General features: G+C 45.7%; 1 protein-coding gene across 3 annotated transcripts; it reads right to left on the reverse strand.

Annotated features, from left to right (window-relative positions):
• Nucleotides 1-62010: 62010 nt before the first annotated feature.
• On the reverse strand, nt 62011-120066 carry tfap2c (transcription factor AP-2 gamma (activating enhancer binding protein 2 gamma)). Of its 3 annotated transcripts, none has more exons than XM_052031359.1 (7): nt 113449-113650; nt 110719-111162; nt 109580-109631; nt 80039-80264; nt 70901-71019; nt 69953-70094; nt 62011-65164 (listed from the first exon to the last, which is right to left on the reverse strand). In XM_052031359.1, exons 1-7 carry the CDS (start codon nt 113494-113496, stop codon nt 64873-64875), a joined length of 1323 nt encoding a protein of 440 aa, XP_051887319.1. In that variant the 5' UTR covers nt 113497-113650; the 3' UTR covers nt 62011-64872. The 3 variants fall into 3 exon arrangements, with proteins under 3 accessions (XP_051887319.1, XP_051887320.1, XP_051887321.1); XM_052031360.1 differs by lacking the exon at nt 113449-113650 and adding an exon at nt 119960-120066 and having other exon boundaries at nt 62048-65164; XM_052031361.1 differs by lacking the exon at nt 113449-113650 and adding an exon at nt 111887-112906 and having other exon boundaries at nt 62048-65164.
• Between the last annotated feature and the right edge of the window lie 18659 nt (nt 120067-138725).

Raw genomic sequence — 138725 nt, forward strand, 5'->3', positions numbered from 1 at the left:
AGAAGCTGTCCTTAAGTCTGGTGGTACATGCCCTCAGGCTCCTGTATCTTCTGCCTGATGGGAGAGGAGAGAAGAGAGAATGACCCGGGTGGGTGGGGTCTTTGATTATGTTGGCTGCTTCACCAAGGCAGTGAGAGGTATAGACAGAGTCCATGGAGGGGAGGCTGGTTTCTGTGACGCACTGGGCTGTGTCCACAACTCTCTGAAGTTTCTTGTGGTTACGGGCAGAGCAGTTGCCGTACCAAGCTGTGATGCATCCAGATAGGATGCTTTCTATGGTGCATCAATAAAGGTTGGTGAGTGTCAAAGGGGACATGCCAAATTTCTTTAGCTTCCTGAGGAAGTAGAGGCACTGGTGAGTTTTCTTGGTTGTGGCATCTACGTGGTTGGACCAAGACAGGCTATTGGTGATGTTCGCTCCTAGGAACTTGAAGCTCTCAACTCTCTTGACCTCAGCACTGTTGATGTAGACGGGTGCATGTACACCACCACCCCCCTTCCTGAAGTCAATGACCGGTGCTGGAAATCTAAAATAAGACAAAGTGTCTTGGAGATGGAGGGGTGATCTGCAGCGAGGGAAACAGTTAGCGTTTCAGGTCGATGGTCTCTCAGCCAACAAGTTTAAAGATGCAGAGGCATGTGGGCCACTCCCCCTCCCACTCCAGTGGCCCACTTGCCTCTGCATCTTTAAACTTGTTGGCTGAGGAGAGAAAAGGGAAGGCTTGTGGGAGGGTGGAGGGTGGAGGGCAGAAGCAGCTGAAAACAAAAGGGGACAGGGTGAAGGAGGGTGGTAAAGGGATGAGGGGAGGAGATCTGGGAGAGATGTGGACGGAAGAAGCTGAGGAATTCTCTGGGATTACCAGAGTGCTGGTAGAAACGCCAGATCTTGGCTTTGTCCCAATCGATGTGGCTGCACCAAGTTCGACCACGTCGTTCACCACTTGCAGCACACAAAAAGCTGGAGGAACTCGGTGGGTCAGGCAGCATCTACGGAGGGAAATGGACGGTCAACGTTTCGGCCCGAGACCCTTCCATCAGCAGTCCAGATAGCCAGCGTAAAGCGGAGAGGGGGAGCGGTGAGGCAGGGGCAAGAGGCGATTGGTGGACTGAGGAGGGGTGGAGGATGATGGACAGATGGAGCCGGGGAGGCGGGGTGGAAGGGAGGGGCAGAGTTGGGAGACTGAGGCAGGTGGATGATAGACACCTCCCACACAGCACTGGGTTGGCTGGTGGCTACCTGACCCACTGATGCGTGTGACTCATGTATTGAGAGCTTAAAGGAAGCTTTACATACTTAAAACTTACTGTGAGATGTACACTGAGATCACAATGAAATACCTGATCTAAACTGAGAGCAGTGTGCACCCATGTGTATTAGCCACAGAGCAAAGGATTTGCGTTTCTGTTTCAGAGCAATCTAACTTCTTGCCATCGAGGAGAAGACAACCGACAGTGTTGGGTGGGGTGCAGACTCGTGTGCTGAACATGAATGAGCTGTGTTTGTGTGAATCCGTGAGGGCTACCGCAAATATTCCTGAAGCTCGCTTCAAGAACGCAGAACACTACAGCACAGGAACAGGCCCTTCGGCCCACAATGTTGTGCCGAACTAATTAAATTAGTCATCAAACCCCCAACTAAACTAATCCCTTCTGCCTACACAACGTCCCTATCCCTCCATTTCCTGCACATCCATGTGCCTCGAGCGCCTCTATCGTATCTGCCTCCACCCCCACCCCTGGCAGCATAATCCAGGCACCCACTGCTCTCTGTGTAAAACACTTGCCCCACACATCTCCTTTGAACTACCCCCTCTGGTATTAGACATTTCAACCCCGGGAAAGAAGATACCGGCTGTCTGCTCTATCTCTGCCTCTCATAATCTGATAAACTTCTATCAGGTCTCCCCTCAGCCTCTGCCGCTCCAGAGAAAACAACTCAAGTTTGTCCAACCTCTCCTTGCCCTCTAAATCCAGGCAGCATCCTGGTGAACCTCTTCTGCACCCTCTCCAAAGCCTCCACATCCTTCCTAGAATGGGGTGACCAGAACTGAATGCAATGCTTCAGATGCGGCCTAACGAGAGTTTTATAAAGCTGCAACATGACTTCCCAACTCTTAAACTCAATGCCTTGACTAATAAAGGCAAGCATGCCGTACGCCTCCTTTACCACCCTATCAACCTGTGCAGCCACTTTCAGGGAGCTATGGACTTGAACCCCAAGATCCCCCTGTACATCATCACTGTTAAGGATCTTGCCATTGACAGTGTACTGTCCCTTTACATTTGATCTCCCAAAGTGCAACACCTCACACTTGGCCGGGTTAAACTCCATCTGCCATTTCTCTACCCATATCTGCAACTGATCTATATCCTGCTGCATCCTTAGGCAATCTTCTACGCTATCCACAACACTGCCAATCTTCATATCGTCTGCAAACCTACTAACCCACCCATGTACATTTTCATCCAAGTCGTTTATATATATCACAAACAGCAGAGATCCCAGTTCTGATCCCTGTGGAACGCCACTAGTCACAGAGCTCTAGCCAGAATAAGTCCCCTGGACCACTACTCTCTGTCTTCTATGGGCAAGCCAATTCTGAATCCAAACAGCCAAGTCACTGTGGATCCCATGCTGTAGGGTCCCAACTGTCCCTGTGTTCATCAGCCAGAGCCGTTCTGCACAGTGTGGATAGTTGAGGAAGGCTGAAGCCCTGCCGGACACACCACCACCCGTAACCACTAGCAGTCAGTCCATGGCTTTGGGAACTTCTGAGAGAGAGCAAGCCTGCCTGTCCGGTGCGGCTCTGGTGGATGAGGTGCAGGGCAGGGGTCCGTCACTGAAGCCCCCTCGCAAACATCAAATCCACGCAGGAGCAAAGGCTGAGTTCACCTGGGGCAATGATGCAAAGCTGCAAAAGGTTTAGTGGTCTCTAAAGTGCAATCAGTGTCGGCAAACCCAGCACCAAACTCCATTTCACAACGGCATCACCTTCCTCACAGACTGCTCCCTGCAGTAGATCTGGCTCTTGACCTCACAATGCACCTCGTCATGGCCTTGCGCCTTATTGTCTGCCTGCACTGCACTTTCTCTATAACTGAGACACTTTATTCTGCATTCTGTTATTGTTTTCCTTTGTACTACCTCAATGCACTGGTGTGATGAAATGATCTGTATGGATGGCATGCAAAACAAAGTTTTTCACTGTACCTCAGTACGTGTGGCAATAATAAACCAAGTTACCAGTTTACCAATCATTGTCAGTCCATCGACCTCACTGAATACTCACACCCCTCCCTCTCTCACACACACCTCCCTCCGTACACTCACACCCCTCCCTCCGTACACTCACACCCCTCCCTCACACACACCTCCCTCCGTGCACTCACACCCCTCCCTCACACACACCTCCCTCCGTACACTCAGACCCCTCCCTCCCTCACACACACACCTCCCTCCATACACTCACACCCCCCTCCGTGCACTCACACCCCTCCCTCACACACATCTCCCTCCATGCACTCACACCCCTCCCTCACACACATCTCCCTCCGTGCACTCACACCCCTCCCTCACACACATCTCCCTCCGTGCACTCACACCCCTCCCTCCCTCACACACACCTCCCTCCGTACACTCACACCCCTCCCTCACACACACCTCCCTCCATACACTCACACCCCCCTCCATGCACTCACACTCCTCCCTCCCTCACACACACCTCCCTCCGTACACTCACACCCCTCCCTCACACACATCTCCCTCCGTGCACTCACACCCCTCCCTCACACACATCTCCCTCCGTGCACTCACACCCCTCCCTCACACACACCTCCCTCCGTGCACTCACACCCCTCCCTCACACACACCTCCCTCCGTACACTCACACCCCTCCCTCACACACATCTCCCTCCGTACACTCACACCCCTCCCTCACACACATCTCCCTCCGTGCACTCACACCCCTCCCTCCCTCACACACGTCTCCGGCTGAGAATTCACAGGCCCAGCACACCCTCAGGAGAACATCAGAAGCAGGAAGAGGAACAGGCCAAATGGCCTCTCGAGCTATTTTACAGTCTTGACCTCAGCACCACCCTCCTTCTCTCTCCCTGTCGCCCTTTACTCCCGTCTAGTTTTCGTATCTGTCAATCACCTCCTTCAATACACTCAATGACTCCGCCCCCAGCACTCCCTGGGAGAGAAAATCCCAGAGAATCAAAACCTTGCGAGAGAAGAAATCCTCCTCATCTCTCTCTTCAATAGGCGACCTCCCGCTCTGAAAATATGCCCTCTGGTTCTAGATACCCCTGCTTTGGGAAAACATCCTCTCAGCATCCACCCCGTCAATCCCCCTCGGAATGTTTCAATGGGATCATTCCTCATTCTTTAAACTTCAGTGAAGTTAGTCCTAACTAACTCAACCTCTCGTTGTGTGTCATCCCCTTCATTCCAGGAACCAACCTGGTGAACCTTCTTTGCATGTATATCCTTCCTGAGATATGGAGACCAAAACTGTACCTGGTATTCCAGGCACGGTCTCACCAGCACCCTGTAAAGTTGCATCAGAACTTCCCTGCTTCTAATCTCCATGTGCTTTGCAATAAAGACTAATATTCCATTCTCCTGCCTCTCTACTTGCTGAACCTGCATTTGGAGTTGAATATACCAATTCCCCCAGATCCCTTTGGACTGCAACATTTTGTGGTCTCACTCACTCAGGCCCTTCGGCCCACCAATTCCGTGCTGACCATCGAGAAACCCATTTACACTAATCAGACACGGATCCCATTTTACTCTCCTGAGTCCTCTGCAGATTCCACACACAAGGGACAATTTGCAGTGGGCAATCGACCGAGCGACCTGCATATCCTGGGACAGGGGAAGAACTGGAAAGGCACGCAGAGTCACAGGGGGAATGTGCAAACTCCATATCGACAGCACCACAGGTAAGGATTGAAGCCGGGTCGCTGGGGCTGTGAGGAGGCAGTTCTACCAGACACACCACCATATGCTCCTCACAACTTGCTAACCCAGCTCTCTTTGTATCATCAGCAAATCTGCCCACAGTACTCTCAATCCATTAATATAGCTTGTGAATAGCTGAGGTCCCAGCACTGACCCCTGAGGCACCCCTCTACTTACTAACCAGAAAGTACCAACACTTACCAACCCAAAAATATCACCATTTAAGATAAGATATCTTTATTAGTCACATGTATATCGAAACACACAGTGAAATGCATCTTTTGCGTAGAGTGTTTCTGGGGGCAGCCCGCAAGTGTCGCCACGCTTCCTGCACCAACATAGCATGCCCACAACTTCCTAACCCGTACGTCTTTGGAATGTGGGAGGAAACCAGAGCACCCGGAGGAAACCCATGCAGACACGGGGAGAACGTACAAACTCCTTACAGACAGCGGCCAGAATTGAACCCGGATCACTGAAGCTGTAATAGTGTTACGCTAACCACCACACTCCCTGTGTTCCGTTAGATAGCCGCTCCCCTACCGGTGTCAATATATTACCATCCCCGCCAAACCACTGCTTTGGTATCCTTTAATGTGACACCTGATTGAATATACTTCTTCCAGTTCCCCTTTATTCACCACATTTGTGGCATCCTCAAACATGATTTTCCTTTCATAAAGCCACATTGACTCTTTCATTGCCTTACTATTTTCTAAATGTCCTGCTGTTACCTCCATAACAATGGATTCCAGCACTTTCCCAAGGTCAGACGTTCGAACCGACTGGCCCAAAGCTTCCTGCTTTCTGTCCCCCTCTCCTTTCTTGAATTGTGGCATCACATCCATGTTTTCCCGGTGCGCCGGGACCTGTCCAGAATCCAAGGAATTTTGGTACATGATAACCAACCATCTCTGCACCCAACTTTGTTAAGGCCCAAGGATTCAGGCCTTCTGGTCCTGGGGAGGGATTCGTCAGCCTGTAGCTGCATTAGATTGCCTAATACTTTTCTCCTACTGACAAAGATAGTTTCTGGTTCCTTCCACCACATAACCATTTGATTGGGATTTTTTTTTAAATGTCTTCTACCATAAAGACCAATCCAAAATTAGGTTACAAGATACTAAGGTAAAGGAGGAAGTTTATAGAAACAAGTCCAATGAGGATGGCAAGAAGGACAGGCAGGTGAGAAGTCAGGATAATTTGCTGAATAATAGAAGTACAACAAATCAGGATGTTAGGATACAGACTGTTAGGATGGGGGATGAGGTATATAGGAATATGTCTAAGATAGTATGTAGTGAAGATGGTAAGAAGGATAGACAGGTGAAAAGTCAGGATAATTTGCTGAACAATAGAAGTACAACAAAATCAATAGCAGATACCGGACTAAATGTACTATATTTAAATGCACATAGCATTAGGAATAAAGTAGATGACCTAGTGGCACAACTACAGGTTAATAAATACGACATTGTGGCAATCACCGAGTCATGGCTTTATGACGGATGTGATTGGGAACTGAATGTCCAGGGGTACACAGTGTATAGGAAGGATAGGCAGGTAGGCAGAGGGGTTGGTGTGGCCATGATGGTTAGTAGTGATATAAAATCAATAGAAAGGAAGGACATTGGGTCAGAGGAGGTGGAATCCTTATGGGTGGAGCTAAGAAATAGCAAGGGTAAAAGGACAGTAGTAGCAGTTATATATAGGCCCCCTAATAGCAGTCAGCAAGTGGACGATAAGTTGCAGTTTGAGATAGAAAAAGCATGCCAGAGTGACAATGTGAAGATAATTATGGGGGATTTTAACATGAAGGTGGACTGGGAAATCCAGCAAGGCAGTAGAACTCAGGAGAGTGAGTTTGTGGAATGTCTAAGGGATGTTTTTCTGGAGCAACTTATTGAAGAGCCCACCAGGGGATCAGCTGTTTTGGATTGGGTGCTGTGTAATAAACCGGAGGTGATTAGGGAACTAAAGGTAAAGGAACCACTGGGAACCAGTGATCACAATATGATTGAGTTCAGTTTCAAGTTTGAGAAGGAGAAGCTGATAACTGGTGTATCGATATTTCAGTGGAACAAAGGAAATTACAATGGTATGAGAGAAGAGTTGGCCCAAATTGATTGGAAGAGTAAGCTAGCTGGAGGGATGGCGGAGGAGAAATGGAAGGAATTTCTACAGGAAATAAGGAAAATGCAGGATAGATATATTCCAAGAAAAAAGAAGGTTTTGAATGGAAAAAAGGCACAAATGTGGATAATGAGAGAGGTGAAGGCTAAAATAAAAGCAAAAGGGGTGGCGTACAAAGAAGCAAAAATTAGTGGGAAAACAGAAGACTGGGAAGCTTTTAAAAACCTGCAGAGAGAAACCAAGAAGGTCATTAGGAAAGAAAAGATGAATTATGAAAGGAAGTTGGAGGATAACATTCGAAAGGATACTAAGAGTTTTTTTAAATACATAAGGAGTAAAAGAGAGACACGGGTTGATATAGGACCAATTGATAACGGGGCAGGAGATATTATAATGGACGATAGAGAGATGGCAGAGGAATTGAATGAATATTTTGCATCGGTCTTCACCATGGAGGACATCAGCAATGTGCCGCTTAGTCAGGAGTCTCACGAAATGGAACTGAGTTCAGTTAAGATTACTAGGGAGAAGGTGCTTGAAAAACTAAATGGGCTAAAGACTGATAAGTCTCCCGGACCGGATGAGGTGCATCCCCGGGTTCTGAAGGAGGTGGCTTTAGAGATAGCGGAGGCATTGGTGATAATTTTCCAGGAATCGATAGATTCCGGCATGGTTCCGGAGGACTGGAGGGTCGCAAATGTAGTTCCGTTGTATAAGAAAGGTGGGAGGCAGCATAAAGGAAATTACAGACCTATTAGTCTGATGTCAGTGGTGGGAAAATTATTGGAATCTATCCTCAAGGATGGGGTTACGGAATAGCTAGAGGCGCAAGGCAAGATAGGTCCTAGCCAACATGGTTTTGTGAAGGGAAGATCCTGCCTGACCAACCTATTGGAGTTTTTTGAAGAAATCACAGGTAGGGTGGATAAGGGAGAGGCGGTAGACGTTGTGTATTTAGACTTTCAAAAGGCCTTCGATAAGGTGCCTCACAAGAGACTGATTAATAAGATGAGAGGTCATGGAATTACAGGTAGGATAACAGAATGGGTGGAGCATTGGCTGGTTGGCAGAAAGCAAAGGGTGGGAATAAAAGGATCCAGTTCTGGTTGGTTACCGGTTACTAGTGGTGTGCCGCAGGGGTCGGTGTTGGGACCGCTCCTTTTTACCTTGTACATTAACGATTTGGATGATGGAATAAATGGTTTCGTGGCCAAGTTTGTGGATGACACCAAGATAGGGGGAGGAGTAGGTAGTATTGAGGAGATAGGAAGGTTGCAGAGACCTAGACAGTTTAGGAGAATGGGCAAGGAAATGGCAGATGAGATTTAATGTTGAGAAATGTGCAGTTGTACACTTTGGAAGCAGAAATAAGCGGGCAGATTATTATCTAGAAGGAGAGAAAATTCAAAGTACGGAAGTACAAAGGAACTTGGGGGTACTCGTGCAGGATACCTTAAAGGTTAACCACCAGGTCGGATCGGTGGTAAAGAAAGCGAATGCTATGTTGGCATTCATTTCGAGAGATATAGTGTATAAAAGTAAGGAAGTGTTGATGAGGCTCTACGGGGCACTAGTGAGGCCTCATTTGGAATATTGTGTGCAGTCTTGGGCCCCACATCTTAGGAAGGATGTGCTGACGTTGGAGAGGGTTCAGAGGAGATTTACGAGGATGATTCCAGGAATGAAAGGGCTTACATATGAGGAGCGTTTGTCGGCTCTTGGACTGTACTCACTGGAGTACAGAAGAATGAGAGGGGACCTCATAGGGACATTTAAAATGTTGATAGGAAAGGACAGAGTAGATGTGGCCAAGCTGTTTCCCTTGGTGGGTGAGTCCAGGACCAGAGGGCACAATCTTAGAATTAGAGGGTACAGTTTCAAAACAGAGATGAGGAGAAGTTTCTTTAGCCAGAGGGGGGTGAATTTGTGGAACTCCTTGCCACGTACAGCAGTGGAGGCCAGATCAGTGGGGGCGTTCAAGGAGGAGATAGATAGATATCTAAATAGTCAGGGTATCAAGGGATATGGGGATAAGGCCGGAAATTGGGATTAGAATAGGATTTTTTTATTGGTTTTTGATCCCCCCCCCCATTCCCCATTTCGCATTTCTTTTTTCCCTTTTCCTTGGAGCAGACTCGATGGGCCGAATGGCCTGCTTCTGCTCCCTTGCCTTGTCTTGTGAAAATCATTTTTGGAACATCTGCTATTTCCGTCTTCCCCATGATTAATTCCACAGTCTCATCCTCACTGGGAGCAACCTTTACTTTAATCACTCACCTCTGCAGCAGCTAGAATTGTTTCTCTATTATGTGCTGGTTCACTCTCATTCGCAATCTTCACCCACTCAAGAATTGCTTTTGTTATCATCGATTCGTAGAGTCATGCAGCATGGAAACAGGCCTTTCGGCCCAACTTGTCCATGCCGACCAAGATGCCCCATCCAGGCCAGTCCCATTTGCCAGCACTTGGCCCATAACCTTCTAAACCTTTCCTATCCACGTACCTGTCCAACGGTCTTGTTATTGTACCGGCCTTAACCACTTCCTCTGGCTGCTCGTTCCACAAAGAAATCACCCTTTGTGTAAAAAAGTTACCCCTCAAGTTCCTGTTAAATCTTTCCCCTCTCATCCTAAACCTATGCCCTCTAGCTCTTGATTCCCCAACCCTGGGGAAAAAAACTGAATGCATTCACCCTAGATAAGATCTCTTTATTAGTCACATGTACATCGAAACACACAGTGAAATGTATCTTTTGTGTAGAGTGTTCTGGCCCCTCATGATTTTATACACCTTTATAAGATTTATACACATCTATAAAATCTATGTGATTTTATCACCCCTCAGTTTCCTACACTCCAAGGAATAAAATCCTAGCCTGTTCAACCTGTCTCTATAACTCAAGTCCTGGCAACATTCTTTATTGGATTCTAAAAATTCTCCACCCTCTGCCCTAGCACTAATCTTCACAGCACTGTATGCCTTTTCATTCAATTTGATACCATCCTTAGCTTCATTAGTTGGCTGCAGATAGTGTCTTGTTCTCATGGATTCTTCCTTCCCCAACAGGATGCACCTTTGCTGAGATTTATGAAATACCTCTTTAACTATCTGCTCCATCTGATTTCCTGTCTGACTCATTAATTTATTCTCCCATACAAAAACAGAAAGTACTGGAAAAACCCAGGCAGTATCTGTGCAAACAGAAACATTTCTGATGAAGGGTTGCAGACACAAAACATTGATGGCTTCTCTGTCTACAGGCGCTGCCTGACGTGCTGAGTTTCTCTTGCACTTTCTGTTTTTATTTCAGATTTCCAGCACCTGCAGTTTTAGTTTTGATTTTCAGTTGATTTTCCCAGTCCACTTTGACCAACCCTGTTGTCACACCATTGCAATTGCCTTTATTTAAGTTTTAGCAGTAGTTTTCTCACCCTCAGACTGAATTTAAAATTCTGCCATTTTTTTCCCTACAGAATACTTTACTAGGAGATCATTCATTAACCTTGCACACCCTTACACACATCTCTCAGCTAATGCTGCACTGCACAATTTGAGCATGCAAATTGAAATTCTAAAATACTGCAGATGCCAGAAGTCTGAAATAAAAACAGAAAATGCTGGAAACGCTCAGCAGGTCAGGCAGCATCTGTGGAGAGAGGAACAGAGTTGATGTTTCAGGTCAAAGACACTTGGTTCTAATTTGTGCACGTAATCCGCTTCTTGGCTGCAGAGCTTGGAACAGCCCCTTTGGCCAGTGGAGGCACCTCCGTGCAGGCTGCTGCTCAGCAGTGGCGTGAGATGTCCTACCTTGTCTTCCTCCTCCAGATGCTGACTGACCCACTGTGCAGTTCAACAGGCTCTGGGTCGGAGCTGTTCTCTTTTCAATGGCAGATTAACCCAAGGCCCCGTCACCCTATCCCTCGGCACTGGGTGTCTCCGCTGCCTGATCCAGCTGTAAACGACACCAGCAAAGGCAAATTAACTGCTGGAATCTTGCTGTGTGAAACATGGTTGTACTTACCTTTGACAACGGCACTGGAACTAAGGGAGAAGTGCTTGAGTGGGGAAAGTTCCTTCTCTCTCAATCCCAGCACGAAATCTTTCTCCAAACTTCACTTGGTGTCTCGCTGTTAAAACAGAAGTCTTTTCTTTCCTCCTTGTGAATAGTAGAATTAATCTCTTTGGGGCTTTCTAATTGCAAGGCAGTTTAAATGATCTCACAGATGTGGCTTGCAGAAGACTGAATTTCATTAGTGACTCTCTTTGATCAGTAAATGATGGGATTGGCCCTCATCCTCTAACGACGAACAATTCCAAACACCTGTTGGTGAATAATGAAATAATCATCATTAATGCAGCCTCTTTGTCTCGTTGTCTCCTCAAGCTCAGACTTGTGACAAATGTTTCTTAAAGGCAGGAGCCGATGCGCCTGTTTGACGTTACCGAGTGCTACGCTTCACTCAGTCCTGATCTGCCAGAGTTTGGGACACATGTTGGCTTCCGCCTCCCAGTAGGAGCTGATCCAACTCCTGGCTGCTGCTGGGACCTGATGTCCCTTGATGCGCGCGGTCATTCTCGCTGCTCAGCCAGCACCAGCAGGCCACCGGCGGCTCAGCCTCTTTGGGAGTCCCCCGGAGTCCATGATGACTTGTTCCACAGAGCACAAGTTGTCTAACGTGGGGTGGCTGCTGCACACCGGCTGCCCCGCAGACTTGGCCGAGACAGGGCTTGGTCCAGTGGTGAGGGACCAAGACAAGGGGAGAGCAGGGTCTGCTGCACAGACTTGGCACACAGGCACTCTCTCTCTCATTCACACACACACACACAGACACACAGACACACAGACATACACACACACACACACACACACACACACACACGTACACTCTTGTTCTCTCACACACATACATCCTTGGTCCTCTCCCACACACACACACACACACACACGCACACACACACACACACGCACACACACACATGCGCACACACACACACACACACACAAGCACACACACACACATGCACAGACTCTTTCCCTCTCACACACTTTATTTCTGTCTTTAACACCTACTGCCTCTCTCACATGCAAGTACACACATGCTCTCTCGCACACATCCATTCTCAGTTACGTGCACACTCCCTCTCACACACACACAGTCCCCGACACACATGCACACTTTCTCACACATACTCTCTCTCACTCTCACACGTATACACACACTAAACCTTAATGTGATTATTGACAGGGGCTTTGTGAAAGGTGGTTTGGTGGAAAGGGGAAGGGATTGAGAAGGAGAGAGACTAAAGGAAGAGATTAGGGAAGGGCGGTGATGGAGGGAGAATTAGGGGAAGAGGAACCAGGAGGAGGGAGGGGACTAGTGTGGGGAATGGTGGGTTGAAGAGGGTGTGTGTGTGTGTCTGTGTGTGTGTGCATGTGCGCGTGTGTGTGTCTGTGTGTGTGCATGCGTGTCTGTCTCTGTGCATGTCTGTACATGTGTGTGTGTGTGTGGTCTGTGCATGTGTGGTCTGTGTGTTTGCATGTGTGTTTGCGTATGTGTGTGTGTGTTTGTGTGTGGGTGTGTGCGTGTGTGTTTGAGTGTTTGTGTGCTTGTGTGTGTTCACGTGTGTGTGTGTTTGTGTGCGTGTCTGTGTGTATGTGTGTGCGTGTGTGCCTCTGTGAATGTGTCTATGTCTGTCTGTCTGTGTGTCTTTGTGTGTGTTTGCGTGTGTGTGTGTGTGTGTGTGTGTGTGTGTGCCTGTGTGAGTTTGTGTGTATGTTTGTGTCTATGTATGTGTCTGTGTGCAGGTGGGTGTGTGTGCTTGTCTGTGTGTGTGCACGTGTGTGCAGGTATGTACATTTGTGTGCATATGTGTGTGTGAATCTGTGTGTGTGTCTGTGTACATATGGCTGTGTGTGTATGAGAGAGTGTATGTAACCCAGTGTAGATCAGTGGTGGGACACCAACCTGAACTGACCAAAGCCATTCGACAAGAGCAGGAGGGGAACGGTAATGAGCCACAAATCCTAATGAGTAGTACCTTGCTTTTTAAGTAAATAATTAGATTAAAGTCTTCAGCAGATGGATGTGGTTAAGCATGGAGCTGAATGAAACGTTCTGTGCAACCAATGGGTGACATCAGCCCTTATTTTGAGACTCGTACTGTAACGATGCATCCTGGGCCATCCACAGCCACAGGGGGAATTAACGGTGTCAACTTGCACAGTGCCTGGCCGTTCTCAGGGTGAGCCCAGGGCAGGTCAGGTGCTGCTACCCAAGAGATGAGGGGTTACCGAGCAACTCCCTCCTTCATTGCTGGTGCCCCTGGTCAATGGGACTGTCAGGGGAGAGGGCAGGGAGTCTGAAGGCAGCATATTTGCCAGGACACCCTGCAGAGGGAGCCACCTGCCCCCCCCCCCCCCACCCCGGTCCCTGCGCAGCCACGTACCTCGGGGGAGAAAGGTCTCAGAGATCTATTACCTCCTGCAGACAGAGCTCCAGCCACAGGTCAGCCCACACCATCACGCTGAGCCTCCTGGCCTCACATCAGCGGCTGATGTCAGTGGCTTTTCCAAGGTCACGGCAGCACCAGCGAAGTCACTGACACTCTTTGCCAGGGGGCAAGGCCGTCAGCTCTTCCTCTTCGAGTGGTGACTGATAGGATAACCCTGAGAGCCGGCAGGGACTCGATGGGCTGAACGGCCTCTTTCTACGTTGCTATGAAAGATGAAGAAAAAAAGGAGAAAATGGAAAATAAAGAGAGAAGGGGAAACAGAGGAGGAAAAGGAAGTGGAGGTATGGAGAGGAAGGGGGAGGTTGAGGAGGTCAGTGCCCATGAAAAACACGACGATGCTGGAGGAACTCAGCAGGCCAGGCAGCATCCGTGGAGAACAGCAGACGGTCAACATTTTGGGTCAGGATCTTCTTCAGGACTGAAGATAGGAAAAGGGGAAGCCCGATATATAGGAGGGAAAAAGCAGAGCAGTGAGAGGTGGACAGAAGAGGGGAGGCGGGGTGGGCACAGGGTGGTGGTAGGTAGATGCAGGTAAGAGATAGCGATAGGTGAGGGAGGAGGGGAGAGCAGATCCACCGGGGGATGGGTCAAAGGTACGGAGAGAGGGGAGAAAGAGAGATAGGCTAGGAAAGGGAAGAAGAGAAGCACGGTGGGGCGTGTAGGGAAGTGGGGTGGGGATCATCTAAAGTGGGAGAATTCAGTGTTCGTGGCGTTAGGCTGCAAGGTTCCAAGACGGAAAATAGGGTGCTGTTCCTCCAGTTTGACTGCGTGACTGCGTGGGTTTCCTCCGGGTGCTCCCGGTTTCCTCCCACATTCCAAAGACGTACGGGTTGGGAAGTTGCGGGCGTGCTGTGTTGGCGGCGGAAGCGTGGCGACACTTGCGGGCTGCCCCCCAGAGCACTCGACGCAAAAGATGCATTTCACTGTGTGTTTCAATGTACATGTGACTAATAAAGAAATCTTATCTTACTTTGCGTTTGGAATTCTCCTGGCAGTGGAGGAGGCCGAGGACTGACATATCAGTGATAGTGTGGGAGGGGGAGTTGAAGTGACTGGCAACGGGGAGATGCAGATCACCACAGTGATGCTGGAGGAACTCAGCGGGCCAGGCAGCATCCGTGGAGAACACTGTAATGCCGGATGATCTGCAGTCCATTGTTTCTCTGGTATTAATACTCATTGCCATGTCCGATAGCCAGTCTTCATTGCATAGGTGTTTATAAAGTCAGATCCTACCTCCAGGAATCAAGCATAAAAGCTTACAAAAAAAAATTGTTTTGAACTAATATTCAGACCAAAGTGGTGACAGAAACAGAACAAAAGAAAATGTTTTCCTTTTGATGATTAACTTTTGACAAGTGATTGTAATCAAGCCAGAAACTGTTGGCAAGTATGCATCTCACCTGAAGCAGAACACGGTGATTCCTGCCCGTACCTTCTCTGAATTCTCCCCAGTGTTTACCTGCCTTGTAGGTCAAACCACGATAAAACTTCACAAAGCCTTCTCACCAAGAGTGAAGGGGCTTCTCTCTTTCCTCCTCACTTCTCCACAAAGTGACAATTTACACATAAATCAACATTTCTTTTGATGAATTGCCAAATAGCTCCCATTTTACACTGTTATGCTCACTTGCTGACACTGAAAGGTGAGGAATGTGTTCAGAACCCAACTAGTTATCCAGGGGCTTGTGCACATAATCTAGGATCGCATGCCCAGTGAGCATGTATTGTTGGAGATGCACCTTTTCAGAAAAGATACTCACTGAGATACAAGAAACTCTGCAGATGCTGGAATCTGGAGCAATACACGAAAAGTGCTGGAGGAACTCAGCAGGTCAGGCAGCATCCGTGGAGGGGAATGAACAGTCGACGTTTCGGGCCGAGACCCTTCATCAGGACTGGAAAGGAAGAGGGCAGAAGCTAGAATGAGAAGGTGCGGGGAGGCGGAGCAGCACACGCAGGCAGGGGAGAGGGGAGTTCAGGTGAGAGGGGAAGGTAGGTGGGTGGGGGGGGGGAAGGTGTAAGAAGTTGAGGGGTGATAGGTAGAAGAGGCAAAGGGCTGAAGGAGAAGGAATCCGGTAGGAGAGGGCAGTGGACCATGGAATAAAGGATGGGGGAGGGGAGGAGAGATGGGCAGGTCATCAAGGTGGGAGAAGGAAGCCACAGGAATAAGGGAAGACAAAGGAGTCGGGGGGGGGGGGGGGAGAAAAAGAAGGGGTGGGGTTACCGGAAGTTAGAGAGATCGATGTTGAGGCCATCGGGTTGGAGGCTCTCAAGACGGAATATGAGGTGTTGTTCCTCCAAGCTGCGTTACTAACTGACTTACTGATACCTCAGCTAGACATTTAGATCCATAGAGTATTCAACAGAGTTCTTGGCCAACCTGAAACAAGTAAACTGGTCATTTACCTCAGCGTTGTAGGTGGGACTTGCAGACCCATTACAGCAATGACTGCTGTTCAATACATAATTCAATGGCCATAGTGTGCTTTGGCCTCACCTGACAATAATGAAAGCTGAAGTATTACAGTATGGTCTTCATTTATTTCTCTTTAAAAATTCATTTCAAACTCTAAGCTAAACTATGTTGAAGAAAGTGAAGAAGTGTGTGAAGATTTTTAAATCTCTCACTTTTAGATCACTTCGGTGCTAGAGTAGCCCAGGTACACTACTCTGTGTGTGTGTGTGTGTGTGTGTGTGTGTGTGTGTGTGTGTGTGTGTGTGTGTGTGTGTGTGTGTGTATGGTGTGTGTATATAGTGTGCGTGTGAGTGTGTCCGTTGTGCATGTGTGTGTGTGAGTGTGTATAAATGACGTGTGTGTATTGTGTGTGTATATGGTATGTTACAGACTCAGTGAAAGTCCCTTTAAGATAGAGAGTGTGTGTGTATGTGTGTGTGGGGCGTGCTTACGTCAATAGAAGAAAAGGACGTAATGACATTGTTGAAGAAGGCAGAAGAAGAAGGAGAGAGAGAGAGAAGGGAGAGAGACACCAGCCTGCTTGTTTTCTCTATCGATGGATGAGAAACAATAACTGTGTTTGCCACTGAAATCCATGTATGGAAGTTGGAAGTAATCCGGTGGAGTTCACTTTGTTGCTGACCTGTAGAAGGAAACAGGTATTTGTATGTGGACGACCACGGTTCGGATGCTTTTCGGGGTGAGGAAGTCACTACCGAGTAAACACTGAAGTGTCGTTTGGGTTCCATCGTGGAACATTTGGATTTCGTATGTACTCTCTCTATGTTTTTCTACATCTACATCTTATCTTCAGACAACGGTGGTTGTTGAAGAAGCCCTTGCTCATGTTTCACCTTATGGCTTGCGGAACTGAACTTTAAGAACCATTCAGGAACTGGGAGTTTTGGACTTTGTCACACACACACACACGACGAGTTTAGTTTTGGGGTTAACGTTCGAGGTTTAACATTTTTGAATTCTAACATACTAACATTTTTACTTTTATTTTACGTATTATCATAAGTAGTGATTAATAAAATAGTTTTTAACACTGAATCATGCTCAGTGTGTTTCTTTTGTTGCTGGTTTGTGACAAAATTGGGGGCTCGTCCGGGATCGTTCCCAAGGTTAACGAGTGTCGTCTGGGATTGTTCCCCAGATTGACAAGATTTGTTCGGGATTCAATCCAAAGATTTTTGAGGGAGGTCTGATAAATTCTTTTTAATTGGCTTGTGTGTGTGGAAACCAGCAGCAATGGATATTAAGGCATTTTTGGAGTCACCAACCCGAAAGGGATTGGAGGTGGCGAAAAAGGATGATCTGATAAAGATTGCTACAAGGCTAAGCCTTACAGAAGTAAAGCAGTCTATGAGAAAGGCAGATATTCAGAGACTGATAGCTGGCCATTATGTGGAAAAGAAGGTGTTTGAGAAGGAAGTGTTAAAACAGTTTCCTGGCAGTGAAATAGCAATTTCTGAGGCACAGGTGCAGCTGGCAAAGATAGAGGCTGAACGAGAGCAAACCCAGTTGAAGATAGAGGCCGAACGAGAACAAACCCAGTTAAAGATAGAGGCCGAACGAGAGCAAACCCAGTTAAAGATAGAGGCCGAACGAGAGAAATTAGAGGCTGAACAAAAGCTAACTCAGATGAAGATAGAGGCTGATCTAGCAATGAAGCAGATGGAATTGAAGAGGATGGAGCTGGATAGTGAGGAGAAGGAGAAACAGAGGCAGCATGAGTTACAAATGAAGCGTAGGAGTTCGGAATCTGATTCTGATGATGGTTTTTCAGCCAGTAGGGAGGTTCGATTAGTCCCTCCGTTTGAAGAAGATCAGGTTGATCAGTATTTCCAACATTTTGAAAAGGTTGCTGTGAGTTCAAACTGGCCAAGGAAAGGATGGGCTCTTATGGTACAGAGTGTGATTAAAGGTAAAGCTCAAAAAGCTTATTCTGCTTTGTCTGCTGAGGATGCAGCTGATTATACCAAGGTAAAACAAGCTATTTTGAAGGCCTATGAATTGGTCCCTGAGGCTTATAGACAAAAATTCAGAGACTTGAGGAAATCTGCAGATCAGACTTATATGGAATTTGCCAATGGAAAGAGAATATGTTTTGAACGATGGTGCCTGGCTAAAAATGTAGATGGGGATTATGATAAATTTACAGAATTGATACTAGTGGAAGACTTTAAAAGATGTGTTCCAGCTGAATTAACAACATATTTAAATGAAAAGGCAGTGGAAACTTTACAAGAAACTGCTAGGTTGGCAGATGATTATGCTTTAACCCATAAATCCAAATGGGGACAACCTAAAACCTTTCAAAGGAGTTACAAAGACAATCCAGGTAAACCGGAGATTAAATTGGGAGGTAATCAAAAAGGAAAAGATGAAAAGAAGCCAGGGCTGGAGAAACCTGTTGAGCGTACTTGTTATTACTGTAGGAAACCTGGCCACGTGATATCTAATTGTGCCCTTTTGAAGAAAAAGAAAGAAGCTGGGCCCAATGCTTGCTTTCAGGCAATTAAAAATCAAAAAGGTTTAGGAGATGCTGTTAAAGATCAGTCCTTGCAAGAGGGAAAAGCGGAAAAGTTGGAGGAGGTGAGAAAAGAATTCCGTTCGTATGTATCAGAGGGTTTTGTTTCACTGAATGATGAGTCACCCCAGGTGCCAGTGAAAATTCTTAGAGATACTGGGGCTAGCCAATCTCTCTTGCTGGACAGTGTTTTAAATTTTGGTGAAGAAACTGACACTGGTGAGGTAAATCTAGTGCGAGGCGTTACAGATGACACCATGTCTGTCCCTTTTCACAGGGTGATTTTAAAGTCAAAGTTCGTAGAAGGACCAGTCGAGATAGGGATAAGACCTAGTTTGCCAGTGGAAGGAGTTTCTTTGTTATTGGGAAATGACCTTGCAGATGGAGAAATTGTTCCTGTGGTACGGTTAACGACCAAACCAAGGATTGATGAGTCTGAGGATGATTCAGATGTTTACCCATCATGTGCGGTGACTCGAGCTAGAGCTAGAGAATTAGCCAAGACAGACAGTCCGGTGCAGTCTGATGTGGTTCCTTGTGACAGTCCTAAACAGGAAGAAAATTATGATGCCTTATCTGAGACTTTTCTGTCTTCACTGGAGGATCAACATCCTTATAGTGAGCCTGAATTTAAAGATTTGTCTTTGTCGAGGAAGGATTTTATGGTGGAACAGACAAAGGACCCTGAGTTGACAGAATTGAAAGAAAAAGCACTCTCATGTGAGGAGATTGAAAAAGTGCCAACTGGATACTATGTCAAAAATGGAGTGTTAATGAGGAAATGGAGACCTCCTCATGTTCCTGTTACTGAGGAATGGGAAGTTATTCATCAGGTTGTTGTTCCAAAAGTTTATAGGGATGAGATTTTAAACCTGGCCCATAGTATGCCTTTGGGTGGTCATTTTGGTGTGAATAAAACTGTAGGGAAGATCTTGAAACAATTCTATTGGCCTGGTTTGAGAAAAGATGTGGTGATGTTTTGTCAAACCTGCCACACATGTCAGATGGTAGGTAAACCAAATCAAAAACCCCCTGTGGCTCCATTGAAACCAATTCCTGCTTTTGGTGAACCCTTTTCGAAGGTGATTGTGGACTGTGTTGGCCCCTTACCAAAGTCTAAGACTGGAAATCAGTATTTGTTAACCATCATGTGTGCCACTTCTAGATTTCCAGAGGCAATACCCCTTAGAAATATTAAGGCAAAGACGGTGTCAAAGGCTCTTGTAAAATTTTTTACCTTGTTTGGTTTGCCAAAAGAAATCCAATCTGATCAAGGTAGTAATTTTATGTCAAAAATTTTTCAACAAATAGTCTATGAGCTGGGAGCAAAGCAGATTGTATCATCTGCATATCACCCAGAATCTCAAGGAGCTCTGGAGAGATTTCATTCTACTCTCAAAAATATGCTGAAGACTTATTGCTTTGAAAACACCAAAGATTGGGACGAAGGTATCCATTTACTTTTGTTTGCCGTTAGAGAATCGATCCAGGAGTCAATAGGATTTAGTCCGTTTGAGCTTGTATTTGGACATAGGGTGAGAGGACCTTTGGAGTTGTTGAGAGAGCAATGGGTTAATGAGGAAGTGCACTTGAGTCTGTTGGACTATGTCTAAAAATTTAAAACTCGGTTGGAGAGAGTCTGCCAGCTAGCGAGAGAGAATCTGAAAACAAGCCAGATAAGAATGAAGACATATTTTGATAGACGTGCTCGGCCTAGGACATTCGCAGTGGGGCAAAAGGTGTTGGTATTTTTCCCTAGCCAAAATAATCCCTTGCAATCTCGTTTTTCTGGACCCTATGTTATTGAATCTCGAGTGACTGATCTAACATATATAATCAAAACACCAGATAGACGCAAGAAAACACAACTCTGTCATGTAAACATGCTAAAACCTTATTATGAGAGGGATTCAGTTGTGGCCTTGGTGGATGGTGTAAAGGTTGTTTCTAGAATGCCTGATGTTGATGTTGAGGAAGGCCAATTTAGACCAAATATTGTTCCATCGAAACTAAAAAACCAAAATATCATGGAGAACCTTGAAACGAAGTTGGACCATTTACAAGTTTCACAAAAACAACAGATGAGAGAATTAATTTTAAAATTTAAAAAATCTGTTCCCAGATGTTCCAAACAGAACATCGATAATTACCCATGATGTTGATGTTGGGGATGCAAAACCAATCAAACAACACCCATATCGAATGAATGTGGAAAAAAGTAAACTTGTTGATCAGGAAATAAAATACATGTTGGAAAATGATATTATTAGACATTCTACTTCAAATTGGAGTTCGCCCTGTGTTATTGTACCTAAACCTGATGGAACTGTTAGATTTTGCACAGATTACAGGAAAGTGAATGCTGTAACAAAGTCAGATGCTTACCCTATTCCTAGGGTGGATGATTGCATAGACAGAGTGGGAAAGGCAAAATTTCTTACAAAGATTGACCTATTAAAAGGGTACTGGTGTGTTCCATTAACAGATAGAGGAAGGGAGATTTCAGCCTTTGTAACCCCTTCTGGATTGTATGAATACAATGTTTTGCCATTTGGAATGAAAAATGCTCCGGCAACATTTCAAAGAATGATTAATTCAGTGATTCATGGGTTAAAACATACAGATGCCTACATTGACGACTTAGTGACTGGGAATGATACATGGGAGGATCACATCTCTGCATTAGAAAGGTTGTTTGAAAGACTTTCCAAGGCTAACCTTACAGTTAACTTGGCTAAAAGTGAATTTGGCCATGCCACTGTGACGTATCTTGGTTATGTTGTAGGTCAAGGCAAGCAAGCTCCTGTTCAGGCAAAAGTTCAAGCGATATCTGAGTTCCCTATTCCCACAGGTACGAGGACTGTTAGAAGATTTTTGGGAATGGTTGGATATTACCGAAAATTTTGTAAAAATTTTGCTGATATTGCTCTTCCCCTAACTAATCTTCTGAAGAAGGGAGTAAAGTTTGTTTGGACAGATTCTTGTCAAGAAGCATTTGAGAAACTGAAAGCCATTTTATGCTACCATCCTGTGCTCAAAACACCTGACTTTGAAAAGCCATTTTCATTAGCAGTAGATGCCAGTGATGAAGCTGCAGGAGCTGTGTTGTTGCAGAAGGGTGACCTTGATGATATTGACCATCCTGTAGCTTACTTTTCAAAGAAATTTAATGAGCATCAAAAGAATTATTCCACCATAGAGAAAGAATTACTGTCGCTTGTTTTAGCCTTGCAACATTTCAGTGTATATGTTTGCACCGCTCAGAAACCATTGACTGTGTATACAGATCATAACCCATTGGTGTTTCTGAGCCGAGTCAAAAACAAGAACAGAAGGCTGTTAAACTGGAGTTTAATTTTGCAAGAGTTTGATCTCATGATAACTCACATTAAAGGCAAAGATAATGTGATTGCTGATTGTCTTTCTCGATGTTAAATGGGAAACATGTATCTGTACTAATCTGATAGTCTGTAGTTGTGTAGCATGATAATTATTAACATTACTAACTGTATGCGCGGTTGAATTTTTCTTGGGAAAAATTTTTTTTAGGTGGGAGGTGTTACGGACTCAGTGAAAGTCCCTTTAAGATAGAGAGTGTGTGTGTATGTGTGTGTGGGGCGTGCTTACGTCAATAGAAGAAAAGGACGTAATGACATTGTTGAAGAAGGCAGAAGAAGAAGAAGAGAGAGAGAGAGAAGGGAGAGAGACACCAGCCTGCTTGTTTTCTCTATCGATGGATGAGAAACAATAACTGTGTTTGCCACTGAAATCCATGTATGGAAGTTGGAAGTAATCCGGTGGAGTTCACTTTGTTGCTGACCTGTAGAAGGAAACAGGTATTTGTGTGTGGACGACCACGGTTCGGATGCTTTTCGGGGTGAGGAAGTCACTACCGAGTAAACACTGAAGTGTCGTTTGGGTTCCATCGTGGAACATTTGGATTTCGTATGTACTCTCTCTATGTTTTTCTACATCTACATCTTATCTTCAGACAACGGTGGTTGTTGAAGAAGCCCTTGCTCATGTTTCACCTTATGGCTTGCGGAACTGAACTTTAAGAACCATTCAGGAACTGGGAGTTTTGGACTTTGTCACACACACACACGAAGAGTTTAGTTTTGGGGTTAACGTTCGAGGTTTAACATTTTTGAATTCTAACATACTAACATTTTTACTTTTATTTTACGTATTATCATAAGTAGTGATTAATAAAATAGTTTTTAACACTGAATCATGCTCAGTGTGTTTCTTTTGTTGCTGGTTTGTGACAGGTATAAAGGCGTGCGGTGCGCACAAGCGTGTGTGTATGTGTGTGTGTGTTTGTATGTGTGTGTATATGGTGTGTGTGTATATATGGTGTGTGTGTGTGCGTGTGTGTATAAATGGTGTGTGTCAGTGTGTATATAGTGTAAATGTGAGTGTGTGTGTGAGTGTGTGTGTGTAGGTGTGGGTGTGTGTGTGTGTGGGTGTGTGCGTGTGTGTGTGGGTGTGTGTGAGTGTGTGTGTGGGTGTGTGCGTGTGTGTGTGGGTGTGTGCATGTGTGTGTGTGTGGGTGTGTGTGTGTGGGTGTGTGGGTGTGGGTGTGTGTGTGCGTGTGTGTATAAATGGTGTGTGTCAGTGTGTATATAGTGTAAATGTGAGTGTGTGTATAGTGTAAATGTGAGTGTGTGTGTGAGTGTGTGTGTGTAGGTGTGGGTGTGTGTGTGTGGGTGTGTGCGTGTGTGTGTGGGTGTGTGTGGGTGTGTGTGTGTGCATGTGTGAGTGTGTGTGTGGGTGTGTGTGAGTGTGTGTGTGGGTGTGTGGGTGTGTGTGTGGGTGTGTGTGTGTGTGGGTGTGTGGGTGTGTGGGTGTGTGTGTGGGTGTGTGTGTGTGTGCGTGTGTGAGTGTGTGTGTGGGTGTGTGTGAGTGTGTGTGTGGGTGTGTGCGTGTGTGTGTGGGTATGTGTGTGGGTGTGTGTGTGTGTGTGTGCGTGTGTGAGTGTGTGTGTGTGTCCTTACGTTGCTCCATCAATATTGACTGAAACAGAAATTGGCTTTAATATGTTGATGTGCCAATTTTGACTCAGTGATGTCACTGTCATGTCTGAGCTGAAAATGAGGGTCCGAGCACCAGTCTCTAAATTTCAGAGCATTATCTAGGCTGACACATCAGTGGTGTTGTGCCCGTGTGCTGCACTGTTGGGTGTACTACCTTTTGAATGAACCATTAAAAGTTGGAGAGATGTGAAAGGACAGTTCTTCCATCAGACTCTTAATCAACATTGCTAATTATCTAGTCATTGATCTCACTTTGCAGGATCAAAATTGACTCCTGATTTCTCCCCCAATAACAGAAGTCATCACATTACAAAAGGTACTGAATTGGTCACAAAGTGTTTTGATTGAACACCAAATTGTCACCCGATGAGCCGAAGATGGAGGGGTCACTGCAAACAGCTGACTGCACTGCAAATAAAATCGGATACTAATTGTAAAACTGGAAAGTAGTCTTTTACTGAGTGTGGGAAACAACACTAGTTCTTCCCAGTAAAAGCAAAGTCATTTCTGAAGAGGAATGTAGTCAGTGGAGGATAGCTGCACATGGATTATCTGCAAAAAATCAATCCCACTCACCTACAGTAATCAATCAGCTTTACTATTAGGGTACTTACCTAATCACCAGTGTGCAGTTTGCTTGTCATTATATGCAGCCAAGACAGAAAATATTATTCTGTTACTCACCAGACGCTAGGTGGTTAACCTGGAAATCATTCCTTCTGGGATAGCTTCATACAAAAGAGCACACTCGTTGTTCCAGTGCATCTCTCTGTGCTGTAGACGTGGTCTCGTGGAGCACGGTGGGCTATCACGAAATGACTGTATCACTCCTTTTAACATGTCTTTGCTGGTACGTGAATGGTTAGAAGACACTATCCATAGTTGCGAAGGCCCCCCACAGCTTTGAAAGTCTATGTATTGGAATTGGTATTGGTATTGGTTTATTATTGTCACTTGTACCGAGGTACAGTGAAAAACTTGTCTTGCATACCGTTCGTACGGGTCAATTCATTACACAGTGCAGATACATTGAGTTAGTACACAGTGCATTGAGTAGTACGGGGTAAAAACAATATCAGAATACAGAGTAAAGTGTCACAGCTACAGGTAGACAATAAGGTGCAAGGTCAAACAAGGTAGATTGTGAGGTCAAGAGTCCATCTCATCGTATAAGGGAGCTGTTCAATAGTCTTATCACAGTGGGGTAGAAGCTGTCCTTCAGCCTGGTGGTACGTGCCCTCAGGCTCCTGTATCTTCTACCTGATGGAAGAGGAGAGAAGAGAGAATGACCCGGGTGGGTGGGGTCTTTGATTATGCTGGCTGCTTCACCAAGGCAGTGAGAGGCATAGACAGAGGGGAGGTTGGTTTCCGTGACACGCTGGGCTGTGTCCACAACTCTCTGCAGTTTCTTGCGGTCCTGGGCAGAGCAGTTGCCATACCAAGCCATGATGCATCCAGATAGGATGCTTTCTGTGGTGCTTTGATAAAAATTGGTGTCAAAGGGGACATGTCAAATTTCTTTAGCCTCCTGAGGAAGTAGAAGCGCTGGTGAGCTTTCTTGGCCGTGGCGTCTATGTGATTTGACCAGGACAGGCTGTTGGTGATGTTCAATCCTAGGAACTTGAAGCTCTCAACACTCTCGACCTCAGCACCGTTGATGTAGACAGATGCATGTACACCGCCCCCCTTTCCTGAAGTCAATGATCAGTTCTTTTGAGAATTGAGGGAAAGGTTGTTGTCATGACACCATGTCACTAAGCTTCTACCTCTTTCCTGTACTCCAACTCATCGTTATTTAGGATATGGCCTACTACGATGGCATCATCTGTAAACTTGTAGATGGAGTTAGAGCAGAATCTGGCCACACAGTCGTGAGTGTATAGGGAGTAGAGTAGCGGGCTGAGGACGCAGCCTTGTGAGGCACAAACTCTTATGTAACAAACTCGTTATTGATTCACTTCCTTATTCTTGGATTGCATCAAGGCACGGATGGGGTTGATATATCAGTGAGTTGCCAGAGCAAGGAAACGAGGTGTGGGGAAACAAACCAGGTCAGGAGGATTGCAAAGACTCCTGTACGTATCTTGCTGACATTCATTGCACACTCTTTCTTTTGTGAACATGCTACATACGTGCTTCATGCTGGGATTTTGTATACTACTATAAGCCCACTTTATCCTGCAGTGTGCTTGAGTATTGCAAACCCAAAGGCAGCCCTCACACACCCTAGCAGACCACATTGGCAGCCAATGGTCTCCAAGGGTTGGAACTTACTCTGTGATCGTGTGTTGCTGATGGAATGTCTAGCTCACAAGCTTGTCGCTGTGGATGGTGTCAGTCTAAATTCTCAACACCTCCTCCTCCTCAGGTTTGACCCCTAGTCAACAAGCTGACCCCCTCTTCACTGATCACCCCATTGCCCATGACAGTAAGATAAGATATCTCTATTGGTCACATGTACATCGAAACACACAGTGAAATGCATCTTTTGCGTAGAGTGTTCTGGGGGGCAGCCCGCAAGTGTCGCTACGCTTCTGGCACCAACATAGCATGCCCACAACTTCCTAACCCGTACGTCTTTGGAATGCAGGAGGAAACCAGAGCACCCGGAGGAAACCCACACAGACACGGGAAGAACGTACAAACTCCTTACAGACAGCGGCCGGGATTGAACCCGGGTCGCTGGCGCTCTGATAGCGTGATGCTAACCGCTACACTACCATGCCTGCCCTACCAAGTAGAGACTAAATGTTCCTGGAAGCCTTAGTTTAAAAGTTTGTGAGTTCTATATCTACAAAGTTTCCACATCACAAAGTGTTTCACAGATCATTAAGGATGCATTCCAAGCACAGATCATATCCTATAAAGGCATTTTGAGAACTTGATGCATAAATGAAAAGAGGCCTGATGTAAAAGTGAACAAGTAAGTGGTAGATGCAGCTGAAGGGATAATTTCCTTTAAGGAAGGGGACCTTCTATTCTCACCCAAACTAAATCCCGTCCATGGCTGACTCTTCACAGTCCTCTGAAATGGCTCAGAAAGTCATCCCACTTTATTAAACCTGCCGCAACGAGTGAGGTGAATCATTGGCGGGAGCAAATCAAGAACGCAGAAGCTGGAAAATCCAAAGCCGAAACAGAAAATGGTGGAAGTGTTCAGCAGATCAGCAGCCAAGGGGAGATCGTCAAAGTTGGTTTTCTGGTCTACGCCCCTCCTTCAACGTGTTTTAAGTTGCAAAGAGAGGAAAATGGAGGGAACAGAGGGATTGTCTGTGATAGGGTGCAAACCAAAGTTGTCAGAGTAACACTTAACTCTTGCTGTGGCTTTGGAGAAATTGTACACATTGGTTGCTGGGTTTCTTATATTAAACCTGCCCGGTACATCAGTAAGTCCAGGGAGCTTTGACCTTCCAGAATGTCATGGAAAGGTCTTTACATAGAACATAGAACGCTACAGCCAGTACAAGCCCTTCGGCCCACAATGTTGTGCTGACATTTTATCCTACTCTAAGATCTATCTAACCCTTCCTTCCCATGTAGCCCTCTGTTTCTCTATCATTCATGTGGCTATCTAAGAGTCTCTTAAATGTATCTGCTCCCACAACCTCTGCTGGCAGTGCGTTCCATGCACCCACCACTCTCTGTGGAAAAAACTTACCCCTGATTTCCCCCTTATATCTTCCTCCAATCACCTTAAGATTATGCCCCCTCATGTTGAAAGAAAAGTTGGAAAAGTTTTCTTCAGTTGGAAGAAAATTGATTAATTGATTCATAAGGTTATAGAGCATGAAAACAGGCCTGATATGAATAAATAACACCTTTATAGTGAAGTCCTTCAACATGTCCACTCAAGAAAGCCCATCAGCCAAGCAGTCAACCAAATTTAGTCAGTAAGTGTCAGACTTGCTACAGCTGTCTATAACCAGAGACAGCAGCTTCATTACAATGCACTTCAGTTATGGATATTGAGGTTATTTTCTGGAACCCTTCATTCAATGATCTGTAGCCACAACACAACACCAGAAATAAATCTGGCAATGCAGTTGTGCAAAGTAGCTCACAGCTTTTATGCAATTCATATCATTTGTTCTTTATTCAGGGTGGAGCTTATAATTGAGGAAAAAAGATGTTCCCATTATGAAGTGTGGGAGGCATGGCATTAGACTTAATGATTCAGCAAAAGCTTTGCAATTAAAGCATTGCCAAAGCCCTGGAGGTAGAAAGGTGGTTAAAACAGCGAAGCTCCTCAGAAGAACATGAGGTTAAAAGCAACAGCTGCTGAAGGAAATAAACAGGCGATTTTGTAAAGGCCTTTCCGTGACATTCTGTAAGGCCAAAGCTCCCTGGAGCCACTGATTTACTTCCGCGTTTAACCTAAAATATTCAGCAACCAATGTGTAAAGCCATTGCAACTTTCTTTGCAATTTCTGAATTATTCTTTCTGGAAGCTTCTCTTTGAATCTATCACATGGGTGCTCCAGCATTTCAGGTTGACGTTGTCTGTCATTTATAACGTTTCTTGAGGGACAATTTTGTTGCAGGTCTTGTTATTAAGCTTTCCAAAAATACCTTAAAAATGTAGGAACGTGTGTGAAGATGTTGCTCTCGATGTCTTGGATGGACTTCTAGCTGTGTGGTGTCCACCAATGGCGGTATGGAACTGTGCTCCATCTCCGGGGACATCCGAGCATGAATGTAACCCCACTACAGGTCGAGCAGTCAGGACGGACCTATCCCTAGACAGCTCATTGCCTGAGCCTGTGATTGGCCACCTCAGCCGGCTCCAATATGGAGGCTCTTTCAGTGGCCCACAACCTCCATTATCTGCGTCGGGAGTCCAAAGATTAGGAGCTTGAGGCTAAAGTGTATCTAAAATCTGAGGAGCAATTCTTCAATGTACTCCATGAGAGGCTCCAACCTCTCACAAGCTGCGCGAATGTGTCACAAACCCCTCCAGGCTGCAGAAACTGCAGGTAGCTTTGGGGTCTTTGAATCTGGTTAACAATCCATTACAGGGCACAGGGCTCATTATTTCAGGTTCCCGATATAAAGAAGGTCGAGCCTAGTGCGAAGTGCCAGTCTCTTGAGACCCTACCAGCCACCGGGTGTTAAAATGGATTGCCCTGGGGTGCCCAAAGAGCAGATGAGCTTGAGGAAATGGAGAACACACAAGAGGGGAAACCCTCCGCACGACATGGAATGCCGTGGGATTTTTGAGAGATGGCTTGTTGGGGGGGGCAGTTTCCATGAATGGTTGGAGGGCTTGGAACCAATTCCATCCAAGCAGGGATCAACCCAATTGGGATCACCCTATTCCCATTGCTCTGCTCTGTGGCAAGCTTGAAGATGTTCCTGCACATCGTAGCAGGCCACAAACAGCACGGGAAGACCAGATCATTTGTTTGGGGTAAAGATATGAGGTTCGTATGACCTTGCACCTCATTGTCTACCTGCACTGCACTTTCTCTGTAGCTGTGACACTTTATTCTGCATTCTGTTATTGTTTTACCTTGTACTACCTCAATGCACTGTTGTAATGAATTGATCTGTACGATCGGTATGCAAGACAAGTTTTTCACTGTACCTCGGTACAAGTGACAACAATAAACCAATTCCGAATTCTCCCTGTATCCTGGGAAATGTTTGGCCCTCAACCAAATACAAACGCATGTAAACAGATCATTGTCCTGAAGAAGGGTCCTGACCCGAAACGTTGACCGCCTGCTTTTCTCCACGGATGCTGCCCAGCCTGCTGAGTTCCTCCAGTGTCATCGTGTTTTTCATCTAGATTCCAGCAGTCCTTTGTTACTCTAAACAGATCATAGTGTGGGAGCATGTTGAGCACAAATTGGTTAACATATTTCTTACATCACAACAGCTCAAAAATACCTCATGAGCTCAGTAACCCTTTGCAAGGTCCTGGGGTTAAATCAGATCCTCTTGTATCTGATTTTACCACCTCCTTCCTTCAGTCTGAAGAGTAGAAAAGGTATTGAGACTGCTGGAGCAGATCTGAGGGAGGAAAACCTCTGACCCCCTCAGATATCTGGAGGCTAAAGTTGCTGTGGGATTGTCTACTGAGAGCCAAAGCCACCATCACATTGAGACTGAGGGCTCAGCCCTTTTGTAACTGAGTCGCTCCCTGGAGCTGGGGTGAGGCAGGGCTGGGCCACACCTTCTCTCTCAAAGATGGCAACGGGAACAGTTCACCTTGGTGTTGAGAAGAAGCAATCAATCAAAAAAGTTCTTCCAAAATTCAGCTGTGTTTGAGGCACTAATTACAGATAATACCAGGTTGCCACAGTGGAAGGTAATTATAGTTTAAGGTGGACTCACTGAATAGGATTTTAAACTTGCACCAACTGGCTGGGTTCAGCGACTACACGATTAAAATCTTCTTGCTGTAATAAAGAAGAGATAGAGGGGCCCTGAAGAGGGAAGAAGAATATTTACGAGAATGGTATGGGAAAATGAGAAGGCCAAGGGGGCAGCCATACAGAGGGGCTTAAGAGAATGAACCACCATACACTGTGTGTCTCCGCTGTGGGGAAGAGCAAATCAGGAGCCCATCAATATATTGAATAGAGAATTCCAAATTGCGCAGCACAGAGTCAGCCCAGCACATCCATACTGACCTTTATGTCCATCTATACTAATCCCATTTGCCCACATTAAGACCACATCTTTCCACACTTTACCTATTTAACAGTCTGTCTAAATGACCCTTTAATTCTGCCACCATGTCGGCTTCCACCACCTCTGGCAGCATGTTTCAAGTATCAACCACTCTCTGTGTAAAAAAACTTTGCCTCAAATCCCCTTTAAAACTCCTTCTTCTCATATTATGTCCTCTTGTTTTAGAGACCCCAACCACAGGAAAAAGATTTTGACTATCTACCCGATCTATACCACTCATAGATTCAAGTTCCTGGGCATCAACATCTCAGAGGATCTATCTTGAGCTCAACACATTGATGTAATCGCGAAGAAGGCACGCTGTATCCAGTGATTCTTGAAAGATCTCTACTGATGCCTCCACAATCTCTTCAGCTACCTCTTTCAGAACCCTGGGGTGTAGTCCATCCAGTCCAGGTGACTTATCCACCTTCAGACCCTTCAGCTTCCCAAGCACCTGCTCCTTGGTAATAGCAACTACATTCACATCTGCCCCCTGACTCGAATTCTGGCATGTTGTTGGTGTCTTCCACAGTGAAGACTGATGCAAAATACTTCTTCAGTTCATCCACCATTTCTTTGTTCCCCATTACTGCCTCTCCAGCATCATTTTCTAGTGGTCTGATGTCCACTCTTGCCTCTCTTTTACTCTTCATATATCTGAAAAAACTTTTGGTATCCTCTTTTATATTATTGGCTAGCTTACCTTCATATTTCATCTTTTCTCCCCTTATTGCTTTTTTAGTTGCCTTCTGTTGGTTTTTAAAAGCTTCCCAATCCGCTAGCCTCCCACTAATATTTGCAAGGTTGTATGCCCTCTCTTTTGCTTTTGTGCTGTCTCTGACTTCCCTTGTCAGCCACGGTTGCCTCATCCTCCCTTTAGAATGTTGTTTCTTCTTCTTTGGGAAGAACTGATCCTGAGTCTTCCGAATTACTCCCAGAAACTTCTGCGATTGCTGCTGTACCATCATCCCTGCTGGGGTCCCCTTCCAATCAACTTTTGCCAGCTCCTCTCTCATGCCTCTGTAATTACCTTTACTCAACTGTAATAGCGATACATCCGATTTTAGCTTCTCCCTCTCAACCTGCAGGGTGATCACTGCCTCCTAAGGGTTCCTTTACCTTAAGCTCCCTAATCAAATCTGGTTCATCGCACAACACCAAATCCAGAATTGCCTTTTCCCTGGTGGACTCGACCACAAGCTGTTCTAAAAAACCATCTCACAGGCATTCTACAAATTCCTTCTCTTGGGATCCAGTACCAACCTGATTTTCCCAATCTTCCTGCATATTGAAATCCCCCATGACCACCGTACCATTGCCCTTTTTACATGCCTTTTCTATCTCCTGTTGTAATTTGTACCCCACATCCTGGCTACTATTCAGAGGCCTGTATATAACTCCCATCAGGGTCTTTTTACCCTTGCAGTTTCTTAACTCTACCCACAAGGATTCGACATCTTCTGATCCTATGTCACTTCTTGCTAAGGATTTGATTTGATTTTTTTACCAACAGAGCCACCCCACCCCTCTGCCCACCTGCCTGTCTTTTCAATAAGATGTGTATCCTTAGATGTTTAGCTCCTAGCTGTGATCTTCTTTCAGCCACGACTGTGATGCCCACAACGTCATACCTGCCAATTTCTAACTGCGCTATGAGCTCATCTACCTTATTTCGCATACAGTGTGCATTCAAATACAACACCTTCGGTCCAGTATTCACCACCCTTCTTCTCAACTTTGTCTCCATGTTGCCTGAAGTTAAATTTTCTAAACTTTCTGTCTTATTCTTTATTCTGGAGACTTTAGTAACCTCTCCTGCACTCTCCTTCCCTTTTACTTTATCCACACTTTTCCAATCTGTTGAACCCACCCGTCTACTATTTAGTTTAAAGTCCTATCCACAGCCCTGGTCTCTGGTGCAGAAGGATAGAGAGGCTTTGGAGAGGGTGCAAAGAAGCTACAGGCTCACGTTTTGCAAAGCCCAGCAGGCTTTCAGTCAAACCAATCCCACCTCCGAGCCCCAAAGCTCTGTTTTCACGCCCCACTTGAGAGAGGAGAGCCCTTGCTTGGCAGCTCTACCAGCTTCCTAAGCACTCATTCATCCCGTCACCAATGCACAGTGGATGCCGTGTGCACTGTCTACAAAATGCACTGCAGTTACTCACCTCGGCTCCCCCCCCCACCCCCAACAGCACCTCCTGAACCCCTGAACTCTTACCAGCAAGAAGGATGAGGCAGTGAGTGCTTGGGAACACCACCTTGACTTGGAAATGCATCGAAATTCCTTCAACAACACTGGGACTAAACCCTGGAGCTCCCTCCCCACCAGCACTGTGGGAGCACCTTCACCAGAAGGGCTGCAGCAGTTCAAGAAGGTGGCCCACCCCCCCCCCCCTCAAGGGCAACTAGGAATGGGCAATAAACTGGCTTTGCCCGCAATGCCCAGATTCCAAAAATGTATAAATTTTTTTTAAAATCCAGGCTAACAGCTTTATGCAGTCCAATCGGGGTAAAACAGAACTGTAAGGATTTCTACCATACAGGGAAGGCTTCCACATTGACAGAGGTACCAGGTTACAGATGAGATGTCAAACAAGATCCCAAAGTATTATTCAAGGTTCTCCCCTACACCCGGCACACCCTCTGACTTGGAAACACATTGTGCATCCTTTATCATCACTGGGGCTAAATCCTGGAACTCTCTCAGCAGGAGCCCTGTGGTGAGAAGGACTGCAGTGGTCCAAACAGGTGGCTCACCACCGCCTTCTCAGGGGCGACTCCGGATGGGCAAGAACTTCTGGCTCTCCCAGCAAAAATGCAGATCCTGAGAGATAATTAGGGAGGGTGAAGGAACCATGACAATCCCTGGGAGTCTGGTGCGCACCAGAAGAGAGATATTCTGCTTATTCACCAGCTGCATTGACAATGGAGAAAGTTCTTGCAGGTGGTGAATATTCCCGGATGATGATCCGTGACATCACACGCAGCTCCTGTCCCCACCCTGATTTCAAACAGGCAGTCATGAAATTCGGAAAACTGCTTTGCCTCACATTATCTGATTGGGTTACAAAAGATACATCCTTGGGATCTTCTATCTACAGGGCCTTGCTCTCATGGGCAGAGTAAGTTTTGTGAAGTATGCCACACATCCATGTGTCATTGACTGCTCCAAGGCACTATTGAACCAACTTAACCATGCATAAGCCAGAAAGATAAAAATTATTTTGTGGTTACTGCTGGAGGAGATAGAATCTTCACGCATTGTAATTTAGTAGACAGTAATTTACCCATTGATTTCATACCTGTTGTCTAGAGAAGAGATAGAGCTTTCTAGAACTCCTTTGTGAAGGTTATTGACCACGGTAACTGAGTTTTATGACTAATTGACCCTACTTCACTTTTTATTTCTGAATAAACATTGGCTCATCCAGAAGGAAACAGAAATTAAAGGTCTGAAAACAACTAAAGATGAGAACTCACCTTCACAGCTCTGTCCAAGTCACTGAATTTGATTCCTACACTGCTCCACCACTCATGAGACCCATAAGAAGAGTCTCTTCCATCTTCTAATACAGAAACATGGAAAATAGCAGCAGGAGAAGGCCATTCAGCCCTTCGAGTCTTCTTCAATTCCATATGATCATGGCTGACCCATCTATCTCAGGACCATTTTATGTGTTCTCCCCAAACCTCTTGATGTCTTTTGCATCTAGAAATTTAGTTATCTCTTTATTAATCTTACATGACACCATGCAAAATCTTCAGGAAGCCTCAGGAACTCATATATGGGCAGTTCTATTACTGTGTCTCCACATCATCTGAGAATCCGTGCAGGTATTGTAGAGTATTCCAGACCATAACTATTGGCTGTGTGGAGAGTTTCCTCACTGGATGTTTTGCCATTGCTTTGAGTCTGTGTCCTCTGAACAAAAGCACCAGAGTCATACAGCACGGAAACAGGTCCTTTGGTGATCTGAGTCCATCCCAACCATCAAGAACCCTTTTGTACTAATCCCACACTAGTTTCATTTTATCCTCCCCTCCTTCTCATCAGCTCCTCCCAGATACAACCACTCACCTACACACGAGAGGGGTAATTTACAGCAGACAATGAACCTACCAACCCGCACATCCTTGGGATTTGGGAGGAAGCCGGAGCACCCGGAGGAAACCCATGTGGTCGCAGGGAGAATGTGCAAACTCCTCAAAGACAGCACCCCAGATCAGGATTGAACCCGGGTCGCTGGCAATGTGAGGTGGCAGCTTCATTAGGTGTGCCCCCTGTTCTGCTGATGGGAACAGATTCTACTTCACCAATCAAATCCCATCTGGGTTTTACACACTTCAATCAAATTTTCCCTTCTGCAAGGAGAACAGTAAAATAATGACTTCCTCTCCTTGGTTATTTTCCTCAACTTTAACTTCTCTCTAAAGAATAGTGCATACCAAAACAATACTTGCTACTGCTCAATGAAATAATGTCAATGCTTTTTTTACATTTTACAGTCAGTCATGTCACGTGATGCTACACTCCTGCAAGGTCTGGGACACACATTCAACCAGCCAAGTTCAGTCTTGTGTCATGATGCACAAACAGAACCACATTTGCCAGTGAGTGGATAGCTGTGAACTCATCCGAACCACTTCTTTTGAACGTAAGGAGTCGGCCACAGAACACCCACAAGGTGAGAGAAATCACACTGCTGTATCACACTCCATTTGTGTTCAATGATATGGCCCTTGGGAAATGTTATGAAGAATTTTAAACACTATGTGACTATGCTATATTGACCAAATTTGCTTTCTGTACCCGATCCACACAGAATACGTCAACAAATGAGGATTGCTGCAAGATCCCTTTGAAATTCCATAAGCGATTAACTTGTTTAAAAGCCCATAAATCTATAAAAACTTCATCTAACTGGAAAACTTCATGGATCTGGAAAAATTAACTCTTGTCTCGTTCCCCGTAGGTGCTGCCTGACCTGTGGAGATATTCTAGCATTTATGAAATATTTTAAAGAAAGTAACGGCAACCTTCCGGTCATCTCTCCCCATCTTGTGTCTCTTCCAGCAGGGCACAGCAGAATTAGGCCCAAATGTTAACCCTTCTGCTGCCCAATGGTCCCAGCACCAATCCAGACAGGGTGTGAAGATTTGGAGACATATGTGGATTAGGTGGGCATCTCAATTATTTTTGGAGCAGGAAGTATATTGAGGCTCTATGCTAATCAACACTTCTCCGGAGAGTCAAGCCCCAACAAGTGATCAGCCAAGTGGTCAGCCAAGCCAAGAGATGGACTGAGCACCACTGGGAAAAGGTAGAACGTGGGAACAGTCTTCATTGACCCTGAAATCGGTCTGGGGTGCGCTGCCTTCCCAGGTGTAAGTGCAGGAAACCAAACCTGAGCTACTTATCCTATCTGGATGCATCACGGCTTGGTATGGCAACTACGCTGCCCAGGACGGCAAGAAACTGCAGAGAGTTGTGGACACAGCCCAGCGCGTCACAGAAACCAGCCTCCCCTCCATGGACTCTGTCTTTACCTCTCACTGCCTTGGTGAAGCAGCCAGCATAATCAAAGACCCCACCCACCCGGGTCATTCTCTCTTCTCTCCTCTCCCATCAGGCAGAAGATACAAGAGCCTGAGGGCACGTACCACCAGACTTAAGGACAGCTTCTATCCCACTGTGATAAGACTATTGAACGGTTCCCTTATAGGATGAAATGGACTCTGACCTCACGATCTACCTTGTTGTGACCTTGCACCTTATTGCATTGCCCCTTCTCTGTAGCTGTGATGCTTTACTCTGTACTGTTATTGTTTTTACCTGTACTACCTCAATGCACTCTGTACTAACTCAATGTAACTGCACTGTGTAATGAATTGACCTGTACGATCGGTATGCAAGACAAGTTTTTCACTGTACCCCAGTACAAGTGACAATAATAAACCAATACCAATACTCCTGAAAGGACTTCTAGAACAATCACAGACTCCTGAACCTTCAGTAACTGAAACACATTATTCACATTCATTGGCAGCCGTCGGGAAACCAGTTTGCTTCAAATCTTGTTTCAATTTGTGCGCAAAACACAGTGAAGTGACACAAGCAGTAGCTCACTGTTTTATAGATAGGATTAGTTCAACCATGTTCTTAGGGAACGTTGGAACGCCTTGAGGGGTCAACCAGCCTGTTCTTGTCCCAATGCGTCACATCTTGCTTGTTTTCGGGGAACTGCTAATTAGAATTCCAGACTCAGATGTGGTTCAAGGCTTGTTTAACTATTCAGCTCCAACCAAGTGCTCTTACGAATGGCACAATGTGCATTCATTCTATATAACGCAGTGTACCAATGAGTGATGTGGTACCAAGTATAAAGTCATACAAGGGCAGGCACAGTAGTGTAGCGGTTAGCGTAACGCTATTACAGTGCCAGTGACCCGGGTTCAATTCCCGCTGCTGTCTGTAATGAGTTTGTATGTTCTCCCCGTGTCTGCGTGGGTTTCCTCCGGGTGCTCCGGTTTCCTCCCACATTCCAAAGACATACGGGTTAGGAAGTTGTGGGCGTGCTATGTTGGCGCCGGAAGCGTGGCGACACTTGCGGGCTGCCCCCAGAACACTCTACGCAAAAGGTGCATTTCACTGTGTGTTTCGATGTACATGTGACTAATAAAGAAATCTTATCTTATATAGTTAACAGTATCATTCCCTATTTATCCTTACAATTTATAATGAGCCTTTTTCTTTCTTTTAATTCCATTCTTTTAATTTCAGCTTTTACTTCAATGAGTTATTTTACCTTTATTATACTTGCCACATGAATTCTACTTCTGAAGTATCCAGTGTAGTGAAATACTACCTTTCCATCTTGTTAACCCGACTGCCACCTGAAAGGAGCAGGTGTGCGGTTAGTTATTCCTGATCCTGTGGACGTTACACTCACTTCTGCTGGTGCCACTGTTGATTGTTCTTGTTCCTTCAGCTCTGCCCCTTCTGTGAATTTCTGCACTTCCGGCATCTCCTTGCATGTTTTGCATCTGATGAGCTCCAGTGTCTAAGAGACGGCGTCACTGATTGTCCAGTAACATCTTATTACTGGCTCTGAATGCTCAGTCTTTCCTCCCTGCTCTGTCACTCACTTGGCATTACAGATCACACTTAGATCCCCATCCTCTGCTCCTCTTGCATTTGCCGGCAATATTCCTGTCCTGATACATTCTTCAGAGGAGGGTCATAAGCCTTAAGAGTTATCGTTGCGGTCTTACTGACACCCTGCAAGCATTTTTCTTCTAGATTTGCTCCAGTTATAAATTTCCTCCAGTAGAGAGAGGAGGAAGTTGGATATAGACTCTTTCCTTGTACAGCTGCTGTATCCTGGTCCATGTTGCTTCTGCTGATGTGACTGCTTCAGACGCTGAGGCCATCAGCTTGCCACCCTGTACTGCTCTTGCTCCCAAGCCATCAGCGAAGTGACTGTCAGACTGTGAAGTGCACACCTTTCTGTCAGTCTGTTGAACCTCACACCAGGAGATTGTGGCGTTTGGCATTGAGCAGTCGCTTTCATCCATAGTCATGCTTGCCACGTTCTGAGTGTGAGGAATGACAGGATTCACGGCTCCTCCTCGCTCCTTTGGTGTTCACATCCCCGCATTAGCTGTGACCCCTTCCGAGCTCGGCTCCAATCCAGCTGGTGGGAACGGTCCTCCTTTTGTGATACTGTCAGTTCCAGCCGCCTCCCCTCATTCCCGCCTTTGTGCATTTTGATATCCATCAGCTTGAGCTCGCCAGCTAACCTGCATCTGAGGCCTCGTCGTCGTCCACACCTGCTCCGTCTCCTTCTGGTTTCCATCCTTTCGTTCTGTTGTCCAGCTGCGTCGACCCTCGTCCCTTCCCCAGGACCGATCTGGAGCTTGGCTGCCTGAGTGATTGGCGTATCCATCAGCCTACTCCTGTGCTCTGGCTGCATCTGCAGCTCGTGCTACAGTGAAGTCCACAGTCTGATCAAAGATCACTGCACCTCTGGGAACGTTGAGCCCAAATACATTGGTCCGTTAATGTTATTCCATGTCCTTACGTCTGGTTGCACTTCCAATCTGGGTCATGTCATTGACCATGTCATCTGTTTCTTGACTCAGGCTTTGGAATGTGCATCTGAGATATAATGACATGAATCTGGTTCAAGATCGATGCTGAATGTTTCAAAAATCACATCAGGACTTTTTCTTTAGTTCTCATTTATTTCACATCTGTTAAAAAGATCCAATCCTTCCTCGAGAGCCCACAGAAGGATAAAACTGACCCTCTCTTCACACTTGTCCTGTCAGACCACTACTGAGTGCTGTCGAAGGCCATTCTGCTGTTTCAAAGTCTCTGGTGATCAGAGACAATTAAGGGTTGAAAAACATTTGAATAATTAAGAGATGAAAAAGTATTAATAAATAGTTGAAAATGATTAATTCACTGACAAGTACATAAATTAAATGACAACTTATGTAAATTAACTAAAAGCAAATGTATTAATTAAAATAATATTAATAACAATATTTCACTTGCCTTCACCTTCTTTTTAATGAAGTTTGGGGACCCCATTCACCAGAAGGGGCTGGATAAAGCTGAGGGTCTAGATAGTAGGTGCTTCCTCCTCATACTGTTCAGGACATCACAGAATATCAACAGACTCGGTGGTGAGTCCAGGGACAGAGTGAGAGGGCAGGTGTACCTCTGTCTGACCTCCAGCATGTCCCATACATCTGAGCTACACCCCAGAACTGCCTGCTAGCCAGCAGCATGATGTAACCCATTGATTAACCCAGAGACCATGGGAATAATTCCAGCTTGGACCTCGATTTTAAAATGGCCACTCCTTATCCGACACAGACAATTCTCTCTTCTGCTATTTCGGAAAAGCGGATTTGGTGTGTGATCAGTGATAAATCCCGTAACGTTCGTTTGACACCATTATCCCATGACGTGTGATTGGAGAGAGGTCATGGTGAGGATGGAAAGTTAAACCAAGAACCTTTGAATCAATCCAGGCACAAACTGTGAAATGGCAGCATCAGGCGAGGACTGAGATGTTAAGGCTAGAGCGAGGTGAATTGAATGGGATGGGTGTGACTTCACTGTGATGTTAGGGTGTCATAGGTTCTTGACTTCTAAAGAAAAATAACATACGATAACTGCCTTTAAACTGGTAGCCCTTCACACTCAGAAGCCAGTGTATGTTAACAGTAGCATTTTAAAAATACTTAGCTTTAGTTGGCTTATTTTTCTTTCAAGGCGTCTTTCTACTGAAGCCAGAGACATGAGAGACTGCAGATGCTGGAATCTGGAGCAACACACAAGATGCTGGAGGAACTCAACGGGTCAGGCAGCACCTGTGGGAGCAAAGGAATTGTCCACATTTTGGGTTGAGACCCTGCATCAATCCTGACTCAAAACATCGACAGGTCCTTCCCTCCCCACAGCTGCTGCTCAGCCCGTTGAGTTCCTCCAGCAGATCGTTTGTCGTTTCTACTGAATCTGCTTTGAAACAAATTGAACTCTGTAAGTCCATTCTAATTTGAGGTGTCAATTCTCCATTACTGTATATATATCTGTGTTGCAATTACCATTTGCCAGAAGCTGTGGAGAAGATGGCTCCACTTCATTGGACACTGGTACCTGCATGGGGACAGAAAGCAGCGGTTGTTGAGATGGAAACAAAAACCATAGAGGCTGGAAATCTGAATCCAAACTGGAAATGCTGGAGATACTCAGCAGGACACGCAGCATCTGTGGAGGGAGAGAGTGAGCGAGAGAGAGACAGAGAGAGAGCGAGAGAGACAGAGAGAGAGGAGAGAGAGAGAGTGAGTGAGAGATAGAGAAAGAGAGAGACAGAGAGAGAGCGAGAGAGACAGAGAGAGAGGAGAGAGAGAGAGTGACAGACACAGAGAGAGTGAGAGAGAGCAAAAGAGAGAGAGTGAGCGAGAGACAGAGAGAGCGAGAGAGACAGAGAGAGAAAAAGTGAGAGAGCGAGAAAGAGACAGATAAGATATTTATTTATTAGTCACATGTACATTGAAACACACAGTGAAATGCGTCTTTTTGCATTACTGAGAATGTGCTGAGGGGCAGCCCGCAAGTGTCGCCATACTTCCAGTGCCAACATAGCGTGCCCACAGCTTCCTAAATTGTATGTCATTAGAACATGGGAGGAAACCGGAGAACCCGGAGGAAACCCACGCAGACACGGGGAGAACATACAAACTCCTTACAGACAGTGGCGGGAATTGAACCCGGGTCGCTGGCGCTGTAATAGCGTTACGCTAACTGCTACACTACCGTGCCTGCCGAGAGAGAGAGAGAGAGAGAGAGAGAGGGAAAGAGAGAGAGAGGGAGAAGGAGGGAGAGAGAAAGAGAGAGAGATTCAACATTTAAGGTCAATAACACTTCATCAGAGCATGCGGGGGGGGGGGGGCGGGGTTGGAGGGAACATAGAGAATGTCTACGATAGGATGAAGAACAATGTTTTCCAGGTAACAATTACTTTCAATGTGGGCAGCCAGAGAAACAAAAGAACATGTTGGTGCTGCTGGAAATCTGAAACAATAGGGAATTCTGGAAACGCCCAATAAGTCAGGCAGCATCTGTTGGGACAGAAAACTGCGTTACTGTTGCAGGTGGATGACCTTCCATCAGAGCTGACCTGTTCTGACAATTAGGGGAGGTTATCTGAAAATGCTGGATTCCATATGGAGTCAAAGGACTACAATAGGCCGAGATAAAAGACGAGTTATGTTGGGAAGTACTGGGTGAGTGCAGGAGGCCAAACACAGAGAGATCCGACTGGGAGTGAGCTGGAGAATTAAATTGAAAGGCCAGGGACCCACTTGCCAAGTGAACAGAGGAATTCTGTAAAGTGATCATTGGGTTCTCAATGTAGTGACTCCACACCATGAGCCCCGAATGCAATACACTGGGTTAGAAGAAGTGCAAGTGAATTCCTGCTTCACCCGGAGGGACTGTTTAGATCCCTGGATGAGGGGAAGGGAGGAGGTATAAAGAAAGTTGTTGCATCTCCTGCAGTTGCATGGGAAGGTCGGGTGAGTGGCTGGTAGAGGCAGAAGAGCAGATTGGGGAGTCACAGAGGGAGTGGTCCCTTCATTATTCTGCAAGGGGAAGGGGAAGGAAGGGAAAGATATGTCTCATGGTGGCATCCCTTTGAAGGTAACACCAACCGGGGTCATTCTCTCTTCTCTCCTCTCCCATTAGGCAGAACATACAGGAGCCTAAGGGTACGTACCATCAGGCTCAAGGACAGCTTCTATCCCACTATTGAACAGTTCCCTTATACGATGACATGGACCCTTGACCTCACAATCTACCTTGTTGTGACCTTGCACCTTATTGTCTCCCTGCACTGCACTTCCTCGGTAGCTGTGATACGTTACTCTGTACTGTTATTGTTTTTACCCTGTACTACCTCAATGCACTCTGTATTAACTCAATGCATTCTGTATTAACACAATGCACTCTGTACCACCTCAATGCACTCTGTATTAACACAATGCACTCTGTACCACCTCAATGCACTCTGTATTAACACAATGCACTCTGTACCACCTCAATGCACTCTGTATTAACTCAATGCACTCTGTACTACCTCAATGCACTCTGTATTAACTCAATGTAACTGCACTGTGTAATGAATTGATCTGTATGAACGGTGTGAATGAATTGAACCGTATGACCCATACCTCGGTACAAGTGACAATAATAAACCAATACCAATACCAATTTCAGAGGACGGTCCATCGATCGTGGAGGGCAGTGGGTGAAAGCTGAAGTGTTCCATCTGGGAAGAGAGGGGATAAGAACAGAAATGTGGGAGTTAGAGAAGACATTATTGAGAGACCTGTCAGTTATGGTCCAGGGGAAGATACGGTTAAGGAAGAGGAAGACATCTCAGCGAACCTGTGTGGGAAGACTCACTATCAGAATGGATACAACAGAGAAACTGAGAGAACAAAATGGAGACCTTCCAGGAAGCAGGCTGAGAGGATGTGCAGCTGAGCTGGCTGTGGGAGACAGTGTGCTTGTAATAGATTCTGGTTGCTAAATTATCTCCTCTGATGGAGATAGAGTGGTCAGAAAAGGGAAGAATCAGATAATGACTCTGGGAAAGTGAGAGCAGGATGGAAATTGATCGCAAGGATAATAAAATTTCCAAGTTCCTTGCAAAGCAAGAAGCAGCACCAATACAGCCATCAGCGTGATGGAGGAAGAGATGAAGTAGGGGACTGAATAGAACTGAAACCAGCCTCCCCTCCATGGACTCTGTCTTTAACTCTCGCTGTCTTGGTGTAGCAGCCAGCATAATCAAAGACCCCACCCACCCGGGACATTCTCTCTTCTCTCCTCTTCCATCAGGTAGAAGATACAGGAGCCTGAGGGCACGAACCACCAGACTCAAGGACAGCTTCTACCCCACAGTGGTAAGACTATTGAACAGTTCCCTTAATCGATGAGATGGACTCTGACCTCATGATCTACTTTGTTGTGACCTCGCACCCTATTACACTGCACTTTCTCTGTAGCTGTGACACTTTACTCTGTACTGTTATTGTTTTTACCTGTACTACCTCAATGCACTCTGTACTAACTCAATGTAACTGCACTGTGTAATGAATTGACCTGTACAATCGGTATGCAAGTCAAGTTTTTCACTGTGCCTCGGTGCAAATGACAATAATAAACCAATACCAATACAAGGACCATCCCACACATCTCTCAAAGGGACAGGCATTGCTTGGGCCCCGAGCAAGTTCCCAGAGCTAAGCTACACCTTTGACATGGAGAAAGAGTTGAGGGAGAAATTGTTCTCCGTGTGAATGAGCTCAGCCAGACAAGTGAGGGTGTTGGTGGAGGGGACCTGGTTGGGCCTCTGCTCAAGGAGTAAGTGGAGTGCCGTCAGACCATCCTGGGGTGGAACGGGGGTGCAGAGAGATTGAGTGTCCACGGTGAGCTGGTTGGGACATTTTGCTATTTTATCTTGGGATGGGCCCCACCCGAACTGGGCTGGGACCAGAGTCAGAGCAGAAGTAAAGTGATTACAGGGAGTTTAAACTGATATATCAGAGGACAGGAACAGAGGGCTCAGTGGGAGAAAGTAATAGCAATAATAATAGCTCCGAGGCAAATGAAAAGGGGACAGGCTTACGATCAGAAATGTTTCCTGAAGTAGAACAAGAGAACGTTAAAGCGAATGTAACAGGAGAGAGGAATGAGAAATGTATGAGGAAAAGATTAGAACAGGGGGATAGATTAAACTGTGTAGTCCACACACACATTAAGCAGAGACCACAAAGTACGAATTGGTAGGATTGGGAGTGAAGTAGAATGCCCAGCATATGGTCTTGCAACCTCACAGCTCCAAAGACCTGAGTTGGATATTGACCTTGAGGGCTGCCTGTGTGGAGTTTGCACATTCTCCCTGTGATCACGTGGGTTTCCTCCGGGTGCTCCGGTTTCCTCCCACATCCCAACTGTAGGTTACGACAGTGGCGGGCACGGTAGTGTAGTGGTTAGCGTAACGCTATTACAGCACCAGCGACCCGGGTTTGATTCCAGCCACTGTCTGTAAGGAGTTTGTACGTTCTCCCCGTGTCTGCATGGGTTTCCTCCAGGTGCCCCAGTTTCCTCCCACATTCCAAAGACGTAGGGGTAAAAAAGTTGTGGGCAGGCTACGTTGGTGCCGGAAGCGTGGCGACACTTGCGGGCTGCCCCCAGAACACTCTATGCAAAAGGTGCATTTCACGGTGTGTTTCAATGTACATGTGACCAATAATTAGAGATTGTTAGATAAGCATATGGAGGAATTTAAGTTAGAGGGATATGTGGGAGGAAGGGGTTAGATAGTCTTAGGTGTGGTTTGAAGGTCGGCACAACATGGTGGGCCGAAGGGCCTATATTGTGCTGTATTGTTCTATGGTTCAATGGTTCTAATAATGATATCTTATCTTATCTGCTAATAAGTGTAGGGAAGTGGCAAAATGATCAAAAAGACGAGTTGATGGGTGTGTGAGAGAGAGAGAACAGGATTCAGGGAAATGTCTGGAGATAGAACAGGATTGATGGAATTGTTCCACTGGATGCCAGCATGGAACCGATGGGCTAAACGACCTCCAACTGTGGTATAATAAGCAATTAGGAGTTGCAGGCACAAATTTAACTCAGGGGGTTGACATGGAATCACTTAGTGAGGCATCAAGCTCAAACAAGTGTTCAAAAGGCAAAAAAGCAAGACTGCTTCTCAAATTGCAAATTCCTGGGAGCCGGACATCCCCCCGGTGGAATGGAATTGTCCGTGGTAAACCAGGCAAAGCTGCTGATGGTGAGCTGGCACACCAGGCTTCTCACAACAATCCAATGTGATGCTGAACTGTTTATTAACATCAATGAGGAAGGAATAATAAAAAGCGACAAGAAAAGGTCAAGAAAAAAGGCAAAACTGAGAAACGCCGAGCCAGAGAGGCACCAAAATACAGCAAAAGGTGACGAAATAGAAAGTGAGAGCCAAAAAAGACAACAAAATCATGCAAAAAGTGTTTAAAATTCAGAAACTGAGGGAGGGAAGGAGGGAAGGAGGAATATGCAATGAAGAAAATTAATATTAGCAAAGTCTTTCAAGTCATCAGCAAGGCACACATACTAATGCTGATCGATATACAAAGAAAAGCATCCAGCAACTTTGAAGCTGCCGAATAAATGTAGCTAGATCTTTACAGGCAAAGCCCTTACAGAGGACCCACTGACTGGGTGATAAGGCACCTCAAACAGAGTCTTCAAGACAGTTTTTTTGCAACAGTTCATCATAAAACCATTTATAAAACAAATTATCTTAGACTTTATCTTGTGACAAGAACCAAGTGATTTCAGGCGAAGGGATCGTCTCAGAAAAAAATGATCACAGTGACAGAATTTTGCATGCAATTCAAGAGAGACACGGTTTAGTCAGAAACTAGAATCCAACAGAATAAAAAAAAAGGAAAATATACAACTGCAGACGCTGGAATCTGAAAAAAAAACAGAAATGCTGGGACAACTCAGTCAATCCCTGATCCAAAACATTGACTGGTTTCTCTCTCCATAGATGCTGCTTGACTGGCTGAGTTCTGCCTTAGTTTCCTGCAAAATAAAGCTAATACTTTGGTATATTGACCAAGTAGATTGGCAAACTAAAGTTAAAGGTTTGCCAGTGGATAAACCACAATAATTATTTCATAACTCTTAACAAATGTACATTCCAGTAAAAAATAAAGTTTCCACAGGCAAGACAATCCAACTGTGGCTAACCAAGGGAGTTAGGGATGGGTTTAGATAAAAAGAATTCATACTCTTGGCAAGAAGAGTAGTAAACCTGAGATGTGAGTTTAAGACCGCGGCAGTGAGTGACTGAAGTAGGAATAAACTGATGGTTTTCAGAGTGGCAGAGTGTTACTGAAAGGGTTCCAAGGGATCAGTGCTGGTCCCTCAGCTAATGGCATTTTACATTCATGTCCGAGGTGAAGAGAGTGTGATTGGTCCAAATTTTTGGATGAACTAAACTTAGGTGGCAAAGGTGAATAATGAGGATATGGAGAGTCTGAAAAAGAATATAATGTTCATAGATGTGAGGTAATGCACTCCAACAGGACAAATGGGGAAATAGAATATTGATGAGCTGGGGAGAAGCTACTGAACGTTGGTGTACGTGGTGTCGAGGTGTGCCAGTTCACGAGGGACACAAAGTGCAACAAGCAAATTGCAAGGCAGATCGTTTGTTTTTCCTTTTCAGAGTCTGTGCAAGAGTAACAAGCTTCTCAATACTTCTAACTGTTGGATATTTTCTCAGTGTATTATTAGGTATTGAGTTTGTAGGCTTTTTTTTGGTGTTTGGTGTTGCTGAGAGCAAGTGTAGGTTTGGTGTGCTCACTGAGGATGTCTGTGCATCTTTCTCTGTGTGCAGACTCTGGTTTTATGTCACTTTCCAAATGTCAAGGTAAATTGTTTTATTGTCACATGTACCGAGGTACAGTGAAAAGCTTGTCTTGCATACCGTTCATACAGATCAATTCATTACATAGTGCATTAAGGTAGTACAAAGGAAAACAATAACGGAATGCAGAATAAAGTGTTACGGTTACAGAGAAAGTGTATTGCAGGTAGAGAATAAGGTGCAAGGTCATAACAAGGTAGATTATGAGGTCAAGAGTCCATCTTATCGCACTAGGGGAACCGTTCAATAGTCTTTTAACAGCAGGATAGAAGCCGTCCCTGAGGCTGGTGGTACGTGCTTTCAGGCTTTTGTATCTTCTGTCCCACGGGAGGGGGAAGAAGAGAGAATGTCTGGTGTGGCTGGGGTCTTCAATTATGCTTTGCTCAGTCTGCAGATTTTGAATCTTTCTTGCAGAGCTTTGGGTTTGAACTTTTTCCCACCGCTTCTGACTACTTCTCAGTAAAAAGCACTTCACGCTTTGCACTGGTTCCTTCACGTTGTGTGTTTAGGTTACTGCTCCTCAGGGTGTGATAATGTTTTGTGTTTCTCAGTTCATCTTGGTTGGTGACTCTTAGCATGCTGTTGTCTCTCCTGGTGCAGGTGATGTGTGTTTGGCATTGCATCTTGTTTGGGATGGGTTTCACTGTCATTGTTAAGTATTTCTCAATGAACGCAGATGTGGGACAGTTCTTAGTATCTGCAAGTGTAATCTGCATCCCATAATGAGTTGGATCCTTCTCTTCACATCGTATGTCTCACAGTTAACAGGTGACCATTTCTCTGACTGTGTACCTAAGAACATAAGAAATGGAAGTAGGAGTAGACCAATCAGGGCTGTGGAAGCCAAGTCATTGGGTGTATTTAAGACAGAGATTGATAGGTCCTTGACTGGTAAGAGGGTTAGGGGTGACGGGAGGTGGGGGGGGGGGGGAAGGCAGGAGAATGTGGTTAAAATAAGACAACCATGATTGAATGACAGAGCAGTCTCGATGGGCTGAATGGCCTAACTCTGCTCCTATATCTTATGGTCTTATGACCAGACCCTCATGCCCGCTATGCAAATCACCAACACCAAGACTGCTCTTTTACCTCAGTGCCACTTTCCTGCTCAAACCACCTTTCTCTTGATTCCCTTAATAACTAAACGTCTATCAATTTCCATCACTGAACACATTCAGTGACCAAACCCACAGCCCTCTTGATTGGAAAATTCCCAACCTGACCCACTGAGTGAAGAATCTTCTCATCTCTGTCCTGAATGGCCAACCACTTGAGACTTAGACCATTGGTTGTTGATAGCCCAGCCAGGTGAATCATCGACGTTTTCAGATCCCATTAGAATTGTGTCTATTTCAATGAGATCGCGTCTCATTTTTTTCAAAACTCCAGAGACTATAAGGTTATTCTGCTTAATCTCTTCTCATCAACAAATCCAGGAATCAATTTTTCTGAATCCCTGCTGTACTCTTTCCATTGCAAATATATCCTTCCTTAGGGAGGGAGACCAGATCTGTACAGACATTCTAGAGCTGAACATAATTGGAACAAGACATCTAATATTGTACTCAAAGCCTCTTGCAGTAAAAACAAACATATGCTGCCTTCCTAATTGCTTGCTGACCCTGCATGTTAACTGTCAGTGATTCTAGAGCAACAAAGGACTGCAGATGCTGGAATCTAGATGAAAAACACGATGATGCGGGCTTCCCCTTTTCCTATCCTCAGTCCTGAAGAAGGGTCCTGACCCGAAACGTTGACCGCCTGCTTTTCTCCATGGATGCTGCCTGGCCTGCTGAGTTCCTCCAGCATCATCGTGTTTTTCAACTGTCAGTGATTCATGTACAAGGACTCCCAGGTCCTTCAAATGCCGATACCTTTCAATCCAGCACCATTCAACATATAGAACATACAACATAGAAGTGTACAGCACAGGGACAGGCCCTTCGGCCCATGTTGTTGTGCTGAACTAATTAAACTAGTAATTAAATGTCTCACTAAACTAATCCCTGTTGCCTACATAATGTCCATATCCCCCATTCTCTGCTTATTCCATAGAACAATACAGCACAATACAGGCCCTTTGGCCCACCATGTTGTGCCGCCATATACTTATTCATATACCTATCTAAGAGCCTCTTAAATGCCTCCATCATATCTGCCTCCACTATCATCAGGCACCCACCACTCTGTGTAAAAAAATTGCCCCCAACATCTCCTTTGAGCTTACCCCCACTCACCTTAAATGTATGCCCTCTGGTATTAGACATTCAAATGGCTGTCTACTCTGTCTATGCCTCTCATAATCTTATAAACTTCTATCAAGTCTACCCTCAGCCTCTGCCACTCCAGAGAAAACAACCCAAGTTTGTCCAACCTCTCCTTATAGCTCACACCCTCTAATCCAGGCAGCATCCTGGTGAACCTCTTCTGCATCATCTCCAAAGCCTCCACATCCTTTCTATAACGGGGTGACCAGAACTGAATGCAATACTCTGGATGCGGCCTAACCAGAGTTTTATAAAGCTGCAACATAACTTCACGGCTCTTGAACTCAGTGCCTCGATTAATAAAGGCAAGCATGCTGTACGCTTTCTTTACCACCCTATCAACCTGTGCAGCCATTTTCAGGGAGCTATGGACATGGACCTCAAGATCCTCCTGTACATCAACAATGTTAGGGGTCTTGCCGTTAACAGTGTACCACCCCTTTACATTTGATCTCCCAAGTATATTCAGCCTTTTTAATTTTTCCACGTAAGTGGATGACCTCATATTTTTCCACATTATATTCTACGAACCATACCCTCATACGTTTACTTAGCTGAGATCTCCCTGCAGATTCTCTGTATCCTCCACACAGCCCACGCACCTCCGTCTAACTGTATCACCAGCAAAACTGGATCAGCAAACTTGACCTGCTCACCCCTATCAATCATATGAATTGTGAGCAGTTGGGGCCTCAGCACTGATCCCTTTGGCACCCTGAAGGATGATGGCAGCATCTACCATTACCACCAATACTCTGCCCTCTAACTTTATTTAATAGTCTCTTGTGTGGTAACTTATCAAAGGCCTTCTTAACGTCCAAATACATTATGCCAACTGGTTCACCCTTACCTATCTTGTGAGTTGCAACCTCAAAAAACTCTTAACAGATTTGTCAAACATAAGTCTTTTCCCTGTGGTTGGGGAATCCAAGAACTAGAGGGCATAGTTTGAAGGTGAGAGAGGAAAGATTTAACAGGAACTTGAGGGGCAGCCCTTTTACACAGAGGGTGGTGAGTATATGGAACGGGCTGCCGGAGGAAGCAGTTGAAGCAGGTACAATAACAACTGTTGAAAGACAGTCGGACGGGTCCATGGATGGGAAGGTTTTAGAAGGATATGGGCCAAACGTGGGCAAATGGGAATGGCTTGGATGGGCATCTTGGTTGGCATGCGCCATTTGGGCTGAAGGGCCTGTGCTGAATGACTATGATTCTAGAACTTTCTTTTCGGAAATTCATGTTGGCTCGGTCAAGTACTAGTATTAATTTCATTGTGGCGATTACCATTTCTCAGTAACAGATCCCAACATTTTCTCTGCTGCTGATGTCAGGTTAGTTGGTCTCTCCTCTCTTACTTAATTGGTATTGGTATTGGTTTATTATTGTCACTTGTACCCAGGTACAGTGAAAAATTTGTCTTGCATATCGATCGTACAGGTCAATTCATTACACAGTACACATTAAATAGTGGATTTACTTTTATGATCTTACAATCTGGAGGCAGCATCCTTGGAAGTATGGAATTTTGGAAGTGCACCAATTATTTCCACAGATGCCTTTATTAAAACCGAGGCTGTGTGTCATCAGGTCCTGAGGATTTATTGCATCTCACCCGCACTAATGACTAATGTCAAATTCCTTGAGCTCCTGATTTACCTTCGGCCTATAGCTCCCCCCTCCTTCAGGGCAACAGAATGGCGCAGCTCGTGACCAGCCCCAGTGAGCCGGGTTCGATCCTGACCTCGGGTGGAGTCTGCACGCTCTCCCTGTGACCGCATGGGTTTCCACCGGGTTTCGCCCACATCCCCAAGACCTGTGGCTTGGTTTGGTTAGTTAGCCGCTGTAACTTGTTCCGAGTGTGTAGGTGAGTGGGAGAATCTGGCGGCGGGGGGGGGGGGGGGGAGTTAGAGTTGATGGGAATGTCAGGAGAAGAGGTCACGGGAAAATAAATGCTGAGTGCTCTGTGAGCCAGCATAGGCTCGATGGGCCAAATGGCCCCTTTCCCTGTCAGATAGAATTATGCCATTTCTGGAAGGTTTTCTGTTTCTTCCACAAAGACAGTCACGAAACAATGTTTAATTTTCCTGCTATTTCTTTCTTCCTTAATATAATTTCTTCTTTTGTTTTATCCGACCCGGGTTCAATTCCCGCCGCTGTCTGTAAGGAGTTTGTACCTCCTCCCCGTGTCCGCATGGGTTTCCTCCGGATGCTCGGGTTTCCTCCCATGTTCCAAAGATGTACAGGTTAGGAAGTTGTGGGCGCGCTATGTTGGCGCCGGAAGCGTGGTGACACTTGCGGGCTGCCCCCAGAACACTCTAAGCAAAAAGACACATTTCACTGTGTGTTTTAATGTACATGTGACTAATAAAGATAGCTTATCTTTACTCACCTGCCTTTTTTACTGCAGACATGGATCACCTGAGTGTACATTAATGTTTTCATTCAGCTTTTGAGTGTTTCCAAGTGTCCAAGTGTTGAGCTTTGTTTTAAAATGTGCAAGTGTTACATGGTGCATCTGTAAACGTCAGGTGTTCTCAACCTATTCAGACATTGGTCGGGGGTGCAAGTTGTCTGTCTCTAGTGCCTCGAGGTGGTATCAGCTGTCTATTGTACCCCCCTCCTAGGCTTTTGGTTGCATTGTCCAACGACATTGACTTAACAGCCTCATCAGAGTAATGTAGCACTCCCTATAGTAAAATAGGATTATTGCTACACAGGGTGTGAAGGTGGGGGTTGCAAGGAGGCGGCTCCGCAAGACGGGGGCATGGAGCGATGGGAATGCAAATTAATTTATTTAATGGTGCAAGCTTCAAATATTCATAATAATGAGGTAACAGAGGCGACATCTGCCTCGGCTGCCTCAGCAGGGTACCTGCCTCTGCTCTCACACCTTGCACTAACATATGGGATATGCCTGTCCCCCATCGAACTGCCAGCCTGTATTAGGTTTAGCCTGAGAGGGAGACAGACAAGGACAATCGTCAGGAAAGCTTACCCACCCCGACAATGCAATGCCCGTCAAATGCACCCCACCAGGGGCAGCGAAGGGGTGAGGGAGGGGGGTCATGAGAGGGCAGTGGTGGGGGGGGTGCGCAGGAGGTCAGAGAAGGGTAACTGTGATAGCAGGAGGAATGGGAGTGGGAGAGGAGGGGGTGGGATAGAGGGAGAGAGAGGGAGAGAGAGAGAGGGGGAGAGAGAGATAAGATATAAGATATTTATTTATTAGTCACATGTACATCAAAACACACAGTAAAATACGTCTTTTTGCATTACTGAGAATGTGCTTGGGGGGGGGGGGGGGAGGCCCACAAGTGTCGCCACGCTTCCAGTGCCAACACAGCACGCCCACAAATTCCTAACCCCCCGTATGTCTTTGGAATGTGGGAGGAAACCGGAGCACCCGGAGGAAACCCACGCAGTCTCGGGGAGAACGTACAAACTCCTTACAGACAGCGGCCGGAATTGAACCCGGGTCGCTGGCGCTGCAATAGCGTTACGCTAACCGCTACACTACCGTGCCCTGAAAAGAGAGAGAGAGGAAGAGAGACAGAAAGAGAGAGAGGGAGAGAAAGAGAGAGATAGTGAGCAGGAGATAGAGAGAGAGGGAGGTAGAGTGTGCGCACTGAGGCAGAGAGTGTGGGAGAGAGAGGTGGGGTAATCTGACATTCCATCTTAATGTATGGAGTAGGAGCATTCTGGTGGCATAGTTTGTGGTCTTGTCAGACAATGCCTGTGTTACAGTTAAGCTGTGTAATGTTAATGTAGTATAAAAAGAGGGCCTATGCAGGATTTGAAAGCCTGGCCACTTCTCGTGCTGTGGTATAGTCTGTGCTGAGCAGGATAGATTGGAAAGTAGTATATTGTTGGTTAGCCTGAGACTATTATCAGGTTTAGTTATTTTGTTATCCCAATAAGTGTCTATAGATCTGTTTTACTTTATATAATAAAGGGCAGGCACAGTAATGTAGCGATTAGCGTAACGCTATTGCAGCGCCAGTGACCCTGGTTCAATTCCAGCCGCTGTCTGTAAGGAGTTTGTACGTTCTCCCCGTGTCTGCGTGGCTTTCCTCCGGACGCTCCGGTTTCCTCCCACGTTCCAAAGACGTACGGGTTAGGAAGTTGTGGGCGTGCTACGTTGGCGCCAGAAGTGTGGCGACACTTGCGGGCTGCCCCCAGCACATTATCAGTAATGCAAAAAGAGGCATTTCACTGTGTGCTTCAATATACACGTGACTAATAAAGATATCTTATCTTATCTTAAATGTAAGATAAAATGGGAAGCAGAGAATGGGAGTGCAGGGGGTGAAGATGTGTAGGGAGTGGGGACAAGGGGAGGGGGAAATGGGAGTGGATCGGAGAGGGGAGATGGGAATGAACAGATGGGCAGGGAACTTCTGGTGAGGGGGACAGAAGGAGGATCAGGATGGGAGGGATAGTTGGGGGGAGACAGGGTGGGGGAGAGTAGAGTGGGTGAAGCAGATGGTGGTATTAGAAATTGGAGGAGGGCACGTCAGGTTGTCAAGAGCTCAGGGGTATAGAGTGGGGGCAATGGGGGTTCAGACTGTAGTGTCATAGAGTCATACAGCTTGGAAACAGGCCTTTTGGCCCAACTCGTCCATGCCGACCAAGATGCCCAGTGAGCTAGTCCCATCTGCCCGCGTTTGGCCCATAGCCCTCTGAACCTCTCCTATCCATGGACTTATCTAGATGGCTTTTCAATGTTGCTAATATGCCCGCCTCAACCGCTATTTCTGGCAGCTCATTCCAAATACTCACTACCTTTTGTGTGAAGAAGCTTCCCCTGATGTCCCTTTTAAATCTCTCGCCTCTGACTTAAAACCTTTAGCACTCCCTCCCTGGGAAAAAGCTTTCACCCTGTCTATGCCCCTCGTGATCTTATATCCCTCCATCAGGTCACCCCTCAATCTCCTACATTCCAGGAGATAAAGTCCTAGTCTACAGAACCTCTCCTTGTGATTCAAGCCCCCAAGTCCAGGCAACATGCTGGTAAATCTTTTCTCTACACTTCCTAGTTTAATAACTCCAGAAATAACTCCGTCCCTGTATTCCGGTGGGGACGGAGCACGTGAGGGAGGTTGGAGAGCCGGAGAATGGAGGGCAGGAGAAAGAAGGGCAGGGGGTGGCTAGATCGTGGGGATAAAGAACGGGGTCTGCATGGAGGTGGCAGACAGTGGGAGCAGACAGGTGGCAGACAGCATGGGTTCGGGATAGAGAAGCCTCGGCCTGGTGTTGGGGGGGAGCAGCAGATGGTTGGGGAAGGGGGGAGTTCAGCAGCCCACTCGCTGTGGAGGACAATCCACCCTATCAGCTGGTTTACAGACGGTCACTTCCTCAGCGGGAGTGGTCTCTGGGGCTGCTTGTGAACCTGTTCACCACCTTGGACCGATCTCCAGGGCAACAGCCTGCAGACGCTCCACTTAGACCCTGAAGTCAGCACTTTCCTTCAACGAGGATTGCCAAAAACACAGATGTGGGTTAAAAATAAAGCTGACACTGTATGCTTGGCCCTGTGTTTACTAACATCTGATTTACATTGTAATAGGCACAGCGTACATTTATAAACCTTTCTTTTGTTCTCTAAATTGACTCCAGGAATGAGCAGCCCATCCCGTGAATAGGATTGACCCATTCTGGCTGAAGTTTCGAAGAATGATCTGATTACGAGTCATTAGATTCTGATGGGGACTGGTATGGTGGATGCTGAGAGTGGTGTCCCCCAGAGGAGAGTCTAGGACCAGTCAGCATTGTCTCAGGATTAGGGTCCAGCCACCTGGGACTGAGATGTGGAGAAGTTTCCTCACCTGGATATATTTTGAACTCTCTCCCCCCAAGTTCAGTATTTATGTACAGTAGATAGGAGGCTGAGGTCAATGGGTTCTTGGAGACGAGTGAAGAGATACAAAGATTGGCAGTGTTCTTGATAGTGTGGAAGGCTGGCAAAGGATACAGTGGGTTATAGATCAGTTGCAGATATGGGCGGAGAAATGGCAGATGGAGTTTAACCCGGCCAAATGTGAGATGTTTCACTTTGGGAGATTAAATGTAAAGAGACGGTACACTGTTAACAGCAAGACCCTTAACATTGGTGATGTACAGAGGGATCTTGGGGTCCAAGCTCATGGCTCCCTGAAAATGGCTGCACAGGTCGATAGGATGGGAAAGGAGGTGTACAGCATGCTTGCCTTTATTAGTCGAGGCATTGAGTTCAAGAGTTGGGGAGTTATGCTGCTGCCTTATAAAACTCTAGTTCGGCCGCATCTGGAGTATTGCATTCAGATCTGGTCACCCCATTATAGGAAGGATGTCGAGGCTTTGGAGAGGGTGCAGAAGAGGTTCACCAGGATGCTGCCTGGATTAGAGGGCATGTGCTATAAGGAGAGGTTAGACAAACTTGGGTTGTTTTCTCTGGAGGCTGAGGGGAGACTTGATAAAAGTTTATAAGATTATGAGAGGCATAGATAGACAGCCAGTATCTTTGCCCCAGGGTTGAGATGTCTAATACCAAAGGATATGCATTTGTGAGAGTGGGCAAGTTCAAAGGAGATGTGCGGGGCAAGTTTTTTACACAGAGAGTGGTGGGCGCCTGGAATGTGCTGCCAGGGGTGGTGGTGGACGCAGCTACGATAGAGGCGTTCAAGAGACTCTTAGATAGGCACATGAAATGCAGGAAATGGAGGGATTTGAACATGGTGCAGGCAGAAGGGATTAGTTTAGTTGGGCATTCGATTACTAATTTATTTAGTTTGGTACAACATCGTGGGCCGAAGGGCCTGTTCCTGTGCCATACTGTTCTGTGTTCCACCTTCTATGCCAGCAGGAGGGTGTATGTGGTGGAGGATTAGCCATGGCACTGAAAGAATGAGCAGGCTTGAGGGGTCGAGTGTAGAAGTCTTCAGCAGTGGAGGAGCTGAGGCAGAGGCAATGGCAAACAAAATGGAGGAAGTCGGCCGTGTTTGTGGGAGGAAGTTCATTACAGATCAAGGTAAATAACATTGCAAGGTCTAGTTCAGACTCACAGACACACACGCACACACGCACACACACACATGCAGAGATGCACACACCTGCACACACACACACATTCATGAACACACACTCATTCATACAGAGACACACATGCAGACACACAAACACACTCACACACTCAGGCACACACAGATGTGCACAGACACCCACAACCACATACGCGTACATGCACACACACACACACCCCCCCGATATATTTAGGAATGTCTGAACAAAGAAACACAGACCACCACTGACACACAGTAACACACCTAGCCCACCAAATACTGTGCACTCAAATCCTCGTACATTCATAGACACACACACATGTTCACACATAGTGTAGTCACACACACACACACACACACACACACACACGCGCGTATTCTGACACCGTGAAAGAATATTCTGGTTATTCTTTATTTCCATTTCCCAGCCATTACAAATTATTTGTTATAAGTTCAATTAAGATCCTTATTTCTGACTGTGCACTGGATTTTGCTTTTCCCTAGAGTATAATGTGGGTGCTGGTGAATTAGGACCCCTTCCTGTAACTCCCTACAGTGTAACTCCATTCAGTATCGACCCTGCCCAACACATAAAACAAGTTGCTAATTCACTGCCACCCATATGCACAAAAGCACAAAGTCCATAAATCCTGGACTGCCCAGCCACTTCGGAGTCTAACGTATGTGTGCTTCTCTCCTTCATCCACTCACCTACACCTCTAGTTCCTTCCAGCACTCGGCTGGCTCCTGGTCGAGTGAGCATGTGTGCTATTATTACCAACAGACAGCTGCTGAGGGTTCTGCCGATGCAACATATGTTCTGCCTGGGGCAGGGGAGCTGATTCTTTCGCACTACCAATAGAGCAGAGCAGATACTAATCGAGCAGACACTTTCTAACAATCAGGAATGTTGGCTTGTAGAGCCATGTAGGAAGCTGTCAGGGTCCGCAAGCACGTTGGTGAGACCAAGCTACACCTCACCACCACCTCCCCCATTCCCTCCAACATAACTAAGTTGGTGAGTTGGCTGAAATCCAGCACTGGATGACCAGGTGTTTCTTTGACCAAGTATAGCTGAAGCCATATCTTTGCCCTGACACAGTGTGACCCCTCGCCACTAACTCTAACTGGACTGTTTGAAACCCAATATAATATTTGACTTAAGAATGAGATTCGGATTACATCATTGTGCAATTAAAAGGGCATCTAACTTGCACCCCTGCCGCGAATCATCTGCTGGAAAACCTTCTCCATGCCACCTTCCATCTCAATAATTTGACTATGGTGTCATGACAACAACCTTTCCCTCAATGTCAACAAAAGAGCCGGTCATTGACTTCAGGAAGGGGGGGTGGTGTACATGCACCCGTCTACATCAACGGTGCTGAGATCAAGAGGGTTGAGAGCTTCAGGTTCCTCGGAGTGAACATCACCAGTAGCCTGTCCTGGTCAAATCACGTAGACACCATGGCCAAGAAAGCTCACCAGCGCTTCTACTTTCTCAGGAGGCTAAAGAAATTCAGTATGCCCCTTTGACACTCACCAACTTTTATTAATGCACCATGGAAGGCATCCTATCTGGACGTATCACAGCTTGGTACGGCAACTGCTCTGCCCAGGACCGCAAGAAACTGCAGAGAGTTGTGGACACAGCCCAGCATGTCACGGAAACCAGCCTCCCCTCCATGGACTCTGTCTATACCTCTCGCTGCCTTGATGAAACAGCCAGCATAATCAAAGACCCCACCCACCTGGGTCATTCTCTCTTCTCTCCTCTTCCTTCAGGTAGAAGATACAGGAGCCTGAGGGCACATACCACCAGGCTCAAGGACAGCTTCTACCCCACTGTGATAAGACTATTGAACAGTTCCCTTATGTGATGAAATGGACTCTGACCTCACAATCTACCTTGTTGTGACCTTGCACCTTATTGCACTGCACTTCCTCTGTAGCTGTGACACTTTACTCTGTACTGTTATTGTTTTTAGGTGTACTACCTCAATGCACTCTGTACTAACTCAATGTAACTGCACTGTGTAATGAATTGATCTGTACGAACGGTATGCAAGATAAGTTTTTCACTGTACCTCGGTACAAGTGACAATTAATGGAATACAGCCACCAGTGGATACAATAGGAGGGAACTTACTGCAGTGTTTGTAGTGAAAGTACTTCCAAAGTGCTGTTAGATGAGAGGTTGAACAATATTGATCCAATAAGAGATATATTTCCTATAGCGGATCATGTACTGGTGGCAAAATTTGCACCCGTGCTCGATTATCATGTCCTTTGGGGTGCTAGATGTTGCCTTTAATAGGTACTGTCAAAGAAGCTGTGGTGAATTACCACTGTCTATTTTATCGATGGTCAACACTCCATCACCAGTGATGAAGTGAGGGAAGGTAGACTTCCAACCACTGAGCTGCTTCAGTGTGGGAGCTGCATTCGTCCAAGCAAGTGCCGCATCCCTACCACGTTTGTGCCGTGTAGATGGTCAGGAGTTGGCACTGGCAATTACAGAACAGTTACAGCACAGGAGGAGGCCACCAGCCCATTGAGTCCAAACCCACTCTATGTGAGAGTGACGTGGTTAGCCCCACTCCCCCGCCCCCTCCCACAGTCCTCCGAAGTCATTCCTTTTACTTATCCAGCTCATTCTCAGGGCTAGATCGAGTAGTATTGAAAATGCTTAACTTAAAAAATGTAAACATCAAGTCATTTTTGGTAGCTTTCAAACATTCCTCATTATCAGGTAGACTCCGAAATAAAGTTTTTGGTGTCACAGCCTCAGCAACACATTCCTGATTCTAACCTCTTGCTCCATAGAAAGGTATTCCTTCTCGTTAATTTTAGGTTTCTTGCCAATCAGCTTCATTCTGTCTCTTAGTTCTCAAGACCTCCAGCAATAGAAGTGGCTTCATTCTCTCTACTCTGTCAGAGTGTAGGTTCCAATATTCAATCCCCTCACAACCCGTGTCCCAGCAGAACAGTCCCAGCTTTTCTAATCTAGCCACGTAACCTCGTTGCTTGAATCATTTTAGTTGACCTCTTCTGCACCCTCTCCAAAACCTTCACATCCTTCCTAAAATGTGGACAGTTATCTCCTTGTGGCTGAGCCAGTGCTTTATTAAGGTTGGTTTTGACTACCTTATTCATGTACTCTATAAAGCCCAAGGTCCCACTAACACCGCTTTTTCAACCTGCCCTCCAACATACATCTCTCTGTTCTTGTATCCCTTTTAGAGTCGTGAGCTCTAGTTTATACTGCCTCTCGTTCTGTCCACAAAGACTTAACACTTCACATTAAATTTCATCCGCCACCTTTCTGCCAGTATCTCCTCGAAACCTCCTCACATTTCACGCAGTCTCTAAGCTTTGCATCATCAGCAGCTTTGGAAATTGTGCCCGGTACTTCCAAGTCTTTACCAGAGATTCGGGAAAGCAGTGGTCCCTGGGAAAGAGCACCAGAAGCCCCTCACAGGTTTGAAGCATCAAATGCCCACCATCTGTGTTGTAAAATCTGAGATTCAACTGCACTGTGTGGTAGCTAGTTCCATATTCTAATCACCTTTTCATAAAGCAGTCAATTCAATAATAGACCGATTCTCATACTTACTGAAACTCATGTTATTCATCCTTCGAGTAGAAGTATCTTTTTCACATCTGATTTCTCGATACTTTCAGAGGAAGTTCATCTAAGCCCCTCCATCAGCCCCTGCTAGAGGAAGAGGCCCAGCCTGTTCAGACATTTAGTGGGTGATATCATTTCCACACAGGAGGTCACTCCCAAACCACAAGGCCACACTTCCTGCTGATCTGGTTGTGGCTTTGCCTCCCATTGAGCTTCGCAAATTAGTTACATCCGAAGAGTTTAAGCAGCTTCCATGCCATCTGGTCACCTTATGGATGGAGGGGACTGGAGCAGGGATGGGAGGGGTCGGAGAGGATGGAATGCTGCACTGATTCTAAACAGGGCCACTGGCTCATGGAGATTCAAAAGGCCATCTTTAGTTCATGCAATTCTAAAGCGTTGACGTTGCTGTGATCTGCGCAGATACCAGATGGAAGAGCAAAGGGACACCATAACTACCCTGGGTAAGGAGAAAAAAGATTGGATAACATTCCTACACAATGATCCCTGCTAGAAAATATGTGGTGGTCGAGCAAGGAACCAGATCAGCCTTCACAATCCAGCAGCAGATGAGGACTAAATTAGATAATGTTGTATTTCTTCTTTGTTTATGGATTTAAAAGTGTAAACATTGAGCAATTTTTAATAGCTTTCAAATGTTTTGTTTCTGAAAATCCCTTGCAATCAAAGTCTCCAGCCAGCTGGGTCTGCTGGGGGCACGGCTTAGCCAGCAGTCAAAGTCATCCAGCATTCTTGTGGGCAGGACTTGTTTCTGGGCCCACTGCTCCATAGAATGCTGCACTCCACAGGCTGTCCCTGCTGAGGGGAGGGACTGACTGTGCAAGGCCAAACATGCAAGTTCGTGGTAGGCAGGCAGGCAAGAACTGAGTGCAGCTTGTGCCCGTTGATGGTAAATTCTGGGTACTGAGTTGTGTGAGGTGTCACAAGTCGGCCAACTCTCAACATTTTTACGACCACTGGCATTCGGGGATACAAGTCTCTCCGTTATAAAACACCTTGATTAGATCAATTAGCCAACCTTCTAAACTGAAGGAGATGCACCCCACATTTTAGCAACATTCCCATGCTTAAAGAAAAGGGTCAAGGATTTGATCTTTTTAAACAAAAGGGCTAATTTATAAGAAACTGTTAGAAATACACACAGAATGGTTCAAAAAAAGTCAGAAGCACAAGATACATGGGTTTTAGACGCAAAGAAAGGGGGGGGGGGGGGTGCAGAAAATGAATGAGAAGGTTTGCCATAACGCGGGAAGCAGAAGAGATGCAATGGGGAATTGGGAGTGAAGGTAAAAGAGCAGTGATGAGACAAACAAGGAAACAATTGTCAGTGCCAAGTGTAAATGGGAGAAACACTTATCTGGAAAATGTTGTGACTCAGAAGAAATATTGCTGGAAATTCAGTCCAGATGGTTATAAATTTTGGCCTTGCATCAAGCAACCAGCAGCATTACCATCACCAAATACCTCACCATGAACATGCAATGAATCACTATTAACGAAAACTGAAATCTATTACTGGGTCAGAATCCATTGGAGGACATTCGCCATGTGACTGCAGCAGCTCAAGGGCAGCAGCAGGGCCTAGTCAGTGGGGAGCACATTCCAGGAAACAAGTACAAAGCTTTCCAAGTATCTATACACAAAGCAAGAGCAGCCTTGGACTTGACTCCTTGCTAGAGAGATTCCCTGGAACAATTTGGAAATGATTGGATGTCACAGTGAGTGTCCTGCAAAGGATTGCTGTAAAGATCAATAAAACTGGGCTTAATTGATTCATGTGAAGGTCATCATCCCTCCCCACCATCAGTAGCATCTACAGGAGGCGCTGCCTCAAGGAGGCAACATCCAAAGATTCCCACCATCCAGGCCGTGCCATCTTCTCGCAGCTACCATCGGGCAGGAGGTAAAGCCTGAAGTCCCACACCACCAGGTTCAAGAACAGCTAATTCCCTTCAACCATTTGGTTCTTGAACCAACCGGCACAACCCCAATCACTACAGCTTAGCAACACTATGACCACTTTGCACTAAAATGGACTTTGTTTCTTGTTTTAATTGTGTTCCCTCTTGTAAAAATGTTATACAATTTATGTTTAATGTTTTTCTTGTGAATGCTTATGATGCTATGTGCCTGTGAAGCTGCTGGAAGTTTTTCATTGCACTTGTGTATATGACAATAAACTCGACTTTGACTATGATATTAGTAGACCCTCTCTCACACATTCCTGTTCGTGCCTTTGGAAGTGGGTGCCATTTGAAATGGAAACTGGTTTAAAAAAAAATCACCTACTGGGGTGTTCTGAATTTTAACCTACTCTGCTGAGCAGGCAAGAATACCCAGGGTCAAAGAAGCCCACCCAAGCAGGCGGGGCAACTTCCTGTGATAGATGGAAATGAATACCTGAGAAAGGCAGAATGTGCCTCACACACAACTCTCCTCCAGAGGCAAGACCTTCCTCAACCACATTACACCACAATTGCTTCTAAGCAGGAACTTAACTTGTGGGAGGTTAAGGAGCTACAAGAGATTTAATTTTGGAGCAACAAGCGAGGTTCCATCTCACCTCACTGCCCATCAATACAGACAGCAGCTAGGTCAACATGAGCTCCGGGATCTAACTCGCATGTCCCCCCATTGGTCTTTGTATTGAACCAGTTCTCAGTCCCAAATCACCAAAGATAAAGCCAGACAGGTGAACAAACACCAGTTTAAATTCAGAATATCATCTTTATTCTTTCTCATTTGACATTATATTACAGAACTGAGACATTAAATCCACATTTCAGGAGCTGCATCTAGACATCCATTCGCTTAAAATTCACTGACAAATAGTTTTAAGAAAACTGTCCCACTGGATTGACCGAAAGAAAGTACCTTACAACTCACACCGAGAATAATTATTGCTTCTGCCCCCCCCACCCCCTCCCCCCAAGAGTCGGGTGAGTCTCGAGGAAGAACACACATTCAAGCACGCGGCACCTCAGACATAAATACCCTGTTTTACGTTTCTTGCTGTAACTGTACAAGAAATGAAAAAGGAATTACATCCTAGCTTACCCATTACCAGGGAAACATCTCTCCATAATATGAAAACAGGAAGACTAAACCCTATTTACAAGAGGTAAACTAGCTTTTTTTTTAAAAAAAGGTTTCAAGATTGCACCATATTTACATTACCCATTAAATTACATATAAATAAATATGTACATTTAGAACGCTTCCCTTTTTACCCTATTTACCCTGTGAAGGAAACTCTCCTGAAGACTGGAGGATGAATTGTTGATTGTGTTTAGAACCAATTTTCAAGTAGGTTTTATAACCAGATGGAGTACAGCCTCCAGACAACAAATAGTCAGCCAGTGAAGCAGAGGGCATGCAAGATCATTCAGCAGGGTCAATACAAGAGTTGAGGGGAGTTTCACCCATAGCTTTTCGTTCGAATTGTCACAGGTCAGTCAGCACCTTGATCAGAGCTGATACGGGAGTGTCTGACGTGCTTCCCAGGCCTGGACTGTGGGCATCAGCGTGCCTAAGGATTGCAATGGCCATTGTAAGCCTTAAATGGTCAGCCAGGTTTGAAACCAAACTGGAGCAAGGCTCTTCGTGAGATACTTTCAGATGCTTGGCCTTCGGATTAAAGGTGTTAATTCCCTTTAAGGTGAGCTCCACCACAACAGCCAAGGGGAATTTTTAGACAAAGCTTTAATTCAGTCCTCCAGTTCAAGGTCTCCTCTAGACAAAGTTCAGATGAGCAGCCGGATCAGCAGGCAAGAGGACATTTGGCTACAATCCCCTCGCAGTCTGTGCGTCAGCAGCAGCCATTCTTCCAGTGCTGAAGGATCACTTGGTCTTGCAGGTTTAATAGCAGAACTTAAGATTTAGCAGCAGACTGAACAGAAGTCATTATGAAAATCAGTTACACACATTATAAAATGGCAGGAAAACCCTATTAACCATGAGCAGACAAATGATACACATGCTGGTGTAGTATTCCTCAGTTGGCTGTATTCACCAGACTGCTCTGACCCGTTTACGTAAATAGGTTAAAGCCTCATTCTCAAGTACTGCTCTTTCTTATGGATAATTTCACCTGCACTTTCTAGCTCAAACACGCTGACTTTTTTAAAAAAAATTCCAAGCCTGCTCCACCTGTGGAACAAGAGTTACTTAAAAAGGTCGAACCCACCTTGCAATCCTAGCAGGAGAGCTCGAGGTGTGACATTCAATGAGCCATCGTCAGTGCTGTATGGTGACAGCTACCCTGCCAGTGCACATACACTTCCCACCCTGGCCTAGGCTGAGCTTTTCAAATCAATCAATAAACTTTGTTTAAAAACAATGAATTTGATTCGTTCTGAAGGATTCCAACCAAAAATGGCTTTGTAATTGAATGGAGCTGAAGGGAGTTTATATTTGTACAGCACCCGTTTCGAATCCCAGTTTGAAAATGATGGACGTCGGAAATGTGCTCTGAGCACACAGTTGAGTTGCAAGTCCCTGAATAAAGCCCAGCAGTAGGTTGTCCAAAGGGATTGTTCAAACCCAGTGGTGTGCAATGAACAGAAGAGGTCCAAGAAAGCACTGACTTAAAAACCGTCCTTCCTCACCTGATTAGACTGCAGATTGAATCTGCACATTTAATAGGAGCTGGGATTGAACTGCTCAAAGTATAAGTTGGTTTCCACTGCTGATTAGTACTGGGCTATTTAAAGTTAAGTGAAGCCTGTTGGGGAGCCCCTATGTGTCAGCAACTACATGTGTCTAAGATGGTGATGTTCAGCAAAGTGCGAGTGTCAGCTTTCTGGGCCCTAGTCCCAGAGACAGACAGGGGAGCCTCTGACCATTGATAACGCAGTCAGATCTGGTGACCACGTGCCCTCTTTAAACAACGTGACACCTAACCAGATGCATCTTCCCATCTTCCTCAAGGTCTCTATCCTGTTGTCCCTGATGTTAGCAGAGCTGGGAATCTCTCTGATCATCATCATCATCTGGGCAAAAATCATAAGGGGGTGTTACTGGGAGACAGTCATGCCAGCTACAGTGCAAGTGAAAGGGCCCTGTAAAACTAAACAACTTATGGCTTCATCGTAGCCCAGTGGCTTCTTCCCTTCTCTTCCCCTGTAGAGCCACCCCGCTCCCTCTCCCCAATCCATCCGACATGGCCGAAACCACAGGAGGAAGTTTGGTGCCATCACTTGGGGTATACAGTGCGATGGAGCCTTCCTTGGGAGTGGGCCTGAAGTAGAACATACCTTGGGGCTGTGGCCTTTCATGAGCTTTCTGGCAATGGAAGCAAGATCGTTCCATTGATCAAAAGTGGCCACGGGCCCAGAGTCTCATGATGGTGGGGGTGCCAGACGGGTTTGATACTTGGAATGTGAATAAAATGGTTGATCATGTGGGCATAGTGCATATCTGCAGTCCTGCAAATCACAATTAGCAGGAGGTCCAATACAGCTCCTGGCCATTGGGTGCCATCGCTGTTGCTGGTTTGAGGAAGTTCGGGTTGTCCCAGAGGCAAAGAAGGGGAGGAGGAGGAGTAAAGTCCACAGATTCATAGCCAGCAGCTCATTTTCTGTGCTTCTCATCTTTGTCCACAGTTTTATTGGAGTTATCCTGGGCATTCTGGCCATTGTTGGTGGTCATGTACATTTTGTCCAGGGCTTTCACCGCTTCATTCAGGTAATTCTGCAGTGAGGACATGGCGGCGCATATGGCTGGGCTCCCGAAACCGTGCGTGATGAGGCTGAAGTGGGTCAGGCAGCTCTGGATTTCAGGCTCCAGGATTGGACCGGGCCGGGCATTTCCCAAGGGTGACCGGTCCTGGGTCAGCATGTCGGTGAACTCTTTAAAGATTTGCCTGGAAACGGAAAAAGGGACAAAGTTTATTCACTCGTCCAAGAGAAAAGGCTCCCCATAACTATTGTACAACAAAACAGGCCATTCGGCCCAACAGGTCTATACTGGTGTTCACGCTTCACATGATTATCCTTCCACCTTTCAACATCTAGCTCCATTCCAAATGCACCCATGTCATTCACCTCAACTACTCAGGGGTGACTAGTGCACGTCCAGACACACAAGCCTAAAGGGAGATGGTTTGAATGCCACTATTGAGTACAGAGTACCACATTGTCTATGAAAGACCAGAGCTTCTGAAGTTGTGCTGTTTCTTGAAGACTGATTAAATCATGAGAACAATTACGTTGGCACATGTGCACATCACTCATTTACACACCGACAGCCACAATGTTGCCCCTGTTGCACCATCCAATTGCCTTTCACCTCCTATCTTGGGAGTCCCGTTCTTGAATCGATCTCAGAATGTGAAGAACATTGGAGTACAGGTCCTAAATTTACCATTGGCTACTTTCAATGACTTTCAATTTAGACAGATATTCCAGTTTAGTTGTTAACTAAGTTGTGTCAGACAGTTGGTGCCCTTCCCCTGACAGGAGCCGATGAACGGACAGCTTTCAGACACAGCCGAGATCACTCCACACAATTCTGACGACAACTAAGTGACCCAGCGCTGGAAAGGCGGATCCTGCTGCGACTGGAAGATGACTCCTGTCACTCCATACTTCACCGCCCATAGGCTTCAGTGGGAGGGCAAATGGGTGAGAGCAGAGCCAAGCATTCTCTTCGCACAATCATAGATGGGACAGGGGTTTCCACTGGCTTTAGCAAGAATCGCCGGGAATCTCCTTCTCCAGCAGCTGGTTTGGGAAATGTAAAGTCAGGTGACGTGCTGAGCAGGATGATCCCTTGTGCAATGTGCTGTGCTCAATGGATGCCAGCAGAGAGAGATGGGGTTGAAATACACTTGTAAATGACCTTGCCAATCCAATGCCTTGTCTCAAGTAAAAATCAAACACCGAGCCCTGCATTTTCACCATCAGGGACATCTGCCACCTGTTGGAGTCTATCCCTTCCCTCTATGGAATCAGTGTGACTGCCATTATGCTCATTTATACAAAAGGCAAGGCTACTGGCAGCTCAAGGGCTGGTGGCGAGGATTGCAAGCTGCCCTCGTCTCAGCCCCACAACTAGGCACCTGGTTCAGCCTCACCGCCACAGACTGACAAGTCAAAGAGGCACATAGGCTGACTGCAGAATAACAAGACCTCGAGAATTAATGTTCCAAAACTTGGCAGTGAGGAAATTCAGTCACAAATCCACCTCCTCATCGCCTGTGACTAGTGAGAGGAGGAGAGGCCAGGGAATGCCATGGTCCTGACCAAGAAAGGAGACAAATCCAATTGTGTAAGGACAGGGGGGGGGGGGGCGGTCTGTCTGCTGCCTACTGCAGGGAAAGTCGTCACCAGGATCCTCCTCAAACAGCTCCTCCCAGTGGCTGAAGAACTGTCTCCAAAATGCACTGGATTCCACTGTCCACTGCACCATGTGACAACTTTAAGGTTAACCAGGGAACAGCATTAAACAATATACATGGTATTTTTTGACCTCACCACTGAAGGGGACTGTGGCTGCCCACAGAAATCTATCTCCATTCTTCTATCTATAGCACAACAGAGCACAGGCTGTGATCCTAACCAACAGGTCCACAACAGACCCAATCTCAATCTAGTGTGAAGCAAAAGGTGCATCATCATCCCAACACTTCCGCTTCCCCCCCGACCCCCCCCCCAAAATCTCACCTCCAACAAGCTTCCTTCTAGATTGATGCTAATCTACAGGACAAATGGGAAACTCGGCAACCCACACCACTTCCACTGCAGAACTGAGGCCACTCCAACTTCAGTCGGTCAGCTGCAGTACAGACAACACTACCTATACATACCTTGAGAAGCTGAGCTCCAAGTTGCCATCGACTCATTCACATGAGAGAAAGTGGACCTGACACATATCTGCAAAGAAAAACCATCCTCTACCAAGCCTCCCCTGCTACACAGCACCATTCCCTGGCAATAAGAATCCATGTCAAGACCACAGAAAAGTAGACCACCTCCCAGACCTTGGGAGGCACCTGTCACTGAAGGCAAACCACACGGATGAAATTCACCCTCACCTTTAATGCAACCAAATCACACTCTGCTGAATCTATCAGTGCATTGGATCATTTTAACTTTGAGCCATCATTTGAGACTGGGATAAGCACATCAGTGGCCTGCTGTACATCTGGTCCCATTTTACACTTATGCAAAGTCATAATTATGGGTACTGAGCAAAGGCACAACCAAGAGATGGGTTGTGCAACATTGGACCACTAAACCAATAGGGAGCCAGGAATAATTAATTTGTAAAAGATGTTAATAACGTTAACAATAATATCACTGTAATCAGGCCATTGCACGCACAAAATCAAACTCAAAAGGCAGCCAGAGCAAGGATAATTAAGTATTTCAGCTCACTTGGCAAAAGATGAGGTGAGGATTGTCTCTTCGATTGAAATGCATCTCCACTTCATTGGGAGATTTTTCTGCTATTTAACCCACGCCGTTTGGAATGTGTCACACATCAACAGAAGTGATGTCTCCAGGCAGTTAGCCTTTGATCTTCTGTCTGCACATTGTCCAAATGTACGGAGTCTGCCCTCCCTTCCTCACCTCCTCTCCAGTAGGAGGCAGGCCCCTGGAGAGTGTTGTAGAACACTGAGACCTAGGGGGACGAGTACATGGTTCCCTGAAGTGGAGGCTGTTAAAGGTAGCATTCAATCGGTCAGGCCAAGAGTTGGGACAAAATATTACAGCTGTACAATTAGTTGGCGAAACCTCACTTGGAGTATTGTGTGTAGTTGTGGTCACCCAGCTATAGCGAGGATGTCATTAAGCTGGAAAGGGTACAGAAAAGATTCATGAGGATGTTACCGGGACTGAAGGGCTTGAGTTATAAGGAGGGGCTGGGGCTTTTTCTTCCCCCCCCCCCCCGGAGCAAAGGAAGCTGAGGGGTGACCTTATGGAGGTTTACGTGAGGGGCATAGATAAGCTGGATGGTCAGTCTTTTTTCCAGGGTTGAGGAGTCTAAAACTAGAGGGCATAGATTTAATGTGAGAGGTAAAAGATTTAAAGGGGGCTTGAGGGGCAACTTTTTCCACAGAGGGTGGTGAGTATGTGGAACAAGCTGCCAGAGGAAGTGGTAGAGGCGGGTTCAATTACAAAAGTTTAAAAGACATTTGGACAGGTACATGGATGGACATGCACCAGAGCAGGTTGCTCTTCCGCTGAACCTCTCCGAGGGAAGGGACGACACCCTTGGCCACCCAGTGCTCTCGTTAGCCCGGACTGTGAGAACCTTCAAACTTCTGACCGAGTCGAGGCAGGCAGTTCATTCATAGCATCAATCAGATATCTAAATCAATGATGGTTCATGGTTCCTTGCACATTCCCGACACCAAGACAGCAGTGCTTTGTGATAAATAATTCAGTGAGACAGTCACTATATCACATCTCGGCTACTATGGCAAGATTGGGAGAGCTTGGGACTAATACTTCCCAAAGCTCCACACTACTGCGGTTTCCTTGCCTCGCTCCTGGGCTTGTTACGGACTACCCATCACCAGTTACTCTGGGTCAGAAGTCAGTGTTATCATACCACCAGGACTGTGGAGGGAGGGCGTGTGACATCAGACTATGTCACTTTTTCATCTGCCAATTCCCATGTTCCTGAGGTCAAGGTTGATCACAGGCAATGCTCCTAAATTTCAGCTTTGGGAACCTGGAATCAGAATTATGCAGAACAGGCCACTCTGGCCCCCATAATGTACTAGCCTTCCAATTAGCCCAACACCTCTGCTCTTTCCCAGTGGTTCTGCAAATATTCCCATTCCAAGAATAAATCACTCATTCCAGTTTCGCCGTTACTGTTGAATCTGCTTCAACCACTTTTGAGGCAGGTCAGAAAGGGCAGCAACAGGGCGCAGCTAAAACTGACGAGGTGCCGGGCTGGTGAAGCTGGAACACAGGGCTACGTGTGCACTAAACGTCATAAACAACATGCAATAGAAAGAGCAAAATGATCTCACTACAAATGGATCAGATCAAGGCTCTGCACTTCCATCACATCTGGTCGTAAACGGTGGTGGACAATTGACAGGAGTGTCCGAGAACATCGCCACCCTCAGTGATGGCTGGGCCCCCCACGTGGGTGTGACACACAAGATGGAAGCATTTGTAAACATGTTCAGTGAGCAGTGCTGAGTGGATGATCCATCTCTACTTCCTCTTGAGATCCCCGCCATCACAGAAGCCAGCCTTCAACCAATCTGATTCACTCCCTGTTACTTCAAGAAGTGCCCGAGAGCACTAGATACAACAAATGCTACAGGAGCAGACAACATCCCTGTGGTGCTGAAGACCCACACTCCCAGAACTAGCTGCACCTCCAGCTAAGCTGTTCCAGGGTATTTACAACACCAGCATCCACCCGTCAATAAGGAAAGTTACCCAGGAAAGTCCTGTTCACTAAAAGCAGGATGAATCCAATCCAATTAATTATTGGCCCCTCAGTCCGTAGCGAAGTGATGTAAGCATCACCGATAATGCTATGAAGCACCACGGTTCTTCCACTCAGTCAGAACACGAGGTTAACAGAAGGAGTTGCAATTTACTGGTTAGGACAACCTCACAGCTGTCATTTCAAACCCCACGTCCCATTTCCGTCCACCATCTCAAGAGGCAAAACTTACTTGGCTGCAAGGAGCATGTTTTTCCGGCTGGCGATCTCATTCCGGTCTATATGTTGTCGGGTCAGGTACTCTGCAGCTGCTTTTGCAGGGAATTCCGTCTCGCACACATAACCAAAGTCACGGGCAAGGTGCACAGCTTCACCTAAGGGCATAGCATTACATGGAATTGGCAACAGGTAGAACCTGGACTCAGTTATAGGACTATCATGGGCCATGTTGGAGTGGGAACATAGCACAACTTCCCCTTAAATAGGGAAAGTTCTAATGTGGGATTCCCACTTCTGAATCAGGCTCGAGCACCTCTCCACAGGGGACCAAAACTCCGGCTTGGAATTCTGGACGATTCCGCAGAATGTCCCTACCCAGCGACTCGGGCTGCTTCTGTTGGGATCCCATCCCTTTTCAAAAGTAATATGTGTACAAGGCTAAGATTGCTGGGCAAGATTATAGATGAACTGGGCAGTGTCCATGTACAGGGAGCAGGCTACATGACCCCATCATGACCCACACAACACTAGGGTAGTGCCTTAAAACTTGATGTGCAATGGGGATATCTTAGGCTGAAAAGTGAAGGATCTGGAGCTAACAGGTTCAATCCGCCCCCATTTGCTCCCAGGTAAGAGAACAAGTAACAGTGCGTTTTACCCAATCTCCAAGTCCAACCAGGGAATCCTTGACAGCATTGGGTTCAAGCTTCCCATTTGGTGTCCACAGCAACACAAGTGGGAAGAGGTTCCTTTCCCCCCTCCCAAACCCCAACCCCTACCCCACAAGAGTACCTGCTCCAATGCCACCACAGGCCAGAATTTCAGTGGAAATCATGGATGAATATGGCTTCTGCCAAGATAAGTGTTTAATCAGGAAGACTCTGGAGGATGTGTTTGCCTCACAGCAGAGACATCACCCAGGCTTTCCATTCCCAAGTAAATAAAATGCAGACCGACATACCTTCCACCAGAGAGGTCAGTAGGGTCACATTGGCAGCTTTCCGTCTCCCGGCAGGAAGGTTTAAACCTATCTTGTCCAGCCTCTCTCGTAACGACCTTCCTCCATTTTTTGACTTCGCCCTGGGGGTTAAAGCAATTTCACAAGTTTAATTTTGAATGCACAAAATTTGTGCCACTTCACAAAAGACGAGCGTGGATTGTCCCCGTCGGCACTACATGCCTCAGGATGTGTTGTTAAGATGCCCATCCACCTCACCATCACCACAAGCCGGGCTCAGTAAACTCGAGTTCAAGGGAACTGGTATTGGTTTATTATTGGCACTTGTATCGAGGTACAGTGAAAAACTTGTCTTGCATACCGATCACACAGATCAATTCGTTACACAGTGCATTGAGGTAGTACAGGGTAAAACAATAACAGAATGCAGAATAAAGTGTTATAGTTACAGAGAAAGTGTAGTGCAGGTAGACAATAAGGTGCAAGGTCATAACGAGGTAGATTGTGAAGTCATAGTACGTTAAATCGCACTAGGGAACGTTCAATAGTCTTATAACAGCAGGATAGAAGCTGTCCTTGAGCCTGGTGGTACGTGCTTTCAGGCTTTGGTATCTTCTGCCCAATGGGAGGGTGGGAAAAGAGACAATGTCTGGGGCGGGAGGGGTCTTTGAATGTGCCGGCTGCTTTACCAAAGTATAGAATGACTACAAGCAGCAGCTGGCAGATTTATCTCAGTCAAAGCAGCAAATTCTACTGCAACTGGGCCCAGCTACAGCCCCACGATCAACCGATGTCCTCTATCTCCGCACACTTGTCTTGCAGAATAATGGGAGATAAATGGAAGGATCTGCAGATTAGTTCATCTCTAGCCATGGGTATATCCATACCTGTACTAGTGATAGTTGATTAGTGATGGAGCTTGTGGGCTGCCAATACTCACTTGATAAGGACAGACAGAGTAAAAACATTAGAAATCGAGCCGGGAAGCCATTCGGCCCCTCATGTCTGGTCCAGCAAGACCAGCAAGACCTTTTACCTCAGAATCACTTCCTGCACTAACCCCACATCCATTGTATCCCTTCATATCTACCCAGGACCACTAGATAGAGGGCTGCAACCACCAAACACAACAGCGACCCCAGCAAAATGTCCAACAATGTTCTGATGAAAACTCAAGAGCACCAAACTTACCCAGAACATTGGGCGAGCAGAATGGTGGGTGACCAATCAACAACAAAACTTCACATGTTATGGGATTGCATGGGACAGACTCTGGGAGATCCAGTCTTGTAATTGATTGGTCGACTCCACTGGGAATGCTTCAATGGATCTCAGGGTCTCCGTGCAACCAAGGCTGCTCTTGCGGAATTTTACCCTTTGACCCAACAGATCTCCGCTCCACACGAACTTCCTCCCGCGGTAATGCATTAGCCCTGGCCACAATCTATCACCTTCCCTCCCATTTACCTGTTTAGCACCCTCTTGGATGCACTCACCTTAACTAATTTTCCTAACTATTCCATATGCTAGTTACTTCTAGAGGGGACATGTTAATGTCATTTAAAATAACATTGATAGTTTGAAATCACCAAGATAGAAAATGGGGTTTGGACCTACACTAGATCCTGCCAGCTAGAGACTTACAGCAAGCTCCTTCAGGGATGAATTCACCCCATTCCCCAGCCTTTCAACACATCTCATTTTCTCCAATTTCTTTTTTTTTTGGAGGCCAGTGTTGAATCTGCCCAGGCCCCATTCCAAATCCTAACTATTTGCTGCAATTTCCTTCCTTATGTTCTCTCTCATTCCTTTGCCAGTCAGCTTCCTTCATTTCAACACCTTAACTATCTTTGTTCATAAAAGAACAAGCTCTGATTTGCCCGTGCAATGCAAAGCACATATTCTTTCTCATTTGTTGGTATTGGTCTATTATTGTCACTTGTACCGAGGTACAGTGAAAAACTGGTTTTGCATACCGTTCATACAGATCAATTCATTACAGAGCAGATAGATTGAGCTAGTACAGGTAAAAAAAAGCAATAACAGAGTACATACAGAGTAAAGTGTCACAGCTACAGGGAAGTGCATTGCAGGTAGACAATAAGATGCAAGGTCTATCAAAAATCAAAGCACGTCACCTCAGATCTTTCTACTGAATTTTATGTGCCAATTCTGCCAGTCTTTGACAATCTTCCTCATGGTTTACTGCATTTCCAAGTTTCATGTTATTTGCAAGTTTCAAAACTGTGCCAAGTGCCCATCAATCTGACTCCACGTCTTCAATGAACGTCAAAAACAGTAGAGTCTTTGAACCTTTATTAAAGTACAAAGTAATGTACTGCTTTCTGTTCCTTAGTCCTGCACTCACACTAATGCTGCCCATTTTATATGATGGGCTTCAAGTCGATACTTTTGAACCATAAAATACAAATCATAAGTCCATCTGCCTCACATCACCTCCATCGTCATTAATGAGTCAAATGTGATTACCTTGAAATTTCAGCTGTACCACTCTACTTTCTGCAGCACTCTGCAAGTGGGAGAAACCTCCCCCCAGACTACAAGGCAATTCGTTGCTTTTCTGGGTAGAATCACAGAACTCCAAAAATTCCTCAGGCATTTCCTGCCTCGAATGTTATGAATCACACTTGCTTTGGTCAGCTATGTTGGAATGATTCCATTCACAGACCAATACTTGCTTTGAGTATTAGCACTAACGTCATGTTCATCGAAGTCAGACCCATCATGAGGCACTCACGAACCAATCGGGTTCCGGAGTGCTGCTTCTTCATTGGTTATGTGAATTAGAGGGTCTCCCTGAGCAGGTCTTGACAACTCAGCTCAGGAACTTATCAGTCTTTCAAATTCTCTCCACTGTCCCAGCCCCAGACACCCCCCCCAAACATCAATCACCCAAATTGAGGCCTCCACCAACCAAATCACTCGACATGACTTCCTCTGCTCCCACCTACCAACCTCTCTCCTGACGACCCGCCCACCGCCCCCACTCAACACAGCTCATCCCACTTCACAGTCAATCACCAGCAGCCCGCCGTTAAAAATCACAACCCCTCCCACCTCCTGGTCGGTAACATCACCCCCCTGCCCCCCATGAATCCCCAGCCCGAGCTTTCCTCCTCACACCCTGCACTAACACAGCACACAGGGGGTGCTCTTGCCTTGTGCTAGGCTGATCCAGATGCCTCCAGCACTACTAGATCCCCAAGTGGCAGACCCTCTACCCAAGCAGTAGTTGCTCCACTACTCAGTGGCTGACTGACGCACGAGAGGCACCAAGGAAATTCTAGGCAAATTTATTCTCAATTCCATGCGCCATCTAGTCTTCCCCCAGTCGTTCTCACTCTTCTTCCTGATTAATTGTTCCTACCCACAGACGTTTAATGGATGGGCCATGTGCCAGATTCACCCTTCCTTTTTCAATCGAACACCGGTGTCACAGTTGGAGCCCTCCAATTCTTTGGAAGTACCTCTGTGTCAAAGAGAAGAGGAAGCTTGAGTTGCGCACACTGCAACCTGCACCCGTCCCACCTGGATAGTGGTGTGGCGACCTCCAGCCTTCCTGGTACCACACACCCATCTACTTCTCTGGTATCCCTGCTACTCTCTTGACTTCCACGGCTTTGGCAAAGTTCTCTTCGCGAGCAAAACAACGCAAGGTGCTTACTTACTCCTCAGTCACGGCTTCAGCCACCACTTGCCAAAATTTAAGCACGAAAGAAAGTGCGCACAGCTGCAACCAAGCCAATCGTGCACCATACCTGGCTTCTCCGCATTGACCCATTCTCTCCGACCTTTCATGACAGTTTTATGTCGCTCAAGATTACTGGAATTTCAATCCGTAAATTCCACCCCTCCTCCCCACCCAAAATATGAAGAGTTGCTAATTCAATTTACACTTTCTGGCTGCTGTGTCAGCTTTATAAATACCAGACAAGCCTCAGAAGAAAAGTGGTCTATTGAAGTAAATCACTCTGACTGGTCGTGACTAAGAACATAGGAATTCAAAAAAACAGGACAAGGCTTATCACTCTTGCATATCAACCCCACCTACTGCCTTCTCGTACACTTTAACCATTCCTGCCAATACTGACTTGCTATTCAAACACACTTGTAATTGTGTGGTTCAACGATCTTCCTTGGGAATGTATTTTGCAACACTGAAGATAATCCCCGATTCCAACTATTTTATTCTTAGTTTGTGACCCTTGGGAGTTGAGCCAGTGACTGCAGTGAAAAATTTGCTCAGATCTGTTTTGTTGATGGAACTAACTCTGCTTTTTCAGCACTTAATGTTCCATATTGAACTCTAAAGACTTCAGGCAATTTATTAGAAACTGCTGGTTATCTACTTAAATTCCCATCAAAAGCAAGGCTTTCATTATGACAAACATCACACAGTCACTGGCTGGAAATCTCTGAACTTTGCTCACAGCCTATTTAAAAGAGCTCCACGGGTTATACTTCTCAGCTGGCAAGCACAAAGGTGAGAAGAATACTAAGCAAACTTCCTGCGTGGAGTTTGCATGTTCTCTCTGTGACTTTGTGGGTTTCCCCCGGGTGCTCCAGTTTCCTGCCCCATCCCAAAGACATGTAGGTTGGTAGATTAATTGGCCACCAAGTTGCTCCTTGTGTGCAGGCGAGTGGTGGGAATCTGATGGGGAGTTAATGGGAATGGGAAGAACAAAATGGGATTAGTGCTAATGCATGCTTGATGATCGACAAGGACTCCATGGGTCAGAACCAGCTGCAGCACAGCCTTTAACGCCTGGTGAACCAACCTGAATCAATTCAGCATTCACTCAACCAGTCCAACCCCAAACTGTCAGGCCCCTTTCCCAACATCCAGCTCCGAAGCAGGAGAAATCGCTGCCAAGTGAACGTCGGAAAAATCGGAGCCATTGTTTCAGTCTCTGCCACAAACAGTTTCCTGATTCCATCCCCCTCCCTGGCAAGCAACTGAAGATCACTGGACTGTCAGCAATCCTGGTGGTGTAAATAACCCAGAGATGTGCTTCTAATCACACAGTGCTACTTCCACTCCCACAAATTAAACAACTATATCCCCTCAGCAGAGAGAGATTTCTGGGTGTGACTGTCGAAGACTCTCCCATCTTCTACAAATATATCTGCACTCACTCCAAACTTCCTTCACCCAAACTAACCTACAGTTGCATTTGCTCAGAGGCCTCAATCTCTTTTGAAAAAAACCTTGATTATTGTTCACACTACATTCACCCACCCCCACAATCGCCCTTCAACCACTACCCTCTCTCCTATCTCTGCAACTTTTCTAAGCATACCTGCTTAGATCTTTTTGCTGTAACCCTGGCCCCTTTCCCATTCAATATGTCTCATAATGGTTCTTCATATACGAATTAGAAGCCAGCAGGCCCCTCAAGCCCCTTCAACCTGCTCCTCCGTTTTACGTGGTCATGGCTGATCAAATTATAATGACTCTGCATTCCAGTCGAACTCCAGTAATCTTTCATCCTCCTTTGCCTTTCGTTTCATCTATCAACCTTTGGCTTAAAAATATCCAAAGACTCTGCCTCCATTGCCCAGCGAACCTTCTCTGAAGTGCCTTCAACATATTCACCCTCATTTATACAGCATTGGACAGGCCATTCACCACCTTCGGAAAAGTTTGCCTCCTCCATCTTAAATTGGCTCGCCTCTTATTTTAAAGAGAAACTCATTTCTAGATTCTCCTGAAAGAGGAAACTCTCTGCACTCAGCCTGTCAAGGTTTCTTAGGACATTGTGTGCTGCAATCAAGTCCCCAGTCAACTCTTCTAAACTCCAGCAGGTACAAGCCTAGCTTGTCCAATCTTTCCTCATAAGAGGCTATTACGTGTATCAGTCCAGTGAACCTTCTCTGAAGTGCCTTCAACATATTCACCCTCATTTATACAGCACTAGACAGGCCATTCAGCCCACGATGTTGTGCTGATCTTGATGCCAATTTATACTGAATGTCCTCCTCCTGTGTATCATCCACATCCCTCCATATTCATGTGTCTATCTAAAAGCCTCTTAAGCTCCACCAAACTGCCTGCTTCCACTATTACCCCCGTTAACCCATTCCAGGCACCTACCACCCTCCGTGTAAAAAAATTGCCCTTCACGTCACATTTAAGATTCCCCCCTCTAACCTTAAAAGCATGTCCTCTGGTGTTTGACATTTCTACCCTGGGGAAAAAATGCTGACTGTCTATCCTATCTATGCCTCTCAAATTTTAAAAAACCCTCAGGTCTCCCCTCAGCCTCCAACACTCGAGGGAGAACAACCCAAGTTTATCTAACCCTTCCATACAGCTCATACCCTCTAATCCAGGCAGCATCCTGGTAAACATATTTGCATATCCTACCTACTAATATCTCTTTGAAGCCTCCTTACATCCTATTCACAATTTATTTCCCTACCCATCTTTGTGTCAGAACATTTTGCAAACATTCTTTGGGTGACTTCATCCAAGTAATTTATATAAATTGCAAAAAGCCAAGGCCCCAGTACAAATGCCTGTGGTACACCACTCATTACATCTTGTAAACCAGAAAAGGACCCATTTATACCTCCCGTTTCTCCCCGATCCATGCCATTTAGTCACCTCCTGCACCCTGAGCTTTAATTTCCCCACAATAATTTTGAGACTGCAACTTATCAGGTGCCTCTGGAAATATTAATACATCAGCCCATTCTCATTTATCCACAGCACATTACTTTGTGAAAGAACAATAAACTGGTCAACTGTAACGTCCCTCTCACTGAACTTTGTTCTGTGTTGTAACTTTGCCCAATTACTTTTAAATTTTTCCAAGTGCCGTACCATAACTTTTGATCATATTCTCTAACATTTTCCCCCAAGATGGATGCCGAGCTAACGGGCCTGTTGTTTCTAACTTTGTCTTCCTCCTTGTCTGAATAAAGGAGTTACATTTACTACTTTCCAAGCTAATGGAATCTTCCCCAAATCTGGAGAATTATGAAAAAAAACCAATGCATCATTGACCCCACCAGCCAATATCCTTGCCCGTTGCACAATACAAGGTCAGGTATAGCCTGCAGTCTGGTTGGTCCGAGAATGTGCTGAGCTAAGAAACGAGCAAAAGTCCTCCACGAACTCCTCAAAGCTAGCTTTGCCCATTGGGATTTTCCAGTCTACATGGAGATTAAAACCCCCCACGATTATCACTGTACCTTTGGTGGGTTCTATTACTTCTTCCCTTATACCCCATCCTATGGTGTGGTTGCGGTTAGGGGGTTGGAATGCCACTCCCACACACGACTTCCTGCTTTTACTACTTATATTCCACCCAACCCCTTGTTCATCCTGATTTCCTGAACCAAGGCCATCCCCTCTTTCTCCAAGAGGACTTTTAATTAACGGAGCCACTCCTCCGCCTTTGTTCTCAAACGTGAAGTGCCTTCAACATTCAGATCCCCTTCCATGTCACCCTGAAGCCATGACTCTGTAATGGCCATCAGACCATGCTGATTCATGAGATAATGGCAATCAGGTTTAACACAGAGGAAGAAACAAACTAAGAGTCAATAATATCCAAACTGTTGAGGCTCCACTGATATCACAACACAGTTCACTGTCGGGTTACCGCTTGTTGACTCCAGTTAGACCAACATAAAAAAAAGGAACAATTCAGTGCAGACTCCACAACTTGAGAGCTTCAAGTTCCTAGGAGTGAACATCACCAATAGCCTGTCTTGGTCCAACCACAGCCAAGAAAGCTCACCAACACCTCTACTTCCTCAGGAGGCGAAAGAAATTTGGTATGTCCCCTTTGGCACTCACCAATTTCTATTGATGCACCATAGAAAGCATCCTATCTGGATGCATCACAGCTTGGTATGGCAATTGCTCTGCCCGTGACAGCAAGAAACTGCAGAGAGTTGTGGACACAGCCCAGCACATCACGGGAACCAGCCTCCCCTCCATGGACTCTGTCTTTACCTCTCGCTGCCTCGGTGAAGCAGCCAGTATAATCAAAGACCCCACCCACTAGGGTCATTCTCTCTTCTCCCCTCTCCCACCAGACTGAAGATACAGGAGCCTGAGGGCTCAAGGACACCTTCTATCCCACTGTGATAAGACTATTGAACAATTCCCTTATACGATGAGATGGACTCTTGACCTCACAATTTACATTGTTATGACCTTGCACCTTATTGTCTACCTGCAATGCACTTCCCTGTAGCTGTGACACTTTACTCTGTATTCTGTTGTTGTTTTTACCCTGTACTACCTCAATGCACTGTGTAATGAATTGATCTGTATGGACAGTATGCAAGACAAGTTTTTCACTGTACCTCAGTACAAATGACAACAATAAACCAATACAAAACTCTGTCTGCTAAATAGAGGGTTGTGGTCATTTGCCATTCACCTTCCACCAATAAATGCAAGAGGATTATCCTTGCAGCAGAGACGGGATCTTGCTCTTGGACATGTTGACTGGCTCAGTTGATAGCTGTTCAACCATGGATCAGCACGTTTATTGGTCAACAGTGCTGAGTATGGAGTTCTGCAATGACACAGTTATTGCTCCTGGGACATGTTAAATTGAGTCCTGCCACCACCCAAGTAACATTTTTCAAAGAGCAGCAAGTTCTCTTGTTTAACCCCTTTCCTTCAGCAAATACCACAAAGTTCACTGCTGCTTGATATATTACAGACATGAAATGGCTACAATATTCAAATATGATCCAGTGGTTCTTCTCCTACAGGTAACAGTTCTTTCTTCAAGACCCACTTCAGGGAGAGGGGGACAGAATGCAGACGGACACTTCACTGCCACACTGACAGGGAGCTGAACAGGCAAAGGTCCCAGGTTATGGACAGGAGGAACGCCCAGCAAATAGCTGTAAAACACGTTGGTCATTGAGAGCTAATGAAAGGCACCAGACAATTCAAGCCTTTCTTTTTTTTTACATAAGATCTATTGCACTCCAAAGCCAACTCACTGAATTAGTACCACTCATTCACTTGTACGCTACAGTACCAGTCACACACAGACCAGTTTGTGTTCTTGCACCCTTTAAAGGTTTTTCACCCCAACAGGAAACAAGAATTAACCACCAGCTCCCAAAGAGAACCTTACCACTCACCTCCGCAGGACTCCCCCAAGAAGGGAGGCATTGAGACACTCGGGTGGGGACAGGCGCCTCTGGACCTCTGCCACCGTCACCTTGTATTTGGACGTGGAGCTCAGGAGAGAGAGCCGGCCAGGAACCGAGCAAAACACCTCGTTGAGGTTTGTAACGCCGCCAATCAAACCATCCTTCTGGTAGGAGAGTGCCGACAGTGCTGTGCCTCTGGATATTGTCACCGGACCTTGGAAAAAGAATAAAAGTGGGGTTAGTGAAATGACACTCAAAACTGTGATGAGTGGGGCAATCAAAAGCAGTAGGGAAGCTGGGTACTTTTACACAAAGGGTTCCACATTTCCAGCACACTGTCAAAAGTGAAACCAGGAGAATGAATGCTAAAAACAAAGTAAATGATAAGATGCAAGATTTCTTTATCAGTCACATGTACATCGAAACACACAGTGAAATGCATCTTTTTTGCGTAGAGTGTTCTGGGGGCAGCCCGCAAGTGTCGCCACGCTTCTGGTGCCAACGTAGCACGCCCACAGCTTCCTAACCCGTATGTCTTTGGAATGTGGGAGGAAACCGGAGCACCCGGACCACGCAGACACGGGGAGAACGTACAAACTCCTTACAGACAGCGGCAGGAATTGAACCTAGGTCGCTGGCACTATAAAGTGTTACACTATCCGCTACACCACCATGCCTGCACAGTTTACTGATATTTCTTTGAGATGAAAGGAAGCCATTCAGCCCACTAATTCTACACTAGCTCTCCAAACAATCTCATTTGTATTCCTCCTATTTCCACATCTCACTTGCTCATTGGCTCCCTACACATTTACTCCAGGGGTAATTTACAGCAGCCAGTTAACCTGCCAACTTGGGATGTGGGAGAAAACCGGAGTCCCCAGGGGAATCCCACACACTCAGCACCCGAGATCAGGATCGAACCTGGGTCGGTAGAGCTGTGTGCCACTAGGTATAGCCTGCTGCACCACTAGGCTATTGACTGTTTACTATTAGCGGTAATTTGCAGAGGTGAGAAACTTGTAAGAAGTTTGTATGTTCTTCCCGTGTCTGCGTGGGTTTCCTCCGGGTGCTCCGGTTTCCTCCCACATTCCAAAGACGTACGGGTTAGGAAGTTGCGGGCATGCTATGTTGGCGCCGGAAGCGTGGTGACACTTGCGGGCTGCCCCCAGAACACTACGCGAAAGATGCATTTCACTGTGTGTTTCAATGTACATGTGACTAATAAAGCGATCTTATCTTATACTAAAGGAGCTTTGCCATCACTCAGAAATCAAGTGTCCAACATCCCTCCCGCAGTGTCCTGGTTGAAGGAGGAATGTTGGGCAGAGTACAAGGAGTTCCTTGCTCTTCTGCACATGGAGTTAGTGTTAGATCCTTAAGGTACACTCAGGCCATCACATGGGACGCAGTTTAATGTTACATGACCGGGACAACACCATAACTCCTCAGTAAGGCCCTGGAGAGCAGATTGGATGTACCAGACCTCACCCAGGAGAAATGCTTCACTGAATGCTCAGCTCCCAGTTATGGCATCCACGGCAGAGTATTCATTCATTTGGAAGGTTCCTCCATATACAGATATCTTCAAATCCCCAACTCCCACAGTGCTCGAGGGAGGAGTGCCAGCATTTAGACCCTGGATAAAGGATGTGCTATACGTTTCTACGTCAGGATCCCGTGCAGCTTGGAAGGGGAAGCTGAAGGTGGTGGTGCTCCCATGGACCCGTTGTCCTCCCTGCTGGTAGATGCTGTGGGTTTGGGGAGGGGCTGTGGAGTAACTGCAGTGCAATTTTTGTACATGGTACGGATAGCAGCCACAGCATGCTAATGGTGGAGGGAATGAACATTTTGGTTAGTGCTGGGATGACGGGCTTCATTGTCCTGGATGGTGCGAGCTTCTTGAATGCTGTTGGGAGCTGCATTCATCCACGCAAGTGGAAATTACTCGGACACGTTTCTGATTCGTGTATCATACGTGATGGAAAAGGCCTTAGGGTTACCTGCCACAGGATACCCAGCTTCGGACCTGTCATTGTAGCCATATTTGTGTGACTGGTCCAATGGTCTTATCGTCAAAGGTTGCAGGGAGAAGGCAGGAGAGTGGGGTTGAGAGGGGAAAATAAGTCAGCCGTGATCGAATGGCGGAGCAGACTCAATGGGCCGAATGGCCTAATCCTGCTCCAATGGTCTCATTGTCAATTGCTGATCGACGGTTGTTGTGGGGGTCTCTGTGATGGCAGTGACTTTGAACGTCAAGGGTTGGTGACCGGACTCCTGTTGGAGGTGGTCACTGTCTGGCAATTTTGTAACATGAACGTTACTTGCCATTAATCAGGCCATGCCTGAATATCATCCAGGCCTTACTACATGCAGGCAAGGCTGCCTTGTTTGCCAAGGAGCTGCCAAAGGACGTGAATATTTTTGCATTCATCGGCAGACATCCACACCTCTGACTTTATGATGGAGAAGTGGAGCATGACCCTGTAGAACTCCTGGGGCTGGGATAACTGACCTGCAAAAACCACAAGCATCTTGCTTTGTGCAAGGCTCAGCTCTGTCCACTGGAATGGCTTCCTCTTGATGCCCTTTGACCCCAGTTTTGCCAAGTTCTTTGAGGCCACATTTGGTCAAACGTCACCACGCTCAAGAGCGGACAGTCCGACCCCACCTACAGAATTCAGTTCTTTGGACCATGTTTAGATAAAGGCTGTGATGAGATCCGGTCCTGGTGACAGCCCATCTGGGTTATTGAAGAGTAGGTGCATCTTGCTGACACTTTATCACTTTGCTGACGGCTGACAGCAGATTGATTGGTCAGCAATTTGCAACATTCAATTTGCCCTGCATTTTTATTTTAAATGAGACAAGCATACCATGGCAATTTTCCACAATGTTGGCTAATTGCCAGTGTTAGGACTATACTGGAACATTGGTTGGACGACACATAGTTTCTGATTCCAACTTCTTTACTGCACGAATAAAGACCAGGAGAAAGTGCAGGCAGGATTTACAAAGTTGTTCCTCAATACAAGATGACAGCTTTCAGGAAGGATTGGGTCGGTCATATTCTATTTCCCCAGGCAAACGGGTGAGCAACCTTTGAAGAGGACTTTTAAAAGAACTTTGACAGCGTTGATGGGGAGAAACCACCTCCAGAACAAATAAACTACAGAAAGAGCAGCCACAGTTCAAAGAATCTTAGGAAACTCACACAAAATGGTGCAAATGAGAAGCTCATGAATATCGCCAATAAAGCTTTTTAAAAATGTCACCAACTGAAGTGGACCATATATACACACACACACTTTTATTGATACTAATCTCTGGCTAATCTATTGTTCTTTTAAGCATCATTCACATCTGAGCGTCAAGCCATTGTGATCATTTTATATTCCATGCATTAAGCAATCAAACTCAAATCATTCAAGGTCAGAAAAACAGAGTGAAAGCATTTATTTGGCATCTTTCAAAATCCCAGAACAAGGGAATTAATTGGTTGCTGCAAATTACTCCTTTTATGGTTGGATGGGATTGGGGGGTTTGTTGATGGAACACACGAGAGAGAGACAAGTTTGGGAATGGGACTAATGAGAACACTCAGCTAGTAAAGACTCAATGGGCCGAAAGGCCTCCTATCTCATCGGAAAATGAGAATTTGGCAATAAATTGTTCTGAAGGAAATATAACAGTCGATGTACAGTATGATAGAGGCCACATCACTGGAAAATTCAGTGTTTTAGATGACAGCATATTCCAAGAGCCGGCAGAGGTTTGAATGGCCAAACGTCCTCCAATGTCTTACAATAATATGGGGAAAGAAACTGATAACAAGCATTGAAAATGTGAATTTACTCTCAGGTGAAAGTCCAGAGGCAGCAGGAAAGTGTTACACCAAGTTACTCCCTCTGTATGGGCTAAAATGTTACAGAAAGTTACTCCCTCTGTATGGGCATGCGTTTCTCTATCCAGCCATAAGGATCATGAGCACTTTTGTGAACAATATTTTCCAGCAGGCGAGGCTTCCTGCTTGGCAAAATTTAATGAGGGTTTCAAGCTCCCAGGGTCCCAGACTAATGCCAAACGCACTGGTGTAAAAGAAATCACCAATTTCATGACTGACGTTCTTTCACAGCCACAATAACAATACATGCCACAATAACAATACATGAAGATGGTTGAGTCAATTAGACTGCATATTTAAAAAGGTAAACTAACTGCACTAACAAAGAAAAGTGTTTGCAATGGGAAACTCACCAGTCACTATATTGGGAAAGTTCTGCCCTGGTCACACAATGGAAAGAGCCATTCTATACCACGGTAGTGTAGCGGTTAGCATAATGCTATCACAGCGCCAGCGATCTGGGTTCAATTCCGGCCACTGTCTGTAAGGAGTTTGTACGTTCTCCCCATATCTGCGTGGGTTTCCTCCGGATGCTCCGGTTTCCTCCCACATTCCAAAGACGTACGGGTTAGGAAGTTGCGGGCATGCTATGTTGGTGCTGGAAGTGTGGCGACACTTGCGGGCTGCCCCCAGAACACTCTACGCAAAAGATGCATTTCACTGTGTGTTTCGATGTACATGTGACTAATAAATCTAAATCTACCTGTCACCTGCCGTGCTGTTTTGACAGGACAGGATGCTCATCTGGGGCAGAGACAGCCAACAAGCTCCCCCTCCGATTACCACCCTGCCCACTGGATCAACCTGGTGGCTCAGGTGATTACTGGGCAAAGTTGTTCATAGTAGAATTGGCAACTGGATCTGGTGGTATCACTTCAGGGCAGACGAGCAAGGGAAGAAAAACAAATCAGGGAATGTGCGCAGCTGATCAGGGAACAGATGAGGAATGGGAAACTCCTCCACGCCCAGCTTTTCTATTTTAAGCAGACAGCCATAGCCCTGAGCCACGGAGTCATACAGCAGTCTTGCCCCACCAAGTCTGCGTGGACCATTAAGCTAATCCCATTTTACTTTCCAAACATTTCCCTCAACTCCCATCAGATTCTACCCCTCACCTACACACTAGGGGCAATTCACAGTGGCCAATTAACCTACCAACCTGCACGCCTTTAGGGTAACTGGCAAAGGGAGGAACCCCATGCAGTTAGAGGTGAGGAAGTGAAGGGTTAAGAATTGCAGCCACACCTATAACTGGCAAACAAAATATATATATGCATTTATATTTCTTTAGCAAGGACTCGCAAGCTGCTGACCCACTAGTTAGGTTGAAATGTTAAGTATGCCTTTGTTTCAGGTAGCGAACCATTCCGATATGTCAGACGGTGGCGATACTGAGTGTAATTAACATCGAGGTGAAGACTTGGTCTGAACAATGAAGGGTGATACCTGCCTTTGAAAGCCTTGATTATAACTCAATTATACGAAGACAAAAGGTGTGATAGCTGTCTCGGGATCTCTATAGCTTGACCGAAACTCGCGGCGCCGTTCGCATGGGATGTGCGTGACAATTCCTGTATAAATGTCTTTCTGCCCTTTGTTCGGGGAGAACTCGGGAAACGACTCTTAGTGAGTGCTGAAGAGAATTCTCCTAGCGGTGCACTGCTAATAAAGGTATTTGTTCGAATCGACTTCGTGGCACTGTGTTATTTACAGCGGACGGAAAGGGAAATTGATTTCAGGACGACAGAGGGACATCATGCAGACACCACACAGAGAGGTTAGGACTGAACCTGGGTGGAGATCCTTCGGGCAGTTCTGCGCTGAGGGGATAAATACCAACACATGCATCTGCATTGTTGAATGCTATCTGGAGTTCAAGCATGGCAGTCGCTCTGTTAACAGTTCCCATTGCAATGCCAGAGATGAAAAGTGGTACAAAAAAAAGGGAAAAAAAACAAGGTCCACCCAATACTTCAACAGCAATGGAGTTATTGTTTAATTCATTAGGTAACAAAAGAACCCAAATCAGGAGAGGGAACAAAGCAGTGGAAACTTTTGGGGATTATGCGTCCCAAAAATCACATGCCCCTCCCAAGCATATCATGCTTACTACATTAGGTCTCAAATTAATATTGTGGAGAGTGCAACAGAGAAACAAAGGACTGCGGATGCTGGAATCTAGATGAAAAACACGATGATGCTGGAGGAACTCAGCAGGCCAGGCAGCATCCGTGGAGAAAAGCAGGCGGTCAACGTTTCGGGTCAGGACCCTTCTTCAGGACTGAAGATAGGAAAAGGGGAAGCCCAATATATGGGAGGGAAAAGCAGAGCAGTGATAGGTGGACAGAAGAGGGTTGGGGTGAACAAAAGAGAAGGGGGGGGAACAAAAGGGTAAAAGCAAATGTGTTTGTATTAACCTGATTGTCTCACGGTGTGATGAACAATATCAGATATTTCAGAATTAAAGATTGGGAAAGGCCCTGATCACTATTTTAACAGTCATCCACAAATAACAGTTGGATCCAACAAAAAGGAAAAACAATATTGTAAATAAGTCCATTATAAAAACGGCACTGAGGCCATAAACATCTACTTTTGGGTCTGCAACATCTCTTCAAAGGAGTTTGGTAGCCGACAGCTAAACACAGCCACAAGACGTACTTAGAAATATATAACAAGAAAGTTTGCTTTGCAAAGCTTTGATAAGTGCAGAGGTTCAAGTTAAATTGCACTTTAACAAGGTGCGAAGAGCTTCACAAATACAGCCTTCATGAAGTAGCCTGCACTCTTAATGGCATCTTATGGTGGCAGGAAATGGCCATCATTAACAGCTGGATATACTCTGCTACTGCTCATTAACAGAAGATAAATGCAGGGATTGCACTGTGACCAAAAATCTTATATTCTGAAAGTCCTCTCTTATTTACATTTGTGTATCAGTACTGACTGTCTCTCTAGGAAGATGACAGGAGTAATGTCCACATTCACTTAAGTTATATTGGGTTTTGAATTTACTTTCCTTCCAGTTGTCTCCTCAGCTCTGGTTAATGAGTAGTTCATAGTCAAGAACAGTAGAAAATAGCAGGAGTAGACCACGAGGCCCCTCAAGCCTGCCCCACCTTCGGGTCTCACGTTTGAATAAGGTTGCCCCTCACGTTTCTAAACTAGAAGGAATACAGACCCAATTTTTTCCAGCCTCTCTTCATAGGACAACCCTCTCATTCCAGGAATGAGCCTGGTGAATCTCCCTTGGACTGTCTCCAATGCCCCTACCTTTTTTTTTGAGACAAGGGGACCAAAAGTGTGCAGGTTTCCAGGTGTGGCCTCACCAACACCCCGTACAACTGCAATAAAACCTCCTCCTTCTTAAACCCCATCGCAATAAAGTCCATTTGCCTCCTTAACTACTTGTTGGACCCGTCTGCTATCTTTTTGTGATTCATGCACTCGAACACCTCGATCCCTCTGACCTTCACACATTTGCAGTCTCTCTCCATTTAGATAATAATCTGCCTTTTGATTCTTCCCACTTGAAGTGCGTGACCTCACACTTCCCCACATTAAGCTCCATTTGCCTGGTTTTCACCCAATCACTCAAAATCTCTCTCTATCCTGGTGCAGAATCACAATGTCCTCATCACAAAATGCTTTTCCAGCTATTTTCATATAACCCCAAAACTTGGAAACTTTATGCTTCATTCCTCTCGGCCATTGATGCAAATGGTAAACAACTGAGGTCCAAGAACCAGTCCCTGGGATTGGACTAGTTACATTGCTCCAGCAGGAAAAGGACCCATCGATTCTAACTCTGTCCTCCCAGCTTTCAGTCCATGCCGACACACTTCCTCCAATACTTTGGGCTCTTAATTTATGCACCAGCCTCTTGAGTGGCACCTTGTTAAAGGCCTTTTCGAAATCTAAATACACTACATCTACAGGCTCCCCTCCATCAACTCTCTCAAGGATTGAGAACAAATTTCTCAAACATGATTTCCCTTTCATAAAACCAGTTGACTTTGTTTGATTATATTCAGCTTTCCTAAATAATTAGTTATTTCCTCTTTAAAGACTCTCATCTTGCCTACAATAGATGTTAACACTGCCTACAGTTCCCCACTGCTTTGTTTTCCTGCGTTATTGAACAAGAGGGTCACATTGGTTGTCCTCCAGTCTTCTGGGAGGTCACTGTCATGGGAACCAGGTGCTCATAAGAGGGAATGGAGCACAGCCGACTTCACCTGGTGAGCCAAACCGTGAGGATTTCTGAAGATCCGCATAGCAGGTTATTGAAGTTTTTACCGCACTTAGGATCTGCAAGCAGATAGTGAGGTTTGGAGCTCCAGTGCTTGGGGCAAGGTACTACAGAGAGGGTTGTCACGTTTAAGGGTTACGATGCTTGGCTCCTTCCGAGACCCCTGTTCATCCTGAAGTGTGGTAGAGCCAGTGAAGGGCATACATTTAAGATGAGAGGGGGTAGGTTCAGAACAGGCGTGAGGGGCAAGTTTTTTTTACTCAGAGGGTGGTAGATGCCTGGAATGCGTTGCCTGATAGGGTGGCGGAGACATTCTGTAGGTAGGAGGGAATAGCTATGTTGGCACAACATTGTGGGCCAAAGGGCCTGTTCTGTACTGTTCTATGTAACATCATGGACATGTTCTATGTGACAACCATACATAGCCAAAAAGACACATGACAGCGATCAGAAATGTAAACTCTTTCCCCTTAAGCCAACAACACTGCCTGGTTGAGCTGAACAAGTTCAGCACCAATTTGGGTCCTGTGTAGAGCTGACTTAGTGGATAAAAATCATCAATTCATGGTCAGTGAGCACGATTCCTCCCACTGTGGGAGGTGGACTATTGCTGCCACAGGAATCGGGTTGGCGATTGTTCGAGGAGGGACACCCCAGTAATAACAGGAAGTGGACTACCAGTGAGGCAGCCGCACTATAATAGGTGACAGGCTATCGGCCAAGGGAAGACGCTCCCACAATAAGCCAGCAGTGAGGCAGAGTCTTGCAGCAGTGAAGCTGGCCCTTCAGCCCTCCACATCCATGCTGACCACCCATCCATACCAATCCCATTTTCCAGCATTTGGCCTGCTCTCAGCACCCACTCAGTGCGTCCAGATTCCAATTATCCACTGGGTGAAAATATTCTACCTAAGATCCCTCTCTAAAACCTCCAACCACTGACCTTACAGCTATGCCCTCTGGCTTTATAGACACGCTACTGTAGTGGCCAATGTAATGTTTTACAGCGCCAGCAACCCAGGTTCAAATCCGCCGCTGTCTGTAAGGAGTTTGTACGTTCTCCCCGTGTCTGCGTGGGTTTCCTCCGGGTGCTCCGGTTTCCTCCCACATTCCAAAGACGTACAGGTTAGGAAATTGTGGGCATGCTATGTTGGCGCCGGAAGCGTGGCGACACTTGTGGGCTGCCCCCAGAACACTCTACGCAAAAGAAGCATTTCACTGTGTGTTTCGATGTACATGTGACTATAATAAAGATATCTTATCTTACCTCTGCCGAGGGGACAGTTTCCTACCACCTGCCCTATCCATGTACCTCTACGCTATACCTCAAATCAAACCGGTACCACAATGAATGAATACCATCAAGGGATAAAATGGAACTGGACCGGACCTTCTATTTTTGGGGGAGCTAACTCTCAGTGAAGATAGACGTCGAAGACCAAATTGCACTACGCCCCCAGTGCACCTGCAAAACCTTTGGTCAACTAAGGAAAACACCAACCTCAAACTCAGCCCACCGTCTATTTAAGTGCCAATCCTCTCACTGCCATTTGGTTCAAAACCATGGACAACCTGGAGCAGGCATCTCAAAACACCAGAGAGGAACCAGAGGAGGCTCCATAAGATCCTCCAGACTCCTGTCAGTGATCCCTCACAGCCCAACCTTCTCAACACTAAATTACACTCAACCAACTCTGATGGACCATCCACCTTCTCCAGAAACGAGCATTACGGTTAGAGATTACCAGGTGAACAGAGGAAGAGCTGCAAGGATGTCCTTGAAAAGATGCAGAATCAACAACTTGTTGCAATCTCTGGCCCTCGACTGCTCAGAGGAGAGAAGCAACTCCCAGGAAGGCACTGAGCACCTCAAGTCTCTACAGTGGTAGCATGGGGAGGCCAACAGTGGAGGGAGTATACGACATCCCAAAGAACCCACCCATTTGTACCTCCTGCCCCACCAGTGGCAGATCGTCCTGAGGATTCTTCAACCACCCCAGATTTGGAGAGGCAGTCAGTCATACTGGGCCCTAAAGGACTGCATTGGAAGGGCAGAAACATCAAGCTGAGATAAATAACCCCATGCCAGGATAAGTAACTGGAAAAACCCATTCTACTCGGGTGCTTGTGACCAACAGAGAGAGTATAAAGAGAGACAAAGGAATGAACCCATGGTTGGTCAAAGCCTCACTGACCTCCACACCCTGACACAAAAATGTGACAGGAAATACACAGAAAGGATACCACATGTTGGGGGTTTTAACATCAGCCTGGAATGTGGAGAGCCGAGGAATTAGAGCTATAAGTGTTACTGTAATCAAGACACTCGAAAGACATTATCTCCATTGAATTTAGATCAGAAGGCCAGTGAACAAAGTTCCATATGCCGCGTGTGTTTTTTAATAAGTCCCAATTAAAGGCAGTAGATTAGCTTTAAATAAATCCTTATGTTTCTTGGTGATTTTAACACCTAAATACATAAAATAGTCAGTTACCAATCTAAAAGGTAATTACCTGTAAATTGGGGTTTGCATATTTAATGGAAAAAGTTTGCTCTTATTAAAATTTAATCTATAGCCAGAAAAAACACTAAACTGATCTAGTAGTGATAGTACTGCGGGGATAGATTCCTCCGGATTAGAAATATAAAGTAACAGGTCACTTAATTGACCATGTTAAACAATTATTTACTAAATGGTCCCCACTGTCTTTATCATTGGTAGGCCGAATTAATACGGTTAAGATGAATATTTTACCAAGATTTTTATATTTATTTCAAGCGATTCCAACTTTCGTCCCAAAGTCTTTTTTTGACACTATTGATTCTAAAATTCTTTCATATATTTGGCAGAATAAAAACCCAAGGTTAAGTAAGAAATATTTACAAAAACTAAAAAAGGATGGTGGTATGGCCCTGCCTGACTTTAGATTGTATTATTGGGCAATTAATATCAGATATTTAAGTTTTTGGATACAAGATTCAGACGTAATTCAATGTCCCAAATGGGTACACCTTGAGCACCAATCAGTATTTATGGTTTCAATTTCATAAATTTTTTGGATTGAATAAATTTAACGTCAAGTCCCATTCAATCTAATTTTTTCTTTCATCCATCCAGAGTTGACTCAGCTTTTTCCATACGGAAAAGGAAGGGAATAGTATGTTTTCGGGATTTATTCATTGATAACTGTTTTTCATCTTTTGAACAACTGTCTAACAAATACAATTTGTCTAGATCACACTTTTTTAGATATTTGCAGATTAGAAATTTTTTAAAAGCTACTATACCCTCTTTTCCGACACCTTACAAAACTGAAATTATGGAAAAAATTTTAGGTCTTAATCCTTATCAGAAGGGCTTGATCGCAATAATCTATGATTTAGTTATGAAAATACGTCCAGAATCACTGGACAAAATTAAGAATGAATGGGAGTGAACTCCAGACGTCTTTACCTACGGAGACTTGGAAGAAAATTCTTCATTTAATTAATACGTCTTCAATGTGTGCCAGACACTCGTTGATACAGTTTAAGGTAGTTCACAGGACCCATATGTCCAAAGATAAGCTAGCTCGGTTTTATCACCATATAAATCCTATATGTGACAGATGTAAATCGAATGTGGCTTCTTTGACACATATGTTTTGGTCCTGTCCTCTTTTGGAAAAATATTGGAAAGACATTTTTAACATTATCAAAAGTGTACTGAAGATTGAGTTACAACCTCACCCTATCACTGCAATTTTTGGATTACCAAGGATAGAGTCTGGTCGTTTATCTGCCTCCGCTAACCGTATGATTGCCTTTGTTACTTTAATGGCCAAACGATCCATTTTGCTTAAATGGAAGGATCCAATACCCCCTACTACTTTTCAATGGTTCTCTCAGACTATATCATGTTTAAACTTGGAAAAAATTAGAAGTGGTACTGTCGATCCTTCGCTTAAATTTGAAGATATTTGGAGTCCATTTATTCAATATTTTCACATGATGTAGATCCCCTTTCGATAACTTTCCAATTAAAAGGAATGGAGTTGACGACATAATATTGCTCTGTTTCTACTGAGAAATTTCAGTCCAGTCTTTTTTTTTCTTTTTTTTGTTTTTTTTTTGAAATTTTTCTGTTTGGTTTGATATATTGCTTATAATTTTTCTTATCGATTTGGGGATTCTTTTTTCTTTCTTTTCTTTTATATATATAATAAATCTTTTTCTTTCCTTTCTTTTATTATATTCATTTACTAAGAGATCATGGGATCTACAGTTTTTTTTATATTTTATTGTTCTTTATGATTATCTATGCCACGATTGTTCTCCTGATCTCTTTGTATTACATGTACAAACATTGATGTTATATATTAATCTGTAATATTAAAAAGATTGAAAACTAATAAAAAGATTGAAAAAGAAAGAAAGAATAAGTCCTAATTAAGTCTGTTGCAAATTAACTCTGCCCAACATGGGGGGAGGAATGCAGGCTGGGACTGTGGTAGACCGAGGCAGGCAGACAAAGCAATGGCACCGGCTTTGGGGCGTTTATGAGGCAACACTGCCGTGAGGCTGATTCAAGAATGGATCAGCATGTTCAGCAAGGGAGTGAACCTCCAGAGGTCAGCAAGGTCCGGTATCCAATCCCCAGTTGGTGTTCAGTTGGTCAAGTGGGGAAGATTGACAGCTGTAACCAGCCATAGCACTTTTGGGCAAGGGGTATGCATCGTCATGCTGCAAACAGTGGGGTGAGAACAGGATTAACTCAGTTACTATCCCCAGTGTGATTCAACAACCCAATGAAACCACTAAGATTTGTGGCAAACAACGGCCATACTCAAAATACGCTGCTGTTCCAACTCTTCTCTTCATTTTGTGGCTTGAACAGGGAATAAATGTTTTCAGGCATAAAGAGTAATAAAAAAAATCAAGAACAAGAATCACTTCTGGGGATGACTCAGTGCTCAGATCAGATTGTGAACCCCTTAGACCGTGGGCACCAATAGTGAGCGATGCCTTTGAGATGTGTATGTAGTTACATCACTTCACCAAGAAAGAACTCTTTCTTTTTCAATCTTTTTATTAGTTTTCAAATTATCCAAGAAAGAACTCACACCCTCGATTCAACAAGCCAGTTTTAAACATTAACTAGGAGATATTTGGGTAACAGATGAAATCATTGAGACTCAAAACTCTGGGGCAAATGTATGGATCTGGATTCCAATCAGTCGACACCCACAGACTACGGACCCGACCATCCAATCGATACCCACGGACCGCAGACCTAATGTCCGATTAACATCCACAGACCACACTCCTGACTTTCTCTCTCCCCATTCCTCTGTGCAGTCCTCTACATACATCTGGTCATCTCATCATACAGAGGATGAACGAGGCTACCTCCTATTATTGTCCATTGCCTTGCAGTCCATCTATTGTGGCTAGCCATCAGTTGATACATGGGTTTAAACGGGCAATGGCAGCAATACATCAGACCAGGCTCAGGGAACGGAAGCAGGCAACACTGATAGATTCTTATTCTTCTAATCTGCAGGAGGTGTATAATGTTGTTCCTAGTGGGAACATCAGGATCACTGTTTCTGATTTATATTAACAAAGTTCAGTAGAAGGACAACAGTTCAAAGTCTCACCTGGAACAAAACTCAAATCTTGAGTAATACAGGGGTAGCGACAGAAGGCTGTGTCAGACTGACACATGGTGCACAAATTCAATGCCATGAATTTTGATCCCCACAATAATTTTCATCCACAGAGCAGCACATAGAGCAGAACTGCTGCCTGACAGCTCCAGTGATCTGGGAGCGATCCTGCCTCTGGCACTGTGTGGAGTTTGCACATTCTCCATGATCCGGTGGGGGTTCTCTCTGGCTACTCTGATTTCCTCCCACGTCTCGAAAACATGCAGACTGGTAAGTTAATTAGCCACTGTAAGCTGCCCCTGGTGTGTTGGTGAGTGGTAGAATCCGAGGGGGAGTTGATGGGAACGTGAGGAGCATAAAACAGAACGAGCATAAATGGGTGGTTGATGGTTAGTGTGGACTGAAGTGAATGTTTCCATACTATCCTCCTCTGACCAAGTGTGAGGCGATTCAGTTGGAACAAAAAGAGAGCAGGAACAATACAAACAAACTGATTCAAATTCAGAAGGAAGCTTGGGCTTCTGAGGATCTTAGAGTGGTTCTGGAGCTGAGCAACCAGTTAGGTGAAAGGAATGAAGAGGTTAAGAAAGGATGGAGATCTAAAATCTGTTCAAAATAATGGTGAGTATTGAAAGGGGAAGTGATGCGACTCCTTCACAGTGGAAATCACTGGACAACACCGATTTAAGATGTCTTTAATCAAAGAAAGGAGCAGAGTAGTCATCATTTCTTCTAAAGTGTGGGGACTGCTCCAACTTCAAATGAGGATTGACCTCATTGAGATATTTCTGCCTGAAATGGTGATGGAAGGTGCAATTTTAAGTTTGACGTGGAAATTTGATAAAAATTTGAAGTTCAAAAATAATAGGAATAAGAGAGAGTATTTACACTGGTTGAAACTGTTTTCCCTCCTCACAGACAACCCACTGCCATTTGCTGAACATAGAACATTACAGCACAGTACAGGCCCTTTAGCCCACAATGTAGTGCTGACATTTTATCCTGCTCTAAGATCTATCTAACCCTTCCCTCCCACATAGCCCCCCATTTCTCTATCATTCATGTGGCTATCTAAGGGTCTCTTAAGTGTCCCTAATGTATCTGCCTCCACCACCTCTGCCGGCAGTGCGTTCCACACACCCACCACTCTGTGTAAATAATTGCCTCTGACATCCCCCTTATACCTTCCTCCAATCACCTTAAAATTATGCCTGCTTGTGTTAGCCATTTTCGTCCTGGGAAAAAGTCTCTGACTGTCCACTCGATCTACAGTATGCCTCTTATCATTTTGTACACCTCTATCATGTCACCTCTCATCTTCCTCCTCTCCAAAGAGAAAAGGCCGAGCTCACTCAACCTATCCTCATAGAAAGCACACCAGCACCTCTACTTCCTCAGGACCGTAAAGAAATTCGCCATGTCCCCATTGACCCTAACCAATTTTTAATCGATGCACCATAGAAGGCATCCTATCCAGATGCATCACAGTTTGGTATGGCAACTGTCCCATGACTGCAAGAAACTGCAGAGAGTTGTGGACACAGCCCAGAGCATCACGGACACCAGCCTCCCCTCCACGGACTCTGTCTACACTTCCTGCTGCCTTGGAAAAGCAGATGACATAATCAAAGACCCCACCCACCCCAGACATTCTCTCCCCTCTCCCCCCACAGGCAGAAGAGACAAAAGCTTGAGAACACACACCACTGGGCTCAAGGACAGCTTCTATCCCGCTGTTAAAAAAAACTCTTGAATGGACCTCTTTTACATTAAAGATGAACTCTTAATCTCAATCTACCTTGCCATAGCCTCTGAACTTTATTGTCTGCCTGGACTTTCCCTGCAACTGTAACACTTTATTCTGCACTCTGTCATTGCTTCCCCTTGTACTACCTCAATGCACTGATGTGATAAAATGATCTGTATGGATGGCATGCAAAACAAAAGTTTTTCACTGTTTTGTGGTACATGTGACAATAATAAACCAATTCCAGTAGATCAAATCATGCCCTTTAATCTTTTCCTAAATATTTTGGATTTAAAAAATGCCACTTTAACTGAACCCTACTCGAGAGGTGAGCTCATCTGAACACTGCAGTGTGCCCATTTGTAGGACCCTGGTCTCAGATCTCCGCACGTACCGACTTCACTGCTCTCAGCCAATCACCTGGCACAGTCTGAACTGCGGGTGCAGAGTGGTAATCAGCCAATCAGTTGGTACAGTTTGGGCAAGTGAAGGAGTGGTGGTGGTGGTAATCAGCTCCATTACCTGTCATCTCACGTCCATCATGGATGGCCACCCAGTCCTCTTCTTTAAAGGAATACTCCCAAGTAACACAGGGAGGGGTAAAACAGAATGCTAGAGACCCACAAATACAAGGGCCATGGGACAGGTCACAATGAGTTGGTTTTATTTTCATTCTGAAAGAGCAGCAATTCAGGAGTGCAAATCAGTGAGGATGCCTCAAAGCCAAGGGACCTGCAGAGAGGGAAGAGGCAAGGGCAGCTTCAGGTCAATCACAAATCACCCACTTTATCTCCCCTGGTGTTCATTATTGTCGTCAAATGACCACAGTGCCAGATTGTGATCTGAACACATCCACATCCCAAAGACTTGAGGATTGGAAGGTTAATTGGCTGCTGCAAATTGTCCTGAGAGCTGAAAGTATAGGTGAGTAATAGATTTTTTTTGGGGGGGGGGGAGGGGAGGGGAGCAGGGAGTTGATGGGAATGTGGGGAGAATACAAAAAAAAGGGATTATTGTAGGATTAGTGCAAATAGGTGCTTTATGGTCGATGTGAATGGTTCGAAGGATCAGTTTCCATGCTATTTGACACTATGACAGTATTAAGGCAGGAGCTGGAATCCAGATCAGGATGTAGAATAATCAGGATCAGCAGAGTGTGTCTGCATTGATGGAAAGCTGTGACCTAGGCTCAGCCAAGGCAGCTGATCCAGGCTCCATGAAAGCATCTCAGCTTTCCAGAGCCAAAGTGGAAATAGTGAAGAAGCCCCCGAGATATCAGCAGTGTATCTCGGCACCGAATCCTTACAGTACACAGCCCTCGGTTCCCTGATCTTGCAAAAAATGCATCCAATTCCAACTTAAATACTTCCAATGATGTCATCTCCACCGGCCTCTGGGATAGAGAATTCCAGAGATCTTCACCACCCTCTCGAAAAGAAATTTCAATGCTCTTCTGTTTTAAAGCCCCTTATTCTACTTGTCTGAGGCTCTCGCACGAGTGAAGATGTCTGAACACCTACCCAGTTGTACTTTGTGCGTCTCAATAAGGCCACTCCTCATTCTTCTAAACTTCAGACCCAACCTTTTTAGCTTCGAGAGGCAACATTCTTTCCAGTAACACCAAAAATGTTTGGCCCCATTCCTGCAAGCAATATGCAGCTTTTGCATTTACATGAAATCCAATGCATTGATTGAAGCAGCTTGGGAGCTCTCCAACCGATGTAACAATGCAGAGCCAGAACTTGTACCTTTTAACAGGTTTTACCAGCTGCAAATGCCAAGCACACAACAGCAAACAATCGCTCTTCAGCCTACGCCAATGTTTTTCCTCCTGAAAGATTTTAGTGTTGAAATTCAGACATACAGCACCTTGTGTTTCAACATTACATGCCAGGGCAAAGAAATATTTCCAGAGCGGAACACAATATCATTGGCTTGATGGCAGGAAGCAGAGGGCGATGGCGGAAGGTTGTTTCCTTTGACCGGAGGCCAGTGCTAGTGGTGTGCCTCAGGGGTTGGTGCTGGCTCCATTGTAGCTTGTCATTTATACAAGTGATTTGGATGGGAATGTACGAGGCATGGTCAGTAAGTTTGCAGATGATACCAAAATAGGTGGTATCAGAGAGTGAAGGAAGTTATCAGAAATTACAAGAGATCTTGATCAGCTGGGCAAGTGGGCTGAGGAATGGCAAATGGCGTTCAATCCAGAAGATGGCGAGGTGTTACATTTTGGCAAGCAAACTAGTGTAGGGCTTTCACAGTAAACAGTAGCGCCCTGGGGAGTATTGTAGAACAGAAGGACCTAGGAGTCAAGTATATAGTTCCCTGAAAGTAGCATCACAGACAGGGTGGTGAAGCTGGCTGGCCTTCATCAGTAAGGGCATTGAGTATGAGAGTTGGCATTTGCTCAGTTTAGTGTTTTTTCTGGTTATAGATTAATCTTAATAAGAGTGAACTCTTTCCATTAAATATGCAAACCCCAATTTATAGGCAATTACCATTTAGATTAGTAACTGACCATTTTATGTATTTGGGTGTTAAAATTACCAAGAAGCATAAGGACCTGTTTAAAGTTAACGTTACCTTTAATTAATCACATTAAACAATTATTTACAAAATGGTCCACATTATCTCTATCATTGGTAGGCCGAATTAATGCAGTTAAGATTAATATTTTACCAAAATTTTTATATTTATTTCAGGCAATTCCAACTTTCATCCCGAAATCCTTTTTTGACACTATTGGTTCTAAAATTTTCATATATTTGGCAGAATAAGAACCCAAGGTTAAGTAAGAAATATTTACAAAAATTAATAAAGGATGGTGGCAAGGCTTTGCCTAACTTTAGATTATATTACTGGGCAATTAATATCAGATATTTAATTTTTTGGACACAAGATTTAGATGTAATTCAATGTCCCAAATGGGTATACCTCGAGTATAAATCAGTGCAAGGATTTTCATTAGTTTCTATTTTACGAGCTTCACTCCCTTTTGCATTTACTAAATTGAGTAAACATAAGACTAACCCAATAGTTAAACATACAATACAAATATGGTTTCAATTCTGTAAATTCTTTGGATTGAATAAATTTAACTTATCAAGCCCCATTCAATCTAAGTTTTTTCTTTCAACCATCCAGAAGCGATTCAGCTTTTTCCTTATGGAAAATGAAGGGAATAACATGCTTCCGTGATTTATTCATTGATAACTGATTTTTCCTCTCTTGAACAGTTGTCTAATAAATACAAGTTGCCTAAATCACACTTTCAATACTTACAGATTAGACATTTTTTTAAAAGTTACTATGCCTTCTTTTCCCACTGCATATAAAATTGAAGTTGCGGAAAAAAATTTAGGTTTTAATCCCTATCAGAAGGGCTTGATAGCAATAATTTATGATCTAATTATGAAAATACATCCAGAGACACTTGATAAAATTAAGAATGAATGGGAAAGAACTCCAGAGACATGGAAGAAAATTCTTCAGTTAGTTAATACACCTTCAATGTGCGCCAGACACTCTTTGATATAGTTTAAGGTGGTTCACAGGACCCATATGTCTAAGGATTAGCTAGCCCGTTTTTAATCACCATATAAGTCCTATATGTGACAGATGTAAGTCGAAGGTGGCTTTCCTGACACGTTTTGGTCCTGCCCTCTTTTGGAAAAATATTGGAAAGACATTTTTAACATTTCAACTGTATTGAGTATTGATTTACAACCTCACCCAATCACTGCAATTTTTGGGTGAGGTTGTAAATCAATATTCAATGATGGAATCTGGCCACTTATCTGCTGCTGCTGCTTGTCGTATGATTGCCTTTGTTACATTAAAGGCCAAACGATCCATTTTGCTTAAATGGAAGGATCCAATACCCCCCACCGCTTTTCAATGGTTCTCTCAAACTATATCATGTTTAAACTTGGAAAAAATTAGGAGTGGCACTGCTGATTCTTCGCTTAAATTTGAGGAAGTTTGGAGACCATTCATTCAATATTTTCATATGATATAGATCCCTTTTCAATAATCTTTGAACTTAGACGAACGGAGTTGACGACATAATAATGCTTTGTTCATCGAGAAATATCAGTCCAGTTTTTTTCCCCCTTTTGAAATTTTTTTTAGTTTATTTTGTTTTATTACTTACAATTGTTTTTGATTTGGGTTTTTTGAAATACAATAAATTTTTTTCTTTCCCTTTGATTTTTTTTGGTAATATATTCACTTACTAAGAGACCATGGGGCCTAGAATATATTTTTTTTATTCTTTATGACTATATGTCACGATTGTCCTCCTGATCTCTTTCTATTACGTGTATAATTACCGATGTTACATGTATTAACCTGTACTAATTTGAAAATTAATAAAAAGATTGAAAAAGGGTTGGAATGTTATGTTGCATAAGATGTTGGCAAGGCCACATTTGGAGTATTGTGTTCAGTCTTGGTTACCCTGTTATAGGAAAGACGTCATTAAGCTGGAAAGAGTGAAAAAAAGATTTATGAGAGTGTTGCCAGGACTCAAGGGCCCACGAGATATAGGGAGAGGTTGAGCAGGCTAGGACTTTATTCATTGGAGTGTAGACCAAGGGGGTGACCTTATCGAGGTGTACAAAGTCACGAGCATAGATTGGGTGAAGGCATGGCATTTTCCCCCCCAGGGAAAAGGGAATCAAAAATTTAGAGGGCATAGATTTAAGGTGAGAGGGGAAAGATTTAAAGGAACCCGAGAGGCAACTTCCTTATGCAGAGGGTGGTGTATATATGAAGCAACCTGCTGGAGAAAGTGGTTGAGGCAGGTACAATAACATTTATAAGATACTTGGACAGGTACATAGCTAGGAAAGGTTTAGAGGGTTATGGGCCAAATGCAGGCTAATGGGACTAGCTTAGATGGGCATCTTGGTCAGCATGGACAAGTTGGGCTGAAAGGACTCAACAACTGACCATTCCTGGCCCAATGATGCCCCTTTGCACACAGAGCACACCTTCCAGAACAATGCCACTTCCCATCTAACCTCCTCTGCCCAGGAAATGAGAGTCAGTTGTACAGCACTGAATCAGGCCCTTCAGCCCATCAAGTCCATGATCATTTTGCCCACCTACACCAATCCCATTAGATTTGTATCCTTCTATACCTTGCCTATTTAAGTGTCTACCTAAATGCATCTTTAACAGTGATTGTATCCAACTCCACCACCACCTTTGATATCAACCACTATCTATATATAAAAACAAAGTCTTGCCCCTCAGATCCCCTTAAACTCCAACCTCTCACATTATTCCTCGTTTTTGATATCCCTACCACAGGAAAAGATTATCTACCCTATTCTTGCCCCTCAATTCTATACACCTCATCAGGCTACACTTCACACTCCTTCACTCCAGGGTTAACAGACCCAGCCTATCCAATCTCTCCCCATAACTAAAGTCTTCCAATCCAGACCATACCCTCCACACTCTCTCCAGCACAATCACATCCCTAGGGCATGCAGTCCCAAGGAACATATCCAGAACAACAGCGTTCCTTTCTCTAAAGCAGCGCTCTTTAAAGTGTCCTTCTGGAGAGAGGTCCCAGACTTGTGATGGATCCAGACACCATCATAGAACTCGCCGGCATACTACCAACTTCTCCCCTCCCTCCCAGCTCTGATCTCTGGGCATCTTTCCTCCTCTCCGACCGGGCTATAATCTCTCACTCCACAAATCTCCGGATCCAGATCTCATGCATTTTCCTTGTGTATAACAGGCAATTGCACACAAGGTCAGAGAGCAGTGTAGCAGGGAAAAAGGTCCTTCAGCCCACCAAGTCTGTGCTGACCATCAACCACCCATTTACACCAATCCCATCGTGTTAATTCTCTCCACATCCTCAATCCACTCCCCCCACATTCTACCTCTCAGCTACACACCAGGAGCAATTTACAGTGGCCAATTAACCTACCAACCCGTACATCTTTGGGACAAAATCCGAGCACCCAGAGGAAGCCCACATGGTCAGAGGAAGAACATGCAAACACCACACAGATAGCAGGTCGGGCTTGAACCCAGATCATTGGTGACGTATGGCTGTGGTCTGAAATTTATGGAGTGCCCTTGATTGAAGGAGTCATGGGCACTGATTGTTTCTCATGTTCTAAAATGCACCAATTGCCTCGTCTACAGGAGCCTGCTGCCTGTACAGGGGTTGGTCACGTAGGCATTCTTCATGAAGCAAGCATTACTGATGAGTCTGATTATTTTACAGCAGCAGCGTCAGGACATTGCCCTCGTTCTGAGTGGCAGCCATGCACAGCACACTGCCTAACAGAGGTCACTATGGTGACCAAGAACAGGAATCCTGCATTTACTCCCCCCAGGCAAGTCTGCAGAAATGATTTGACCCAGACGTGTGGGCAAGTAGAAAGATGAGAGTTTACATGAAATTATTTCCTCCCCCAATTAGCTGGACTCTTTATAGAGAAAAATAAAATTCTTTGGTGATTACTGTAAAGAATGCAGCAGGCATTTAGTCCCTCAGAAACCCCACAAACAGCAATGAGGAAAATGATGAGATCTTGTTTTTAAAGTGTTGGTTTGGGCTAAAGTATTGACCAAGACACAGGAGGATTACCCTGCAATTCTGCAAACAGTGCCCTTGCACACACACTGCTGGGGTTGAATCAAACCCTTTAAGATCAGGTAGTGATCTACTTTTACCCTTGAACTTCTGAATCACTGGTTCACCCCGTAATTTAGATTACACCTGAAAATCCTGACAGGAATGCTTTCAGTTTGGGGAAAAATGCAGATGCTGGAAATCAGAAGTGAAAAAATGCCAGACACACTCAAGTCAGACAGTGCTGTGGAAAGACAGATAACATTTCAAAACTTTTGGAAAAGGGTCTCAAATCTAAAACAATGTTTCTCTTTCCAGAGGCTGGCTGACCTGCTGAGTACTTGGCAGCATTCTGTTTGACTGCTGCATTTAGTTTTGCTGCCTTATCCTCCACAGACCAAGCAGAAACGTGTACAAATTAACAGAAGCAGAGTTTGACCCATTACCTGGGCTGCCGGGTTCCCATACTACACATTCACATAACCTGATAAACCTGGTTTGTTAACAAATGCAAGTTCCAAAAGCCATTCAGTACTCAAAAGGGTTAATTTATGCTGGTTCTGTCTGGTCTGTGCTTTAACCTGCAAAGCATACTGCACACCACCACTGGCTTTGATGTTAATTAGGTGTTGAGGCCTGACCCAAAATGAGAACTGATGACCCAGAGGGCGTGCCTCTCCCTACAATATGACCTTTGATAAAAAGGTACAAATACAACACAGTATCCAACCAGCTACAACTGTCCAGGGCTCCATCATCAGCAAGTCAAGATGCAGGGAATTTCTGGGTGAACAGCAAGGGTTCAAGGCCTATACTTGTGTCAACAATACAGAGAAACAGGAGGCAAAACGCACAACATTAAGAAACAGGCCCTCAACAGCTAGCGTGTGTTTGATTACCAGTGCTACAAGTAGTGAGGGTAGAAGGACAATACAAACGAGAGTGTGGCTGATGCTTGCAGGGAGGGAGGGTTTTGGATCCTGGAGTGTTGGTCCTGGGTGAGGTGGGACCTGTCTGGACAGATTACACCTCCACAAAACTGCCACTCCAGGCAGGAGTTCTCTAATGTGGGTGAGGAAATAACAGCAGCACGGGGAACAGTGTGCACAAAGGATTGACTGAGACAGTTCATGTAGGTTCAGATTAAGAGTGACTGGACGATCTGAGAGCTTCAGAGTGCAACGTGCAAACATGTGGACTGCAGTACTACCTCAATGCACTGCGTAATGAATTGATCTGTATGAATGGTATGCAAGACAAGTTTTTCCACTGTACCTCAGTACAAGTGACAACAATAAACCAATTCCAATAAATAAAGGTTACTGAGCTGTGGGTGTAGGTAACCACTCGATGGCAAATGGAGGATTTAAGGGGGGGGGAGAAAAACCACACAGGAGGGCTGCAGGGAGAGAATCCTGGGACAAACTAAAGCACATTTGCAGAGGGCCAACATGGCTTTAATGGTTTCCTTTCCACTCCGTGCAACCCCACAGTTTGTTTGAAGAGTGTGCTCCTCTGCTCCAGGCCAGTGCATGGGAAGGAACATCTGATCAAAACACAAAATGACAGCCCCAAATCTAAAACTGTAATGCCCAGCATCATAGAATCAGCCCCCATTATAGACACACCACAATGGGCAGTGTAAGACCAACAGATATCACAGCTCATTAGCACAGGATCCTTTCCATTTGCCCGGCACCATTACATTGAAGGTAACGAAAGGGTCACATTGGATGTTTACATCAGGAGACATACAAGAAACTAAAAGCAGTCAGTCAGCATGGGGAGGAGAGGCTGCAGGGACCACTATGGTTCAGGGTTGCAACCCACCATCACATCAAGGGCAGCCAAGGTTCACCAGGAAATGCTCAATTTGCCTTTGTCATTTAGAAGGGCGTAGCACAGCGTATAATGGAAGCTCACGTGGAAACATTCTTCAGACCCGAGGGGGAATGGATTAGTTAGGGCACATACTTAACTCTAAATAGCTGTTGCGTTTTCATTCATTCTTGAGTTAGCAATCTCATTTATGGACAAAATGCTGTCTGATAAAATATGGTTAACCATTTCTGTGGTGCAAGTTTAAACAGTTAGATGTGGGCCAGCTCTTCACCCTGGGAAAAGCATCCACCCAAAATCTACCACTTACTTAAGACCCTCCAGTAATCGAAGGTTTCAGATCAATGCTGCAGGTCCGATCCCAGCTGACATTAATGAGGAAATTCCCAGCTTTTATTCCAGTATTAAGCAGCGCTTTAGTCTGTGCTGTAGTCACAACGTGCACACCTGCAAATGCAGAGGGGACCGCCAACACGCATAACTGCTGTAATCGCTCCCATTTCAAAAGCTGACCAATTTGCTAGTAGCCAGCTGTAGGTGATTACTACTAAACTGGACAAGGGCAGAGCTCTGTGGAATTTAATACCAAGGCAGCAAAGGTGATGTAAACAGAGTCTGGCTCCCAAACACATCACGAGTGGAGGTGTTCCATCTTGAACTGCTTTGTCATACTATGGGGACCTATATAACACTAGGACTGGTTTACCAGGCCATTACTCTTCCCCACATTTGATCCAATAAAGCAGCAAGCATGTGGACTTCCATAAATTCATGTAAACACTGTTAACTTGGTATTTTGAATTCTTAGTGAAATATTGATATGATTTTATACAACACAGGGCATGCCTCCTGTTTAGGGAGATATTGACACCTAGTGGTAGTGAGTATTTTGAGCATCATTCGGTTTGAGGAAGAGAGGCAGAGACACAGAGCTGGCTGCAACGTTGAAGTGAAACAAGACCAATATCAGGAACCACTGCAAGACCTCACTTCGTCCGATGCCATAAGTCGGGAAGGAATACTCCAAGACCATGTGTTTGGAATTGTAGAAGATGCAAGGGAATGTGGGGAGGGATCAAATGGGATACACAAGGATTAGTGAAAACAAAAGGATGCTTGATGGTTGGCACAGGCTTGATGGGCTGAAGGGCCTGATTCCATGCTGTATCACTCTTTTTGAGAAACTGGTTCATTTAACCCTGGTAAAGGCTGGTAAGACACTTTGGGTTGCGATGCAACTAATGAGACAATGACAGTGTGGTAGTTAACATCAAGGGAAGTTCAGGTAAACATCAGGACAATACTATAGAAAATGCAAGACTTCAGCATGATGCAACTATGGGTGGGGGTGCTGGAGAGAAAGTTTCACAAAACAGAGCTGTCCCCGATCTTTGGGAAGATGTGAAAGATGCAGAAAGAGCAACAGCTTTGCATCAAAATGCCACAGTAAACAACACTCCATGCGCAGACGTTGAGCAATAGATGATAAAGCAAGGACAAAAATAAGTCTTCGTCGTCAATGGCATCAGACCCATCAGTGTGGATGACTTGCAGTGCGTCACATTAAGGTGGTGTTTGCCAACTACCGCAACGAAACAAGTGCACAATGCAATGTACTTAGGCTTCAATGATACCCAAAGCAGGAAAGCAAAGTTTAAACTGCAGTGATTTAAACTAGCCTCCCCATCAATGACATTCAAATGTAAAAAAGGTAAACAGAACGTTTAAGATTATTAATAGCAGCACTTTACCACCACTGCTGGAAGGAAGAACCGTCTGAGCACTGACAGTAGGTACTGGAGTAAAAGAACACAGGCAATGACTTCAAGACTGTTTAATACTGAAACACCCAAGTCCATGACATGTTAAGACAAGTTAAGAGAAAGGAGTGAATCACATTCAGCAAGGCAGTAAAACCAATCCAACACATTCTATACACCAGTGCTTTAAGAAACAAGCTGAAGGAAACCTTGGATCTGGTCAGAGGGCATAACCCCTGTAACACTGACCTGAGGGATCATACCGAACCAAGAAAAATGGTACACTACACATTCCTAGATCCCAAAAGACAAGTAATTCTATCATTGCCAACTACTGCAGATATAACTAGACATCCACATGGAGCTAAAGTCTGCAATTCTCAAAGCCTAAAATGGGTTCTACCACATTTCCACAAACATTTAATCTTTTGCACACCTTTTGAAAAATGAAGTGTGCACTTCAGGAGCAGCATCATTTAGGATCAGGTCAAGACCATAGTTTTTTTTCCCCTCAACAACAGGTCTGAAGCAGACGGGGGGACTAGATGGTAGAATCACTGTAGCTGATTGGGTCTCTTTAAAACCAAATATCACAGATTTGAGATTATAAAAACGTTGAAGCCTACAGAGACGCAACAGTAATGGAGTCCTGTTAAAACTGAAGAAAATGAAACTTTGACAAGAAATACCTCTGATGGGCACATTATGAGAAGATGATTTTGATTTCAATCCAAGCAAACTTAAATAGATTTGGAGATATCGGCACAGACATACAGCAAGATCAGCTTGCTGAATATCAGACTGAACTATTGTCACATATCAGAAATGGAGAAAAGATTCAGAATCTATGCAACGATCTCAGGAGGGAGATGGCTGCAAATCTCACAAGAACTGGTGCTGTTGTGGATAAGTAATCGTCAGCACATCAGTTCAGTGGAGAAGTCCCTCCACAATACACTGCATTTCCATCTGGATTTAGAGCACCGATGATGTAGAATCGGCAAAAGGTCACAGTTAAAGTCAGTAAGGACGGTGGATGCAAGGTACTTGAACTGAGAAGTAGCTTCATGCTTGCAATAAGCTTGTTGAATACTGAAACTGATAGATATCTGTGAGAATCAACTATTCTCAAAAACACCCACCTTCGCAAAAGGTTGCTGTTAGAATTTCAAAAATATTGCAGTTTAGAAGGTACTCCCCCAGCAACTACACTACAGCAGTGCATTCCTGCCACATGTTATTTTTTTCCAGCCAACGTGCAAATGGATTAATTGCCAGGATACCTATCTGGATGAAGACTCACTAACAGGTAGCTGTGGATGACCTGGTTTAGAAGCAGGACCATCATTCTCAGCCTCCCCCAAGATCACAGAGCTGCCAAGATGCCTCCACTCTTTCTGATATTCGAGGTAGATTATTCAAGCATAATTGATATTCAAAAGGAGAACACAATGCCATTATTATCAACAGCTCATCCAATGTACCTCAATGTAGAATGTTACATCTGTGGAATCTGACAGCTTGCACCAGTTCTGGGTGCCAAGAATTTTTTTTAAATGCATTGAAGTGTGATTCCTCCCCAGTCAGTGGCACTAAATGTGCGATATGGTTGCATTAGGGCATTATAATCTGCCTCTGAAAATAGTGTCATTGAATTTATTGGCAGATGTCAAGATGGCTCGCTGCAGTTCAACTGCAGAACCATTACCAGAGCACAAAATTGTGAATGGGATCTGACCAAAGGTTAGGGCTGACCCTGTGAGCCACCAAGTTCTCAACAATCCTTTAACCTATCCAGAGTCCAAACCAAACAGCATCAACTACAGTCAGAGTCCCTTCCGGGAAAATGCCAATCACCAGCCTCACATCTGGAAGACAACATCACTGTCGTTTTTGTACTGTCTTTGCCTCAGTTATATTTCTGAATTCCCTTGTGTTTACGTGTTTGATTTAACCTGGGTTAGTGGGAACCTCTCGCGGGAGAGATACGAGGGACGGAACATTTGCTTTGCACGCAGAGTATCTGAATCATTATCGCATCGGGTGACTGCTTTGCAGTCACTCTCCCCTTTATGGGCTAGCAAAAGCAGTAGATTTATGAAGCCGAACCACTTTTTTGTAAAGTTGCAACAATGTCCCAACTCTTGTATTCTCTGCCCCCATTTAAACAAGTTAAAAGTGATGTCTAATTGGTTTTATTAATGAACCATTCGACTATTTTAACACCAGCGAAATAGGGAAGCAAGGGTTGCAAACTGCCAGTGTAAAACTTGTTATTGCAACTCATTTGCTTGCTGCTGTAGGACAAGTATCTGAGTTTCCTTAAATTGGTTGAAATTTACCATTCAATCCTGTTCCCACCTCAACACTAAACTGAAGTATAAATGCCCATAAATCACCCATTGGTTGTACAAGTACGACCATGAATTGATTAGAGGCAGTTTGAAACAATATCAATTATATTCTACAATTAGTCTTTCACATTAAATTACTCTTTCGATCCCGGCATCAGGCTGCGGTGAGCCAGTTACCATCCTACAACAGATTCAGCAGTCCCAACACCTTTAGACTAGTAAGGCTTTAAGTACTTGGTTGCCAGTTCTGGTTAAACACCTCCTAAATATTTCATCAGAAAATCCTTGCAGCTCCATTGTTCACCGGAAGAGCAGTTTACCACCTCTTTGCGCCATTAAGAAAGTCTTCAGAATTGATTAAATCAATCTACACTCCCAGCCCCACTCTCAAACACCGAAGTGCCAATTTTAAAAACACCTTTTTATTCTAGACTTGCTCTCAGCATTGTTCTCTTAACTCCAGTGGTCCCAAGGTCCCAGGAGAGAGAGTAAATCCAGATCTAAACACCAGTTTCACACCAGCCTCCCTACACACACACCGTGTAGGAAGAACTAATGGAACATATTCCACGAAATTACAGCGGGACACTGATCTTTGCAGTCTGCCATTGCCAGTTGTTTAACCAAAAGCTCAATACTGTATTCCAGCAAACTCAAATAGAATAATCATATCCCCCAAACCAGACCGTAAACACCCCCCCCCCCCCCACCCCCAATACTCCAACCATGCAACCTCGGACGCTCACAACAACACTCCACACTGAAGAGGAAAGCAAAAATACACAAGCAACACCGTTCATCCCGTTACGGTTCAGTTGGACAACTCTGCCCAGAGCTGTTTACAATTGTGACCGTTTACACAGCTAATGGTTTCACGCCTGGGTAACAGGACGTCAGCACTGCATCAGTTCCAAACCCTCTCTGCAATAGCTCATCAACACCAGGGGGATTTTGTCCCCCCCCCCCCCCCCACAGAGACTAACTAAACCGCACGTCTCTGGGATAGAGAAGAAACTCGCGCGGTCACGGGGAGAACATTCAAACTCCACCCGAGCTCAGGATCGAACCCGGATCGCTGGCGCTGTGAGCCTGCGCCTCTACCCACTTTGGTTCCGAGGTCTATTTCCATCTTTTGGAAAGGAGAGGATAATGCAATATAAAGTTTGCCCCCTTTCCCATGAAAGGAACCACAGTCCAGCTTCCAAATACCCCGTCCCAGGGCAAATTCAGAGACATGGGGTTCTGGCCTGACTCGGATCCAACTGGACGCCCTTCGTGTGCCGTCTCATGAGCACCGCCTGAGAGACGCTCAGGAAATGGCTTGGAGCTGCAGACGGTCAGCGCCGCCAGTCCGGAACCAGGCGGGGAGCTTGTAATGAAGCGGCAGGGCAGAGACCCAAGAGACGGAGCCCGTCCTTACCTTTCCTGATCACTCCTTGGTCCTGGACGAGCATGCTCGGGTCTTCAGCGTGCTGCAACCCAAAAAATAAATAAATCACCGTTTGAGCCCAGCTCCAGGCTGCGAACCCCCCCCCCCCCCAACAAAAAAAAAGCGTGTCGGTGTCCGAAATCCGGAGGGCTGCCATCGATCTATTGTGGCCTTCCCTTTTTTTACACCGTTAATTTCCAGTTATCAGAACCATCGGGTTCAGAATCACACTAAGCCGGATCACTTGGTCCGTGTTAGATACTTAAGCAAAAAAACCTCACTTAAACTTTAAAATATCAAACGCATCTGGACGGCGCTGGGAAGGGTTATCTGAAATTGCGAGTGCACACGTTAAAATAATAGTGAAATACTTGTAGGGAAATGTAGAAGTGAAATATTGCAGTGTTGTGGTGATTTTGTATCATAAAAGACGGAGTATCATTTGTATCATAAAAGAAAGGAGTAAATATCTTGATTGGGACAGTTAAAACAATTTATAAATAGGGTTAAGAATGCGCCGCAGATCCCGGGGATTCGCAACCGTGAGCCAAGGTATCAGTCGTCCCGCCCACTGCTCTCGGAAGTTTCCCCCTCTCCCACACGGCTGCAATGACAGAAGTGCGCTTCACCTCCCGCCCTGACAAAGAACAAGCCTTCTGTTCCGAGCTCGCCCGCTTTTAAACAGCGTCCAGACCGTCAGTGCCTCGTTTAACTGCTGCAACACTATCCCGGTCAGAACGAGAGAAATCGAGAAATCACCCGCAACAATAACCCCGCCCTGGTATTTAATAAATAGTTAAGGAGGGAGAGGAGATCAATATCAGTGTAGTGATAAAAGATGTCAAATTAAAATAGATTTAACCCATTCCTGTTGGGAGTATTTAATTGTAATGGTGCGCTGAGAAGGAACACTGGCAAATGATTAGTAAACATTAGCCGAGTTGAAAATAAACTTTCGTGTAAATCGTGTTTTCTATTTGTGCGAGAGACTTGTTTAACTACCAGAGGGTTTGACCGGTCAATCAGCCTCCACTGAAGGAATTGTAGGCCGATTTGAAGCGATTTATGATTGGGAATATCTGTTAAACTTAAGATACCAAAAGGCCAACGTAAACGAAGCCTGTGCTTACCGACACTTCCTCCATTGTGTGAACCACATCGTGCATGTTGAGGTTTTCTGCCAGGGCTGTGTCCATGTGGTGACTCCCCGGGATGAGGATGTCCGGGCGGCGGATCTCCCTCCTGGGCTCCAGTGCCGAGAGCTGAGCGGCAGCCCCTACCCGCTGCTGATGGGCAAGCGCCGTCTCCTGACTCTGACGACCCGGCCAGCCCGCCTGCGGCTGCTGCTGGTGGTGGTGGTGCAGGACGTTGAGGGAGTAGGGGTCGCTCAGGTGAGGGTAGTGCTCCGAGGACTGGGTGTAGGTCAGGGGCTGATACGGAGGGGGGAAATAGGGCGGCTGGAAGTCGGAGCTCGGGGTGTGAGAGAGGGGAGGTGCCGAGGAATACAGGTGTTGGGTAACTGCCCCCAGCTGCGGCAGTCGGGGGGTCCCGTTACTGCTCCCATCGTGTTGGTCCTGAGGAGACAAAAAGGTTTTCATCAGGTTGCTGACCAGCTGAACCCTAGAGCAGGAACAGTAAACGACACCACAATGATCGTAGCCCCTGAGAAGGGGCTCTTCCCACAGATGCTGCCCGACCCCCAGGTTATTTTGATTTCGGATTTCCTTTTGGGACACTAGAGAGTTGGAAAGGCTGTTCACTTTAAACCCGACTCTCTCGCTTAAAAATGTTCTCTTAATATTAACTTGAATTCAAGTCCCAGATCCAAGGGATATTGCGTCGGACGTCCGCTTCAACCGAAGAGACTGACATTTTCCATGAATTAAGCTTTAATGACAAAACACCTAAATCACTTGTACCTAAAAAGCACTCGGTCCCGTCTGTCAAAACTGGGAACTTCAATCCTGTAGTTAAAGGCATTTCAAATTAATGATCTATCACCCTGCCCATTCAACGCCCGCCAGACGGTGTGGGCGAGTTGGGTCGAATTGCTCGTTTCTATGCTGAACGATTCTGACTAGCCGACCCCACCACTGAGAATTTCACAAGCGCGGACCATCATTTCCAACCGGATTGGATAAATCACTGTCTCCAAAACCAATAACCTGATCTTCAAGGCGAATTACAACAACAGACATTAATAACTAGGGACACTTGAATTTTAATGCCGAAAATGAGAAGTCCATGTTATTTTCCGAAAGCAAATCACTGCCCAAATACCATATCCAAGAAGTTTACATTTGAATGCATGCAGATTAAAAGCATTTGTAAATTTCCTCCGGAACTGTAAACCGGACACGGCGTCTGATAAAGGGTTTGTAGACATTCTGAATCTCACGGAGGTCGATTTAAGCATCGGGGAGGTACTTTCTGTACAGCATCAAATGCATGGAATTGAAACAGTGACCCGCCGTTCTGCGTGCGAGTGAAGCCCCGAACCAGTCAGCATTTTGCGTGTGTTTGAAAGTTGACAAGACGACGGGTGCGGATCGTTGCAGAGAGAGTGTCCTCGAGGAATGTGCCGAGCAGGCTGAAACACCCCGAGCTTGATAATATCCACACTCCGTCAAGCTACATTTGAGGGGGGAAACGACGAGGGCGCCTCCACAGCTCCGCGCCGCCCCGTGCCCGGCACCCGGACGGAGCGATTGGCCGCCAAGGGCGACCAGCTTTCAGAACCAAAGGCGAGGCGAGAAAAGAACCGGCCACGTCGGGCCCGGATCCTCGGATGGGTCCCCGGAGGAGGGCGAGGTAGGCTCGCTTCAATTAAAACAACGTGCTAGCGTAATTTCAAGTGGGATACAAACGATCCAGATCTACCAACTGAGACGTGAGCGCGGATCGGACATCAGCGGTTGCGAAGAACTGGAATTTAAAAATCCCACTGTTTTGTGAAGTCTCTTGGCGTGTAATCTGGCTCGCAGGATTCAGCATCTGCGGAGGAAGAAGGTACAAGTCCAGACCCTACAACAATAGCGGAACCTCAGCCCCAAATGTCCACTGCCCCCTTTCGCCTCCACAGATGCTGCTCGACCCGCTGGGTCCATCTAGCTTTCTGCGCGTCGTTCCGGCATCTGCGGTCTCCCTCTTGTCATTGGAAGTCTGCCAGCTCCCAGCTCCATCGATGCATCTTCCGGTAGGAGCGAGGGGGGTGGGGGGTACCGCCGGCCCAGCGTCTCCGCTTCCCGCCCCGCCGGCTAGTCGGTATCACCCGTGCGGCTCCCCACAAGCCAGACAGGCTGGGTGGTCGGCTCGCTGGCGACCTCCAGCTCCCTGGGAGGATGTCCACCGCACTCAGACACCCCCACCCAGCTCTGGAGTTTTGTCTTCAAAACAAAACGTTACCCAGACGTCAACAACCGCTTCATCTGTTGAAAAACATTAGCAAACCACCACCTTCCCCCCCCCCCCCCCATCTCAATTATCCAACGCGACACCTGGAAGTGCCCAGAGTTTGAAATAAGTCCAAAAGTCCGAGCTAAACAAGGCTGTCGCAAGCCTCAAAGTCTGCGGAGAACTGGCGCAGACAGCAGCGTGAATTAAACGCGGAGGATGAAGGCAGGCTAGAAGAAGCTGTAAGCAATTAAAACTACCCAAACTACCCCTTGGATGCAACTCTCCACCATAACAAGAGGGTAACCCTCGTTAATTAAAGTAAGAAAACTTGGCTGCAGCACTGGGGGGATGGGTGGTAAAGAGGCATCTCCGAACATCCGAAAGTAAGAGACCATCTGGGACCCTGGCAGGCTGCAGCAAGCTGCCGTTTGCAGCCCCCCTCCCTGCCCGCCGGCCGCTCTCACCTCGCAGTCGTCTTCATACTTGACGTTGTCGGCCAGTTTCCACAGCATGTTTGCTCCCCGGTGAAGCGAACTCGGGAGCAGCCCAGCCGCACGATCCAAACGGGGCGCTGGGTGACCGACCGACCGACCGCCCTCCTACTCCCACCACCACAGACGGCTGCTCTCCTTCTAATGGTCAGCGAGATTTGCGCTCACCCTCCAATAAGTCTGTAGTTCTGCGGGCGGAAGCCTGGGCGCTACCCCGCCCCTGGGTGGGGCTTCACCGGGGCGACGTAGCAGGAACCCCCGGCTCCTACCAATCGCCTCCGTCCCAGGAAAGGAGGCGTGCTCATTGGCCGCCTGTCTTTCCCCCCCCCCATCCCCGCCTCTGGTGCGTGTCACCCCGCGCCGAGTCGCCAGTGGATGTTGCAGGGGTCTCTGTAACGCAGTGTCTCACCCCACTCTCCCCGCCTCGCCGGGCAGCCTGTCTATGAGCAGAACCACCGTCCCCACTCGGCTCCGCCGCTGCAGATGTCCCCCAGGTTGCACAAGGCTCTTCCGCAGACCCAGCCTCTCCTCTGTCCAGTAGTGTCTTGCCCCGTGGTTGTCATCCGCCCCCGGAGCCGCCGACGTGTAGTCGGTCCCGCTCCTGCCGCCGGTGACCTGAATCTTGCTTTTCATCAGCTGCCGTCAGTCTCCCCACAGGCCGGGACGCGTCGGCTGATTCCGGGTCCGTTCAGAATGAGAATAAATGGCGAATTGCTGAACCCTCCCAACACCAAATAGTTGCAAAGAGATCAGAGTCTGTCCCCCAATCCCGCTCCCAGACACAATAGATTTCACCTCCGCGGCATCCTCTGGAAAGGGGGAGATCCTGGCAACTGTGGGATATATAGCAGGAATGCAATTGCTCTGCCCAGATCCGGCTTCCCTCTCCTTGGGAAGTGGGGGTTACCAGTGGAATGGCTCCATCTCGTTCCTGTCACGGGCCGTCAGAATTCCCAATCAGGAGCCTGCGAGCAGACTCGGCTTGGAATACCGAAGGACTGGTTGTCTGACAGATGTTCTGACCCTTCCAGCCCAATCCGGCGAGCTAACCAAGGCCTCGACTTTGAGTCAAGTTTCTTGATTCTTTGCGTATGTTAAACAAAAGCTCACGCGTAAGTTCGTTCACGTTGCAGAGTCCGCCGGCGGTAAGATCCTGAACGCGTTGTTGCTCTAAATGTACTCTTTAAGTTAATGCGGATCTTAAACCAGTATTGGCAAGAATTCGCTGTGTTACTCTGTTAGTCACTTACTGCGTTTATTTTTTGTTGTATGATTATACAAGTTTTAATTATAATCACAAAGACTGTCATCGCAGTAAACAGCTCTGTTTTAACGTCCAAAGCTGTTTGTTTTGTTGTTGGGATAAGGCATAATCTACTGCCACAGAAAATACTGACTGTCGCCTGCCAATCTTCAACTGAAGATATTTTATCATTACCCTTATTTAAGTAATTTTAGATTAAACGCTGACCGCCTGCCTCGCTGAGCGAAAACACATTTTACTCTCCCTCTGCGCCATGTCCCTTCTCAGCGACCGTCTGAACTAAGAATTCGCCACATACCCTGTTTAAAATTTAAGAAAAAAATGTTTGGATCCGTCCTTCAATGTCAGTGTTCCAGTGAGTACTCTCCAATGTTTCGGACACTTTCCCCGAATGTTAGACAACGCTTCGGAAACATTGGGGATTCTCACTGGAACTCTGATGCCGGCAGTAATTATCCTGCGTTTTACTATCTCACGCTTTAAGCTGTATCGTATTATACAATTAATTGTAGATTATAGTATATTACGTTGTACATGTTTACATTGTATTTCAATACACTGCATTGTATTCAGCACACCGCATTGTACACTTTACTATTAAAATGATCTGTATTTTATCCTATTGTATATAATATATCTTGAATTATACTGTATTGTGTCCACTTTTGTTATACGGCTCCATGATATACCTTATTACATTATATTAAACAATACAGCATTACACTTTGTTATATATGGGACTGTATCACACTGTACTGTGTAGCGTTAGGTTGTATTGTACAATACCACGAAAAGTCATGTTTTGTTTGAATGTATGGTATTATTTAGTGCTGTTCTGTTTTATGTATCATAATAAATGCTATCGCTCTGTATTACTTTGTTACACTTTGCCACGGTATTATATTATACGATTATATAGCACGAAATCGAATTATTCTATTTTATACTGAGCAATTCTGTGTTTTACGTGACCAGTGTTACACCGCGATCTCACCGCGCTGCAGAAGCGCTCCCTCTGCGGTTATTAATACTGGCTTTGTGTTGCTGTCTTTTTGCAATTTGAAGGGGGCGATTGGTGGCAAAATAACAGCTGTGCTTCCCACACACAAAAAAAATGGTCGCTCTGCGGAGATGCAAGAGGCTCCACACCATCAGACTGCAAGCGTTCAAGGACCCGGAGCCATGTAGCACCGAGCTCAACGTTCAGGGAAAAGACCTGCAGATGGCAAATGCAGTCTGTGCACCGGAGGGCTGGCGAGAATCCAGTCCTGACGGGCGGCGACTCTCCTGGACAATAAGTCTCGTTACCATTTTTGGTGGGGTCCATTTTAACTGAGCTGTTAACGAGCCGAATTGTCCCGGCTGGGAATCGTATGGAGAATGCAGGTTAGCAGCCACGAATTTCAAAGATTTCTTTGGGGATGAAGTTAGTGAAGCCATCCACTCTCTTGATAAGACCATCTTGAAGTTTGGAGGCCATGTAAATGCCAGCGCGTTAAGTTTCCTGGCTTCGGCGGCATGGCCGCCCCATACAGCCACCGTGCCTGCGTTGCATCAGCTGCATTAAAGATTTTTGAGAGTGGGGACAGGGGAGGGGGATAGTGGGAGGGGCGATTTGGATTCCTTTGAGATCGGAATAGTGCATCTCACAACACAACACAAGACAAACGAGGATTCGGGTTGTTCAATGGAAGATCAACCGGTGTCCAGTGAAACACAGTCACCAACAATGAAGCTATATTAAGGCGTGGAAGGTTATCGATGACCCGCTCTGAACCAGGATTGTAATTCCTGCTTGCATTCCCATTGATTAAAGCAAACCTATTGGAATCGGCCTTCTCTCCAATAAATGCAACACATCTACCGTTTAATAAGAACCGTTTGTCAAGCCGCGTTGTGTCTGCCTTTATTCTTAAACGGAGACACAACTGTGAATGTCAGCGAGGGGTCTACTCGCTCTACAAACGTGGGGAAGGCCTGGGATGCGAGCCTCCCTCTGCATGGAAGTCACTAAAAGCTAGCGGACAGGCACAAAACATAATTTCAAAAAGGTGAATGGAATTTATCTCAGAACTGCAGCGGCTGTAGAGGAGAGGAAGGTGGGACCCGTTATATATCTGGGGTGCCAGACACAAGAAAGGAGGCATTAGAGCATTTGATACTGGGGTTAAAATCTAGAGGCAAGTCTAAATTCTCTTGAGGGTAGAAGAATGATTTAATTGAGGAGTTTAAAATTATTAAGGAAATGAATGCGGAGGTCAGGGAGCTAACGCGAGAGCTAAACCGCTCTCACAGAACAGCAAAGGTAATCCTCTCCTCAAAGCGCAGTGGAGTTAACTGAAAATCTAAAAACCTGCAGACGCTAAAATCTGAAATAAAAACGAAAGTGCTGGAAACACTCGGCGAGTCAGCGCGCCACCAAGGCTGCCCAGTGTTCGCCGCATTTTCTGTCTTTTATTTCTGGTTAACCTGACCTTTGAAGGTTGGAATTGATAGATTTTTTGTTTCATTTCCAAGTGTACGGAAGTCGCAAATCGGTTGAGTATAAACAGACAGTGAACTTATACTCGAACTGAAGACTAAAAGACCCCGTATTCCTCTGCACCCATTTCACAGACTCATGCAGCAGAGGGATTTCGGATCACCTTGCCTTTGGGGGTTCTTTGAAACAAGCAGTCTAACGTGTCCCACCCACTCACAACCCCCAGCTTTTTTCCCCTGTTCCCCTTTGTCAAATATTCATCCGATTTCCTTTTGAAAGTTATTGCTGAATCTCTTTCCATCACTCCCCTGGATAAAGAATTCCAAATAACAACTGCGTTTTCTATAACGTAATCTCGCACCGATCCCCTAACAAGTACCTTGCATTTTAGGAAGGGGTAGCGCGGTGGTGCCGATTACAATTATCGCACATTGCTTTCGACAAGGGTGTTAACTTGTCAACGTTGTTCGGTGTACAGAATGGTGCCTGTATTTTTACTGCGCGCTGCGCCACTGCTACATTTGTTCTCTCAGGGGGGTAGAGGCGCTGAACTGAAACCGCAGGATCCGTGATTGCATGAACTCTGCATCACTACAGAGCACCCATAAAACAGGCATGATTTTGTCCGCCGTTCCTACTGGGAGTGCGATGGTTCTTCGGAGCCCGATTTAACGAATAATTCCTCCCCTCTGCAGTCCCCGCAAAGTTACATTGCAGGCTGCCGTGACATAAACCACAACACAGAAAAAGCACCCCGTCTCCTTCCATCCTCTGTCCCCTTTGAAATGCATCAGCTTAAACTGCTCGTCAATATCACGGCTCTCCCAATAACTCATTAAATTCATCCTCATTAGCTTCTAACGAAACAACTCGGGCAGTTAAAGCTTTGCTTGTCACCGGACCCCGGCTGAGAAAATTGAAATGCAGACCCCCCCCCCCCCCCCCCCCCCCGGTTCATATGGTGCTTCTAAATAAAAAAAACAATTCCCTGTACGATCGGTTTGTAAGACAAGTTTTTCACTGTACCTCGGTACAAGTGACAATAATAAACCAAACCAATACCCTTTTTCAACGAATGATCGCTCGCCAGTCGCTCCCTCGCCTTCTACAATGCCCCGTACACAGGACAAAAGCAGCGAATTTAACTCCCTCACCAAAACTCTGCGCCAGGCGATTCTAAATAGATGCAACCCCGCTGTAAAGATGATTGACAACCCCAACTAACGGTGAAATGAAACTGTGAGGACTCACCGCCCGACTGTGTGGCGGAGGGCAGCTACTCTCGTTGGATTGAGGAAATACCTGGAGGAGCACCTGCATCGACAGGGCATAGAAAAGGCTGAGGACACAAGTGCTGGTAACTGGGACGAGTATAGATAGGTACCCAACGGTCGGCATGGACCGGTTGGGCCGAACGGCCTGTTTCTGCCGGCTGACTCTACAAAGAATCTCAGGATCACATTGGTGACTATCTCAGACCTGTCCCGGCGGACCCGATCTCCCGCTGCGTACACTGACATACACACACTATAACATACACACACTATATCAGTGGGTTACTTCTGTTCAACGAATACTTCGTCACTGAGTGCAAATGATCCTTAAAACCATCAATAATGGCTCATCGATTAACCCTGTACACTCACAGCCAGACCTCTGCCTGGATGTTAAGGCGTAGAGCTAACACGGTGACATATTGCGATCCATTTACAGGTGATTATTTCGCTGATTAGTTGAGGGTTGCAGGCAACCCCCCTTGGTCATAGGTCCCTCCCAAAGCACAGCAACGGTGAAACCTCAGCTACCCTGCCCGTCAGAGGGAGGCTGGTGTCTGAACACTGCAACTATCTCAGTAGATGGCCGCTTCTTACAACACGTTGTTACTTGTAAGTTTTATTTGAAGTAACACTGTGCGTGTTGCCAGCACTGGGACTTTAATTAATTGCTCCCCACTTGCCCAGTCCCCGGGGGGTGAGGTGGAAGTTGTTCCCCCCTTGCACAATCCCGGGGGGGGGGGGTGGTTGAAAGAAGAAAAACATTCTCCACCTCTGGGCTGACAAGACTCGGTCGAGCTGCGGCAGGAGTCGCTGGGGAGCTCAGTCCAAGGGATCGCCGCTGGTTGACGAAGCGAACCGCAAAGCTGTCAGCGATCACCGCACCCCGGGCACCGGGAAGTCTCGGTGTCCGGAGATTTTTAATACATCCCCACTCTCCCCTGGAAAGCCGGTGAGCGGCACGGGAGGGGGAGCCCCAGGGTGAACGGGGAGAGGGGCCCCGACCTGGTTCCCGAGGCTGCTGCCCCCTCGCTCGCCAACCCCCCCCCCCCCCCGCACCCAGGGCCCGGGGTCCCGGGAGGGAGGGAGAGGGTGAATGGGTGGGGTGTGGAGAGAGCCGAGGGCTGGTGCAGTGCTCCCGGCAGGCTGTCCCGAGCCAACCCCGACCTCTCGTCCCGCACACGCGGTCCTAGCAGCGCTCTCTCTCTGCCTCTTTCTCTCTCTCTGCCTGTCTCTCTCTTCCCCCCCCCCCCTCTCTCTCTCTCCCTCTCTCCGTGCGCTGTTCCAGTCCAGGGACCTCCCCCCTGCCCTTGGAACACTAGCCCCCACTGCCCTGAAGGTGAGCAATCCCTCCCCTCGCTCGCTCAACAAGCCCTCCCCTGCGACGTACAGCCGGCGTCTAGATCTTCCCCAACCACCCCCCCCCCCCCACCTCACGCGAACGGGGTGCCTGAGACCACGTACCTGCCAACCACCTACTCTGCCCATCAGCGACATGTTCCGATCCTGGCCGGGGCGACTGAGAAAGGTATTTTGCCTCTTCCAACCCCGCAGGACTGAAGTCGTGGCGGCCCGCGCCTGCGCACCTCCGCCAGACGCACCTCAGTCATTTACCTGTGTGTGTGTGTGTGTGTGTGTGTGAGAGAGAGAGAGAGAGAGAGAGAGAGAGACGCCAGGCTCCAAGCCCACAGACGTGGCTCCTGTCCCCCGTTGCTCGACCTTTTGTTCCTACGCCTTGTCATGCAGTCCCATTGATGACCCGTTAAGGAGGCTATCGCCTACCTTTGTTCGGGACAGGCTAATATATTCCTCGCGGAATGCACACTAATTCAGCTCAATAGGTCCCCTATCGAAGCAGCAAAATGTAACAGAGAGCCAACTACCACTGTCACCTTCAGGGGAAAGAAGATGGGGGGGGGGGGCGGGGGTGGCGAGAGGGTTGGATATCAAAATGAAATAATTTATTAGGTAATTTCCAACAGAAAACCACGCTGCCGAATAAATTATTTCATTGGGTGGCGTGGTTTTCCGTTGGAAGTTCTCTCCTTCCCCACGTTGCAGACTTTCCCTGAATTTATAAGATTTTTTTTAAATTAGGAAATCTGAACCGAAGGAGAAACGCCGCCGCCGCTCAGCAGATCGGGCAGCGTCTGTGGAAAGTGAAGCAGTTCAAGTGTAGGGGAGCCTTCACCCATCCCCTGTGATATCTGCGCCCAATTGTCCCGCTTTGGATCATCCTTCTCCTTCTATCACTCATATACTGTCGGTCTCACAATTCCCCACCGTCAAAATTCTCCTGTCAGTCCCACCATCAAACGTCCGACAATATCTCACTGGTCAACACCAGCAGATCGATAACCTCACTTCAGAACTGATTAACCTGAAACCTTTCTCTGAGTTTTCCAGTTTTCGTTTTCCTCAGATCACTCGGTAGTGGAAATTCCTCAATCCTCAGTCGCACCGTTACTCGGGACTTCCTGCCACAATCTCCCGCCACTCGCCAGATCCCTCTGGGCATCGCTTTCTATACCGGCCACGGGGACCGCCGGCCGCTCAGACCTGCCGGGGTCGCTGACTGGAGGCCAGAGGGCGTTATGGAGATCAGGCAAAGCTTCGAGTCTTACTGTGCGAACACTGCTTCTGACTGGCAAGTTACCTGAACCCAAACCAAGTGCCAGGTCCAAGCAAGGAAGCGGGCTGGAAGCATGAGAACGGGCCATGCTCCTATTTCCCACGCAGGCAAGGTCCAGGGATACTTCCGAGAAAATGTGCGTTGGATAGTGGAGGCAAATTACACAGAACATAAAACACTACAGCGCAATACAGGCCCTTCAGCCCACAATGTTCTGCCGCCCTTTAAACCTCGCCTAAGATCTAACCCCTTCCTCCCCCATATCCCTCTATTTTAAATTCCTCCACATGCTTATCTAGCGATCTCTTGAATTTGACCAATGTACCTGCCTCCACCACCGCCCCAGGCAGCGCATTCCATACCCCAACCACTCTCCGGGGGAAAAAAACCTTCCTCTGATATCTCCCTTGAACTTCCCACCCATTATTTTAAAGCCATGCCCTCTTTAAAGTAAAAAGCTATCTTTAAATTCATTGGGGGCTTTTAAGAGGGGCTTGGATGGGCACATGAATGAGAGGAAAATAGAGGGATATGGGCTTTCTGTAGGTAGGAGGGAATGCACCGTGTAATGAAGTGACCTGTACGATCGGTTTGCAAGACAAGTTTTTCACTGTACCTCGGTACAAGTGACAATAATAAACCAATACCAATACAACATTGTGGGCCGAAGGGCCTGTTCTGTGCTGTACTGTTCTATGGACTCAGATGCCAAGAGTAGCATTGCTCCGAATATGTACCCCACCCCCGCACTGTGAGATGGCCCTGGACCATCAGAGTTGCTGCAAAGGACCACTTGTGTCTGAATCCACTTCGCCGCCGTTGTGGGAAGGCACGGGACACAGGGAGAGATGCCTTGAGTGGGGGGTGGGTCCCTGATCACGTAGACGCCGTGTGTGCAGAACGGGAGGGCAGACTCTCTCTCTCTCGCAGGCCGACGATGGAGCGCTCAGATACATCCCATCTGCGTAGGGGAAAATTCAGGCCGGTGCGTCCAGTGATGGACATCTGAGCGATCTCGGGCCACTGGTCTCCACGGACTCTGACCACAGCGAGGAGCAGAGAGGCAGTTTCTCAGGCCCGAGGGTGCAATACACAAGAGGCCGCAGAAAATAATTTCTGTTGTAAAACTGGAATCAACCCCGAAAATGTTCGAGAGACTCTGCGGGGCGGCAACATCTGCGGAGAGAGCGGTTTTCTGCTGTGGAGATTTGTCCGGCCGCTGAATTCTCCTCCGACCTTGCGAACGTCAACAAGTTACTGATGAGCAAATAGAAAGCACTGAATCTTAGTAATCTCTCCCTCTCTCATTAGTTTGTATATTAGATATTAACTGTACGCCAAGTGTATTTAATTCACAAGAAATCCAGCTGCTATTATGGTCAGCGAGCGGCTCCGATAGAATTAAACGACTTGCCATTACGAGGGCCTGAATTCGGAGAAAGACCGAGAAATTCACTCCCAACGTGGGCCAACTCCGCGTCCAGAGGCACAGAACCGCCTGGATAGATCGCACCCTCGCCGAGCGAGTTTTGCATACTTTTCGTTCTTCAAATAACTTTTAGGGAATGTGCATAAATATATCTAGCGAATTTGATGGCAAAACAAATTAAAATGTAACATTAAATTAATTGCATTTGACCCACCGCAAAATGTAAATTGGAATGAATAATAACTTGTTCATTAATTGGTGGCGTTAACACAGGACGATAGTTGGTAACCATGCCTGTGCCGTGATAATGAATAAACGTAATTAATATTTAATATAATGGATGTAGTGAAGAGACGGCGGACTGGGATTTGAACTGAGAACAGAAAATGCTGGGAACACTCAGCAGGTCAGGCAGCGTCCGATCTTCCAGCAGACCTGCGCTCGGTGACATGTAAAATGCTCCCGGGACCTGCCCCGGCGCAAACCCCCGGGCTGACGGCGGGAGAAACCGGCGGCGCGATTGCTTGCGGCATCTGTTTGAAACTCTGGAGTCGGATACTTGTCGAACCGCGGATGACGATTTAGTGGAATTTGAGCGCGGTTACAAGCTAATTCTTGCGAAGAGCAATGATCCTATTAGGAAATCTGAATCAAAGCAAAATTGAGGCTTTAAACGAACCCAGCCAACGAAAGCGTCTGTCTTGGCAAACGTGCAAACAATTAAATACACTTTGAAACCGAGGGCCGATTAGGAACAGCGCATTAACTTTTACAATCGCGCAGCCTGCAGAATGACAATGGAATTATAATGAAATCAGCACTGGAAAATAAATTACACTTATTAAGTAAATTGGTGCTATAGAATGTGTTACAAGTGCATGATATAATTTAATGTCACCGATTTGGTGAGCAATGTTTAATAAATTTAGATTACACTTCAGTATATATTTATTTGTAATGATTTAATTAAACCGCGTATATCAATATTATTAAACATGTAGTGTATAATTAATTACATTTAAATAGATTTAAAATTTGTTAAGAATGAATTACGTCTATTATAATAAACTCGTTTCACATGTTTCAGATTGCATCGAATTAATTCGGTGTAAATATATTTATATAATATGTACATTTGTTGTAATTCTGTATTGCAGCAATCGAAAAGCAAACAGCTGCAGTTGCCAGCAACCTGAACCACCTACAGTAAGTACTGGGTACACTCGCAGGTCAGGCAGCGTCCGCGGAGGAAGAAGCAGGGTCATGTTTCAATTCATGCTTCTTCGTTTCTCATGGGACGTGATCGACCTGAAACGTTATCTCTGCCCCCTCCACAGATGCTGCCCGACCTCCCGAATATTTCCACCATTTTCTGTTTTTTTTATATTACATTCATATCTTATTACTGACTTTATAACAATTTATTCACTTGTGCCCATTGAATGGATCAATTTCATATATTTATATCTGGGCCGTATATATAAAACGTTAAAAATCTGCATTCGTATTGAGTTCACATATTATGCCGGTGCAGAATTCATTTATTTGCATTGTGTTAAAATACGCTTTAATTTGTCTCTTTATATCCTGACTGCTTCACTGCAGATCCCATTAACTGATAGTGTCCGAGTGAATGGTCAGTTACTCAGTTGAACTTGATGCAACAGTTCTGAGAGGAAGGATTGCTCCGGTTTCTTCTATCGATCATTTCCGAGCTTGTTGAACTCCTGACGATTCGATTGTAAGTAAGAGCTGGTGCCCGGCTTTCAGCAGACGGCAACCTGCGGGCGCTGAACTGATAGTGTAGCGGGACTCCGCAATCTGCGGCTTCCGGGCGGGGAGTCACCCCACCCGGCCTTAACCTCCGGCGATAACTCAGGTGGCCGAGCTTCAGACTCCTGCACCCGTTACACTCAGTGGCACTTAACATACATCAAACGGCCTACATTAGTTCCAGTTATTTAAGATTGTCTAAATGCATTTCTTTACAGCATTAAGTCCATGGCAACATATCCTGAATGTTTAGCATTCAGACATTTAATCCTTTATAAAATATAGAATAAAATGATATTTTAAATATATAAACGTTATTAGTTAACTTTTTTCTTTCTTTATTATACTTTATTACAGAATTAAACATATTAATGTCAGACCGTTTTGATTACTATGTCCAGTTCGATAAATATTTAGGATATAATCCAGAGGACTCGTTGTTACATAGAAAAATACTCGGGATTTTTGCTTTAAGTAGGTGCATGCATTATAGATACACACACTCACATGCAATGCTAATATATGTTTAATATTGATTACATTTACATGACCTTGACTTTTCCTACTGGCAGTCGCTTCATTGGACTTTAACAGGTGATGAGCTTCCTGATCCAAACACCACCAACCTACCTCTGCTACACCATTGATGCCCCTTGTGCCTGGACTGGCCCCAGCCTGGGATGCCTTCGACGCCGCCACCACCCCCAGCTAATGGAGCGAGAGATCCTGGGATGGACCCGACGCCATGACCGGAGCGAGGACTGACACTGAGGAGTGTCCGGGAGATCGGGTTGGGGTCTGAACTCTCTGAGGAACCGGGGCTTGGACATGTGCCTCAGTTCGGATGGCCCCAGAGCAAGCAGTACCCTCCTGACCCAGTCCCCGAGCACCTGTCCCAGCTTTGCACACCTTACCTAAGAAGGGTTCATGTAGATTCTTCCCTCAAAACTGAACTTCATGATAAACAGTTACACAAATGGGCATCACATTGTTTTCGAACCCAACATATCTCCATGTCATTATATTTACTTACAATATTTACAATATGTCAGCATGCCAGCAGTTTTTCAGTCCAAAACTTTCCATCAGCAATAAGTTTGAGAGGTTATTACACAGGACCCAGTCCCTCAGTGTCCCGTGGTGACCGGACCCCAGACTGTGGTCCTGCCCCCCACAGAGCCTTTGTGGTGGCTGCACCAGTGCGTTCCCTCAGCACGTACCCCTGCACCCTGGAATGTGCCGGTCGACATTGTAGAAGACAATAGGAAGGGTTCAATCCGAGTGAACCAAGGGTTACTCTCTCTACTGGTTATATAGCTGCTGTAAACAGCTTGAGCCACCTGCTCATGTGGTCTGTTGGTGTGATGAGTTGCTGAGCTGTGGGGCCTCGAGGCCACAAGGAAACAGGGATGTGACTGACTGTGAAAGATGTGTTAACCTGTCTGGCTGCACACAGCAGCCTCCGCTTGACCAATGGCAGCGCGAGCTGGTCAAGCGTACCCAAATATGGGTATGCCTGCACAGTAGGTGGACACCCGCCGGAGAACAATGTATTTAAGTTTGGTAGCACCCTGTATTCTTTGAGTCGGGCCACATGCAGGGAAGAGCAGCACTGACTGTTTGCTCCTCCATGTACCCCCCACTCCCGCTAGCGTGAAAATGATAAAGCATTAATTATACGCTCCTTGGTTCTGCTGTTGTCTGATTTATTACAGTGCGGGTCGACTTTCACAACACCTCCACGCGCCGAAGACCAATGAGTTTTGGGCAGACCAGGGTGTGACTTTCACCGAGTCGATGACCTTCCAGCAGCGGTCAATGTTTGCCTCGGTGTGTGTCCCTGGGAACAGCCCACAGACCACAGGTTACACAGCCGCTCGGGAGGAACCTCGACAAAGACCACTGCATCCCTTCCCAGGCCTTCTCGGTGAACGCACAGTCTGCGGGGAGGTGGGTGACCGTCCCATCCACACTGCAGCCACCTCGAGGACAGCGTGCGATGGGAGTGAGGGTCCGGCTGCGCAGGAAGGATCCGATGGGGAGGGTCGTTCTCACCACCAGCCAAGCGGGGTCTTGGTGCTTGTTTGAGAGTTCTGGCGATGAGGCATTCTGACAAATGGCATCGACGGTCTCCTCGGGGAACCGCCCCACAGGATCCACCGTCTCCTTCTCCCACAGGGCCTGCAGGACGTTCTGTGCCGACCACTGCCTGATGGACTTGTAGTCAAAGGTGTTTGCAGAAATATTTTTACAAAGGGCAAGTGGTGTGGCTTGGTCCAACTGGATGGACTATTCCACAGCAATGAGATCAAGTCCATCCTCTGCAACACTGGGGTCAGGAAGAACTGAGGTGACAGCGTACGGCATGATGGGGACAGCTGCCACAATATTTTGGGAAGATCTAGCAGGTTGCTGTATCTGTAACCAATTCTGGTCCCAGTGTGATGACTCACTTTTGACAACAATAGATACAGGCATTGCGCCAAGCTGGTCTCCATGGACTGGGTCTACACTTCTTGCTGCCTCGGTAAAGCAGCCAGCATAATCAAAGACCCCACCCACCCCGGTCAATTTCGCCCCCCTCCCATCGGGCAGAAGATGCAGAAGCCTGAAAGCACATACCACCAGGCTCAAAAACAGCTTCTATCCCGCTGTTATAAGACTATTGAACTGACCTCTTGTACGATAAGGTGGAGTCTTGACCTCATAATCTACCTCGTCATGGCCTTGCACCTTACTGTCTGCCTGCACTGCACTTTCTCTGTAATGGTAACACTTTAATCTGCATTCTGTTATTGCTTTTCCCTTGTACTACTGCTCTCTACAGATCTACTCATTATCTTTACTATAATCAGTCTACACTTTTAAATTTAAACTCTATGTCACTAACTATCACTAATAATGTCCTTTTAAATCTTCTTACAGGGCTGGCGATCTTCCAACGTCCAGTAACGACTACGATGGACTATGACGTCACGATCTACCTTGTTGTGACCTCGCACCTTATTGCACTGCACTTTCTCTGTAGCTGTGACACTTTACTCTGTACTGTTATTATTTTTACCTGTACTGCATCAATGCACTCTGTACTGACTCAATGTAACTGCACTGTGTAATGAATTGACCTGTACAATCCGTTTGTAAGACAAGCTTTTCACTGTACCTCGGTACAAGTTACAATAATAAACCAATATCAACACCAATGCACTGATGTGATGAAATGATCTGTATGGATGGCATGCAAAACAAAGTTTTTCACTGTACCTTGGTACATGTGACATTAATAAACGAATTCACCAATTAGATTCTGGAGTGGAATTTCCCATGTTATCCAGCCCGGAGATACAGCAATTGGAATATAAAGGAAATGAGGTTATTTACAGTCCACCCATGAATTGGAGTTGGGACAGAGGAAGACTCACAGCTAACAGAGTCTGTTTAAAGCAGAGAGAAAATGAACCCATTAAAAGGAAGGAAATTTCTCCAGACAATAAGTGAATGGAAGATAGTTACCTAATCAGTGGTATACTACAGTACAGACATCAAATTAGATTGGCAGGGACAATCATCTACTCTCTGGCAAGTATGAACAACCCTATCCAAGAATGCAAGGTAATGACCAAGTAATCATTTTCAACCACAGAAACACTGGAGGTGAGAAAAAGCCACAGCATAGTGAATAGGCATTTAGCTTTCCAAGATTTTCAGAACAGGTAGCAATTGATCTAGGAATTCAGACACTGGAGCCCCTTGATCTTCTCATAATTCTTCGAATCCTGCAAAATATTTTCCTATAAAATGAGTTTGAATATTTTTAAGGCAAGGGTAGATTGATTCTTGATGAGCAAAGGGCTGAAACATTACTGAAGGTAAACAGGAATGGGGAGCTGAGGTTAGAATCACTTCAGGGTAATTTTGTAAAGTGCTGGAGCAGGCTTGAGGAGCTGCTTCTACACACGTAGATTTACAATCTATTTTATAGTCGATTAATAGGAGATAAGATAAAATTTCTTTATTAGTCACATGTACATCGAAACACACTGTGAAATGCATCCTTCTGCGTAGAGTGTTCTGGGGGCAGCCCGCAAGTGTCGCCACGCTTCCGGTGCCAACGTAGCACGCCCACAACTTCCTAACCCGTACGTCTTTGGAATGTGTGAGGAAACCAGAGCACCCGGAGGAAACCCACGCAGACACGGGGAGAACGTACAAATAATGGACCACTGAACTGATTTATTTCTCTGCCTCATTGAAATAAAGGAGTGACTGATTAACACACGAGATCAGAGGCGATGGAGCCTTGTCACAGCTTTGCTGATTCCTCATTTTTTTCAGGGCAATGACTTTATTTCCCATTTCATTGTTTCCACTGAAGTTGCTGTTCCAAAATGGGATCTCTGTGCCAACAGACCCAGTGACTAGACCCACACACTCAGCTGAATCTGTGGTTTTATCTGTCCCGATAATTCTATCCAACTTCCACCCAAGATGTCCAGTTATCTGCAAGGCCCCTCTGTCCTCGCTGATAACTCTAGACCCAACCACCTAATACCTATCAGTATTAGCCCACCTTCTGCTCCGATGCTTCTGACCAGACTATTTGTCCACACCAACCTTCCATTTATACTAATAATTCTGTCAGTACCAACCCCTTTATCTATACGGACTCCTTTTTCAGTGATAACCCTGAGTTCCCAATCCTATTTGGATGGACTTATCTCCGCCACCAGAGTTAATGTTTCACATTTAACCAGATACAGCGAAAGTTAGGAAAGAAGCAAGCTTTATGTTGCAGAGAAGGGAGGGGGTAGAGAACAGAGGAATTGTATGTGAGAGGATGGAGACTGAGAGAGACTGAATGACTTAAGTGCATTGGTGCTGACTGAGAGAGGGTGGTGAAGGCCTGTTAATCACAACTAAGGTAGAGATATAAAGGAAGAAAGAAAGTCTGTTGCTCCATCAATGCAGGTCCCTCTCTCCCTACAGGCCCCTTTTTTATGGGCAGGCATGGTGGTGTAGCAGTTAGCGTAACGCTATTACAGCGACAGCGACCAGGGTTCAATTCCAGCCGCTGTCTGTAAGGAGTTTGTACGTTCTCCCCATGTCTGTGTGGGTTTCTTCCGGGTGCTCCGGTTTCCTCCCATATTCCAAAGACGTACAGGTTAGGAAGTTGTGGGGATGCTATGTTGGCGCCGGAAGTGTGGCAACACTTGCGGGCTGCCCCCAGAACACTCTACGCACAAGATGCATTTCACTGTATGTTTCAATGTACATGTGACTAATAAAGATAGCTTGTCTTATCTGATCTATCCATACTGACCACTCTATGTATTCTGATCCTTCTAAAAGTACGAAGCCCTCTGTCCACATTGACCCATTTTGCTGTGCTGACCCTCTCTGTGTTCTGGTCATTTTCTCCACATTGGTTTCTCAGTACCACCTGACCTTCAATTCACCTCCAGCCCTCGATCTACACCAGCCACAGTACCTGCCCAAGTCCTTCTTTCCCCCAGCTGCTGCATCTTCCTGTACCACGTTTACTATTCATCATGTCTGATGGGGCAAAGAGGGTCACCAGGCTGCTGAGTGCGGCGGCAGAGTCCCATCCTGTATTTGCCCACACTCCACACTTGCGTGAGAGCAGACCACATGTCCAAAGCTCTGGGCGTTCTGGTCTTTTTTCCACCTAATCCACCTCTGTAGGTGCTGACTCCCAGGCTACAGTTCTCTGGCAACAGGAGGGACCATTCAAACCTCCAGAGGCCGAGATTCAATCTGACCCTGGTGTCTGTGCAGAGTTGCCCTCTGTAGCCACGTGGCTTTCCTCCAGGTGCTCGTTTCCTTCCACATCCCAAAGACATGCTGTTAAGTTATTGCTATTGTAAATAACCCTTTAGTGTAGGTTAGAAGCATAGAAACATTGAAAACCTACAGCACATACAGGCCCTTCGGCCCACAAAGCTGTGCCGAACATGTCCCTACCCTAGAAATTACTAGGCTTACCCACAGCCCTCTATTTTACTCAGCTCCATGTACCTATCCAACGCCTCCACCACCGTTGCCGGCAGCCCATTCCAAATACTCACAACTCTCTGAGTAAAAAAACTTACCCCTGACATCTCCTCTGTACCTACTGCCCAGCACCTTAAACCTGTATCCTTTTGTGGCAACCACTTCAGCCCTAGGAAGAAGCCTCTGACTATCCACACAATCAATGCCTCTCATCATCTTATATACCTCTATCAGGTCCCCCCTCATCCTCATCGCTCCAAGGAGAAAAGGCCGAGTTCACTCAACCTGCTTTCATAAGGCATGCTCCCCAATCCAGGCAGCATGCTTGTAAATCTCTTCTGCACCCTTTCTATGGCTTCCACATCCTTCCTGTAGTGAGGCAACCAGAACTGAGCAGTGGGGTCTGACCAGGGTCCGATATAGCTGCAACATTACCTCTCGGCTCCTAAATTCAATTCCACGATTGATGAAGGACAATACACCATATGCCTTCTTAACCACAGAGTCGACCTGTGCAGCTGCTTTTGAGCATCCTATGGACTCGGACACCAAGATCCCTCTGATCCTCCACACTGCCAAGAGTCTTACCATTAATATTATATTCTGCCATCATATTTGACCTACCAAAATAAACCACTTCACACTTATCAGGGTTGAACTGCATCTGCCACTTCTCAGCCCAGTTTTGCATCCTATCTACGTCCTGCTGTAACCTCTGACAGCCCTCTATACTATCCACAACACCTCCAACCTTTGTGTCATCCACAAACTTACTAACCCATCCCTCCACTTCCTCATCCAGGTCATTTATAAAAATCATGAAGAGTAAGGGTCCCAGAACAGATCCCTGAGGCACACCACTGGTCACCGACCTCCATGCAGAATATGACCCATCAACAAACACTCTTTGCCTTCTGTGGGCCAGCCAGTTCTGGATCCACACTGCAATGTCCCCTTGGATCCCATGCCTCCCTACTTTCTCAACAAGCCTTGCATGGGGTACCTTATCAAACGCCTTGCTGAAATCCATATACTGCTCTCCCTTCGTCAACGTATTTAGTCACATCCTCAAAAAATTCAATCAGGCTCGTAAGGCAGGACCTGCCCATGACAAAGCCATGCTGACTATTCCTAATCATATCATACCTCTCCAAATGTTCATAAATCCTGCCTCTCAGGATCTTCTCCATCAGCTTACCAACCACTTAAGTAATACTCTATAATTTCCTGGGCCATCTCTACTCCCTTTCTTGAATAAGGGAACAACATCCACAACCCTCCAATCCCCTGGAACCTCTCCCGTCTTCGTCGATGATGCAAAGATCATCACCAGAGGCTCCGCAATCTCCTCCCTCGCCTCCCATAGCAGCCTGGGGTACATCTCATCCGGTCCATGCGACTTATCCAACTTGATGCTTTCCAAAAGCTCCAGCACATCCTCTTTCTTAATATCTACATGCTCAAGCTTTTCAGTCTGCTGCAAGTGATCACTACAATCACCAAGATCCTTTTCCATAGTGAATACTGAAGTATTCAATGGCAATGGTTAATGGCAAAAAGACTCAGAAAATGAGATATGAGAGGGCACAGCTTCAAGTTCAAATACTAGAGTGCATAGCTTTGAGGTAAGAGGGGAACGTTTAAAGGAGATGTATGAGACAAGTTTACTTTTATACAGTGTGGGAGGTTGCTGGAATGTGCTGCCAGGGGATGTAGTGGAAGCAGATACAATAGCAACCTTTAAGAGAAATTTACTCAGGTACATGATCAGGCAGGGAATGGAGGGATATAGACCACGTGCAGACAGATGGGATTAGTTTAATTTAGCATCATGGTCCGCAGAAATTGTAGGCTGAAGGGCCTCTCCCTGTGTTATGGAGTCTGTTCTATGTTCTATGGGCATGCATGCAAGAGAAAGTGTCACAGGGGAATTAAAGGCGGGATGGGTCTAATGGGATTGCTTCCAAGTGTTGGATTTGACTGTCTTAAGTAGTTTTTTAACATGTACAGTGTTTAATACACCTCGAGCAGCTGCACAAGGAATGGCCGCGTTGGTTCGTCCATTAGGTGAATACGTGTCTTCTCATTGGTTGGTTTGGCCACAGGTATCTTATAGGTTTTCTGTTTGGACTATTGTTAGCTAAGGAGTACCTCTTATCTCAGGTATAAAAGGTGTCATTTTTTATTAATCTGTCTCTCGCTCTCTTCCCCCTAACCCTAGCTCATTTTAGTTCCTTTGTCTCGGCTCATCTCCCAGTAGTAAAGCCAGTGCCGTGTGCTCTGTGACTGTTTCTTTGTTTTCAACTTTTCCAGTAAAACTTTGTGAAGCACCAAGTTGCTTTCAGCTCATTCCTGGACTCCTGAAAGAACCTGCGGATTCAAAAATAACCGGATCCGACACTAGGGAGCTGGCAAGTACCTTCTGGGCTGAACAACCTGCTTCTGCATCATTATAAGTTCCACACTTAGCTCTTGCACATCACGGCCATCAGCAGGGAGTTACAAAAGTCGGGTCATGTCGGATGTGAACTAATACCTGAGCTTCCTCGCACTGCAGGTTTCTCAGGATCGATAGGTGGTGCTGCAGTTGGCTGGAGGGAAGAATGTGGTGGGCCGCTTGCTGCTTGGGTCCCATGAGCTCATTTACAGAGGTCCAGGGTAGAAGGACTGAGAAGATTTTGCCTCCACATTCAGGGAAAGGGTTAAGAGGAGTTTGTCATAGAAGATACGGCCCAGAAGTTGAGGGTGACTTCTTTGATATAGAAAAGAGAAACACCTCAAAATTATGAAAAGAACTGACCAGATTTATCAGGGGGCATTGAATGGTGATTACTGAGGTTCTGCAATGACGTTATACTTTTCCCCTCTCTAAACAGGAACCATACTAGAAGTAGCACTTCAACAAACTTGTTCCAATTTTCAGTCAATGCCAGTAAAGCAATTTTAAAGCGGCTAACAACACACGATTGATTTCTGCTTTTAGTTTACAAGCAAGCCCGACTCAAAGCAGGTAAAACCTTTTCAGTCGTCATCATTTAAAAACAGGCGCACTAAAGTTAAAGCATAAAGTGGAGAGTGAGCCATGTGAAACACTTCTAGTTGAAGGTAAATAGGCTTCAGAAGATTATTCAAGTCACAGGACTGAATCTTCATTTTGAGTGCATTAGGGAACCTTGGTATAAACTCTGCTTAAAGTTGTGCTATTTTGCACTCAGACTCATTTACAGAATAGGAAACTCAAATTCTACTGTAAACTAATATTAGTCATGCTAATAGAAGGTACTTATTTACACTTTGTTTACCAGTGGTAACCTAGTACAGTTTTACAAAACAGCTGAAAATGGGCAGCATCAGGTATAAAGAACAAGAGAAGTAAATCACGTGCTCAGATGTTGAAATAGCTGATGTAGATACAATGCAGAAGAACTTACATAATTGTTTGATGTTCCTAGCACCTGCACATCTAAACTGCCGCCAGCAAATAATAAAGGTCAGCTCAAAAACATTTAAGTGTTACTCCTACAGCTATAAGTAATGTCTTTAAATTGTAGAAAACAAGTTTAAAAATAGGACCATTTACTGATTTCATTATTGCATGCCAAGAATTTTTAATATTTAAAATTTTCAACACTGTTAAAGTGTTTCCACAAAGTCAATTGAACAAATACTGAGAAGAATAGTTTTTTTTCCAAGAATTCATTTTGAAAAATTTCCATTGAATCTGTTTCCATCTGTCAATTTTTTCAGACTCTATATTCCAGGTTATTATAATCACTGCCTGAAAACACCCTCTGGTTACTGACCCTCCCTCCACTGCTGTTGGGTTTCCCTATTTTCTCCTGCAAACATCACCCTCTCACTTTCTTTCTCAGGAGAATGATCTCAGCTTCTGCAGCCTCTCACCCGGATTCCGTGAAGAAAATAGTGCCCCTTCAATTGTTCCATAAATATAAAAACCTCCGGGAGCAGGAAGAGGCACAGCAGGAAATAACCCAGTCCACCACTCGGTATGAAATGGCTGGGACTCTCCCAGTCTATCCCGATTTTCCTCGATTCCTTTAACCACATAATCAGATGCCGATTGAAAAAGACCCCGCCGTCCAGCGCTGGGTCTGTAGCCCTGTAGTCCCTGCTCTTCAAGTGCACATCCAAGTACTGTTTAATAGTGAGGAGGTCTTCTCCACCCTATCAGGCAGTGAATTCCAGACCTTTCAGGCAAAATCATTTGTTCTGCATCTCCCCTCTAATCTTTCCATCAATGACTTTAAATCCTTGCTCTCTGGTTTTTGAAGCCTCTGTTAAGAGGAATGGGTCCTTCCTAGTTACATATCCCAAGCCCCTCTGAAATCTATGTTTCTTGATAATGTCTCCCGTCAGCCTCCAATATTCCAAAGATACTTCCAGCTTATCCAATCTTTCATCACAGCTATAGTTTTCCAGGCCTGGTAATATGCATGTAAAACTCCTCTGTACATTCTTTAGTGTAATCACACCTTTCCCATGATGTGGTGATTAGAACTGGATGTAGTACTCGAGCTGTGATCTGACTAGTGTTGCATTTACTTCTAGGGTAGACTCCCTGTTTTTATATCCTATGCTTTGGCTGATTAAGGAAAGCATCGCGCATGCCTTTTTAACCACCTTACGGGCTTGTTCTGTTACCTTTCTGTAATATTACCTGTGGACATACCCTCGAGGGCCTGTTTGTTCCTCCTCACCACTCAATGTCCTCGTTCATTATAGGTTTCCTTGCCTAGTTGCATCTCCCCAGATACATCACATCACAGTCTCTGGATTAAATTCCATTTGCCATTTTTCTTTCTAACATCAATATCTTCCTGCAGTCTAACAGCTCATCTCCTCACTGTCAACCACACAACCAATATTGGCCTCATTTGCAACCTTTTTTTCTCAAGCCTCCTGCATTTAGATATTAACCATCAAGTACTGAGCCCAGTGGAACCCCATAGTAACACCATTCCTGTCACAAAAACACCTGTCAATCATTACCCTTTGCCTTCCTGACACTGAGACACCTTTGGATTCAGTTTGTCACTTAGATTCCATGGGCATTGACCAGCCTGCATATGTAAGATCTCATCAAAAGCCTTGCTAAAACCTATCCAGACCACATCAAACACACTGCCCTGATCAACTCATCCTGCTACCTGCTCAAAAATTAGTCAGACACAACCTTTCCTTAACATATCCATGCTGATTGTCCCTGATTAATCTATAGTTCTCTAAATGAAACTTATATTGTGCCTTAGATCTTTGATCCCTGCTGAAGTTAAACCAATTGCTCTGCAGAACGCTCTACACAAAAAAGATGCATTTCACTGTGTGTTTCGATGTACATGTGACTAATAAAGATACCTTTCTTTAATTATTGGTTTATCCCTAAGTCCCTTGTGAAACGGTGGTACAACGTTAGCAGTCCTCCAGTCCTCCAGCACCACTTCCAACAGTGAGAGAAGTTGGAAATGAAGGTCAGAGCTTCTACATTTCCACTCTTGCTTCTTTTAACAATCTGGGATAAGCCCGGTGACTTAACCTTGTTCAAAGATGCTAAACCTCTTAATATGTCTTCCACTATATTTAACCCATCTAATACTTCACAGTCCGTCACCCTAACTGCACCATCGGCATCATCCCCCTCTTTTGTGAAGATCTCTGCAAACTATTCATAAAACCTTAACCACATCCTCCACCTCTATGCACAGATAACCCTTCTGGTCAAAAATGAGTCCTAGCCTTTCCTTCATTATCCTCTTGCTCTGTATGAATTTAGAAAATTTCTTTGGATTTACCAGCACTTTTTCCATGCTCTCTCTTTGCTTTGCTATTTCCCCTTTTAATTTCACTCCTCTACTTTCTATATTCTTCCAGGCTTTCTGCTGCAAAAGATTCTCAGTGTCTGACATAAACTTTCCTTTTATATTGCACCCACTTATTTGTCTGCCCAATCCTCTTATTTCTATACTCACTGGTACATTGTGCTGAGACTAATCTAGAGATTATCACCTTCAAGGCCCTGTTTTTCAATCTTAATATCTGTCTGCAGGACCCCATCCCTTTATCTAGCTAGGTTGTTGCTACTGACATAGACTATTCTAGAATGCTCTGCAGCCACTCAGTAACAGCCTTGACCCTGGCACTTAGGAGGCAATGCAGCATCCTGGAATCATATCTGTGACTGCGGAATTGACTGCCTGCTCCCTTCAGCTGTAGAATCCCCTATAGGTAATGATACCTCGGCCTTCCTCCTCACTTGCTGTACAGTTGAGCCTCCCATGGTTCTGTGGGCTTCATTCTGGCCACAATACTCAGAGCCAATTACTGGCTGCACAGCAAGAAGCCCTCAGGGGGGTCACCAGAACTACTGTTCCTTCCTGCCTGGCTGGCATCACCCACTCCCTCACTGACCTCTGTGGACCTGCAGGGATTCTACCTCTGGAGACATGCTATCCATGAAGAACACTCAGCCCCAGGACCGAATGTCATTGACATCAGTTATTACTCAATCTCCACGATCCAAAACTAAAATTCCTGTAGCGGTTAGTTACAGCGCCAGCGACCTGGGTTCAATTCCTGCCACTGTCCGTAAGGAGTTTGTACGTTCTCCTTGTGACTGCGTGGGTTTCCTCCGGGTGCTCTGGTTTCCTCCCACATTCCAAAGACGTACGGGTTAGGAAGTTGTGGGCACGCTACTTTGGCACCGGAAGTGTGGCGACACTTGCGGGCTGCCCCCAGAACACTCTAGGCAAAAGATGCATTTCACTGTGTGCTTTGACGTACATGTGACTAATAAAGATATCTTATTTTATCATATTATTTATCTTATCTTATGATATTTCCAGTACTTGTGACTGCCCAGGACAAAGGAAGCAGCCTGGAATTCCCACTGTACCTCTATTTAATAGTTTAAATGGCAGCCTCTTCCCTTCACTGCACCTTGTTCCCTGACTAATGAAAATCCCAAATTTCATATTCTGGAGAAGCAATACTCCACCTGAATGAGACGTGGTGCTACCTTCTGATCTTAGTGTAGAAGAACTTATTGACCTCTGTGGAATATATCAGTTTGAATAACTGAGCACCCACATCCCTCTGGTGTTAAAGAACTCCAAAGAATCACAACCCTCTGAGTGAGAGAATTACTTTGGGTCTCAGTTCTAAATCACAAGATCACAAGACAAGGGAGCAGAAGCAGGCCATTCGGCCCATCGAGTCTGCTCCAAGGAAAAGGGAAAAAGAAATGGGGTGGGAAAAAAAGAAAAAAGAAAAGAGAAAGAAAAGAAAAAAAAACTATTCTAATCCCATTTTCCAGCCTTATCCCCATATCCCTTGATACCCTGACTATTTAGATATCTGTCTATCTCCTCCTTGAACACCCCCACTGATCTGGCCTCCACTGCTGTGCGTGGCAAGGAGTTCCACAATTTCACCACCCTCTGGGTAAAGAAATTTCTCCTCATCTCTGTCTTGAAACTGTACCCTCTAATTCTAAGATTGTGCCCTCTGGTCCTGGACTCGCCCACCAAGGGAAACAGCCTAGCCACATCTACTCTATCCTTACCTGTCAACATTTTAAATGTCGCTACGAGGTCCCCTCTCATCCTTCTGTACTCCAGTGAGTACAGTCCAAGAGCCGACAAACGCTCATCATACTTAAGCCCTTTCATTCCCGGAATCATTCTCGTAAATCTCCTCTGAACCCTCTCCAACGTCAGCACATCCTTCCTAAGATGTGGGGCCCAAAACTGCGCACAGTATTCCAAATGAGGCCTCACTAGTGCCCCGTAGAGCCTCATCAACACTTCCTTACTTTTATACACTATACCTCTCGAGATGAATGCCAACATAGCATTCGCTTTCTTAACCACCGATCCAACCTGGTGGTTAACTTTTAAGGTATCTTGTACGAGTACCCCCAAGTCCCTTTGTACTACCGTACTATCAATCTTCTCTCCTTCTAGATAATAATCTACCCGCTTATTTCTGCTTCCAAAGTGTACAACTGCACATTTCTCAACATTGAATCTCATCTGCCATTTCCTTGCCCATTCTCCTAAACTGTCTAGGTCCCTCTGCATCCTTTCTATTTCCTCTATGCTCCCTACTCCTCCACTTATCTTGGTGTCATCCGCAAACTTAGCCACACAACCATTTATTCCATCATCCAAATCATTGATGTACAAGGTAAAAAGGAGCGGCCCCAACACCGACCCCTGCGGCACACCACTAGTAACCGGTAACCAACCAGAACGAGATCCTTTTATTTCCACCCTTTGCTTCCTGCCAACCAGCCAATGCTCCACCCATTTTGCTACCCTACCCATAATTCCATGACCTCTCATCTTATTAATCAGTCTCTTGTGAGG

Source organism: Pristis pectinata, chromosome 16 (genome assembly GCF_009764475.1).
Source record: "Pristis pectinata isolate sPriPec2 chromosome 16, sPriPec2.1.pri, whole genome shotgun sequence".
Taxonomy (NCBI): Eukaryota; Metazoa; Chordata; class Chondrichthyes; order Rhinopristiformes; family Pristidae; genus Pristis; species Pristis pectinata.

Coding starts and splice junctions, on each gene's coding strand:
- tfap2c (XM_052031359.1), bottom strand. CDS start 113,496: ATGCTGTGGAAACTGGCCGACAACGTCAAGTATGAAGACGACTGCGAG. Junction 109,632..110,718: donor ACACAATGGAGGAAGTGTCG/GTAAGCACAGGC, acceptor TTTGGGTTGCAG/CACGCTGAAGACCCGAGCAT. Junction 80,265..109,579: donor CCAAGGAGTGATCAGGAAAG/GTAAGGACGGGC, acceptor TCTTTTTCCAAG/GTCCGGTGACAATATCCAGA.